Raw genomic sequence first — 144,179 nt, forward strand, 5'->3', positions numbered from 1 at the left:
TTGTGCAAACCTCATCTTGATTGTGCAAATTGTGCAAACCTCATCTTAAACCTTAATCTTTATCCACTTAATATTGTTAATTATTAGTAGTGCAATCAGGTCCAGAATCCCATTGTGCTGGCTTCTGTACAAACACAGAACAAAAGATGGCCACTGCCCCAAAGATCTTACACTCTAGTAAGCATTAGTTTTTCAAATCAGACTTTTAAACTCCCGCTTGCAAAGGCAGAGCAAGTTCTAGTTATTTTAACAATAAGGTAGGGTAGGTAAGTGAAGCTATGACTGCTAGTTCCCCAAGGTGTATGTACTCTAACATTCTTTACCTTCAGCCAAGAAGAACTAAAAAAATAGTTGTTTGCAGTGAGCTGAAGAAGAGCTCTGTGTAACTCGAAAGCTTTACCTTCCACCAGCAGAAGTTGGTCCAATAAAAGTTATGACCTTACCTACCTTCTCTCTCTAAAAAAAATAAAAGTGTGATTTCTCCCCCTCACCCCCCTCACCCCTTACTTTAGCAAAGCACAAGGAAAATCAATGCCATCTAATCTGTAGATGGACAGCCACCAAGTCAGTGAAGGTCACATATCTCACACAACATCTTTATATTTCCATGCCAGAGATTATATGTGGTTTGTAGAGAAAATGGTGCTTTGAATAGCTGTTTGCATCAAAGAAGCTGGCAGACAGAGTGATATGGTTGCTTGCTCAGAGAAGGCAGAATTGCTATCTCTATTGCTCACCAGTAATGATTTATTTCATATCTACTTAAGAAGTTATGCACCCCTCCTTGCCATAGTATCTGAGCATTTATCCTCACATGTACAAATCTTTGCTTCCCATCCCATTTGCTTCTGCACTGAGTGCAGCTTGGCAAGACCAGAAAATCTGTCCCAGAAGTATTCAAGGTAATATGTGATACCAAATATAAAGGCTCTCTGCTCTATAAGTTAAAATGGCACCTTTTAGTACTGTAAAATTTGTACTTAATGAAGTTCGTTGCTAGCTACCCAATTTTACTGTACATCTCTTAGTAACACCTCACTTGGGATGACATATTTTCTCTTTCCACTTGAACAACTTTTTGTAAAAAAGCAAGTCTGCAGTTGTTCAGGAAATGACTTTGCTTTGATTGCTTGGAAATATTCAGCTAGCACTTATAAAGCCTGATAACAGCTTATTCCGCTTGATCCTTAGATTAAATCTATAGATTTCTTCTGAAAAATTTTTCTTCATCTACTTGCTGAGGAAATATACCAGCCAGATGTTATCGAGTGTTTACAAGACACAGTTCAACAGAGCACAGCTTCCTCTCTTTCTTTTAATTTGGAGATGTTCTGAAAGGTTTTGTAATAATTCAGGCACAGTTCAGTAGTAACTCCTAGGGGCATGAAGAGAGGAGGTCACCAAAATATGTATTCCTCCTTCAGTAAAGGAACTTTAACACAGCATGGAAAACAAAGTGAGTCAGTTACAGACTAATAAGTAACTTTACTTTGCATATACTGCACTTAATTCACTCATGCATCACTCATTGATAGCAACAGGCCTGGTATTACATTTTTCAGGGGTCTATACAAATTTAGACTCCATTTGCTTTCTCATTTGTACCTAGGCCTGTGACACACTATTATTAGCGGGTTAGGTATGTGCATGTGGAATTCTGTGAGGTCATTAGGGAATAAAGGCCATAAGGCATAAATAGAAATTTTCTACCCAGACCAAGGCCTGTATGTCGTATATAGGATTTCAGAAGATCTATGTAGTAAAGATCCTCATTGAAACAGATGAGAGCTTATGAGGGCCATGCAGTTCTGCTGCTTAAGTGGAACAACTCCAGAACTAGCCCAGACGCAAGTGAACATAAGAACATAAGAACGGCCATACTGAGTCAGACCAAAGGTCCATCTAGTCCAGTATCCTGTCTTCTGAGAGTGGCCAATGCCAGGTGCCCCAGAGGGAATTAAGAGAACAGGTAATCATCAAGTGATCCTCCCCTGTTACCCATTCCCAGCTTCTGGCAAACAGAGACTAGGGACACTATCCCTACCCATCCTAGCTAATAGCCATTGATGGACCTATACTCCATGAATTTATCTAAAACTTTTTTGAACCATGTTATAAACTTGGCCTTCACAATATCCTCTGCCAAAGAGTTCCACGGGTTGACTATGCATTGTGTGAATAAATACTTCTGTTTGTTTTAAAACCCCTGCCTATTAATTTCATTTGGTAACCCCTAGTTCTTGTGTTATGAGAAGGAGTAAATAACACTTCCTTATTTACTTTCTCCACACCAGTCATGATTTTATAGACCTCTATCATATCCCCCCTTAGTCGACTTTTTCCAAGATGAAAAGTCCCAGTCTTATTAATCTCTCCTCATATGGAAGCTGTTCCAGACCCCTAATCATTTTTGTTACCCTTTTCTGAACCTTTCCAATTCCGGTACAGTGAAGTGAATATGATTTATACATAAAAATTACAGATAATAAGACTGTTAAAAGAATATTATTTAGATGCCAAAGTCAAGCACTTGAAAGTTAGGAAAAGCCAGTTTTATGGTAATTCTGTCCCCCTAGTACAGCAGGGGTGCTGTAAAAAAATCGTATGTGATTGTGTCATGAAAGATTATATCATAATGTGTATGTGCAAGTGGGATGAATTAAGGGCAGACACCTTGCTGAATTTCAAAGGCCTGCTTCAAACAGTGTGAGCTTTAGAGCTTCTCAAAAAGAGGTTGCAAGAATCTTTTATAACAGAAAGTAGTAATTAGGCTAAATATAGGGATCACTACCAGTTCCCCCTGTATTAATAGCATTATGTCTTTCTAGGGTTTATGTAACAAATTTCCAAATAGCCAGGTTTTTTTTAAACACACTTTATCACTGTATTTACAAACTTCTGAGTAACCATGATATTACTCGAACAAGGGGTTGATACTGACATCTTCTACAACAATTTAATTAAATTACAGTAGGCTCTTCAACATCAAGAATATAGCAATATTAAAAAGGCAAAACTCTGGCAGAAAGATGCCCAGAGGCTAAAAAAGTCTGAGAAATAGGAGTCAAGTTGAAATCTCCCACAGGCAATGGAACTTTATCAGGCTCAAATTAAGGAAAGCATCTAATTATACAACAATATTCAAGCCACCATCCTTTAGTGTATATCAGAACAAAAATCTACATTAAAAACATTTAAATTGCAAAGTCAAACACTCAAAAATTAGGAAATGCTAGTGTTAAGGTACTTGTACATCCTGAATTTGGCCCCCTTTTACATGTCTTATGATCATGATCACATTTTTTCCAAAGCTGCTACAAGCCCCACCTACAGTAACATCCCAGGTAAGCTACAGCAAGCTAAACTTAAGGATAATAACTTTAGTCTTGTAAACAAAACCAAGGAAATTTAAAGGATGTTGGGCCAAAGCCTACTCCCATTGAATTCAATGGCAAAAGTCCTTTAGATTTTAGAGGGGCAGGTTCAGACCATGGGTAAAATTTCCAAAAGAACCTAAGTAATTGAGGAGCCTGTTTGTCAACAGTATGCACTTGCTGGTGTGTATATTCCAGTGCACACCAGTGTGTTGCACACAAACTGTCCATGAGGACCCTACTGGTGCAGGATGAAATCAGCAAACACTAGGAATTTAGAGAGAGTGTGCGACATGCTGGTGTGAACAAGAATTTACATCTCAGCTGGTTCACACGAGTGCACTGTGTAGACAAGCCCTATTTTCAAAAGTGACTTAGGCAGTTGTGGCCAGATTTTTAAAGAATGTTAGGTGCCTAAAGACATAGACAGGAGCGTAATGGATTTTCTAAAGTGCCTATGTGCTGACAGTGGGATTCACAAGAGGGATTTACATGCTGGCCCAATTAACATTTAATTACTTAATACAAACATACGAGAGATACCCTGACCCTCAGAATATCCCTTAGTCCAGTGGCTAGGGGACTTACCTCAGAGGTGAAGATTTGAACAGGGCTTCCTACTCCCCCTCAGGCGGGGGCTGGGGGGGAATTGAACTGGGGTCTTCCATATCCTGCGTATGTACCATAACTACTGAGTTGAAGATTATAAGGGAGGTCGCCTCCTTTCGCTGCCCACCTGGCTGTTGTTTGGAGTTAGGGATGTGTAGGGCATGCCTACTGGATCAGACCCCACATACAAGATAAGCATTCCTCTGCCTATCTTCCTCCACTGTGAGGATTGTGCTAGGTCTTAGGCAAGAGAGGCAGCAGCGTGTATGCCCAGAAGCAGAAATTTAGCTAGGAAACTTTTACAGTGAAAATGTAGGTACTGAAAGAGTTTAGGCACCCACAGGGTTCGGTGACAGCAAAACAGGGGTTTTGTGGCTCACAATAGCATGTAAATCTGGGAGTTAGGCACCTAAATCCCTTTGTGTACAGCCCTACTCATCTCACGTTTGCCTACAGCTATGAAGTTGGGAGGAGGGTTCTGGTTAGCGGTTTTACTTCCCTTGATGCTGCTGTGAAGCCAGGCTATGATCTGGCTCCAAGTTAACAAAAAAATAAAATAAAAAAAAAACATGTGAAGGGGAAACAGACACTACAAAAAGGGAACATATGTTGGTGGCATGTGATATAAATATTTAGCAGCACAACTCTGGGAAGGGATCCCACCTTTGTGGAGCAGCTTGGAAGTTTGGGGCTAATAATTGTAATAGTTGATGACAAGTGACTTCACATTTCTGTGTAATATAGCATATTTAAGTATATGAGAAACATATTCCCTCCATATGCCAAAACACCCCATAATTTACTGAAAAAAATGTAAACAATAAGAGATTTGATTGTTTACAGCTGCATCAAGTCTTTATCCCCCCCCACCCTAATTTTATTTATTTAAATCCAAGATCTTTCATGTACTGTAACGACTCCCTGTGCACAACGATAGGAGAATCACACCTAATTGAAGGAGCTTCTTGTTTTAAATATTTTTTGAAAAAACAAATCTAATTTGCAACTCAATGAAGAGATATTTACTGTGACTCTTTAGAGACCTGCTGTGCAAAAAAAGCAATCCATAATAAAGCTCCTGTTCGTAACAGAAATTCTTCTCCACTCTGTTATAGGCAGTGCTCCTCTCTGCTCTTTGCAAATGATGAATAATTCTGCAAAAAACACTGGTTTGCCTTACCATGTAAAAATCAGCATATACTGAGCTGTCAGTCATCAGACAATATCATCTGTACTTCAGGTATAACAATGAAACTTCATTCTCCTGTCAACCAGCTGCACATTGACTCTTACAGTACATTTGTGTGATGTTGGACAAAGTTTTAACTTACAGTGGTGTATCTCAAGACTAGTTCTACTGAAGTCAATGCAGTTACATCAGTATAAAACTACACTAAGAGAGACTTTGTTTTTAACATCTTCAGAACTGTTCTACCTTGAATAGTGTGTACTTTATACACAGTGGGCAAGCATCCAATAGTAATCTGTATATTCCTTAACCTTTATAAGGATGAACTGATATAATGGGAAAGAGCAGATAATGATTGTTTACAGCCGCATCAAGTCTTTATTCCCCCACCCATCCCCCACAAATATATTCCCCCACCCCACATGTGGATTGATATCCCTGATAAGTTATTTATCACATGCCTATATAATTTATTTCACTCAATTTTGATCACATCACCTGTTTCCTATTTATTAATCTAGCTCTTTGGGATTATTCTGTAATGTCAAATCCCTGAGAATGTAAAACACTTGCCATTTCTTTATATCAGTCTGTCAGACAGATGCTCTTCCTCTTTCTTTCTCCCTCCCCTTCAAACATGGAATTCTTTATCAAACAAACAAAATAAAACAAAAAAATATGACCCTTTCTTAGGCCCAGACAGGTCAGGCAAGATTTAATCAGGAAGTGCAAGATTTAGCTAGGACTGGCAAGCTATAGCCTTCGGGCAGTGTCAGGTTTTCTAGATATAAAAATGTCACAACTTTAAAGACTGATATCTTTAAAGTATCTTTAAAGATAATCTGGGAAGGAGGGCCGTCTCTCCCCTGCAACCACAGCCCTGGAGCTGGAGAAAGTCACCTCTTTCTCTGGCTGCCGCAGCCCTGCACGTCCCAAAATCCTCCCACCCCCTCTTCTCACCCCACTGCCCCCTCCCACCTACTCCCTATTCCCCAAAGGCCACCACCTCACCTTACACGTGCATCTTCTCCAGGGTCCAGTCACCTAATTAGTGGAGCCACACCTGCGCAGCTCCACTAATTAGGTGGGTGGCCTTTCATTCTTTCGTGTGCGGCCGCCCAGGTGCGCATCTTAGCGGGAACTATCTGTGCACCACCTGAATGGAGCTCGTGGACCACTGATGGTCCGCGGATCACAGTTTGAGAACCTCTGATCTAGAAAATGACTTCTATGTGGAGGTTTACTTGTTAGTGCTCTGTACTGAGTGAAAATGGCAAAAGATGAAACTGTACAATTAACTGATGTTGACTTTGCTCTGAAGGGTTCAATTGCCATAGATTCTTAGAATGGTGATTCTTAGAACATAATTACCATTGTTCATTTAGCATGACTATGAAACTAAATTAAAATAAAAATACCTTAAAAGAATCTTCTGGCGGCAAAGGCTAGCCTTCAAAAGTTAAGGCTGGAAGGCAGATAGTGCATGGGGAAATGGAACAACATTTATTTTCATCCTCATTGTTCAACAAGTGAAACCCTGTCTCATAACTGAACATTAACCCACATCTGTGCAGAGGGCCTAAATTTCCTCTAAATCACACTGGTGTAAATTTGATGCAAGTCCATTGACATTAGGAGGTTCTACTGTAGATTTACACTGTGTCAGACAGATTCTAGCTCCTAATAAGGCATAAATCTGTCTCATTCACTAGTCACTATCCAACCTGTGCACTGCCAGCATGCTATTAAGATTCTAAAAATATACTGATGAAAGAAATCAAACTTCATTTCTTGTTGATAATAGAGCCACTAAATGGAATGTCAGGTTTGTTCTCAGAAAATAATTAATCTTTCCTGATATACAAGTATTATGAACTGTGTACATATATCTATTTTTGAATGAAGATAATCTGGGATTTGTCAGAAACTGACAGTAACTGTTATTTGTAACAGAGATGCAAAAGAAGCTCTCCAACTTCTTATCTGATGAGAACTTTGGCAAATTGCTGCTAACATTTCTGTTGCCAACCACTGCACTCAAGACTCCTACTGAGGAGAGATCAGCATTACTTTACACTGTTTTAGAAATGCTTAACTAGCAATGAATGTAGAAGTAAAAGGATAGTGTATATATGTTGGCTAGCTACCAATTTATGGCTATATTATTCCGTGTAGATGGTGCCTAGCCATGCATAGAGTGGAATTGAGCTACCACTTCCCCAAGCAAAGCTCTCGGCGCATATGGGCCTAAGGATGGCATAATACTTCATTGATTGAGCTCTTATGTGCACAGGGTGAGATTTCAGGTTGTATTGTTCTTTAGAATGATGCAGCCTGGTCTTTTAAATGACTGGGTCTGCTCTATGAGCTGACAGTGTGGTGGGGAGCTAAGGCTGTGGCCTTGACTTACCACTGATCACTTTGAACTGATGTGTGCCCAAGAGCAGCAGTCTCTCCACTCCCCCAAGCAAAGGGACTGCAATTGTCCTTGGCCATTCCTTAGGTGCAGTAGAAAATCTTCTTTTGCCCATGCCCACACAACGTCCCTTATCTAACAACAATAGGCCTACTTGTTACTAGTTATGAATTCCACTATGTAATGTATTATAATATCTTATTACTTAGCTGATAAAGTTCAGCAGTTTTTTATACTTGGTATTTAATTAACAGTATTTTTCATGTTGATTTAGTTGAAATAATTTAATATATTTTCCATAAGCAATTGTTAATCATTAAAAGCATTATCTTCTCAGCTTTAACTATGTAATAAAATGGTGGTGACCAAATTTTCAAATGTCAATGCATAAGGGCCCAGACCTGTTCTCACTGAAATAACTGGGTGTTGTCTCAAATTGAATGAATTACCCAAGGTTACACCAAAAAACCATTGCCAGAACCAGAAATAAACCTCTGATCTCCTCACTGCCACAGCAGCTATTACTTGACATGGTTCGGTTATATTTAGTGCTGCTTCTCTTTCACACACATCCACACGCTCTTTATAGTCTGAATTAAGAAATTCTAACCATTTACAGGAAGCACTGTTCCCACAACTAAAATATTTTGAATCCACAAATATATTCACATCATTTAAATCAGCTGTATAGGAGGGTATAGTTCAACCACTGGGGCAGATTAGAGTTGCTGATATTAAAAAGTCATCATTTACCTCATCACCACATGGTACCTGAGATACTGCACTAAGAACAAGAACTAACCGTGGTGACTCCAATACCCCAGTGTAGTGTATGCTGCCTGTGTGATGGTGACTGTTGATTGACTTTGGAAGGGAGAATTACACAGGAGTTGGGATGGGGGAATAGAATCCACTCTTAACTTCCAGGTAAGAGTTGTGGGATACTCAGACCTCAACTGCTGTTCCAGCTTCTTGAGCTGGAATAGTGACTGCAGCTCTTGTGAATCCCTTACAGAGAAGTTCATAGAAACTGGATCCACATGATCAGACCCAATGTGTCTCCTAAAACTCCTTGCTCACTGGCCTTCATATGGTTTCATCATGCAAGCTCAGCTTCAGATGCAGAAGTGATGTGACATCCCTGTGAAACTGCATGATAACCATCCACTTTCCAGCAGTGCAATCATGATGGTTCATTGGGTTGGAAGCATTCTGGCGCCTATGATGTATGAGTGACTTTAACCCTCACTTTTAGTTCACACCAACAAGGTCTACATGAGCTAGTTAGTGTATAACACATTGGCGCACATTAGAATTCACACTCCCTACTGCACATTGCTGTACCATTTACGCAGGCCCTAAGTAACATTGAAAGTCAATGAGATGTAGGCTCCTAAATTATAAAGGCATTTTTGAAAGTTTTACTCAAAATGCCTTGAAAATTTTACAAAGTAATTTAAGGTTAGATATGGTCGAATAAGGTGGAAAGTTGTTAATTTTATTTCTGAAAAAAAGCTAAATTGAAACTTCTTTTTTTTTAAAAAAAAAATTGGATCATTTTTAGTTAAAATAAGACAGAGGAAAAAACACCAGGGTACAGTGTGATATTACCCATGGTACAATCTGTTGAACAGCTGTGTCCCCTTAATTCTTTAGCCGGGCTGCCTTTTACACTGCTTTGCTGTCAAAACATCTGCTCCTGGCCTGCTCACACAGCCTTCAGCATACAAAGTCACTCCCAGCTAAGTTACATGAGCACTCTTCCCAGTCACTCATGAATTATATACAGGGCTACACCTGAAAATTCCTAGTCCCAGACTTGTCCCCCCAGAAGTGTGCATCTTGTACTGCTCAGTCACCTTCTGAACAGCACAAGCTCATAGAAAGTCTATCATTTTCCTTTCATGAAATGACGATACACCAGCCGAGTTATCATAAATGGAGTTTCCCAAAAAAAGACAGACATTAAGTGATTACAAGTAGTGATGCATAAAATGGTCAGGATTGGTTACAAAAAGAAAATAAAAGAGTAAAATGCAAGCTAATATTTAACTTAACAAGCTCAGTGCACTTTAAAGCAAAAGGTTTTGTCTCACCATAGGCTACAGCAGTCTGTACTAGCTAAAAAGCTTTCCAGCTAAGACCACTGCTCCCCCCAGTTCAAGATGCTTTCTTTGTCTTTCGAATATTGTAGCTGTCATGAGCAGAGATCAAGGGAGAGAGAGTTCAAGTGGAGGGCACTGTCTCTTACTCTTATACCATTCCCCCTTCTTTGAGGACTACTCCCAGTTGGGGTGCAGGTGACAAGCAGACTCTTGTGGATGTGAGGTTTGAACCATTCCTGTGATGAAATGTAAATTTCTTGTTTACATCTTTCCCTCTGATGGAGAATAGTTGTTTAAGCAGGCAATACACTTTTAACACCTGGCTGGGTTTTGGTCTGCCCTTTGTTCCTGAAAAAACTGGTTTGGGCCTGTTTTCTTAACTTGGAGCATGTTACAGCAATGTTATACAGTAGAAACTTATAATTTTAAATACGTTGATACACATATTTTACTATGACAATAATGGTCATCAGATTATGATGTTTTAAATGATATTATAGACTTGTAAAAGTGGTAACCATAATAGTATAGACAGTCACATACAGCAATAACTTCACATTGTTTTTGGTTTTTTTTGGTTAGCAGTGTGTATATCTTGAGGGTTTCATAGTTTGTTTGCTTGCTATTTAACTTTTTCACATTTGGATGACGCTTGGCACTGTTATCTCACCTGCTATTAATCCAGAAGTATTATGGATTGAGGGCAGAGTGATGGGGCACCTGCCCCACACTGGGCTCTCAGGGGTTAACAGAGACCTAGGGAGGCTGCACAAGAGGCAGCCAATCACAGAAGGGCCTAGAGGAGCAGCCAATCAGGCCCATTTAAGAAAGCTGTTGGGCAGAGCTGTAGCTGCCTGGAGCTTGAGGAGGGAAGATCAGGCTCCTAGCAGGAGGAAGGAGCACCAGCACCCTGGACAGAGCAGTGCTGCTAGTAGCAAGTGAGGGAAGCTAAAAATGGGCCTGGGTAGCCTGCAGGAATTCGCAGTCTCAGACCCTGAGCAAGGGCAGAGGATGCTTGTGGCCACGGGGAAGTGGCCCAAGGAAAGGTACTAAGAGGTTGGAGGGGACACAGCACATGGCTGCCATCTACAGGATCTCTGGGCCGGGACCTGGAGTAGTGGGCGAGTACAGGCTTCCCCCCCTTCCTGCTTTGCCACTGGGGAAATGGCCAGACAATTTGCTGCACTAGTTACTGAGGGAAGTGGCTGGACAGCGAACTGTGATACTGTCCCCCTGGAATGGGGGAGCACAGAGTGTGGCACAGCCAGAGGGCTGTGTCCTGAAGAAGATGCCGTGGTCCTTGGAGTGACGTGGGTCCTGGAGCAGAAGTGATGGTGGCAAGGGGGGAGGGATAGCTCAGTGGTTTGAGTATTGGCCTGCTAAACCCAGGGTTGTGAGTTCAATCCTTGAGGGGGCCATTTAGGGATCTGGGGCAACTATGGGGGACTGGTCCTGCTTTGAGCAGGGGGTTGGACTAGATGACCTCCTGAGGTCCCTTCCAACCCTGATATTCTATGATTCTATGATTCTATGATTGATAAGACATTGCCTGAAGAGGGCGCATTGGGAAACAGAGCTAATCCCCAGGACAGCCAGCAGGAGGCACCACAGTGGTGAGTGAACCCTATCACAGACAATAGAAGGAGTGGGAAGATCTGGCTGTATTACAGAAGCTGGGACTGGGATATAATGGTGTTGAAGATTAAAGGTAATAGTGGGATCAGGGATAATTGCAAGAACAAACTACAGTGCCTTATCAACAATAATAATGTTGCACCGTGGATCTTGGAGGAAAAGGGAGAAGGGATAGATATACAGTTTAGTCAAACTGGACACTTGATTGAATGGAAAATACAGTTAGTGCAGAATATAGAATCGTAGAATCATAGAATATCAGGGTTCGAAGGGACCTCAGGAGGTCATCTACTCCAACCCTCTGCTCAAAGCAGGACCGATCCCTGACTACATCATCCCAGCCAGGGCTTTGTCAAGCCTGACCTTAAAAATTTCTAGGGAAGGAGATTCCACCACCTCCCTAGGTAACACATTCCAGTGTTTCACCACCCTCATAGTGAAAAAGTTTTTCCTAATATCCAACCTAAATCTCCTCCTCTGCAACTTGAGACCATTACTCCTTGTTCTGTCATCTGCTACCACTGAGAACAGTCTAGAGCCATCCTCTTTGGAACCCCCTTTCAGGTAGTTGAAAGCAGCTATCAAATCCCCCCTCATTCTTCTCTTCTGAAGACTAAACATCCCCAGTTCCCTCGGCCTCTCCTCATAACTCATGTGTTCCAGTCCCCTAATTATTTTTGTTGCCCTCCGCTGGACTTTTTCCAATTTTTCCACATCCTTCTTTTAGTGTGGGGCCCAAAACTGGACACAGTACTCCAGATGAGGCCTCACCAATGTTGAATAGAGGGGAACAATCACGTACCTCGATCTGCTGGCAATGCCCCTACGTATACATCCCAAAATGCCATTGGCCTTCTTGGCAACAAGGGCACACTGTTGACTCATATCCAGCTTCTCGTCCACTGTAACCCCTAGGTCCTTTTCTGCAGAACTGCTGCTGAGCCATTTGGTCCCTAGTCTGTAGCGGTGCATTGGATTCTTCTGTCGTAAGTGCAGGACTCTGCACTTGTCCTTGTTGAACCTCATCAGATTTCTTTTGGTCCAATCCTCCAATTTTTCTAGGTCCCTCTGTATCCTATCCCTACCCTCCAGCGTATCTACCTCTCCTCCCAGTTTAGTGTCATCTGCAAACTTGCTGAGGGTGCAATCCACATCATCCTCCAGATCATTTATGAAGATATTGAACAAAACCGGCCCCAGGACCGACCCCTGGGGCACTCCACTTGATACCGGCTGCCAACTAGACATGGAGCCATTGATCACTACATGTTGAGCCCGACAATCTAGCCAGCTTTCTATCCACCTTATAGTCTATTCATCCAGCCCATACTTCTTTAACTTACTGGCAAGAATACTGTGGGAGACCATGCCAAAAGCTTTGCTAAAGTCAAGAAACAACACGTCCACTGCTTTCCCTTCATCCACAGAGCCAGTTATCTCGTCATAGAAGGCAATTAGATTAGTCAGGCGTGACTTGCCCTTGGTGAATCCATGCTGACAGTTCCTGATCACTTTCCTCTCCTCTAAGTGGTTCAGAATTGATTCCTTGAGGACCTGCTCCATGATTTTTCCAGGGACTGAGGTGAGGCTGACTGGCCTGTAGTTCCCAGCATCCTCCTTTTTCCCTTTTTTAAAGATGGGTACTACATTAGCCTTTTTCCAGTCATCTGGGACCTCTCCCCGATCGCCATGAGTTTTCAAAGATAATGGCCAATGGCTCTGCAATCACATCCACCAACTCCTTTAGCACTCTTGGATGCAACGCATCCGGCCCCATGGACTTGTGCTCGTCCAGCTTTTCTAAATAATCCCGAACCACTTCTTTCTCCACAGAGGGCTGGTCACCTTCTCCCCATGCTGTGCTGCCCAGTGCAGTAGTCTGGGAGCTGACCTTGTTCGTGAAGACAGAGGCAATCCATCAATCAATCAATCCATCGGTGATCTTCCTGATAACACCATCCTGGCCACTATGGATGTAGAAGCCCTCTACACCAACATTCCACACAAAGATGGATTACAAGCCGACAAGAACACTATCCCCGATAATGTCACGGCTAACCTGGTGGCTGAACTTTGTGACTTTGTCCTTACCCATAACTATTTCACATTTGGGGACAATGTATACCTTCAGATCAGCGGCACTGCTATGGGTACCCGCATGGCCCCACAGTATGCCAACATTTTTATGGCTGATTTAGAACAACGCTTCCTCAGCTCTCGTCCCCTAAAGCCCCTACTCTACTTGCGCTATATTGATGACATCTTCATCATCTGGACCCATGGAAAAGAAGCCCTTGAGGAATTCCACCATGATTTCAACAATTTCCATCCCACCACCAACCTCAGCCTGGTCCAGTCCACACAAGAGATCCACTTCCTGGACACTACAGTGCTAATAAACAATGGCCACATAAACACCACCCTATACCGGAAACCTACTGACCGCTATTCCTACCTGCATGCCTCCAGCTTTCACCCTGACCACACCACACGATCCATCGTCTACAGCCAAGCTCTGCGATACAACCGCATTTGCTCCAACCCCTCAGACAGAGACAAACACCTACAAGATCTCTGTCAAGCTTTCTTACAACTACAATACCCAGCTGCAGAAGTAAAGAAACAGATTGAGAGAGCCAGAAGAGTTCCCAGAAGTTACCTACTACAGGACAGGCCTAACAAAGAAAATAACAGAACGCCACTAGCGGTCACCTTCAGCCCCCAACTAAAACCCCTCCAACGCATTATTAAGGATCTACAACCTATCCTAAAGGATGACCCAACACTCTCACAAGTCTTGGGAGACAGGCCAGTCCTTGCCTACAGACAGCCCCGCAACCTGAAGCAAATACTCACCAACAACCACATACCACACAACAGAACCACTAACCCAGGAACTTATCCTTGCAACAAAGCCCGTTGCCAATTGTGCCCACATATCTATTCAGGGGACACCATCACAGGGCCTAATAACATCAGCCACACTATCAGAGGCTCATTCACCTGCACATCCACCAATGTGATATATGCCATCATGTGCCAGCAATGCCCCTCTGCCATGTACATTGGTCAAACTGGACAGTCTCTACGTAAAAGAATAAATGGACACAAATCAGATGTCAAGAATTATAACATTCATAAAACAGTCGGAGAACACTTCAATCTCTCTGGTCACGCAATCACAGACATGAAGGTCGCTATCTTAAAACAAAAAAACTTCAAATCCAGACTCCAGCGAGAAACTGCTGAATTGGAATTCATTTGCAAATTGGATACTATTAATTTAGGCTTAAATAGAGACTGGGAGTGGCTAAGTCATTATGCAAGGTAGCCTGTTTCCTCTTGTTTTTTCCTACCGCCCCCCCCCCCCCAGATGTTCTGGTTTAACTTGGATTTAAACTTGGAGAGTGGTCAGTTTAGATGAGCTATTACCAGCAGGAGAGTGAGTTTGTGTGTGTATGGGGGTGGGGGGGATGTGAGAAAACCTGGATCTATGCAGGAAATAGCCCGACTTGATTATGTAAAGAGTTGTCACTTTGGATGGGCTAGCACCAGCAGGAGAGTGAATTTGTGTGGGGGGGTGGAGGGTGAGAAAACCTGGATTTGTGCTGGAAATGGCCCACCTGTTGATCACTTTAGATAAGCTATTACCAGCAGGACAGTGGGGTGGGAGGAGGTATTGTTTCATATTCTCTGTGTGTATATAAAGTCTGCTGCAGTTTCCACGGTATACATCTGATGAAGTGAGCTGTAGCTCACGAAAGCTCATGCTCAAATAAATTGGTTAGTCTCTAAGGTGCCACAAGTACTCCTTTTCTTTTTGCGAAAAAAAGCATGGAGTACATTAGCTTTTCCCACATCCTCTGTCACTAAGTTGCCTCCCTCATTCAGTAAGGGGCCCACACTTTCCTTGACTTTCTTCTTGTTGCTAACATACCTGAAGAAACCCTTCTTGTTATTCTTAACATCTCTTGCTAGCTGCAACTCGAGGTGTGATTTGGCCTTCCTGATTTCACTCCTGCAAGCCCGAGCAATATTTTTATACTCATCCCTGGTCATTTGTCCAATCTTCCACTTCTTGTAAGCTTCTTTTTTGCATTTAAGAGCAGCAAGGATTTCACTGTTAAGCCAAGCTGGTCACCTGCCATATTTACTATTCTTTCTACATATTGGGATGGTTTGTCCCTGTAACCTCAATAAGGATTCTTTAAAATACAGCCAGCTCTCCTGGACTCCTTTCCCCCTCATGTTATTCTCCCAGGGGATCTTGCCCATCAGTTCCCTGAGGGAGTCAAAGTCTGCTTTTCTGAAATCCAGGGTCTGTATCTGCTGCTTTCCTTTCTTCCTTGTGTTAGGATCCTGAACTCGACCATTTCAGGGTCACTGCCTCCCAGGTTCCCATCCACTTTTGCTTCCCCTACTAATTCTTCCCAGTTTGTGAGCAGCAGGTCAAGAAGAGCTCTGCCCTCCAGCACTTGCACCAGGAAATTGTCCCCTACATTTTCCAAAAACTTCCTGGATTGCCTGTGCATCGCGGTATTGCTCTCCCAGCAGATATCAGGGTGATTAAAGTCTCCCATGAGAACCAGGGCCTGCGATCTAGTGACTTCTGCGAGTTGCTGGAAGAAAGCCTCGTCCACCTCATCCCCCTGGTCTGGTGGTCTATAGTAGACTCCCACCATGACATCACCCTTGTTGCTCACAATTCTAAACTTAATCCAGAGACTCTCAGGTATTTCTGCAGTTTCATACTTGAGCTCTGAGCAGTCATACTGCTCTCTTACATACAGTGCAACTCCCCCACCTTTTCTGCCCTTCCAGTCCTTCCTGAGCAGCTTATATCCATCCATGACAGTACTCCAGTCATATGAGTTATCCCAGCAAGTCTCTGTTATTCCAATCACATCATAATTCCTTGACTGTGCCAGGACAAGTATCCGAGTGTGTGTGTGTTTGCTTGCTGAGGAAGTATCCGAGCGTGTGTTTTCTGGGAGGGCAGTGTGAGAGCCTGAGTGAGTGTCTGATTGGCTGCTAGCCTGCAGGGGGCGGGCATTAGGGTGTCCGTTTGTTGTGTCAGGGAAGCCTGGCTGTTTAAAAATAGCCAGAGCTTCGCGAACCACCTGAGCAGCGGGGGACAGCAGAGCAGCTCACAGCAGGTGTTTGCCTGGGAGTTCGCCTGGAGTGAGCCCAGTGAGGCTTACGTCTTGCAAACTGCTCTGAGGAAGCTCATAGTAGGAAGGTGATATGGAAGGGGGGGGTTCAGCTGTTGTGACCTGCACTGGATGTGCCATGTTTGTCTTTCTTCCACAGGACAGAAGCGACTTTGTCTGTACAAAGTGCAAGCTGGTCTCCATATTGGAAGAGAAGATTGAAGGTCTGGAGCAACAGATAACAACCCTGTGTTGCATACGAGAAACTGAGGATTTTCTGGACAAAACTCAGGATATGCTTCTAGGGGCACAAAGCTCTAAAGATATAGAGCAGGTTGCACAGAGGAGCCAAGAGGCCAGTGAAGAAGCTTGGCAACATGTGACCTCCAGAAGAGGTAAGAGGAATGTCCGGGTTCCAGTAACACAGACACAGGTAATTAACCGCTTTCATGTTCTCTCCACAGGTACCGTTGCGGAGAGTGGACCAGATGATATGTCTGGGGCGAGAAAGCAGAAGGAGACTCCGCTGGTTGGAGGGCATGAGATGCGATGTCCTGAGGTTGGGGGTTCCACGACCACCACTCCCAAGAGGAGAAGGCGGGTGGTGGTGGTCGGGGACTCTCTCCTCCGGGGGACTGAGTCATCTATCTTCCGCCCTGACCGGGAAAACCGAGAAGTCTGCTGCTTGCCAGGGGCTAGGATTTGTGATGTGACGGAGAGATTGCCGAGACTCATCAAGCCCTCAGATCACTACCTGTCATAAATATAAAGGGAAGGGTAAAACCCTTTGAAATCCCTCCTGGCCAGGGGAAAGCTCCTCTCACCTGTAAAGGGTTAAGAAGCTAAAGGTAACCTCTCTGGCACCTGACCAAAATGACCAATGAGGAGACAAGATACTTTCAAAAGCTGGGAGGAGGGAGAGAAACAAAGGGTCTGTGTCTGTCTGTATGCTGCTCTTGCCAGGGACAGAACAGGAATGGAGTCTTAGAACTTTTAGTAAGTAATCTAGCTAGGTATGTGTTAGATTATGATTTCTTTAAATGGCTGAGAAAAGAATTGTGCTGAATAGAATAACTATTTCTGTCTGTGTATCTTTTTTGTAACTTAAGGTTTTGCCTAGAGGGGTTCTCTATGTTTTTGAATCTAATTACCCTGTAAGATATCTACCATCCTGATTTTACAGGGGGGATTTCTTTATTTCTATTTACTTCTATTTTTTATTAAAAGTCTTCTTGTAAAAAACTGAATGCTTTTTCATTGTTCTCAGATCCAAGGGTTTGGGTCTGTGGTCACCTATGCAAATTGGTGAGGCTTTTTATCCAACATTTCCCAGGAAAGGGGGGGTGCAAGTGTTGGGAGGATTGTTCATTGTTCTTAAGATCCAAGGGTCTGGGTCTGTAGTCACCTAGGCAAATTGGTGAGGCTTTTTACCAAACCTTGTCCAGGAAGTGGGGTGCAAGGTTTTGGGAAGTATTTTGGGGGGAAAGACGCGTCCAAACAGCTCTTCCCCAGTAACCAGTATTAGTTTGGTGGTGGTAGCGGCCAGTCCAAGGATAACGGGTGTAATATTTTGTACCTTGGGGAAGTTTTGACCTAAGCTGGTAAAGAGAAGCTTAGGAGGTTTTTCATGCAGGTCCCCACATCTGTACCCTAGAGTTCAGAGTGGGGGAGGATCCTTGACACTACCCCTTCCTGCTTCTCCACGTGGGTACCAACGATACTGCCACGAATGACCTTGAGCGGATCACTGCGGACTACGTGGCTCTGGGAAGAAGGATAAAGGAGTTGGAGGCGCAAGTGGTGTTCTCGTCCATCCTTTCTGTGGAAGGAAAAGGCCTGGGTAGGGACCGTCGAATCGTCGAAGTCAACGAATGGCTACGCAGGTGGTGTCGGAGAGAAGGCTTTGGATTCTTTGACCATGGGATGGTGTTCCATGAAGGAGGAGTGCTGGGCAGAGACGGGCTTCATCTTACGAAGAGAGGGAAGAGCATCTTTGCCAGCAGGCTGGCTAACCTAGTGAGGAGGGCTTTAAACTAGGTTCACCGGGGGAAGGAGACCAAAGCCCTGAGGTAAGTGGGAAAGCGGGATACCGGGAGAAAGCACAGGCAGGAATGTCTGTGAGGGGAGGGCTCCTGCCTCATACTGGGAATGAGGGGCGATCAACAGGTTATCTCAAGTGCTTATATACGAATGCACAAAGCCATGGAAATAAGCAGGGAGAACTGGAGGTCCTGGTGATGTCAAGGAACTATGACGTGATTGGAATAACAGAGACTTGGTGGGATAACTCACATGACTGGAGTACTGTCATGGATGGTTATAAACTGTTCAGGAAGGACAGGCAGGGCAGAAAAGGTTGGGGAGTAGCACTGTATGTAAGGGAGCAGTATGACTGCTCAGAGCTCCGGTACGAAACTGTAGAAAAACCTGAGTGTCTCTGGATTAAGTTTAGAAGTGTGTGCAACGAGAGTGATGTAGTGGTGGGAGTCTGCTATAGGCCACCGGACCAGGGGGATGAGGTAGATGAGGCTTTCTTCCGGCAGCTCATGGAAGCTACTAGATTGCATGCCCTGATTCTCATGGGTGACTTTAATTTTCCTGATATCTGCTGGGAGAGCAATACAGCAGTGCATAGACAATCCAGGAAGTTTTTGGAAAGCATAGGGAACAATTTCCTGGCGCAAGTGCTAGAGGAGCCAACTGGGGGGGGGCGCTTTTCTTGACCTGCTGCTCACAAACCGGGTAGAATTAGTTGGGGAAGCAAAAGTGGATGGGAATCTGGGAGGCAGTGACCACGAGTCGGTTGAGTTCAGGATCCTGACGCAGGGAAGAAAGGTAAGCAGCAGGATACGGACCCTGGACTTCAGGAAAGCAGACTTCGACTCCCTCAGGAAATGGATGGCCAGGATCTCCTGGGGAACTAACATGAAGGGGAAAGGAGTCCAGGAGAGCTGGCTGTATTTCAAGGAATCCCTGTTGAGGTTACAGGGACAAACCATCCCAATGAGTCGAAAATAGTAAATATGACAGGCGACCAGCTTGGCTTAATGGTGAAATCCTAGCAGATCTTAAACATAAAAAAGAAGCTTACAAGAAGTGGAAGGTTGGACATATGACCAGGGAAGAGTATAAAAATATTGCTTGGGCATGTAGGAATGATATCAGGAGGGCCTAATCGCACCTGGAGCTGCAGCTAGCAAGAGATGTCAAGAGTAACAAGAAGGGTTTCTTCAGGTATGTTGGCAACAAGAAGAAAGCCAAGGAAAGTGTGGGCCCCTTACGTAATGAGGGAGGCAACCTAGTGACAGAGGATGTGGAAAAAGCTAATGTACTCAATGCTTTTTTTGCCTCTGTCTTCACTAACAAGGTCAGCTCCCAGACTACTGCGCTGGGCATCACAAAATGGGGAAGAGATGGCCAGCCCTCTGTGGAGACAGAGGTGGTTAGGGACTATTTAGAAAAGCTGGACGTGCACAAGTCCATGGGGCCGGACAAGTTGCATCCGAGAGTGCTGAAGGAATTGGCGGCTGTGATTGCAGAGCCATTAGCTATTATCTTTGAAAACTCGTGGCAAACGGGGGAAGTCCCGGATGACTGGAAAAAGGCTAATGTAGTGCCAATCTTTAAAAAAGAGAAGAAGGAGGATCCTGGGAACTACAGGCCAGTCAGCCTCACCTCAGTCCCTGGAAAAATCATGGAGCAGGTCCTCAAAGAATCAATCCTGAAGCACTTGCATGAGAGGAAAGTGATCAGGAACAGCCAGCATGGATTCACCAAGGGAAGGTCATGCCTGACTAATCTAATCGCCTTTTATGATGAGATTACTGGTTCTGTGGATGAAGGGAAAGCAGTGGATGTATTGTTTCTTGACTTTAGCAAAGCTTTTGACACGGTCTCCCACAGTATTCTTGTCAGCAAGTTAAGGAAGTATGGGCTGGATGAATGCACTATAAGGTGGGTAGAAAGCTGGCTAGATTGTCGGGCTCAACGGGTAGTGATCAATGGCTCCATGTCTAGTTGGCAGCCGGTGTCAAGTGGAGTGCCCCAGGGGTCGGTCCTAGGGCCGGTTTTGTTTAATATCTTCATAAATGATCTGGAGGATGGTGTAGATTGCACTCTCAGCAAATTTGCAGATGATACTAAACTGGGAGGAGTGGTAGATACGCTGGAGGGGAGGGATAGGATACAGAAAGACCTAGACAAATTGGAGGATTGGGCCAAAAGAAATCTGATGAGGTTCAATAAGGATAAGTGCAGAGTCCTGCACTTAGGACGGAAGAATCCAATGCACCGCTACAGACTAGGGGCCGAATGGCTAGGCAGCAGTTCTGTGTAAAAGGACTTTTGGGTGACAGTGGATGAGAAGCTGGATATGAGTCAGCAGTGTGCCCTTGTTGCCAAGAAGGCCAATGGCATTTGGGATGTATAAGTAGGGGCATAGCGAGCAGATCGAGGGACGTGATCGTTCCCCTCTATTCGACATTGGTGAGGCCTCATCTGGAGTACTGTGTCCAGTTTTGGGCCCCACACTACAAGAAGGATGTGGATAAATTGGAGAGAGTCCAGCGAAGGGCAACAAAAATGATTAGGGGTCTAGAACACATGATTTATGAGGAGAGGCTGAGGGAGCTGGGATTGTTTAGTCTGCAGAAGAGAAGAATGAGGGGGGATTTGATAGCTGCTTTCAACTACCTGAAAGGGGGTTCCAAAGAGGATGGCTCTAGACTGTTCTCAATGGTAGCAGATGACAGAACGAGGAGTAATGGTCTCAAGTTGCAGTGGGGGAGGTTTAGATTGGATATTAGGAAAAACTTTTTCACTATGAGGGTGGTGAAACACTGGAATGCGTTACCTAGGGAGGTGGTAGAATCTCCTTCCTTAGAGGTTTTTAAGGTCAGGCTTGACAAAGCCCTGGCTGGGATGATTTAACTGGGAATTGGTCCTGCTTCGAGCAGGGGGTTGGACTAGATGACCTTCTGGGGTCCCTTCCAACCCTGATATTCTATGATTCTATGATTTTATGACTTCCAGTCTCCCAGCTTGTTTCCCAGGCTTCGTGCATTTGTATATAGGCACTTGAGGTAACCTGCTGCTCACCCCTCTTTCTCAGCATGAGGCAGGAGCCCTCCCCTCTCACGCACTCCTGCTCTTGCCTCCTCCTGGTATCCCACTTCCCCACTTACCTCAGGGCTTTGGTCTCCTTCCCCCGGTGAAACTAGTTTAAAGCCCTCCTTACTAGGTTAGCCAGCCTGCTTGCGATGCTCTTCCCTCTCTTCGTTAGGTGGAGCCCATCTCTGCCTAGCACTCCTCCTTCTTGGAACACCATCCAATGGTCAAAGAATCCAAAGCCTTCTCTCCGACACCACCTGCGTAGCCGTTTGTTGACTTCCTCGATTCGACGATCTCTACCCAGGCCTTTTCCTTCCACGGGGAGGATGGACGAGAACACCACTTGCACCTCAAACTCCTTTATCCTTCTTCTCAGAGCCACGTAGTCCACAGTGATCCGCTCAAGGTCATTCTTGGCAGTATCATTGGTGCCCATGTGGAGAAGCAGGAAGGGGTAGCGATCTGAGGGCTTGATGAGTCTCGGCAGTCTCTCCATCACATCGCGAATCTTAGCTCCTGGCCAGCAGCAGACTTCTCGGTTTTCCCGGTTGGGGCGGCAGATAGATGACTCAGTCCCCCTGAGGAGAGAGTCCCCGGTGTTATCCCACCCCTCAGGAAGACAGCACTTCTGAGGCTGTTTTGTCAGCCAATAAGTTTGAACCAAAGCTGTGATGTCATTCTTCACAGTCCATCTTTTAAGGCACTTCTAGAATGGACAATCAGGCTCACAGCACCAAACAGTTCAGTAGTATAAATCGTAACTATACCTGACTTAGCACTGGGACATCTCTGTTCAGAATATCCTATTTTTGGCTGTTTAACCCATCTGTGCTTCAAACTCTCAAACAAATTTCACAGAAATCCACTGATGAAAACATATTTAAATGCAGAAGTAGCATATGTCACATTTCAAGTATTCTAAAAGCTCATTAACTTTTGGTATTATTTCATCACGGCAGAGAAGTACTGCAAACTTTAAAGCAAGTTAAAAATAACAGTGCCATTACTTCCTCCAACTCAACCTACACAAAGCAGAGACTAGAGAGGGAGATTCAAATAGCAACTTGTTTTTGAGAGTCACGGTTCCAGGAAAGAGGCTTCAGACAATCTTGTCAAACACACTTTAGATTAAAAATGAGTCAGATATTCATGGACTATTGCCAGCTAATTATTAAATGAATTGAACTTCAAGAAACTTATCACAGGAAAAGGGTATTCTACAAGTTTATTAAGCCATTTATTTTCTCTGTATCAAATTTTGATATCTGCATGATAGCTGTCAAAAAACCCCACAAAGTATTTGGAAATAGGTTACCTGGAGTATCAAGGGATACACAGAACACATATTGCAGAAACTATATCAAGAGATGTGTGTAACATTCAAAAGTCATAGAACCTGTTTGGATTTATTGTCTGATACATGAGAAGCAAAACTTAATAATACTTTTAAAAGTGCCCTGTAATAGCTAAGTGCACAATAGATAATACTAAGGCTTGCCACTATTTAACTAGAATACTGACGGTATATCTTGTGACTTCTTTGGCATTTTGTCAAGCTTCCTGATGAACAGTAGCAAGATGCATACAATTCCAACTGTGAGCTGCCACTCTATTTGAGCAATGAATAAGCCACACGAGTAACAAAAGTTGTACAGAGGGAGTAATTACTTTCAATAAATTATTACATATCTGCATTACAGGCCACGTCTTACTGAATTAACAGAAAACTTAAATGATCTTTGTATGTCATCAAGTGTGCAATAGCCAAGACAGATGCTGTTTCTGACCTCTATTTATTGGAATCTGACAGCTAGTTTAGATGCCATCTGCCACCCTTTTGGGATGCTCACCTAGGAGAGCTAAGCTGTTGCGGCATCATTATGCCATGTGCTGCGATTTATCAGGTACAGCACTTTTGGTTCAGCAAATGGAAACTGAGCTTGATTGCAATGGAGAGTCTGCCATAGTAACAACTAGAGTTTCCTAACCTGACTACTTTATAGACTATAGAAATCTAAGTGAAATATTTCTCAAGTGAAAATACACAAGTTTCAAGGTCAAAAATGAAACCCTACTGCAGCACTGCAAAGATAAATCAAAGTAAGTAGTACAGGCTCTTAGACTATTGCTTGCAGACTTTTAAGATTGTCCTTTATTATACTCTGCTAAAAATCCTAAACATTCTGTTTTTCTTCAGTCTGCTTTAACTCTCAGCAATGATATTTTGTTTTGGGAGTGTGTCCTCTCTTCCATTCTAGGCAAAAATTCCCCTAAAATACGCCAAATCCTACAGCTCTTAGAAGTTCTCTTTTGGGGTCTCAAATACTACAATTTTACCACAAGCTCTGCCGTCTTTTTTGTTTTTAACTTAACAATAATTTGGGGAGAGAAAGCCAGCTTCACTCCATTCTCTCCATCTTTCTCCATGTATGAAGCTCCTTGGAGACCACAAGAATGCAGTGGGAGAATTAGTAAAGTTAAGAACCTACCCTGAAAGCAATATTTTACAGATAATGGGCTTCTCTTCACTAGAAAATGTTGGTTCTGTTAGAACACAACCTAGGGGAATTGTGTTAACTAACTAACTAACGTGACATTAAACAAGGACAAATCATGTTTCCCCTGGTCTCAGCTATTTGTGGATAAATCCTTGTTCCAGTAGGGGTTACTTGTGACCAGTTAGCACCATGTTAAGCACTGCTTGTTCCTGTTTATACTGATTGTAATGTTGTATTTAACAAGATCATGTGCTAGCATAACAAAAAAAGCCCCTCAGAACCCAGCTTAGATAATGTATGCTGAGTCATGTTATATAAAGCAATACTATCCTTGCCTAGATACTATGGTAATTGGACCCATAATTTAAAAGAGTAAATCAGTTATCTTTGAGTCAAGAAGACTGTCAATGGGATGACTCTAGGAGGGAACTGTTACACTACTCAGTATTACTACAGCTAGCCAAACACTGAGTTGGTTTTTTTTGTGAACTTTATGGTGACTCCTACATAGAATTTTGGTGAATCATGTTTGCAGGACCCTTTTTATTTGCTCTTCACAATGCCAATGTGTGTGAAGACATGTTTGTCCAAATGTTCACTGAACGTGAACTTTAGGACTATAGCCAATTTCTTTACTCACTAAAGGTGAGATTCTGCCACCCTTATTCAGCTGAGCTGCACTTTATAATTATTAACTAATTAGTCCTCCAAAAAATGAACTACTGGTTCCTCACAACACTCTTACCAAAGTAGGTATTCTTGTCCCTGTTTCGAAGATGGGGAAACTGACACCAACTGCTTTAGTAATTTGCCCAAGGACAAAAAGTGAGTACATATGAAAACCAGAATTAGAACTAGTCAGGAGTTGCTGGCTCTCAGGGCTTGTCTAAGTGGCAAGTTACCATGCAGTAAAGTGGTGTGCTATAACTTCACACCCTGGCTTGCTGTGCAGTAACTTGCCATGTAGGCAAACCCTTAGTCCCATGCTCAGACCCCTGTATCTTACCTTTCTCATAGTACAAACATAGAAATTATTGTTATTTATATTACAATAGCACCTAAAATATGCCAGGCTCCCTGCAGACATATAGGAAGACAGTCCCTTACCCCAAAGAGTTTATACTTAAATCATGGTCTGGAACAGTTTTTGGACCTAATGAGTAAAGCTCCAAAGTAATTTCATGATGGGAAAGAGTATTCATTCCCTGCTATGGAATCAGTATTCCATCATCACTGTGCGCTTTTAGGCAGAGAAGGAGCTCTAGAATTAATAAAATCAAGCAAGGAAAAGAGACAAATCCACACATACATGCTTTGAATAACAATTTTAAATCTGCAATGAAATATGTTCAGTCTTCTGTGGAAAAGTTTTGGTGCTCTAGAAAGCACCAAATGTCACTTTCATTGGAGTGTCCTATGTGTCTGTGGACCCTAAAAGGTTAGGGGCAGTTCATAAGTATACATTATCATAACTCCATTGAAGTCAATAGCAGAGCTATAACAATTTATACCCGCTGAAGATCTACCTCCAGAAATGTGAGGTTGTAATTCTGAATAGTTGTTGAAACACCCTCTATACTTTCTTGCATTAAGTCTTTGCAGGCACTTTTTGTGAGGGTTTTTTTTTTCCAAGTAATTTCTTTCACTTCATTGCCAGTTTCCAAGAACGCCATCTTTTCTCCCTTCGTGCTTAATATCCTGGTCCTATTCAAGAAGCTATTTAGCTATCTTGATGAACCACTTAGCCAGAATTGTTTTCTCACATATGATGTGACTTTTCTTTCTTCAATATTCTTTTCTGATTTCATCTACTTCTTTCATTGCTTTCATGAGCTTTACCCAAATATTTGTTCGTGTTTTTTCCCAATGTATCTCTCTAGTAGGTCATCGTTAGATTATGATTAGTGAGAAAAATGTACTTGTTACCACCCTTTCAATATGAAGGACACAAACTTCCAGTCTATAGCTGTCATGTGTGGGTTTTTTTCCCCACTGCACTTCGCTTATCTTGATTTTTGAAGTTTATTATTTGTTTCCTTGATTTCCTATATCTGGTGAATGACTCAAGATGGTCACAAACATCATTCCTCCCACCCCCACCCCCTATTCATTTCTTTCCTGTTTACAGCACTGTCACTGTGCCTCCTATTATTGTCTTGAATTTTAACTTAAACCTCCAAAATGCAAAGATATATCACCAGAAAAATGGAGACCAGCAAATGTGGATCATTGGTACTTCTTCAAATATCATATGTGCATTTGAATTCCATGGTATTTGCTGGCTAAAGATACAACCCAGACATTATGCAGACAGAGATAAATATCTATGTTCTAAATAATGGGTGTTCTAAATTACAGATAAATATGGCATCAGCTATTTGTCTTTGCTTGACTTAATGCTGTTGCATCTGTATTTCCAGCAACAATGTAAGTTGAAGAAATACTTATTGCTCTGGCATGCAATAAAGTGTGGAGGGCAGCAATTTTCAGGAGCTTTTGAAATGGCTTTTGCAAGATTCCTCAGGCCCTCAGGACTGCTTGAAAAGTCACAGGACTTTTGGTGTGGCTACAGCCATCAATGCCCCTCCTGCCAAGAATGTGGCATCCAGTAGAGTAGAAGAGTACTATGGAGTTGGGTCCTGCAAACACAGGTGGCAAGGAAGATAGCTCATGAATCTTTGCACCCCATTGTTATCAGAATGAATATAAAGTAGGGAGTAAACTGTTTTCCTGATTTAAAACAAGAAAAATAAAATCAGACTTTTTTTTTTCTGAATGGCAGAGATACAAGTGGAAGGTGCAAGGGCAGTCAAGAAGAAAGTTCCAGGTATTCTAATTTCCCATATAAGTGTATATGTGCATCAAAGAATAGATCAGATGCCATGGACCAGAATAGATGAAGCTGGTCTTCAAATTCCACTTTTTAACAGAGTGCCAAGGCAGTAGAGGACAGCAGACGAAACAGACACCATTATTTCATCCTAACTTAAATATATTTATCCAAAATATTCTAAGGAAAAAAACAGGCTTTCTAATCAGAGGATGTGTTGAGGAATGTGCTGGGTGAGAGGAGAACCACCAGAATTGGACCCCAAAAGCATGATACTATGTGTGGCCACCAGTTTAGCAAATTACTAGAGCCAATTTGGAAAGCAGAACTGTGCCTAACTCAGGGGTCGGTAAGGTAACAATGGGTGAGAAACTTGGTTGCCATCCATATTCAGAACGGCAGCACAGAACGAGTTCTGACAGCTGAATTCATCAGTTATATATTATAGAACATAAACAATAACTCCTGACTTCAGAAATTATATTTCATATGGTTATTCAACTCTGGAGGATATAATGTATACTGAATACACACACAGTGTAAAGGTTTGTATCTGTGATTATACATTATACATAATGTGTGTATGTACACAAAATACATCATTTATTCTCGTTGTTGGCACAGAGAATAGAAATGATTTTGCAGCTAGTATTACTTTTATCTATTTTGCATTACAGTAGCAGCTAGAGACCCCCACCAAGATTGAGATCCATTGGGCTATACACGGTACAAATCCATAGTCTGAGACAGTCCCTGGCCTGTAAAGTTTATAAACTAAATAGATAAGACCGGGGAAAGGAAGCACCATCCTCCCCATTTTACAGAAGATGAACTGAAGCACAAAAATATTAAGTGGCTTGACCAAATTACATATCTACAATTCATTTGAATATTTTTGGCCTTCACAATAGAACTTACCCATATACCTTCCCCAGACCTTTATCTATATTTCTGTAGTACAGTTGGGATAGGAAACAAACTGGATAAAAACAATGGCAGTTTCAAAAACTTATTTTGACCTAGTTATATGCTTATGGTAGAGGAAAGCAATTTGAGAAACAGTGTGATTATCACAAATGAAGAAAAGCTGAATTATTCATATATGCTATAGGCATAAGTGAATAATAGAAGTCTTTCCTCAGGAGTGAAGTAATTTAATTGCAATATGTTGTGTTCTGTAAAATCCACAGGCCATATTAACTGTATGATTTTCATACTGGGATCATTTTCTAGTGATAACCCAGGCCGTAGGTAAAATAAAATTGCAGAAGACCAAAATAATAAGAGGATGCAGGAATTCAACTCATTCACCACAGCAACCCAGCAGTTCATCAACTCCGAGAGGAAAGAACCATCATCCTACATAAAGTACAAAATGGAGAGGAGTGGGGTGTTCATGGGAGAACCCTCTACTATTTTGATCCTTTCCCACCTCCTCAATTTCCTCCAAAACTCCTGCTTAATCTTTCATAGGTCAGCTCTTTTCCCTTTTAAGTATTTTTCAAGAGAATTTCAACGATGTCCCAACTGCTTCGTGAGAAATCACAACTGAAAACATCAGAGGCGTCTGTGGCAAGGCCTCAGCTCCCAAAGCACAAAGACAGGGACTGATGCTGTCGGTGAATGGCTATTAATGTGATATATGTTTGCGCTCATCAAGGGGAGAATAGAGAGACACCCTGTGACACAGAAACTCAGAACTCAATCTTTATTTTTGCTTTCCAGGTTACCCCTCTGGAGTTCAGAGTAGCTGGCAACAAAGGCTCATGATCTTTAACCAAACCAGGACATCATTCTTTACTGTGAAACATCACTTCTACCCTGTTATAAGTCCAATGATTTCATCTCTGAGGAGCACAAGTATAAAATCAGTGTGACAATATGCAGAATCAGGTCCCTGGTGTCTAACAATGTAGAAACACTGGCAAACATATTAAAAATGAAATAGTTTTCTGGCAATTTGTTTTCTATTGTTCTATCTTTCTCATCCAGCACCTCATTCTGATAATGAGGACGGATACCAAGTATATATACCTCAGCAGACATTTGGAAGCACACCAAAGAAGTAGTCTCTCTTTGGGCACAAATAATGTTCAAAATGCTTTTTTTCAAAATACTGCTTTTTCCAATTGTGGACTCGGGCGGGGGGACGACTGGTTGTTTTTAACTTTTCTTGATGTGATTTGGTATGTGACTGAATATGAAGTTTGGCTCTAAATTTAGTGTAAACCGAGCAGAAAGAGAAAATATGGGGCTGGATCCTCAGACAAAATCAGCATTAAAGATTTACATGAGCTAAGCAGCTGGCCCCTAAACTTTACAAATGGCTTACAAATTATTAGACAATTCACCATTCCCAACACTGTGGCAATTTCTAGAAAAAAGCAGATTAACAAAATGGAATTGAAAAGGTAAAAAAAAATAAAAAAAAATCTCCACACACCCCTCCCCCATCTATAAAGCAAACAGTGCCAAACCCAGGTACATTTAAAAAAGTATCTCACAAATAATTATGCTGATATGTATCAGGGGGTAGCCGTGTTAGTCTGTATCCACAAAAACAACAAGGGGTCCGGTGGCATCTTAAAGACTAACAGACTTATTTGGGCATAAGCTTTCGTGGGTAAAAAACCCACTTCTTCAGATGTTAGTCTTTAAGGGGCCACCAGAATCCTTATTGTTTATGCTGATATGAAGTCACTAGAAGAATTCTAACAGCTCTGATGTCTTCTTCTGTGTGTGCAGAAAGTGCGGATTAAATATAAAGGCAAGAGATTATGTTGGCCAACAAAAATGTTTCCAAGGGAGCTTCATGTCATTCAAATGGAACTTCTTTTTATAAAATGCAATGTTTATTTATCCACTTCTATTTTTATTGTAAAATTAAAGGCAAGGAAAATGTACTTAGAAATGTACATGAAGAAAAATAAAGTAAAACTTAACCGCAACATCTACTTTCTGAGCAAATGCAAGAAACAAACCATTAAACCATTAAAAAAGGTTTCTCAGACCTGAAGAAGAGCTCTGTGTAAGCTCAAAAGCTTGTCTCTCTAACCAACAGAAGTTAGTCCAATAAAAGATATTCCCTCATCCACCTTGTCTCTCTAATTCATTGTTTATAACCCTTACCATTTTTACTAGTTTAGTTAAACGATGTTGTGTATAAGACATTGCAAATAATTTGTTGATTCACTTAAAAACTGCTTATGTGCAGTTTACTTGATTTAACACTTGTCTAAGAACCTGAATTACTTCTCCTGCTGGCCCATCTGTTTCCTAAACTGCTGCTGGCTTCTCTACAGTGACAAGAAATAGGTATTTAGTCACAAATGTTCATGGTGAACTGACTAAATACCGATTTCCTGTCACTGTAGATTCCTGAAAGACCAATACTAGTTCTCAAATCCCTGTTTGTATAGGTGAATTTAATGCTGACAAAAGTGGATTGACACAACTGGAAACTATATCCCTTGGTTTATCCACAGGACAAGTACGGGTTGGCAGAGGCAATATAAGCTTCTTTGTGTCACCCTCCCAATAAGCCTAAATCCTAACTTATTTTTTCTCCTCCATTCATGAATCACTTCTTCAATTTATGAACCAGTCACAAGGGCATTAGCAATAAATAAATAAATTAATTAATTAAAATGGCCATGAACTTCTTTTCTGAGATATCTGGCCAGCATCTGAAGTTTTACACTGGCTGAAATATGTAGCTCTGAGGGCACTCATTAAAGTCACTTAAAATGTGAAATTAGATTTTTTTTTATACGAAAGTCTGTAGCAGCTCAAAGCTCTCAAAAGCCAGGCAGTATTTTCTTTTTTTTTAATTAACAATGAATATTTTCTTCCCCAGCTTGAGAGTGGTGAAAGGAGAAAAATTCTTTGACTTACAGAAAGCCTCAGGCAAATCAAGAACTATGTTGTTGTTTTTTCAACTCCTGGAAATGCATATGGGAATCTCCAACTAACTGAAAAATCAATTCTGAGAACCCAGTTCTCTGTTTTTACTGGGCAAATCAAAATTCAGAAGCAAAACAATTATCACTGTAACTATTAAGAGTCCAACATTCATGAACAATCATGAGTCTACGTTCATGAACTTTGCCTCAGTATCCCCTAAAGCTTTAGATACACAGGGACAGAATAAATGAGTGTTTGTTTGCTTTAATCTCCTGAATCTAGCCAGCATGCTCTTCTCTTCCCTTTCAAACTCTCCCTAAAAACTGCTTTGAATTAGTCTTCCACTTTTAATTGTCTGCTGCTGTGGATGCAGGGCAATTTCAGGTTATCAATGCTCATGGTCTGATTTTCAAAGGAGTGGAACACCTGCAGTCCCCATTGACTTTAATGGGATTTATGGGTGCTCAATGTCTTTGAAAATCAGGCCAAGACAGATCTTCTCCAATTGACTATAAACCAGTGACATTCACAGAGGTCCTAGAAATATTGGCAATACTTCAGGCCACAATCTGCACCTTGGACCTACATCATCTTGGGCTGGTGAAAGAACATGGTCCATTGTTGGTGCAGAGTGTTAATACCTCTCTTTATGGAGGTCAGGTTCCTTGTTTCCATAAAAGATGCAATTGTATGGACATGTCTCAACAATTAACATTTAGGTACAGCCCAGAGGCATCACCTGTTGTATACATCCCATTTTTGGTAATGGTTGAAGAAATGTTTTTATGCTCCTTTTGTTACATCTATTAGCTATTTTGGATAGCATTGATCACAGTGTATTACTGATTTGGCCACAAACCCTGGTGAGAGTAAAAAGGTGTGAAAGCACTCAAGAGCAGCCCTATTTTTTAAAGGTCCCAAAAGATAGTTTTAAGCAATTGCTTTCTGTCTCAAGGATTGCCTTGTGTAAGGTTCTGTAGGATTTCTCCTTTTCCATCTTCTTGTTTAAAGTATATATAGACTTACTAAGGGGGTTAGCTGCTTCATTTTTCCCTCAGTGCAAGGGGCCAATTGCCTTCCCATGTTCTCCACCACATATAGGGCTATTTGCCAGTTTCCCCAAACCAGGAAGGATTAAACACCACACACAGAATCTGTTCATGCCTTTATTCAGGGCACCAAATAATGGTTTCACTGACAGTCTTTAGCAAACCCCAAAATAAAACAGTTTGACATTAGCACTGGGTGAAATATTTTCAGTGAATAATAAATCCACTATAAAAAGCATTTTTCAGGGCATCAAAACTATTTGCAAATTTGGTGAGTAGATTTTTGGCTGAAAAATTGCTGTTGAGATGAAATGTTTCAACATTTTGGTTTGAAATGGTATTTTTGCTTAGAAATTCAGTTAATCAGGGGGAAAATAGACCCTCCTCCCCAAATTACAAACAGTTTAGTAATGACTTGTTTGTTTCAGTGAAAGAAAAAAAAACAACAATTCCGGTTCGGTTAAAGCAATTTAATTTTATTTTTCAGTTCAGTTCAAACCCTTTCTGAAAGAGACTGCACGTCAGAACTACGCTGGCTGGCCCAAGGTTCCCTCCCCTTGATGTGGCAGACCGCCCTGTCACAATTTGTCTAATTCTATTTCATAGTTAAAGTTCTCTTTATGCAATGCTGTTTTAATGGGTCCTACAATATGCCAGATATTATTTCTTTTGTAATTGATCGTATTTAAGCTTGTCATTATTCCAGATCCTTCTTCATGCCTATATGGCCAGAAGGTTCACTCGGCTCCTGAGTTAGCAAATACTTAAGCATGTGTTGAATTCAATTGACTTCAATGGGACTTAAAGTCTTTTTTGAAGTGCTTGGCTGAATAGCAATGGACTTATGCACATGGTTAAAGTTATGCATGAACTTAAGTGCTTTGCTGAACTGAGGCATTGAGACTGTGGCAGAATTTGATCAACAGTGAAAAACAGCCCTTTCATCATTGTTTCTGAATTTCACCTAGGGCTCATTTTTCTCTGTCAGTTCTAAGGAGACAGTTTATACATTTTTGAACTGTTTTTCTTATTAAAATATGATTTTCCTAACATATAAATGTCCGAATATTTTCGTAGCTATATTTGTATGCACCTTTTCTGTTCCCAGTGTGGTCTCTCAGCTATCTTAAGTCAATTCCCAACTTACAGCCTGGCCCACTACATTTCTCCACAAAGATTCCTAAGGGGAATTTACCTTTGGTAGGAAAGCTTAAAATTATTTTAAGTGTCTATTGATTTAAACAGGTAAAATTCACATTGAACCCAAACTGGCTATTTTACAACAAATTAGGGAGTCAGACAAACTGCAGTATAACTCTGTCACTTTCTGTTAAAATTTTTCAGAAAGGTCCAGTTTTCTTTGCCGTAATACTGAATTCTTGCTTATGTGCCTGTGTGAATCCCCAAGCCAGATGCATTAAACTATTAACTCTTTGACTTTAATCAGTGTTCTCTGTTTCTTATTCAAATTTGCCTCTCCAAGGACTTTTATCATGGCTGTTCAAAATGTTATAGATCAAAATGGAGTGTTATCTGGGGATCTAAGAGCTAGAAAGCAAGCTCACAAAAGTTTTTCACTTTTTTTTCTCTCTGAACAGTTGGCAACAGTTTCATCGTTAAGATATTCTAATACTTAAAAAAATAAATCTGTTTTCTCTGTGAAACTGTGGCCTAACTATAATAATGAACCACTTTTTTTATCTTTTTCTCCTCTCTCGCTCTCTCTCCCTGTATCACTAATGGAAGGCTGAGATTCTCTCTTGCTCCCTTGTCTCCAACCTCAGTACTATTACTTAGTTCAAGTGAAAACAACGAGGGGTCCTTGTGGAACCTTAGAGACTAACAAATTTATTTGGGCATAAGCTGACCTCCCACTTGGTAAGGCAACTCCCATCTTTTCATGTGCTGTATATTTATACCTGCTTACTGTGTTTTTCACTCCGTGCATCTGATGAAGTGGGTTATAGGCCACGAAAACTTATGCCCAAATAAATTTGTTAGTCTCTAATGTGCCACACGGACCCCTCGTTGTTTTTGCTGATACAGACTAACACAGCTACCCCTCTGAAACTTTAGTTCAAGTGGGTAAGGGCTACTTCAAGTATGTCTAGACTAGAGCATTTGCCCCTGTTTTAACTTAACTGTTGCCAGTTAATTCAAGTTAGCCAACTGGCTCTTAAATGCTAATCTAGGGGCTCCACAAACATGTTCTGGACATACCCCTGAACTAAAGGAGAAACTGCATTAGCTGAGACCAGTGCTCATGATGGGTCGTTTCCTAAACACCGAAGGACAAATGAAGTCCCTTTGAAGCATTTCAACACCACTTTTTAATTGTTTAGTTGGACTAATATTGAACAGAACAAAGCACTTCTGTCATCAGAGGTCGACGATGTTGATTCTACAACAATCTCTCTGTCCATTGGCCCAGTCAGACTGAGACCAGTAGTTAAACTAAGTTATCCTGCACTGCATTGCAGGGGTAGTCCTACTTAGTGGTGGCTTTTAGTGCTGCTCTCAATTTATTTTCTTTTTGGATAAGGAGCCTCCAGAGACTCACGTGTATTGTCCACGAAAATCTGCTCCCTCTCCTTAAGGATTCTGCCTTCATCTAGTACATAGTTATTGGATTGGGTAGGGGTGGGCAAACGGGGATGGCTACTGCAGTACCCATGTGAATCAGGAATAAAACTTTTCATATCCCTTTTGAATGATCAAACAAAGAAAAATTTTGAGGGGAAAGACCCCAGCCCTAATGGAATATGATTCAGAGCTGTACTGTGAACAGATAATCTGTTGCATTCATGAGAAAATACAGTAACACCATCAGCGGAAGGAAAATGGTTAGCATGAGTAAACCACAAAACCACGCTCCTGGAAACATAGTTAAAAACATGTTTAAGAGATCTTTTCTTTACTACTTCACAAATTGCTGACAACTGCAGCACCAAGTGTTTCAAATGAGGTTTTAAGTCATCCACATTAGGAATCTGAAGAAAATGAAGCCACTTGTCATATTGATTATAATTTCTTATTTTATTCAACTCACAGGTAAGAATTTTTTTCTGGGGTCTTCATGCTGCAAATTGATTACTGCAGGAAGTGTTAACTTTTAAAGCAGGTAATAAAAAGAACACAAAACTGTCAATTCTTGACTTTTAAATAAATATTTTTATTTAGTGTTATAGCTATCAAATAATTGCTTTTTATGGAGGAAAACAGAATAAATTAAACAAAAGCTTAAAAAGGCACAGATTAAAAAACTCAGAATTAATTTGAGAAAACACATTAAAATGAGTTGTTATTTGTGTACTGTACCTAATTTTATATTTTAGCTAATATTCTACTACATCAATGTTTATTTTGATTTATATTACTATAACCAATTTGATAGAGCATCCATAATAACTAATAGGTGACTGATCCAAATTTAATAAAGCCTTCAAAAAGCTGTTATATTTATCTTGTTAGTTTGTTAGTGTATGTTCAAAATGTTGTATAAGATTTCCAAACAGGAACTATCTATTTCACTTCACTAAGTGAACTAACCTGAAATGGGTTAGTGATGGTTTTGGAATATCATTATCAATTGTATGTATTCACTTCTGAAGATAATTTATGCATTCTTTCAACAAAGGGGATAAATGGGGAGAGGTCACACATATCTATTCTTCTAGATTCTTATTTTCCATTTTAAATGTTTAACGCACGTTTTACTACATTAGACTTCACTAAAGAGAACCAAGTCTCTCTCAAGTACAGTGCAGCAGATGTTATCACTTTCACAGATATACGTTTCTTAATATAAATGGGTGTATTTAGGTAACAAATTCTGCAAATAAAACTGCCATATGCAAACATGTTATGCTTATAAGAAGCACATGGGATCTTTTTCAGGGGAAAAGGCAATACACCGCGTTTATTAAAGATACAACAATTAGCATATGCATTTAATCAATCACACACACACACACACACACACACTGTCCCACCAGTCGATGTTATAGTTACCAGTTCAAAGTCTGGATCAATCCAGTGGCCAGCTAGGTTGATCATGGGTAGGTAGGAGCCGGGTTCTGTCAGTTGCGACACAGTGTTACGGGGAAGTTTTGGCATGACGAACCCAAAGTTTTATGCCAAGGCACCCTGTTTATATAGTGATTTTTTTTATTGGGACCAATGAGTTTTGTACCGTCATGCTGTAATTAATTGTTGTTTCACAACTGCTTGTTTTTTTAATTGTTTTTTTTATTTTTTTTTATTTATTTTTTTAGGGAGTTATTTTATGCCAGTTTTGATTACAGCTATTTTGTTTTTATTGACAGGTGCCTGTTTTATTTTTAGAGTTGTTAATTTGCCCTTCTTTGGCATTTTAATAGGGGCATGTTGCAACCTTTGGGCGCCCTTCCGTCTGTCTTTGGTTCCTTTCTAGAACATTTGGTTCAGTGATGGCTTTTATATTTATTTTTTATTTATACACAAAACAGAATTGATTTACACAGAGCATTTGAACAGGAACATCAAATTGCAATGCAAGAGAAAACAATTGTTGCATTCTTTTACTTTTTCTAAAATATTAAACCTACAACAAAGTGATGACCCTAAAAGGTCTGTTAGTGCCTTGAGATTAGCTCAGATTCAGAATTATACAAAATACAAACATAAAATCCTATTAGAACATATCCCCCTTTTGACCCTTAAAGAATAAAGAACAATTCTTGAGTGGGTCATATTTTATACAACTATTTTATAGCAATATACTGAGAGGCCATTTGAGCTTGTGGTTGTAATTTAACAAACATTTTTTTTGTTCAATAGCACGTGCAATACATTTCTAGCAAGCAAACACAGAACAAGATTAACACAACTAGTAATGGGTGAAACATAATAGACAATACACCCTCAGAAGTCGGGGACCAGCCTGTAAAAACGTTGTACCAGTGATAGGCTGTCAGGTGCTTTTTAGACCTCGCAAGTTTTAGCATCTCTCCATTTGCATGTAATATTTGAATGACATGCTTCCCTATTATCTTTTGTGTGTGTTGTAAAAACTGAGTCACCTTTGTTTCTGACAATAAGTGATTAGTTAGATCGTGCAAATCGAGGCCAAGGGTAACAGAAAAAGTAACCGGGGTGGCGGTTATAGTGCTCTGTGTTTCTTCTATTTTTTGGTAAATAGTATGTATGATTGCTAGTATATAATACACTGGCATTACTGTTACATGAATTCACTGCGGGTTGGCTGATACTTGCATTTTTTCCAAAATACCGTTTCACAGAATGTAACACATACACATTGGCCGTTGTACAAAACACGTCACATTTTTTAGTTTGTTCTACACACATGTGCCCAATGAGGTATTTTTGCTACATGGTTTTGTGGGGACAGGTAGGGACAAGCATACCCATTTCTGAGGGCTCCATTTCTGAGGGCTCCCTCGGGTGTCCAGTAACTTTTCTTTTTTTTTTCAGCCTATTGATCCATAACCCAGGATAGCCAAAAGGATCCCATGGTCAATTTTGGGAGCAGGCTCATTTTTCATATTTTTGTTTTTACAGACTGTTGGTGAGCAATTTTAACAATAATTTTATCTAATAACAAAGCAGGCTTAACCATGCTGGAAACATATTGCATTCATTTATATTTGTAGGTATTGAACAAGTGCCATTTTTGTTGTTTTAAAAGCTGTGTTAATACCCTAACGTTCCCAGATATTACCCAAAACATTTTGTGTTTAAGTGATGCTAAACTAAGAATTTGCATTTCAGTACATTTTATGGCCAAGGCAGTTTTATTTTTTAATTTTATTTGTTGTTTATACAGAAACCAGGAGGTGGTGTTTAGCCACCACTACATATTTTATGTTGCTTTTAGGTTTCCCAGACCTATTTGTACCAAGTCCACACTAGTATTTGCCTGCTTGTGAATGAGACTATTTTGCAGTTGTGACAAGGAACTTAATTTATTTTTAATTACCGTCAGGTCTATAGTATTTATAATTCTTGCTCCAAAACCAATTTTTTGTAATATGGTGTTTGCTATATGAGGATGTTTTCCTGTTAACAGACTGACATTTTTTGACCTTCAGCCTTTTGTAGCATTGTTTTTTGTAAATATAGTTAAAATGCGTATTAATTTTTTTTGCCTAATGCGTAGGTTGTTTTTTTTTGTGACACAATACACAACAATGCTAGCAACAAGACAAACAACACAAGATAAAACATAAAACACAAAAGACAATTTTTGTTGTAACAGTAGATTCATGGTATTCTGGGTTTCTTTTTAGCTGGTACCAGCTTTTCCTGAAGTTTTGAAAGACCAGAAAAACATTTTTCTACCCCTTTTGTAGTGGCAGGTTATTGTTTAAAATATTCCCCTCTTTTACAAATATTCTTGCTGATTGCAGGCAAAACAGAGGAATTACCCCCATACTTTCCTGCGTTTTTGTTCTATAGGCAGGCCAGGTTTTAATGGCTTTTACCTTTTAAGGGTTATGGGGAAATTATTCCACTGTTTAGTTATTAAATTTTTATTTTTAGGGTTAACCTGTTTTGTTTTTTTATTTTTATAATTTGAGCCTTTTCGTTTTAGGTTGTTTGTTTACTGACCAGATGTGTTCTTTATTTGTAGCTTCTTTGTGCTGCCATTTATGACCAGGGTGTATTTTTTTTTATTATTAGTTAGGTAATTTACATTAACACAGACGCTTTCTGGCTTGCTTTTGGATCCAAAGCCATTACCAGCTTAGAGATTCTGTCTTAAAAGGGACACAATCAACTTTCACCAAAGTTCTGATTACTTTTTGCCTTGAACTCCTGCTTCCAAAACACACAGCCATCTGAAAAAAGAAAACCAAACCTATTGTGGCTCCTTTTAGAGCCCTAATAGGATTGTAATTAAGTAGCATGTTTTGTTTGTATATTTTTTTTATCCCTTTTACAATTTTCACTGCACATGTCCTGGGAAAAATGCACATTATTTTAAAAGTTTAACTTTTATAACATTATATTAGCCATAATAATTTTTACATAAAGTCAGGTTTTAGAGTAGCAGCCGTGTTAGTCTGTATTCGCAAAAAGAAAAGGAGTACTTGTGGCACCTTAGAGACTAACAAATTTATTTGAGCATCAAATTTGTTAGTCTCTAAGGTGCCACAAGTACTTCTTTTCTTTTTACATAAAGTGCAACTGGTTGGGGTTTTTTGTTTTTGTTTTGTTTTTGTTTTTTTTTTGTGCTCACAGAGTTTTCATGTACCCTTATTAAAGTGACAGTCTGATTACACAGAGCCACCTTAAGGCTCAGTGTTTCTAATGTTGCTTCTTTGTGCACCTTACACCTGCTGTTGCTCCAGAGGGGCACTGCCTTTTTTTAAAAAAAAATTATTACAGCTTTTATTTGCTATTTCGTTACCAAAAAACAAATCCAGAATTTTTTCCCATTCTCCTGGTTTTGACTGCCCTGCTGCAGCCACGACTTGGAAGACGTTGAATGTTATAAAGCATTAAGGTACCTTAAAGGTTAAATGCTAAATAACAAATCCAAACAACACTAGTTACCTGTGTTTGGCAAACAGTGTCTGTCAGTTTTGCAACTTTGAATGAAAGATTCAAATGGATTTTAGTGGTATTATTTAAAAACAAAACAAAACAAAAACAATTTATTTTAAACCTACAAAACACAGTTTTACAAACCAGGAGTGTTCATTTAGGTCCTTAAAACCTTACATATTTACACACATTTTTTAAAAATATTTTTACATTGCTTTAATTTTACACAGCTGTACATAGATTACATTTGAATATATTTGGGGGCAGTTAAGTTCCAATAGAAACCCCTTATGTTCTTTTAGCAAATTTGACTAAATTGTCCATAGTCAAATTGTTTAAATCAGATTGTTTCTTTGCCTGGCTTATTTACAGACATTCCTTTAGAAAAGGGCCCATTTTTCCTTCAGAATGGCTGCAAAGAAACCAAGAATTCTTTTATAACACTTTTTATTTGAATGTTGTATGTGAAATACTGGCCCCATTAAAGCCAAAGGCAAAACTCCCATTGATTTCAATAGGGTTAGGATTTCACCCAGTATGCTCATGGCTGGACCTTTTCTGTAACTGTAGAAGTCTATCATACACATCTGTTGAGCTGGCCAAGATTCTACCCTCACTCACAGTTTTTAAAATGGTCTCAAAATGGTTTCTGTGTGTGCCCCTGTCAAGGTTCCTCCCCCACTCTGAACTCTAGGGTACAGATGTGGGGACCTGCATGAAAAACCTCCTAAGCTTATCTTTACCAGCTTAGGTCAAAACTTCCCCAAGGTACAAAATATTACACCCGTTATCCTTGGAATGGCCGCTACCACCACCAAACTAATACTGGTTACTGGGGAAGAGCTGTTTGGACGCGTCTTTCCCCCCAAAATACTTCCCAAAACCTTGCACCCCACTTCCTGGACAAGGTTTGGTAAAAAGCCTCACCAATTTGCCTAGGTGACTACAGACCCAGACCCTTGGATCTTAAGAACAATGAACAATCCTCCCAACACTTGCACCCCCCCCTCTCCTGGGAAATGTTGAATAAAAAGCCTCACCAATTTGCATAGGTGACCACAGACCCAAACCCTTGGATCTGAGAACAATGAAAAAGCATTCAGTTTTTTACAAGAAGACTTTTAATAAAAAATAGCAGTAAATAGAAATAAAGAAATCCCCCCTGTAAAATCAGGATGGTAGATATCTTACAGGGTAATTAGATTCAAAAACATAGAGAACCCCTCTAGGCAAAACCTTAAGTTACAAAAAAGATACACAGACAGAAATAGTTATTCTATTCAGCACAATTCTTTTCTCAGCCATTTAAAGAAATCATAATCTAACACATACCTAGCTAGATTACTTACTAAAAGTTCTAAGCCTCCATTCCTGTTCTGTCCCTGGCCAAGACGACTACAGACAGACACAGACCCTTTGTTTCTCTCCCTCCTCCCAGCTTTTGAAAGTATCTTGTCTCCTCATTGGTCATTTTGGTCAGGTGCCAGCGAGGTTACCTTTAGCTTCTTAACCCTTTACAGGTGAGAGGAGCTTTCCCCTGGCCAGGAGGGATTTCAAAGGGGTTTACCCTTCCCTTTATATTTTATGACAGCCCCTATAAATAGTATAACAACTCATATGCACCCATTTTATTTCCATCTTACAGTTACCAGTGGAGCAGAACTTTCAATTGTACAATATCCCCAGGACATCAACATATCTCGTGATTCAACTGTTTTGATACTGTGTAAATTTGACTACCCAGATGCAAACACAATGACAACAGAGGTGTACTGGAGGAAAGGCCCTACCTGTAATCAGCGTGGGCTCCAGCCAAGCACCTCTCATGTGTCACAGCTACAAATTAAAACAGAAGAGTCCAAAAGATATTCAATCTTACGACTGGACAACATTCAGCTGAACGACAGTGGCATGTATTTCTGTGATGTAAAGCTAATTTATCCACCACCAAAAAGGCAAAAATGCGGAAGTGGCAGCAGGCTGACAGTACATGGTAAGGAACTTTTGTGAGTTACAGTCAGAAACAGACTTGGGTGTATATAGAGATGAGCTAAATTACCCTCTAGTTATATTGCCTTCTCTCCCACAGTCCCAGAAAACTGCTGTTTTAATTCCATCTGATTCAAAATCAGGGTAGGGGTGGAAGAAGAGTGGCTAGAGTTGTATGAACAAGTGTGGCTTGGACAATGACAACAATACATTCCAAGATTTTACAACAGACTATTTGTATATATATATATATATATTGCCACTCTCCTGCCCTCACCAGTAGACTCATAGATTTTAAGGCCAAATCATGATAGTCATGTCTGACCTGCAAGTTGCAGGCCACAGAACCTCACCCACCCACTCCTGTAGTCGACCCCTAACCTCTGGCTGAGTTACTGAAGCCCACAAATCATGATTTAAAGCATCCCCCGCAGCTCCCAGTGGCCACAATTCGCCATTCCCCGCCAATGGGAGCTGCAGGAAGCGGTGAGCCACAGGGACATGCTGGCCGCCACTTCCCGCAGCTCCCATTGGCCAGGAATGAGGACCGCGGCCACTGGGAGCTGCGGGTGGTGATACCTGAGATGGTCAATGTCAGCAAAATATCTTGCGGCCTGCAATCAGCTTACCCTGATGGGCCGTATGTGGCTCACGGGCTGCAGGTTGCCCACCACTGATTTAAAGATTTCAAGTTACAGAAACTCCACCATTTACTCTAGTTTAAACCTGCAAGTGACTCTTGTCTCATACACATTACATTTCTTACTCTGACTTTTATAGTAAATATATATCAGTGATAACCCTGTAAAATTTGTGTGTGTGTTGCAAGAGGTTGACCCTGAAGGGTCAAGGGGGGTGAAAGTGTCTTTGCTTTAGATTGTAATAAAATTTTCAGTACTTTGTGATACTTGCCCAATTGACTTTCATGACCCTTCTAGGATCCATGATCCACCAACTGATAAACTAACACGGCTGTTCCTCTGACAACTGAGAAACAGTCTCTTAAACAACACGGATCCTTCACCCATCTGCATTCTCTAAGCAAATGTGACTGGCCAGTCGGTTAGCTGATGCAGGACAACTGCCAAATACTTGAGTCCTCACTATATTCAGCAGACTGTCCAATTGCATTTTGCTGAGGCTCCATCAGTTTTCAGTGGCTACTGAGAAAATTCTCTTGGCTAGTAGAGCACCAGTACCTTATGATTTCTGTTTTAGAAAAGACATTGCCTGAAATGAAATTAAGTAGCTGTTGCCATGGAAGTGTTTTATTTTCTTTGATTGCAATGTGACAACAAACTGCTAAGAGGTTTTCAGAGATCTTACCGTTAATTGGATGGATTCTCCATCACTGACCATTTTTAAACTGAGATTGGAAATGTTATAAAAGCTATGACTTAGGAATTATTTTGGGGAATTTCATGGTCTGGGGGTGGCCAAACCATAGCTCGCAAGATGCACGTGCCTCTTTTACAGTTAAAGAACGGCTCACAGAGCCTCCCACTCCCCCTCCTCATACTCTGTCTACCAGACTGAGGTGGGAGGGTGGAGCTGGGGGCTTCTGCCTTGCTGTGGGGTGGTGGGACTATGGGTTTCTGCTCTGTAGGGAGGGGGAATCTCAAGACTTCAGCCCTGTGGGGTGCACCTACTGGAGTTTGGGGCTTCAGCAGGAGTGGGATTGAAACCCTGAACCCAGACAGGCACCTCTTGTGACGCTGAAGCCCTGAGACCCCCTCCTCCCTGCAGGGCTGAAGCCCCGGACCCCGCCAAGTGCCTCCCATGGGGCTGAAGCTTCTAGGCGCACCGCCCTCTGCAGGGTTGAAGCCCAGAGCCTTAGCAGGCACTCCCTAGCTATTGAACATCTGAAGATTGACATAGGGAAGGAGGAGGACCCTGGGAACTACAGGCCAGTCAGCCTCACCTCACTCCCTGGAAAAGTCATGGAGCAGGTCCTCAAGGAATCAATTCTGAACCACTTAGAGGAGAGGAAAGTGATCAGGAACAGTCAGCATGGATTCACCAAGGGCAAGTCACGCCTGACTAATCTAATTGCCTTCTATGACGAGATAACTGGCTCTGTGGATGAGGGGAAAGCAGTGGACATGTTGTTCCTTGACTTTAGCAAAGCTTTTGACACGGTCTTCCACAGTATTCTTGCCAGCAAATTAAAGAAGTATGGGCTGGATGAATGGACTATAAGGTGGATAGAAAGTTGGCTAGATTGTTGGGCTCAACGGGTAGTGATCAATGGCTCCATGTCTAGTTGGCAGCCGGTATCAAGTGGAGTGCCCCAAGGGTCGGTCCTCAGGCTGGTTTTGTTCAATATCTTCATCAATGATCTGGAGGATGGTGTAGATTGCACCCTCAGCAAGTTTGCAGATGACACTAAACTGGGAGGAGCGGTAGATACGCTGGAGGGTAGGGATATGATACAGAGGGATCTAGAAAAATTAGAGGATTGGGCCAAAAGAAATCTCGTGAGTTTCAACAAGGACAAGTGCAGAGTCCTGCACTTACGACGGAAGAATCCCATGCACTGCTACAGACTAGGGACCGAATGGCTCAGCAGCAGTTCTGCAGAAAAGGACCTAGGGGTTACAGTGGACGAGAAGCTGGATATGAGTCAACAGTGTGCCCTTGTTGCCAAGAAGGCCAATAGCATTTTGGGATGTATACGTAGGGGCATTGCCAGCAGATCGAGGGACGTGATCGTTCCCCTCTATTCGACATTGGTGAGGCCTCATCTGGAGTACTGTGTCCAGTTTTGGGCCCCACACTACAAGAAGGATGTGGAAAAATTGGAAAGAGTCCAGCGGAGGGCAACAAAAATGATTAGGGGACTGGAACACATGACTTATGAGGAGAGGCTGAGGAAAATGGGATTGTTTAGTCTTCAGAAGAGAAGAATGAGGGGGGATTTGATAGCTGCTTTCAACTACCTGAAAGGTGGTTCCAAAGAGGATGGATCTAGACTGTTCTCAGTGTCAACAGATGACAGAACAAGGAGTAATGGTCTCAAGTTGCAGTGGGGGAGGTTTAGGTTGGATATTAGGAAAAACTTTTTCACTAGGAGGGTGGTGAAACACTGGAATGTGTTCCCTAGGGAGGTGGTGGAATCTCCTTCCTTAGAAGTTTTTAAGGTCAGGCTTGACAAAGTCCTGGCTGGGATGATTTAGTTGGCAATTGGTCCTGCTTTGAGCAGGCGGTTGGACTAGATGACCTCCTGAGGTCCCTTCCAACCCTGATATTCTATGATTCTATGATTTGAAGCTCGGAGGGTCAGTAAGTTTGGCCACCCCAACCTGTGTTATACAGGCAGTCAGACTAGATGATCACAGTGTTCCCTTCTGGCCTTGGAATCTATGAATTCAATGGAAATTATAGATTCCATCATTTTATAATCAGGTTATCATGATGTTAAGAAATCTTACACCTTTCAAGTTGAACTGTTCATAACTCTCTCCATAAGAGGCTCAAACCCTTAGCCTGAAAAATTAGTGAAAAAAATGTGATAAATATGAATAGGAAGCCAACCATGACCAAGCCCTATCTAATCCATCACATAAAAAGCTCATCTGAAAAGTGAACAAACACCTTTTTGGTTTTTAGATACTTAAATGTGCCTTTCTTTATTTCAGAGTCCAAATGCAATGGCAATATCAGGCATGATAAAATGTGGTGGGTGTGGTTCTTTCTTCTTGGATATAGCATCTGTTCCTCCATTATCATCATAGCTTTCTCTGTAAGTAACCATTCAAAAATAAGTATTACAAAACTAAGTATGATCCTGGGGTATTTCTGATGAAAAAGGGATGGGTGAGTATGTGGCAACTCTGTATAAAGGCACTCCTCAATATCCAGCAGGTGAAGGGCTACAAGTAGAACCCAGATGCCTTGCCCATTTCATGTGTGATTTGTAGGAGAGACCAAGGCATGTCTTTAAAAGAAATGGGGTGCTGTCACCCACCACCTGCCCTGTTACCTTCGATGCCTTTAGGCTGTGCAGCTTTGGCTCAGAGTCCTGACACCACTAGTATCACCACAGCATAAAAGTCTCACCCTGAGCTACCACCAACCCACTTACTCCTTGTAAGGTGACCCCAACAGCCATTCTGGTCCTGAGTCTCCCCAAAACCTTCTCCTCTGCAGTGTCCATTCTCTCTTACTGAGGTAACACCAAGTTCACTGCTCCCAAAGAGCCAGGACACACAACAGCTTGTTAGCTTGGCTAGGGTGATACGCTTCAACTTAATACACCATACTAAGACGGCAAAAGTAAGAATAAGTTTATTAACAAAGAACATAGATTTAAGTGATTTCAAGCAAGACTGAAAAAGATATGACAGGGTTACAAACAAAACTAACACATTCTAAAGTGTCTAAAAGTTAATTCTAACAAAATGTAGCTTTGCCTAACATAATCTCTTACTCACACCAAGAGTTCAGCATTCTCCAGCTTGCTTATCCATCTTTCCTAGCTACAAAATTCTGGCTTGCCCTGCTCCCTATCAGCAAGGAAGCAGCTACTGCTGGGTGGTCTTGGTCCTGCCTTTTGGTCCTTGGAGAGCTCTACACAGCGAGACATGAAACTATTCATTTTAATCTTGCTTTTCTCTTCCCAGCTCACTCGGTCTACAGTCACAGGACCTCTCTAAACAAAATACATTTAACAGAATGCTGGTCCTTAAAGGTGCAGAATGTGGAGCCGGGATGTATTGGACATATGCCCGCCCTGAAAGGGCCCAGACAACCAGTGACATTTCTTGACTGTACAGCATTTTTCTTTTCAAGGCCAGTTAAGAATATACGAGTAGATGTTCAAAGACTAAACTTTACAGCAAAAGCTTGAAAGAGTACCTCTTACTTCCCAAACAACTCCCTTGTCCCAAACACCGTTGTGAAAAGAAGACTTGTGCAGTGTAGCAATTTTGAAGGTCAACAAATTCAAGCAAGGACAGGATTGTATTCCTAACAGCACCTTATTTCAATGTGACTAGTTTGGAATGTGAGGATGTGTCCGGTCGCTTCCCAGCTTATGGCTGCCTCTGCTGCTTTAGACTAAGAACAGGGCCTCAGACTATCACAGTAAGAGAAGGCCCTTACACCGGCAGACAGGGATTTTGATTCTTTTTTTTATACCTCTAGAACTAGCCAAGTGATAAGAATACACCTATATTCTTAGAGTATAGGCCTTTACAGACAGGCCTGAATATCTATATCCTAACACCAACTTCCAGGGTGCATCATATCACTGTGCCATTTGGCTTTTATTGTTGTTGCGCCTTTCTGATTTCATGGCTTTTTTCCTGTGCTGATTGGCCAGCTATAGATGGTGTGTGGTTGGGTTTTTTGTTCTTTGTTTTGAGTTTTTGGCTCAGGGGACAGGGCAAGGAAGGGGCCCCATAAAAGTTTTCTGCCCTGGCCAATGGAACCGCTAGGCCCACTCATGTGGCTGGTGATCTGAGTCAACCTTTTTCCACAGCATAAAATTCACTGTCACAATTAGCAACCTTTACTAGCAGTCCCAGCAGAGGCCTAGAAATGAATTTTCATGGAGACATGAATCACTCCGGATCAAGGCTGAGGCATATTGGTGGGATGGTGTGGGAAAACCTACAGGATGCCTTTGCATTTTCTGTGCATAAAAGCCTGTGGTTACAATCCAGCATCTTTCATAAGCCCTAAATCAGCCCCCTCCCAAATACAGTTTTTTAAAGTTCCTAAGAAAACCCCCAAACCCCTACCTTTTTTAAAATGATAGTACAGAAATACGTTTTCAAATAGTAACTGGGGGGAGAAAAGTATTTAATAAGATCACAAACACAATCCAGAATATTAATTCAGTCACTTCTTAGTTGTACAATATAAGCGAACACTTTTCCTGTTGCCTGGAAATGCTTTGCATTTAGGATTGGTACTATATGGTTGTGTTAATGTAATGTATTTCATTGCAAAATTTTAATGCAGGAGCAGTTTTTAGTAATACGTCCTGTTTTTCTTTCTGCACACGTTTTTAGATAGAAAGTACCCCCAAAAGTCCCCAAATTCCATCCACTCACCCCCCTTGTGGTGTCAGAAAATTATATAAAAATTAGCCACTGTATGGTAGCCAGTGTATCACTCTAAAGTCATCATGATAATCTTGATATTCTGCCAGTTTTTAAAGGTTAAAAGGATAAAGGATTGCATAAAGGAACTGAGTATCTTTTATTACACTTGCAATGTTCTCAGGCACATCGCAAGTAGCACGGAATCCAAACACAAATCTTGGGGAGCCATTCTTGTTAAGTTGGGCTGATGGTCTCTAAGGCAATGGCATATCTGATGACAATGTGTTATTTATTGCTTAATGATGTGGGTTTTTTTAACAGATTCTTCAGTGTTGTAAAAAGCATAAGAACAACTCAGGAAATACAGAGGGCATCTGTACTTTGCCAAGCGAATGGATTTATGATAAACCGTCCAGGGCTGTTAATGAATTTAATCAAGAATATGAAGATATGAGACTAATGAGGACTTTTACTCACAGTGGAAGTAAGATATGAAAAAGGTGGATGCATTCATAATTGAATTACATTAGTACATGTAGCAAGTACTTTTCTACCCCCACAAAAAACTGAGTTAATTTAGAGTTAGTGTTGCTGAAGTGAATTTCATATCAAAACAATCACTAAAAATCAAAGAAACCACCAGTTAAGACAACATGAACATCAAAGCCCATCTCACTGTATATGTCTTACCACCCAAAGGAACTCAGAATCCTCTGACAGATCTAATTCTTCTTAATCACAAGAACAAAGGTACAGCATGAACTTTCACCTTCGGTTAGATTAAGATGCATTCCCCATGAGCACAAGTGTAGTGGCAAAATCTGCAATGTGTTATTTCTCCATTAAAAAGTAGGATGTCAGATTTAGAATTGTGAGTTGGAGTGTGCTTGGGAGGAAATCCCATACCTAACACCAGCCTACTATTTTGCCCCTACTATATTTCCCTCTTTGGTGCCCCCTTTCACCTCTTAACTCCTTTCAACCTCTCCCACTCTCAGATATCCAGCCATTTCCCTCACTCTGATCACCTTGGATATATACACCTCCCAGCAAAATGAAACAACAAAATGTAGCTTGTGAGGGAAGGAAAAAAAACAACACCTACTTTAAAATTACTGGAAACATACTGATGTGCACATAACATACCTGAGTGAATGCATGAGCTAAGTCCTGTAACCCTTGTCCTGTCTTCCCTGATCCTCCTTACTCACTCATGTGTCAGGTCCAAAATTATCTTGTAAGCTCTTCTGGGCAGGCACAATGTCATTTATATTTTCTAAGGTACCGAGCACACTTGTAGAGCCTGTATAAATAATTTAGTGAGGCTGCTTAGAAATAGTTTACTTTAATTTGCATTAAATTTGCATTAACTACTACTTGAGGTAGTCCTATAACAGAATGGATAATGGCTGTATATAAATGACGTGGGAAAAATTAATACTTCTGGACAAAATCTACTCAAATTGCCCTGAAAGAAAGGGCATTTTTTTTTGCATAAGTTGATATTGTTTTGACTCCGTATTGATGAGCAGATATCACACCAAGGAAAGTAACCATTTTGGGTCAAAGGAGGAGATTACTATAACTGAATGGCAGAAGCTACCACAGACATTCTCTCTAGAGCAGCAGTTCTCAAACTGTGGGTTGGGACCCAAAGTGGGTCACGACCCCATTTTAATGGAGTCGCCAGGGCCAGCCTTAGACTTGCTGAGACCCAGGGCTGAAGCTGAAGCCCAAGCTCCACCCTCACCCAGGGCAGAAGGGGGTCGTGGAGCAATGAAGTTTGAGAACCCATGCTCTAAGAGTGTCTTCTGCTTAGCAGGTTTCAGAATGGTAGCCGTGTTAGTCTGTATCAGCAAAAAAAACCGAGTAGTACTTGTGGTATCTTAGAGACTAACAAATTTATTTGGGTATAAGCTTTCATGGGCTAAAACCCACTTCAGCAGGTGCATGCAGTGGAAAATACAGTCAGAAGATATATATACACAGAGAACATGAAAAAATAGGTGTTGCCATACCAACTGTAATGAGACCAGTTAATTAAGGTGGGCTATTATCAGCAGAAGAAAAAAAAACTTTTGTAGTGATAATCAGGCGGATGGTCCATTGCAAACAGTTGACAAGAAGGTGTGAGTAACAGTAGGGGAAAAATAACATGGGGAAATAGTTTTTACTTTGTGTAATGACCCATCCACTCCCAGTCTTTATTTAAGCCTAATTTAATGGTGTCCAGTTTGAGAATTAATTCCAATTCTGCAGTTTCTCGTTGGAGTCTGTTTTTGAAGTTTTTTGTTGGAGAATTTTAACTTTTAGGTCTAAAATTGAGTGACCAGGGAGGTTGAAGTGTTCTCTGACTGGTTTTTGCATGTTATAATTCTTGATGTCTGATTTGTGTCCATTTATTCTTTTGCCGTACGGATTGTCCGGTTACTCATACCTTCTTGTCAACTGTTTGAAATGGGCTATCCTGATTATCACTACAAAAGGTTTTTTTTCTCCTGCTGATAATAGCCCACCTTAATTAATTGGTCTCGTTACAGTTGGTATGGCAACACTCATTTTTTCATGTTCTCTGTGTATATATATCTTCTGACTGTATTTTCCACTGCATACATCCAAGGAAGTGGGTTTTAGCCCACAAAAGCTTATGCCCAAATAAATTTGTTCATCTCTAAGGTGCCACAAGTACTCCTCGTTTTTTTTCTGCTTAGCAGACTCTCAAAGTGCTGTGTTCTCTGACTGGGGTAAAAGACTAAACAAATCCCCACCATGCAATAAATCATGGTGATTTTGCAATATTTTGTAACACTAAATTTAATGCCAGTCTAGTGAGGCTTTCTGCAGTATTTGTCTAGGCATTTAGGTGTTTATCTTTTATTTAATTGTGCTCTCTCTCTCTATTTGTAAGCTTGCCAATAAAAACCACTTTGGTTTAAGCCAAACTAAATTGAGAACCTGACTATTATTTGGGAAAGCTGCTGTCTGATATACTCAGAAGAAAATGAACATTGACTTTGGGGAAAAGGAGAGAAAAATGAAAGAAACTGCCTAAGCATTGGGTCATGGGGATGGAGAAGACTTATCTTCTCCAAAGTGGTGGTAGGCAAGTCACATACAATCATATTTTCAAATTTGTGTGCCTATCGTTAGTCAGTTTGTCCTAAAATCATTCCTAAACATTTTCTTTTAATAGATATGTACTGAAATACATGTGTCAGCGCATCTGCAAATAAGGTTCTTAGATTTCCAACAGACAGTAATTGCACCCATAATTGTGTTTGCAAAAAAGGGAGCCTAGTTATAGAAAATGGGTTTTCCCAGAGAGACTAGATTCTTTAGCTGTGTACTCCTGTACCACATAAAGTTCCCAGTTTTCTTCCAGAACTATTCCTAATCCTTTGAATACATTTTATTCTCTAGTATTTATGAGCTCTGGGCCCTTTATCCCCAAATCCAGCTGACTGACTACAGCTTGAGGGCATTAGTCATAGTGGAAAGTCATTTCCCAGGTTTCCCTTATCTTCACTAATTCACAGAGGCTGATTTTCTACTTCTCAGAACCTTTTCCACGAACCTAGACACATTTGATAGGTCATTAAGGCTGCTAAATGAAGTTGGCCCTTAAAAAAAAGCTTTGAGGAGCCCTGCAGTGACTTCACACACTATGGCAGACAGAAATGATTTATTATGCCACAAGTTAGAAAGGCTTACCTTGTCAGGAATGAAGACCAAGGCTCTTCAGTGATTTAGTGCCTGACAATAGGCCAAGAGACATTAGATCTGTCTGATCCGCCTACACAGTTAGCTCCTGTCTCCCCACAGGTAGTGCAGAGTTCAGCATGTCATTTGCATCTTCCACACTCCTAATCAGATACTGCTTGCTGAAATCTTCTGAGTGAAATTCACCCTTGTGCAGACAGCACACAGATCTCAAAATAGTCCTCTGCACAGAGGTGAATTTCACCCTTGGAGAGAGGCAGAAAAACTGTCAACAGGATATTTCATGGAAGAAGAGACCAGCAGAGGGTGCCAAATATCCCTGTTGTGGATTGATAGTTGCTGCTCTCCAATGGATGATATACAAAAATTGAACTACTTGTTCCGGAGGGGTGTATATTCTCTCCTTAGTTATGGATGAATCTCAACAAATAACTTACATTTTGTGAGAACCATTCATGTAGTGTAGTATAACAGAGGGCCATCATACACCGCTCTGTGCAATTCACCCTTTCTTTCTTGTGCATCTTATTCTGAGACAATGAATGTATTTACTAATTCTCAATGACAATTTTAGTTTAATGTAACTAGTTCAAGTGTGCAGCGATGTTTAAGATGTAGCTCTTAAATTTTAAAATGTGAGTTTTGAAACTTGAAATGTAAGAGATCTCAAAGTATTTTCATTTTGTTCACTTGGGTGATACCATAGTGATATTATTTAATACTAGAACGTGTAAGGTACAGTAAAATATAGTCATTCAGGGCCAGATGGTTGTCCCCATTACTCCCATTGGTGAGTAGTTATTTACATGAGTATTCCCACTGAAGTCAACAGGACTACGTAACTCACGAATGTAAGTAAGGGGGTCAAAATCCGGCCCTTAACCAGAACACTGTTAAACAAGAACAAACAAGGTCAAGCAGGTCAGAATTTCGAATATAACTTTATAGGTACAAACTGATTTATACCACAGAGAAATCAAATTCAGTCTCATCTGTTCCTAAAGCTGACAGATTTTATTTACTCATTTTCTACCTGTGTAATTGATGGGCACTGTGATAAATAAACACAAAATAAAGCCAGTCCATAAAAGTAGTTCTTCTGCTAAAGTTCTGATAGTTACAGGTCTGCCCCATTATTTACAACATATAAGTAGGTTTCAGAGTAGCAACCGTGTTAGTCTGTATTCGCAAAAAGAAAAGGAGTACTTGTGGCACCTTAGAGACTAACCAATTTATTTGAGCATGAGCTTTCGTGAGCTACAGCTCACTTCATCGGATGCATTCAGTGGAAGGTGCCACTAGTAGTCCTTTTCTTTTAACATATAAGTAGGAAGCTGTGAAATCTCTGTGTTTGAGGGACACTGCGTATTCATCAGTCAAAAAAAGTAGTTTTGAGTGGGGGAAGGAGGTGGAATTCTTTGGTGTGGCTCAGATGTGAACACACTAATATTCTAAGTCAATAAAAAGGAGCTAGAAACCCCATCTGATCTTATTTGAGTATCTGATTTGCTGACATAACTGAGCCTGCTCTCTGACCTCTCCTCTTGGAGGTTTTGCCTCAGACTCCTGTGACAGACCCAAACCAGTTGGGTGCAGGAGTCTGGTCCTGTTGGGATCTGCTAAAGGACCTTCCCCAGCTTACGGGGAAGATCCACAAAGTCTGGGATCTCAATTAATTGCGGGGGACAATTAAAGATATAACAGGGACAGGAGTGAGGTCACAGGGCTAAACAAAGGGAACCCGACGGGGACACCAGAGAACCCCAGACAGCGCCCACTGCTCCTCAAAGGTATCAAGGGAGCCAGCGGACGCTAGCCAGAGGATCTCCGCCTGGAAGCGTGAGTGGATGGAGTATCGGAAATAAGCCCAACAGTCACAGGAAACCCCATCAGCCAACCTCCTCTCTCTGGTCTTATAGCTGGCCATTTTGGCCAGTGCTAGAAGGACGTTGACAAGAAGGTCCCGTGCGCTGTTTCCTCTAAGCTGTGCGCATGCGCCCAGAGATCCTAAACCCCATGCACATGGCGAAACACCGCACACATAAAATTTTGCACAGAAGCACAACAATTTGCACAGAAGAAATTTTTTGCGCACATGGCCTGTCAAAAATTTGCACAGAAGAAACTTTTTGCGCACACGGCATGTCAAAAATTAGAGGGAACACTGGTCCCATGGATAGGTAGATAACAAGGTGAGGGGAAAAGTGAAGCCAAAAACGTAACAGGATACCTAAGAGGAGCTGGAATAGGAGCTGCAACCTGGCGCATTCCAGATACATGTGAGCCAGGGTCTTCGTCAAGCTGCAAAAGGGGCAGGTGTCCGGGATAGGGGTGAACTGCACCAAGAACACAGCCATGCTCACGGCTCCGTGAAGGAACCGCCAACTAATATCTCCGGCTGGCTTCGGGACCAAGGTGGAATATAGGCTGTCCCAGCAGGGTTTCTCGCCCTCCAGAGGAGGTAGGAGGTCCTGCCACTTTGTGTCAGGGCAGGACACGAGGATGAGGACATGAAGGGTGTGGAGTGCACGCGTGTACAGATGTCTCCTTGGCGCGGTCTGGAAACGAATTGGCTGCAGTTCGTGCAGCTGGCTCACGGTGAAGGGGTGGGATGGCTGGGTGGGGCCACAGGGCAGGGAGCCGTGAGAAGGTCCGGAGGGCCTGGGGTATAGGGTGGGCGCCCTCCCACAGGATCCAGTCGAGGTAGACCCAAGCAGTGGGCAGCAAAGCAGCCCTCACCTCTTGAAGTATGCACCGGGAAGAACAAGGGCTGGAGAGCCCCATGCGCTGAGTGAGCATCAGGGGATCCAGCCAGTTTCCCCGCCCCCTTGGTGGCCACCACGGACCTGGTCACCAAGACCAGTTTCCAGGTCCGGAGGAGATCCTGGTAGAAGACCAGCAGCCCGCAAAGGTCTCGTGGAAGACCTCTCAGATGGAGATAAAGGAGCTGCCGGTTGTATCGGAGCTCTTGGAAGCAGCGCCAAAAGGTGTGCACCAGCATGCTCCATGCTGGACTACCTGCACCATAAAGGAATCTCTGCAGGGCCTGGAGGCGAAGATGTGGACCTGAGTGCGCAGGCACTTCAGGCTCTGTCCTCCCTCCTCCAGGGGCAGGTGGAGGATCCCTGCAGAGACCCAGTGCAGTCCCAGCCAAAAGAACTCCAGAACTAGCATCCGGAGATTGGCCAGGAAACTCGGGGCTGGGACCAGGGTGTTGAGCTGGTGCCAGGACTAACTGATTAAGCACCAGTGCCCTCCCTCAGAGGGAGAAGCACTGGAGTAGTCCTGTCCACCTCTGCAGCCGCTCTGACACCCTGCCCTCTAAACCTTGCCAGTTTTCCAGTGGAGATGGATGCGTGGCAGAAAGGTAAATGCCGAGATAGAGCAGTCGACCCACGCTCCACCAGATGGCCTGAAGTGTGGGTAGGAGGAAGCTCACCTGCCACCTGTCTCTGACCACCAGGCCAGAGCTCTTGACCCAGTTCGCCTGGGCGGAGGAGGCTGCCAAGTAGATGGCCTGGCAAGCCTCCACCAGCACCAGGTCGCCTGGACCACAAGGAGCACATTGTCGGCATATGCCGACAGGACCAGCCACAACTCCAGCTCATGGAGCACCAACACCATCAGCCGCCGACAGAGGAGAGAGAGGAAGGGCTCGATCGCCAGAGCATACAGCTGGCCTGATAGCAGACACCCCAATGCACCCTGCACCTGAAATTGACTGGCTCGGTTAGGGTCCAGTTGAGCCTGACCAGACACTCCATGGAGGCGTAGTGCACCTGGAGAAAACCCACGAACTGGGGTTCAAAGCCGAACACCCGCAGAGTGCCCAGGAGATACCTGTGGTCCACCCTGTCGAACGCCTTCTCCTGATCCAGGGACAGAAGTGCAAACGACAGACCATCCCTACACCTGAGCTCCAAGAGATCCTGGACCAAGTACAGATTATCAAAGACGGTATGATCTGGAACAGTGTAGGTCCGGTTGGGGTGGACCACGTGTGCCAGCACGGACCCTAGCTGCAGTGAGATGGCCTTCGCTACGACTTTGTAGTCTGTGCTGAGGCGCGAGATGGCACACCAATTCTGAAGGTCACAGGGGTCCCCCTTCTTTGGAAGCAAGGTGAGCATGGCTCACCTGCATGACAAGGACTTGGCCCAAACGATGACAAGGTCTGGGCCGAAGACTTCCCAGAACACGTGGTAGAACTCCATGATCAGCCCATCTATGCCCAGGGATTTATTCATGGGCATGCGGTGGAGGGCTTCCGAGAGCTCGGCCAGAGTGAAAGGCAGCTCTAGCCATACCCGGTTGCCCTCGCTGACCATTGGGAGTCCATCCCAGTGCACTCTGCAAGCATCAGGATCGCTCAGATCCATGGAGAAAAGGCTTGCGTAGTAAGGCCTGGCCTGGCCCTCCAGCACATCTCCTCCGGATTCATGAGGGGGGTGCCATCCTTTGCCAGAGGGCAGGTGACATGTTTCTTAGCCCCCCTCTTTTTGTCCAGGGCATAGAAGAAGCGGGAGTCATGGTCCATCTCCCGAAGGAGGTGGATGCAGGATTGAACAAAGGCACCCCGGGCCCGAGGGCCCTCGAGGGCCCGGAGCTCCTCCCATTTCTCCCGGCATGCTCCACAGAGGGATGGATCTTCGGGGCTGGTGTCCAGACGCCTCTCCAGCTCTAAGACCTCCCATTCCAACTGCTCTATTGCTGCATCTCTCCGCTGGCTGGCGCCCCGGGTGTAGTCACGGCAAAAGAGCTGGGAGCACACCTTCCCCACATCCCACCACTGCCACACTGAAGCAAAGGCGCGCCTCTGCCCTTGCCAGGCCAGCCAGAACTCCTAGAAGGACATCACAAAGCCCACATCCTCCAGCAAGCTGTTATTAAAATGCCAATAGGTCGGCTGCGGCCTCTCCACACTGAGAGAGGCCATCACGGTCGCCTTGTGGTTATCCAAGAACAGGGAATCCCCACAGACACAGTCAACACCCCCACCACAAAAGCACAGTTTGAAAGTTACTCAGTCTTAGAAGGCCCCCTCCATGGTGGTCTGCAGAGTCTCTGCATGCTTCCCCAGCAGCAACCAATCCTCTTCCTCCTCAAGGCTCCAGCAGCTCCCAGGCAGCAAACACAGCAGCTGCTCCAGCAGACAGTCCAGTGGCCAGGTAGGAGGGACCCTTCGCAGGTGGTAGTGGTGCTGGTAGGACCCACAGCAGCAGCAACAGCTGGAGCTGGGACAGGGGTCCCTCACTCCTCTCCTCTGGGGAGCAGCCCCCCCAAGGGGCTGCAGCAGGATCAGCAGCAGTTGGGGGGTCCACCAGCCAGCCAGCAGGTAGCAGAGAAGGAGAGGAGGGGAGTAGCTGGAGCAGCAGCAGCAGCGAAAGCCCAGGGCCTAGCAGCAGCAGCTCCCTACCTCCCTTCTGGCTAGAGGATGGCAGGAGTCTGGTCAAAGGAAATCACACTGGCCACTGGAGGAAGAGGTTTCTGTTTCCTGAATGACCAGGACAGGGACTGCCCTAGAGCAGTCAGGAAGGTGCTAGAACCAATTAAGACAGACAAGTTAATTAAGACACCTGGAGTTAATTAAGAACTTACTAGAATCAATTATTGCAGGCAGGCTAATCAGGACTCCTGGTTTATAAAGGACCTCCCATCAGTTAGTGTGGGATGTGCAAGGAGTGAGAAGGTGTGCTGCTGGAGGACTGAGGAGTACAAGCATTATCAGGCTCCAGGAAGAAGATCCTGCGGTGAGGATAAAGAAGGTGTTGGGAGGAGGCCATGGGGAAGTAGCCCAGGGAGTTGTAGCTGTCACACAGCTGATACTGAAGATGTTGTAGATAGCTGCTATCCACAGGGCTGTGGGCTGGAACCTGGTGTAGCGGGCGGGCCTGGGTTCTCCCCAACTCCCTATCTGACACAGAAGGAGTTGACCTGGTCTGTGAGACACACCAGAGGGAAAGTCTAATTTGTCAAGGGATCTGGCCTCTCCCCTACCCAGAAGGTGGGACAACAGAGACTGCGGAGATTGTTCTCCATTTCCCCCATGCTGGCCAGTGATGAGGTTAGCTGAGTGAATGGCAGGTTTGAGCCTCTAGCAAAAGCAGCCAAACTGAGGGCTGCCATGAACCTCTGAGGAGAGCAAACCTGCCAGAAAGGACAGGACCCACCAAGGTGGAGGAAGAACCTGGTCACATTCCATATGGCTAAACTGAACTTCTCTACTTCTATCCAAAATCCTCTCTTCTTCATTACCCTCAGCAACTCACATGTCCTTCCTGACCCGAAGGTTAGTAAAGAAAATACAACTGTTCACTCCCTTCTCTGCCTCCTCACCAACAGGATCAGTATAGGATTTCCTCTGCTATACCTAAAATATCAAGCCATTCCCACACTAAAATATTTGACAAGTACTTGATCATGTCACATCTAGATTGTCCTCATCTTCAAAGCCCTTCACAAATCAGCTCTCCCTTTCCTCTCTATTCCCATCACTTTTCATTGCCCTCCAATCAAATCTAAGCACCACAACTAACCAACCATTAATCATTTCCCCCTTTCATTCTGTTATGGCTTCTTCCCCGCAGCCGTCTATGCCTGAGAAACTCCTGAAACCATCTGAGTCTGTAGATTAGATACCACAATAAGACTTGTACCTATTCCCCTGAGTGACAGCTTTTCTACTTTTGTATTTCTTACTTCCATTGGTTAAACATTTATTTTCTAGTCCCATAGGCTGGAAGCCATTAAACCAACTTGTATTTGTTTAATACTTTACAGTCAGTTCACTTTGGTTTTGTATGATCTCTTGTCTTAACACAAAGAAAACAAAATGAGTGTCAATGCTTTTGTGCTTGTGGAACTATATTTGAAACATATTCTAGACAGACATGTAATGAGAAATCTGGATTTAAAAGTGACACAAACTACCGCTCAGTAAGACCAGATCCTGTCTTGAAACTATATTTAAATTTAAAAGCTAAAGAAAATTGCTCACCATTCTCTTAATGAAATCCAGAAAACTTCAGCAGAGTTACCTGAAGAAAAAGAAACCATAGCCCTTCCCCAAAAAACAACTCATTCGAAGAAACTTCAGTTACATATAAAAACCTACCTCTAAATAATCTATTTCAAATTTAATTCTTGATATATTCAAATAAATAAATACATATTTTTGAATTAAATATTAATGGTGAGATATAAGAACAGTTTTATATTTTAAAAATATTTAAAAAAATATTATGAAGATATCACTGTTCAGCACTTTAAACACATTGGGTGAAGTCCTGGGCCTATTGAAGTCAATAGGAGTTTTGTCAGTGATTTACTGGCAGAAGAACTAAATAAATGCACAGATATACTGCAATTATTATTTTAAACAATGCCATATTGGTTGAAACAAGGGTCTATAAACTCAGAGATCTGTGTCCCATTTTGAGTTCTATCATAAATTTTTTGTGTAACTTTGGCCACATAACATAACATCTCTTATAAATTTATTGTAAACTGTTAGACCAAATACAGGCCAGTATATCAATTAAAGCTCCGAGCAATTTCTGTCTTTCTCCAGAGTTTTCTTTATTTAACAAAACAATTCAACTCCATGTCAAATGTTTCATAGACTCTATAATTCCTTGCTGAAACCCTGGATCTGCTCCTTGGCCTTTTCCAAAGCCTCTCCCCATTTAGGCTTCTACCTCTTCTTTCTGCATGTATCTCCTAGTAGACCTTCCACCTGCCTGGTCACAGAGGACAAAAGCTCCAAATTCCAGCCTGTCTCCTTCTCTGACTGAACAGGCCCTTCCTCTTATAGTGCTGCCTCCATGCAGTCACATGAACCTGGTCACCTGACCCAGTCAGTCAAAGCCTTCAGACAGGGCACTTTATTTTATATGTACATGCTCCAGGACCAGCGACCTGTTATATTTATCTATTAAAAATGGAGGGAAGGGAATATTAGCAGCCTATATCCTAGGGAGCAGTGTGAAGCTTCAGTAAATAGAGGTTGTGAAATACAGTGAATTATTAGGGCCAGTCACTAGAACTCAATCTCCTGGCTCCTATATTTGATCACAAATTTACATTCCTGCTAGGTTAAGAAGTGGAATGTTGTCAAAAAGTAACAGACGAAGGTTGTCAGAAGTGCTAACAACTCATACCCAATTAACTAGATATACACAAAGGGTGAATCAAAAGCAATTGTAACTGGAATGTTCAATGATTCAGTAACGGCTGGTTTCCTGCCAAATTCTAATGTTCTGCTTCACCCACTTCAGTCCTATCGCTCTGCACATAAAGGTCACAAAAAATATTTTTGAATGGGAAAAGTGCACTTTGAAAGGTGGAAGGCACCTTAGATGACAGTAATCATGAAATGTTGTCTGTAACTCGACTTTAGTATGGCTTTTGATACTGTCTTAAATGACCTTCTCATAAACTAGGGAAATGTAGCTAAGAAGCTACTTTAAAGTGGGTGCACCACTGCCTGGAAAACCATACTCAGAGTAGTTATCAATACTTCACAGTCAAACTGGAAGGGCATATCAAGTGGAATCCCACAGGGAACTGTCCTGGATCAGGTTCTATTCAAGATCTTCATATATGATTTGGATAATGGCATAGAGAGTACATTTATTACGTTTGAGGATGATACCAAGCTGGGAGGATTGCAAGCACTTTGAAGGACAGGATTAGATTTCAAAATGACTTTGGCAAACTGGAGAAGTGGTCTGAAATAAATATGTTTACATTACATAAGGACAAATGCAAAGTACTACACTTAAGAAGGAATAATCAACTGCACAAACACAAAATGGGAAATGACTGTCTAGGAAGGAGTATTGAAGAAAAAGATATGGGGGTTATAGTGGATCACAAACTAAATCAGTCAATGATGTAATACTGTTGAAATACTATCCATGGGACCTTCCCAGATCTGGGAAGGGCAAAATTTGCTGCTTTAAAGAACATATAAGCAACATTTATATTTATTTTTAAGCTGGTGTTCAAAGAAATGGTGTTTTATCTCTAGTTACAGTAATTTCTTTGTGCTATAAATGAGGCAACACAAAAAACACTTGAATCACAACATTTTGTTTACACCTTCCAGTTATTAATTTATTATTTGCAGACTCCAGTCTCAATTAGTCTAAGTTTCAACATAAATATTCTGTGATTGTGCAGCATTTTCTTTGCTAGGGCTTGGTTTATAAACAACTGTAGTAGATGCTTTCAAATTCTCATCTATATATTTTCCATTACAGAGACAGCAGGATATTTGCCATTGTTCATTTGAACATTATATAATTTACATACAGTTTAATTTTTATAGTGCAAATAGACTAATCACTGCATGATATCCAAGCCAGATTTATTTTTAAAGAACAAGGAATGTTACTGAAAATGCATACATAAATATAAAAAAAAGACTTGTGACCATTTCATAATATATTAGGGTCTAAAGGCTTGATCCTTCACCCAATGAAGTCAACAAAAAAGCCTTCAGAAACTGAACCTGTTAGTTATTGAGCTACCTGAATTCCAATTAACTCTAATGGGAATTGAGACCCTCAGGAACTGGCATTCTGTCTCTGCCAACCCTATCAGAGTAGGTCTTACTGAAAAATCACAACTGTCAGAGCTTGTCAAAGAAACCTTGCTGAAATCAGTTTAGATTTCTTTAATTAGCATCATGTGAAATAGTATTTTAGAGATATGGTAGAGATATTGGACTAGATTATAGTTGGAAATGTATGGTTTGAATATCTAAATACTAACATTTGAAATATATGCTGATCTCAGCAGAACATTTCAGATTAGGTCTCCAAAATGTTGCCTCTTAATTTCCATAAATTATTCACTAAAAAGTTATTAGGGACCCTCTTATGCCCTGGGCACTTAATCCTGCTCACATTTAAGTAAATGGAAAACCTTCCATTAGCTTCAATGGTGCAGGATCACGCCCTTAGTGAAAGGGAAAAACATGCATTTATGCAAACTTTTCAAAAATATCGATCATTTGTCCAAAATGGATCAATGAAGTATAACACCATAGTACTGAGAGATTTACAACAAAATAAATACCTGACAAATTTCCAAACATAAATTATTTTATTAAAATTTAGTAGACAAAGAACCACTGCATAAATAAAATTAATAATATCTGGTGCAATCTTTTTTCCAACATATTTTGCAGAAAAAATGTTTTTAAATTTTGGAACAGATGGGTATTTCAGGATTTTAAAAGTTCTGGAACTGATTTAAAGGACAAAAAGTTCTAATGGTGAAAAAATACATGTATTATAACTAAAGAAATGCAATTAAATTGTTTTGTTTCTCAGAGTCTCTTTGTAATTGGAGTTCATGCTTGAAATATTACAACCAGTCAATTACTGTGCACAAAAATAAGATTAACAGAGAAAGTACACAACTATTCAAAGCTTAAGAGAACTAGATACAGTGCACATTTTCAGGACACAACCTGAATAAGTATCTCATATATGATTGTCAGCAATCACATTTTCGGTATTTTATGAAGTAATACACTAGTCTGTTCTGTACATCCTAAATGATGACCTTCTTTTAATTTTAATAGATTTTACTATTATACCTATTTGAAACAGCAGATCCTTTTACCATGTAAGTACAGTTTTCCATTCTGACATGCTGACCAATTTTAGCAAAGCACCTGGATATTTTCTTAACAGATGCGATACCTCTGGAATTTGTATTTTAATAAACAAAAATCATGGCAGCAATATCTTGGGTTCTGAGTGACACATGTACTTTGTTTTGACAGCTATCAGACATTGTTAATTTTCCATGCACATAATCTATTCAAACCAGTTTTCCTTTAGTAGAAAATGTACAGCATCATCAAATCCATTTTGGTACAGTGATTCCATCTTTTTCTGGCTTGGTGGGAATAAAGCTTGATTAAGTCTTACCAGGTTGGCCACAGACAACTGCAACAGAGAAGTATTCTAAGTTAGGCAACTGTAAGGACAAACTATTGTATTTAATTTTTTTGTTCTCTTCATCTTTCCTACCCCCTTTTAGGATAGATAAATGATGTTTCCAAAATCTAAAGACTATTGAAGACCTCGGTTGATCATTCTGATGGTGTAATGATTGTCTGGTTATAGGCTTGCTCTCCCTCCTTATATTTTAGATTCTTTCACTAAGATCATTTTATTTGTAGCTAATTTAATCCAATAATAAATAAAATTACAATGAGTAAGATATTAGACATTTATTAGTTTAAATGATTAACTCATTTAATATATATTTTATTTCTTACACACTTCACAAATGGTGCAATATAATTATAGAATAATAATTACCTTTTATTTGAAATAAAAAATTAATCAAATTTTGCAACCATGGAATCACTAAGCCTCTGGAGCCTTGTTTGAGTTGACTAGGGCAGTTCAAAACTCTCAAAACTATTGTTTCAGGTTGACTGCAGATTCAGACACACATCACTGCATCTGTTTACTTGGTTAACATTTTCAAGGTTGTCTCTAACTCTGAGGGCTAGAAACTGTTTTAAGTGACACCGGAGATTCTGGAACACAACTGTGGTGCAGGAAGTGACTTCTGTGGCAAATTCCAGAGATGCAGAATCACAGAAAACAGAGGGCCTCCAAATAAACTCTTTAGCATGTACGGATGAGGCACCAAACTTTGTTTATTCAACCAAGACTCAACTAGATGACTCAGTTGGTCAATATCAACTTATTTTCTATATGGATTCATGGTGCAAATAGTAGCCAAGTAACGTGTGAAAGATAGCATATACATGTTAATTTCACCTACAAAGTCATCTTTCCAAACCATTCCTACTGCTGAAATCCTTGTCCATATTCTAATCATCTTACCTTGAATAATGCAACCTTTTCCTATCTGCCCTCAGTACTCCCTACCTCCATTAGTTCAAAATGCCATTGCCAAAGTAATCTCTCTCTCATCATTTCATCCACGTCCCTGAATCTTTCCATTGGTTTATTGTATCTCAGGATGATTTCACTCTTGTATAGAAGACTAGCACATCACTAAACTTCCAGTTAAGACCTATTTTAAGTGCTTAATTAGGACTTTGGTGGTACAAAGGCCTTGTGCTGGTCATCTGCATAGGAAAGAATTTGTCATACTGCATATGATTCAAGTTCCTCATTCTCATCACAAGTAAAAAAGGCAGAAAACACTGCAAGTGAACTGTTGGCTGAATGCCTGGCTTGGATTTGTAGAACACTGAACCACATAGCTCTGGGAGAGAGGACTATACGAACAAGACAGCCTGCATCTCACAAGCAGGGAGCTAATCTTCCCAGTTGGAAACTAACTGGGCCAGCTAGGAGGGCAAAATAGGAGGAGGAGGCAAAAGTGGTAGAAACTCAAATCCAGTGCATCATAAATAAACTGAACTGATGTGACATAGAATATGAAGACACAACATTTTTCAACTGTTCTATGGTAGGAGTCTGGACAACAAGCAAGAGAAATTGGAAGTTTACATTGGTGAGAATAAATTTGATATAATTGGCACTACTGAAACAGAGTGGGATGATTTGCATGACTGGAATGTTAAAATCACTGGTTATAACTGGTTTAGGAAGGACAAAATGGGTGAAAGAATTGGGGTGTGATATTAAAGATACCATTACTTGTTTTAGAGTTATTGGTAACTCAGAAGAGAATAGGATCTTGAATGCATATGGATCAATGGGCTAACAAATAAAGCCCAGGAGAGTTTATTCGTGGGGATCTGTTATAGACCATTGAATCAAACCAGAGAGCAGGATCAGTTACTTCATTAAGCACCTGTCTTTAATATGAGGAAGGAAAAATTGTGCTGTGATGGGGGACTTTAATATCAGCAATGTATACTGGAAGTATCAACCAACCAACAGAAAAAAATTATCAGAGTGTCTAAAAATTATAATTTCCTAACACAAAAAGTATTGCACCCAAAAGGAGTTAACTCTATTTTGGACCTCATTATGATGGAAAAACAATCATTGGACTATTAGTTGGTATTTGCCTAGGGATCAACTATCATGACATGATTACATTCAATAAAGGGCAAACAGAGGACAATCCCAGGCATATTTGGTGCTTCAAAAGGGTTAATTTCCCAAGATGAGGAATATTATGTGCAAAATGGATTGGGAGAAAAAATTTAGACAGAAAAATCTGAATGAAAGTTGTGAGTTCTCAAAGAAGATCTTATTAGATGTCGAAAAAGCCATAATTTCATAATCAAGAAAGAATACAAATTTGGCTGAAAGCCAAACCTGGCTCATTAGCAAAGTGAAGGAAACAATTAGAAATAAAAAACCCAAATATATGACAAAGGGAAATAAACAGTAATAGATAATTGATAAGGGAAGCTAAAGACCTCAAGGAAAAAAACAATGGTTGGAAAGGCTAAGGACAATAAGGAGTGTAAGTACATGTGCCCTTACCAGCATCCCAGTGCAAGAAAGCAAGGGGGTCACTGGTATCTGGTAGTGAGTTTCAGGTGGCCTGGTCCACTCAAGGTGCCCCAATTCGTTAATGCTAAATTAATGATAGGAGTGTCATGTCATTGGAAAACTAATAACACACTGAACATTAATATTCTTAAGTGGTGTATGTATGGTAAATGTCCAAAGGATCATACAAATAGGAAGAAAATGTACAAAGGGTGTTTACCAGACAAGTAAAGAGGTTTTTCCCAGACAAAGGGCAGCCTGATGTCTCCAGAGGCCATCAGAGTCAATAAGCAATCACATGTCATTTGCATTTTAGCAAACACCAGTGGAGGAAGAAACCATGGAAAGTTCTTCATTAACAGACTCCATGTCTCCTTCCTCACAGCTTGAATGAGCTTTACTTTGGGCAGGGCGGGGAAGGGGTAACCTTCAGAAGAGTCCATTTCTAAAGTTAACTAGACTATAAAAGAGAGAAGCAAAGACCCCTACGATGACAAAGGAACCAAGCACTATAAACTTTGTGGGGCATTTTGACCAGAGGGGTGGTCCGCTATCTTCGCTATCTTGCTGGAAGGTTGTTTGATAAGGAAACTACCTTGAACAAAGGCTGTAGCTTGTTGTGTACTGTAGGTTACCCACTAGAAAGCATTTTTCACTTTTATTTGGTTGGAACCATTTCTAACACTATCTTTTGTACTTGAACTCACTTAAAATTCTATATCCTTTTGTTAATAAACTTGTTTTACTTTCAATCCATACTAACCCAGTGCTGTGTTTGAAACAAAATGATTGCTAGCTCCTGTTAAAGTGATAACGCTGTGCATTTTGTCTCTTTAGAGCAGAGGTGGGCAAATGATGGTCCACGGGACTGTCCTGCCCGGCCCTTGAGCTCCCGGCCGGGGAGGCTAGCCACCAGCCCCTCCCCTGCAGCCATGCACCGTGCTGGCAGGGCCTTGGGCAATGGGGCTGCGCGCTCCTGCAGGGCAGCGTGTCTGGCTCCGGCCGGGCGGTGCAGTGGCCAGACATGCTGCTCTGAGCGGCATGGTAAGGGGGTTGGGGCCAGGGGGTTGGATGGGGCAGAGGTTTTTTTGGGGGGGGGGGGCTGGTCAGGGGATGGGGAGGTTGGATAGGCGTGGGAGTGCCAGGGGGCCTGTTGGGGGCGGAGGTGTGGATAGGGGTCAGGACAGTCAGGGGACAGGGAGTGGAGGGGTTGGATATGGGGTGGAGTCCCAGGAGGGGGCGGTTAGGGGACAAGGAACAGGGCAGTTGGATGGGTCGGGAGTTCTGAGGGAGGCAGTCAGGGGGCAGGAAGTGGGAGGGGTCGGACGGGGTGGGGGGCCAGGCTGTTTGGGGAGGCACAGCCTTCCCTACCAGACCCTCCATACAGTTTTGCAACCCCAGTGTGACCCTCGGGTCAAAATGTTTGCCCACCCCTGCTTTAGAGGAACAAACAAACCTTATTATTCCATTGAATGGTCCAAGGAAGAACTAGACATTGCAGAGAACATGCTTTTGGGAAAAACTGAGACTGGGGAGGAGTACTTGGGTCATCTTGCAAGATATAACCAGAGCTGGTGTATACTGAACTGTGGCTAGGGTTTACCAAGCTAGAGTTGCTGGTTCAGAACTACTTATTACAGACACAGCGCATGACTTGTCTGCAGGCTGTAGGTATCCAGGCTGAGCCACAGCAGCAGAGCATTTAAGGCACAAACGTTACGGGTAATCGATGACAAATCCCTTACTGGTTTGGCTTGCAGTATATTAGGAACAAAAGCAATCCCTCAAATGGTATACTATCCCATATTCCCTTGTTAACAGATGGAGATGGTAAAATTGTTAATAATGTTGCAGAAAAGTTCCATAACTATTTCTTCCCTATATTTGGAAAGAAAGGGGATGAAGTATTCATTGATGATGTATTTTCCAGTCCATTAGTACCAAAAGAAGTTAGTCAAACATCATCTACTAGGAATAAATATTTTTTAATCAGCAGACCCAGATAACTTGCACACATGAGTCCTGAAGAGTTGACTCAGGAGATTTCTGGCCCGCTGATGTCAATTTTTAATAAGTCTTGGAATAGTGGGAAAATTCCACAAAATTGAAAGAGTGCTAATGTTGTGCCAATACTCAAAAAGAGCAAGTGGACAGGTAACTATAGCTAGTTAACCTGACATAAATCCCAAAATAATGGAAAATCGGATATGATATTCAATTGATAAAGCATTAAAGGACAGGAATATAAATAATGCCAGTCTACATGGTTTTATAGAAAGTATGTCTTATTAAACAAAGCTGACTTCATTCTTCGAGGAGCTTACAAGTTTGGTTGATAAAGTTAACTGCATAGACCTAATACATTTCGACTTGTAATGTGTTTGACTTAATACCGCCCCACATTCTGATTAAAAATTAGCACCACAAACTATCAATAAAGCACACATTAAATACATTAAGAACTGGCTAACTGACATATATCTCATAAAATAGTTGCCAATGGGGAATTCATGTTGAATGGGATGTTTCTAGTGAAGTTCTGCAGGGATAAGCACTAGTCCAGACGCTATTCAACTTTTCATCAATGAGCTGGAGGTAAATATAAAATCACTGCTGATAAAATTTGCATATAACACTAAAACTGCCCGGGTGGTAAATAATGAGGAAAATGGCAATTATATAGAACAATCTGGATCTCTTGGTAAGTGGGTCCATTCAAACCAAATGTGTTTTAATACAGCCAAATGCAAGGAACCTAGGAACAAAGAACCAGGAACAAGGCTATACCTACAGAATTGGGGACTGTGTCCTGGAAATCAGTGAGTATGAAAAGAATATAGGTGTCAGAGAGAACAAACAACTCAACATGAGCTCCCAGTGGCATGCTGTGGCAAAAAGGGTTTATGTGATCCTTGGATGTATAAACAGGTTTTACCTCTGTATACAGCACTGATGCAAGAGATAGTGGAATACTGCATACAATTCTTGTGTCCACATTTTGAAAAGGATGTGTGCACAGAAGAGCCACAAAATTTATGACGGCTTGAGAAAATGCTTTACAGTGAGAGACTAAACAAGCTTAAGCTGGTTAATTCATCAAAAATAAGATTGAGAGGTGACATCATTACAGCGCATAAACGTAGAGAGAAAATACTGGGTACTAAAGGGCCCTGCAGTCTAGTGGAGTAAGGCACAACAAGAACCAGTGGTTGGAAGCTGAAGTCAGACAAATTCAAATTAGAAATTAGGCATACGTTGTTAACAGTGAGGGTGATTAACCACTGGAACTAAATACCAAGGGAAGTGGTGGATTTTCTATCTCTGGAGGTCTTCAGATAAAGCCTGGATGCCTTTTTGGAAGATATGCTTTAGTCAAAGACAATTTATGCTTTAGTCATACCAAATTACTGGGTTCTATACAAGGGTAACTGGGTGACATGTAATGACCTGTGATACACAGGAGGTCAGACCAAATGATGAGCCAGTGATTACTTCTGGCCTTAAACTCTATGAATCTATGAAGAAGGCCCTTACGCCTTGTGTACACAAGGAAATCGATTAATCAGAGTATAAGGTTGCCACCTGTTCAGGTTTTCCCATGATCATCCTTTTTTGAGGTGGCTGTCCTGGAAAATCTGTAAGTGTGCTCAGTACACATTGCCAGTTGTCCAGTTTTGTGGGCTCAGGATCATCCTGGACGTCTTGGATTTTTGTACCTCATAGGTGACAACCCTATTGGCATAGCTACTGCAGAAAAGCTCCTTGTGTGGACACTATTCTGGAATAATTACTCTACTTTAGAAGTTGTAGGTCATGCTGTCTAATCTTTCCCCAGGCCTTTACTGGAGGAATTGTATTAGGATAGAATAACTTCTTTATCTTCTTCTATGTCTCCTTTTTTTCCTTAACATTGCTCTATTGTATGGAGTTTGTAGCCCTTTTTAACAAACTGTGCATGTGCCAATTGAGCACATTTTATAAACTGAAAATCCAACACTTCATTTTTTTTAAAAACACCTAAAAAAGATTAGGTTCTCAATCCCCATAAGAAGTCAATGGGAGTTGGGTACCAAACTATCCTAGCTGCTCTTGAAAATCACATAAAACAGCTAGCAAAAATAAAAATAATAAGGCTATCACCAAAATTAGTTAAAAACAAGTCACTCACCATTAAGTCTTGCTTTGCAACTTTAATATAGAGATCTACATGTCCTTTGTCTTGTGGACAGATATCTAATCGACCACTGAAAGGAGAAACAGTGACTGTTCGTCCCACAGGCAGAATAGGGAGGCCATTGGTAAGGCCACCATCAATCCATTTCTATCGGGAAAAAAAGTCAGAGTTTGTTATGTGCTGACTAGAGCTGGGTCAAATTTTTCATAGTGAATATTTTATTTGTTGAAAATGCAGTTTTGGTCAACCTGAAACTATTCATGAATTTGACATGAATTCACTGAATAGTTTTCTCCCTAAATATATTTTTCTGGATAGAAGAGGAGGCGGCCTTTCCCTTATAATTGCCAGCCCACTAGTTTGATCATTCACCTAGGATATGGAAGACCCAAGATTAAATTTCCCCTTGACCTGATGTAGAGAAGAGATTTGAACTTGTTCTCCCTCATTATGGGAATGTTCCCTAACAAATGGACTGTGGGATACACTGAGACAGATATCTCATAATCTTTCCCACTACGTATAAATAATGAAGTAGGCACTGGAGTGGGGACTTGAATTTGGGCATCCCGCATCGTAGATGAGTGTCCTAACCACCAAGCTACAGAAATATTCTTACTTACTCTCTCTGGCCCAACGACTATTCTCTGTTCCAATGAATAGTGACTGGGCCAAAAGGAGAGAGAGAGAGAGAATATCTCTGTAGTCTGATAGCTAGGGAATTCATCTACAATGTGGGAGACTCAAAACAGATTATTTTTTATTTGCCAATTTTTTTTTTGGCAAGTTTTGAATTCAGTTCGACCTGAATCAATTTTTTCAATTTTTCAAAACTGCTAACAAACAGAAAAATCAAGTATTTGCCCAGCTCTAGTGCTGAACCTTCTTCATTGGCCCCCTTAGATCACATAAACAAAAAAAAATGTTAAACATGTTGAATATATACTGTCCTTCTTAGAACACTATAAAAGCAGCAGTATGTTTTCCTTACTACCAAATAAACCAAAATTCTAAAGCCTGGACAACACAAAGAATCCATTGTTCAGTGGGTGACATTATACACACGTATAACTTTATTAGTGAATGTTTCATATATACTTGGTAGTCTGGACTTGTCTTAAATCTTGACTTAGTGCTAATTTTGGTTTGCTTGTTTTTTAGTTAACAGATTAATATGAACATACTCATATCAGTAAAATAAAAACCTCAAAAGCATGATACAACAGAATTCCTCAGAGATTATATAGAATTTAGAATACTAATAATTTACACTTTTGCACGTTGATATAATGTACGTGTGTGTGTATATATACATCTATAAACAACAGAAATGTTTTATTTATATGTGCATGCATATATCTATATAATAACTAAGATCTAAAAGGGTATTATAGATCAATTACTCTAAACAAAACAAAAAAAAATCACCACACTTACCCAAATGTGTAGCACAGTGAAAATATGGATGCAAATGAACTTTTTGCAGAAAGTTAAAAGATATAACTGGAATTCCAATTTCCATTGTTCAAGATGGAATTTCTATCTAATCATACATATGAGTGCTTTTATATAACAATTCTTTTATTTAAACTATTTATTATTTTTAAAAGACCAGTTTGTTCAACTAGTTAACAATACAAGTAATAACTACAACAGAAGGTACTGCTGGTTTTATTTATGAGGGCTATGAGCAGCATAGTGCACAAAAACTACGTAAGTGGTCAGTCAAACTATAGTTACAGATAAGAAGCCAACATAAGAGAACTTGTCTATCCCATCCATGAGACTTCTCATTACTTCCAGAGGAGCAGTTCATTGGTATCTATCATAGAAAGGATGTAGATAAAACACCACTAAAGTGTGTAATGAAGTTATTACTGTCATAGTGTTCGAATAAACACATTACAACTCACAATCAAATACTTCTGGGGAAATTCTGTGCCATTGTGCAATGCAGAATGTTGCAGAAATTAACAGTGTGTATGCAGAATTTCTTTTCCCCCATACAAATGGGCTGCAGTGCTGCTAGCCACCAGTAGGGGATGCTGGACCTGGCAGAGCCCAGCTCGCACATAGAAGGCACTGCTGAGAGGAGGAGGAGGAGGGAGCTAGAGGGTTCCTGGTAGCTGCAGTTCCCAGCATGCCTTGAGGGAAGGAGAGGGCAATGCACAGGAAACTCCATGCAAGTCTGGGACTGAGCATCAGGCTGTACGGAAGGGGCTGTGGGTATCTGGTCAGGAGGGACCCGCAGCTAGGGTCTGGGGGAGGTAGGGGTTTTGGGTGTATTGGCTAAGGGGGCCCCCGCAGCTGGGCCTGGGGGGGCAGGGTTGTGGGTGCCTGGCCCTCTAGCTTGGCTCTGGGGGGGGGGGGGGGGGGGCGGGGGAGGAGAGCAGAGAAACAGGAACTGGGTTGTCATAGGGGTTTTTTTTAACTCTCTATTCCTGGGGGAATTTTGTGTGTGTCTGTATTGTTACAGACACACTTGCTGACAGGTATTTTGAAATAAATTACCAAAATAACTGAAACTAGCATGATTACATAGCATTATTTTGACAAACAAATTGAAGAATTTTGCAGAATTTCAAAATATTGTGCACAGAATTTTTAATTTTTTGGCGCAGAATGACCCCAGGAGTAAAGCTAACCAGTATCAAGTTTTGTACACACCGATACAAATTCAGACGTAGTTTCAGAATTCTCAAACAAATAATTGAACACTAATGAGATTGTATACATCAAAAGTCCTGTCTGAACTATTAAATTAGTAACTGAAATAATCAATTTAAAGATAAACCACTAGATCAAAAAACACTACATTAGCCAATTGGTATATTATAGCAATCTTTAAAAAAAACAGGTGTGGTACTCCATTTATTCTTTGCTTGCCCAATGCTAAGACAATTTGGATAACACAACTCAAGGGACAAAAGCGCACACATTCTCACTATGAAAATCAACGACAGATGCTGACAGGAGATGAGTATCAGGTTAAAAAAAGCTATGCCACATGTTGGTGACAGTAATAGTAACATATTATGTTTCCCGATTTAATTATAGCAATTTGTTTCATTATATTAAGAGTGTTCTGAGTGACCATGAAGTTAATAGTTGCTATTCCACGCACCTGCTGTGGAAACACGGACATTTTATAATTTTCTCAGATTAACTAGCATTATCCGGACTGGTTAAGTTTTTTGGGGAAACACCACCTATCAATCAATTTCAATAAATTATTCATGTCTAAACTATTATTATATTTATATATTAACTTGGGTCAGAAGATTATCTTCCCTAATTTGGCAGCTAGAGTATGCCTCACCAAATCTACAACAAAATTAATGGGCTTGCTAAAAGAGACTGAATTTGTTATTTGCTTAAAGGGACAGCTGAGTAAGGCTTTTGACCTCCCAAAAGAACAAATTTCGTACTTGCCTGAAACAATTTAAAAAACTTTATAACTTTGTTATTTTACTAATAGTAAATTGTATTTCTACAAACAACACAAGAGATATTAAGTCCTCATTGGAGGAATGAGCTGATGGCATGTGCGCTATTTATAAGTGCCCACTGTCCAAGTGCAAAATAGTGCAAATTTCTGTAAACTTAATGGCAGATGATGAAGAAACCTCTGGGGTTCAGTCACAGGAAATGCGGTTGTGACAGGTTTCCAAAAGAGCCCATTACCTCTACTCTGTCTGGAAATGGTTTATGGCCTTTGTCACATGAAGTGAAACCAGTCCTTAAATTAGGAGGACACTGCAAGACCCTTGCAATAATCAATGATGTGACCAATGTATAGCAAGCATTACCTCTGGCTATAATATCTGTTGGTTCAGCATCTCTTCTGGGGCTCTCCATATTCCACCATTTGGCTGCAAAGCTACCTCCATAGTGGACTGGTCTCTGCTGTAGGCCAGCCTATTTTTCAGCTCTACAAGGGCAGTTGTCCTTGGTCCAGCTCCCTATCTGCGACCAGCCCTGTGATTCTGTAATCTGGCCTTCCCTCCATAGCCAACTCCAAATCTGACAATTCCAGAAGACTGCTCCCTCTCTCACATGCCCACATATTGTGACTCTATGATGGTTTTCTTTTTGCCTGGTCCCCCAGAACAATTGGGTTGTCACCAATAATGTATTACTTACTCTACTGCATTTCTAATAAAAATCTCTCATCCTAATTTATTTAAATTCCCATTTTTCTAACAGTTTAACATCTCCAGCTTTGTAATTTCACAACTCAAACTTTCACCTTTTTTTCTCTAATTCTGTTTATACTGCAAAATGCCCCTCCTCAAAACGTCAACATTTGTGATACCATACACATAACTTCTAAAAGGGGCTGAATTACAAATCCTTTGTTCCATAGTCTTAAGCACTGCAGTCCCTGTTCCAGGTAAGTTCTATGCCATTACACAAAAAGAAAAGGAGTACTTGTGGTACCTTAGAGACTAAGTAATTTATTAGAGCATAAGCTTTCGTGAGCTACAGCTCACTTCATCGGATGCATACAGTAGAAAATATAGTGGGGAGATTTTATATACACAGAGAATATGAAACAATGGGTGTACCATGCAGACTGTAACAAGAGTGATCAGGAAAGGTGAGCTATTACCAGCAGGAGAGCGGGGGGGAGGAGGAGGAATCTTTTGTAGTGATAATCAAGGTGGGCCATTTCCAGCAGTTGACAAGGACAATAGGAGGGGAAATAAACAAGGGGAAATAATTTTACTTTGTGTAATGACACATCCACTCCCAGTCTTTGTTCAAGCCTAAGTTAATTGTATGCAGTTGGCAAATTAATTCCAATTCAGCAGTCTCTCATTGGAGTCTGTTTTTGAAGTTTTTTTGTTGAAGAATTGCAACTTTTAGGTCTGTAATCGAGTGACCAAAGAGATTGAAGTGTTCTCCGACTGGTTTTTGAACGTTATAATTCTTGACGTCTGATTTGTGTCCATTTATTCTTTTACGTAGAGACTGTCCAGTCTGGCCAATGTACATGGCAGAGGGGCATTGCTGGCACATACCACATTGGTAGATGCGCAGGTGAACGAGCCTCTGATATTGTGGCTGATGTGACTAGGCCCTATGATGGTGTCCCCTGAATAGATATGTGGATGCAGTTGGCAACGGGCTTTGTTGCAAGGATAGGTTCCTGGATTAGTGTTTTTGTTGTGTGGTTGCTGGTGAGTATTTGCTTCAGGTTGGGGGGCTGTCTGTAAGCAAGGACTGGCCTGTCTCCCAAGATCTATGAGAGTGATGGGTCATCCTTCAGGATAGGTTGTAGATCCTTGATGATGCACTGGAGAAGTTTTAGTTGGGGGCTGAAGGTGATGGCTAGTGGCGTTCTGTTATTTTCTTTGTTGGGCCTGTCCGGTAGTAGGTGACTTCTGGGTACTCTTCTGGCTCTGTCAATCTGTTTCTTCACTTTAGCAGGTGGGTACTGTAGTTGAAAGAACGCCTGATAGAGATCTTGTAGGTGTTTGTCTCTGTCCAAGGGGTTGGAGCAAATGCGGTTGTATCGTAGAGCTTGGCTGTAGACAATGGATCGTGTGGTGTGGTCTGGATGAAAGCTGGAGGCACGTAGGTAAGTATAGCGGTCAGTAGGTTTCCGGTATAGGGTTGTATTTATGTGACCGTCGCTTATTAGCACCGTAGTGTCCAGGAAGTGGATCTCTTGTGTGGATTGGTCCAGGCTGAGGTTGATGGTGGGATGCAAATTGCTGAAATTATGGTGGAATTCCTCAAGGGCTTCTTTTCCATGGGTCCAGATGATGAAGATGTCATCAATGTAGCGCAAGTAGAATAGGGGCATTAGGGGACGAGAGCGGACGAAGCGTTGTTCTAAGTCAGCCATAAAAATGTTGGCATACTGTGGGGCCATGTCGGTACCCATAGCAGTGCCGCTGATTTGAAGGTGTACACTGTCCCCAAATGTGAATGGGGTTATGGGTGAGGACAAAGTCACAAAGTTCAGCCACCAGGTTTGCCGTGACATTATTGGGGATACTGTTCCTGACGGCTCACCTTTCCTGATCACTCTTGTTACAGTGTGTATGGTAACACCCATAGTTTCATGTTCTCTGTGTATATAAAATCTCCCCACTGTATTTTCCACTGTATGCATCTGATAAAGTGAGCTGTAGCTCACGAAAGCTTATGCTCTAATAAATTTGTTAGTCTCTAATAAATTTGTAAGTCCTCCTTTTCTTTTTACGGATACAGACTAACACAGCTGCTACTCTGTAACCTGCTATTACACAGTATCTTTAGAGCTATGAACATTGATTGAAAATGCAAAAACTTCTGAATAAGTGGTTCAAAGTGCAAAGATAGGGGAAATTCTGAAATAGTGAGCAATGAAAACCAACCCAGAAACTCAAATTGAGGATGCAAAGCATGAGGACTGGGCTTAATGGAAGCTACATATACCAGTAAATGTAATTTTCAAAATATATTGCATCTGCAGAGCCATTCTTTAAGAGTTACATGCTTTGCTTCATAAGCCACAGAACCATCACCAAGCAGTAAAATTTTTGCACGTCTCATCCACTCTTTAAGCATTCTGGAACAGACGGTGAAAGACCCCACACTCTCTAATTGCCTATAAATTCCCCTCCACATCAAAGGCAATAATCTTCTGTTGCTCTCTACTTGTTGATCAGCAACAAGTTTCAGGAGGAAGACTGAGTACTCCTAAACAAATGAAGTATTACTTCCCCCGAACTGTCCACATATTTAGCTTCTGAATTGAGAGAACAGAGCTACATAAAAGTCTGAATTGACCACGAAGCAATAGCTGTGCATATTTCAGTGACTGGTATAATATATAGGCAAGCAGCAGTGGCTGCCCTTCCTTTAGTGGAATGGAATCTAAGTCCTCTTGGACAATGCTAACTGAGCTACACCAGGTAACTTCTGAACTGAAATGGCCTAGCCTTTCAACTTCTTGCCAAACACCAAAAAAACTAGGTAGATCCACACTGCAAACTTCTTAGTGTAGAGAATATATAAAGCTAGCCCCCTAACAGGGGTAAAATAGCATTGTAGACCATGAGGGACTGATTAGACACACCTGACGCCTGTGCGTATGTACCCAGATATATAACCTACATGGCTCTATAGTTGCCCAAGCAGTGCCTCCCCATCTACACTGCTCTTTTTAGCAGTGTAGCAACCTGCTGTCTCCCCCCTACTGGAGCCTTCTCTGGCAGCAGAGAAAGACTCCAGCAGTGGGGAAAGGCTCTGCCAGCTCTCTGCTGCCCGAGTCTTTCCCCACTGCCTTCCCCTTGGCAGAGCCTTTCACTGATATGTGTAGCTACACACTACAATGTGGACACACTGTGGTACTGTGGTTTTGCACTGTGGCATGTAGCTACACATACCCTATGTGCTGCCACAATTGATGCAGTATAGATATAGCCTTAGATTTACAAAGAGATTTTGTCCCTTTCAAGTAATAGAGAGTGCTTCTGACATCCAGTGTATTTACCCTAAATTGTGAAAACAAGATCAACATCCAAATGACTCCATCTGGCAAAAAGTGAGGCTGCTACTGAATTTCTGGGGGACCTTTCATCATGGTCTGACCCCCCTGACTCAGGTTATTGCCTAGGGTGGTGCTCTTATGTGCCAGATATGATGTCAGTGGAGTTGAATTGTACAAGACACTATTACATACATCATTCCCACAACCAGGAAATGAACTCAAGCTTTCTTTTGGCAGCCAGAAACTAAATTGCCAAAGATGAATCCATTTCAATGAAGGGCAAAATGATTTATTTGAACTTATTCTGGAAAAGATCTGATGGGAGGAAAAACACTAAACGTAACATTAACATTTTGGTACATCTCAACTGAATCCAACTACAATGTTTAGAAGGAAGGAATTACCTAGAGATTTTTGTGCGTCAAACAATACTGTAATCATTAGCAGCCCAGCAAACTACATAAACAACTGGATATTATATTAACATTTTAAGAATGCTGCTTTCAGGTCACTACCATTTCCAAATGCATAGTGTCTCTGGCATTCGCTGTTTGTATAAGAATGGATTGCAATGACTTCCTCGAATTCTCTTTTCATCTACAGTGTTAAATAAATAACCCTCAGTGTGTAACAAAACAACAGGCTTGTGATTCTCCCTTCCCTCCACCCCACAAATTCATCTGAGATTTTGATGTCACACATGAAGAGCGCTTTTGCAATTAAATACACAAGTCTTCAAACATCACAATATTACCTCTCCTTTATATTCCACTGCTTTAATTCCTGCATACACTGGCACAAAACTGCTGGCTAGGAGGACCTAGAGAGGAGAAAAGAAAAAAAGAAGGTGACAGTAAAATAAATCTGAAAATATTAATATTTTCTTTTGTGTGTCATGTAATCTTCACCAGTCAATACAATAATCATTATTCAACATGTTAGCTCCATCTACTTCACAATAACCATTTAAAAACATATTCATCTCAATATCTGCTATGTACTATATGTCAAAATGCTATTAAGAGTTCAGGACTGTTATTTTAGTTAAATTATAAATAGGAATCTCAGAGAGTGCACATGGTACAAATCAATTATTCTGTCATTGATTTAATAAAGTTTGGTTCAGAAGAATCCGAACTAATTTTAGATTTACTTTATTCTTTCATGTTGCTACAAAATCACAATTTCTTAATATAGATTAAAATCTAAATATATGTAGATTGTAAACAAACTGTGTGTTATTCATAGTTCAATACTGAAAAGTGAAGCTAGAACTGGCGAAAGACAGGCATTTAGCAGATACTTTGACATAGTGTTTTTCTTTCTAATTCATCAGTTTTTCTGAATAATAATGCAGTATGATAGGAATTGCACTTTTATAAATGATAGCCTTAAAATTCACATATGTATACCATCCACCTAAATTAATACTTTTTCTTTTATTTTTGTGTGCTGAGCTATCGCAGAATGACAGCAACAAGTTACTAGTTGAACTTACATTAGGTTAGACTAAATAACCGACTGGATTTTGGCTCTCGTAAAAGTGATACACAAAGATTACACTCACATGTGCAAAAACAACTCAATTTAAAAAAGCAGCCAAAAAATAATATCTTTGTATTCTATTACAATTCTTTGTAATTATTGATGTTTTACTATTACAACCCTTTTCACTGCTAACAGTAGTTACAATCATCAGGGCCAAGTGTTATGGACACATCAAGCATATAACTAGTCAAAAATTACAAGAGCAGAGTTGTTCCCAAGGCAACAGTTTGTAGTTTTCTAGCTTAGAGAAATACACTGCAATGCAGCACACGCCTAGAGAACTAACTCTACACTTTTCAGCACTGGCTACTGTAATAGAGAACACGCATTCACTGCAGATTGCTGTTCACCTATCTTCTCTCCAGAACAAAGGACATAACTATTCTACTCTAGTCTACATAGGTTTTTATACTGCACTCATCACCATAGTATCTGAGTTCCTTCCGGCAGTGCACTAAGCAACGTGACTACACATTTGTCATGTTTAGGTCTCTCATCCACTCTCCAGGGGGAGAAACAAGTGCGCAGTGGAGTGTCTTGTTTTGGTAAGGTTTTTTTTTTCTTTAATATACCTGTTGCTAGATGTTTATATTAGAGAAGGCAAAATAAAAGAAATATGCCTTGCACTTGGAGCAGAAGTGGAGAAGTCTGTGATGTTCCTTAGTCTTCATTTCACAGTCCTGGACTACCACCCAAGAAAGTTCTACTTCCTGCACAGACAAGCTACACTCTTACTGTCAAGAGTTACATTGTGTCATAGGAATGGAGTTGTTGACATGATCTTTTTGATATCCCAGGCCCATACCATGGAGTGCTTTGAGGAGAAGGACTGAAACCCTGAACTTGACACAAAGTTCTATGAGAAACCAGTGGAGGATAGGTCTGATATGCTCACTGTAGGCTGTGCTGCTGAGAAGATGTCCTGTACCGTTTTGTACTAGTTGGGGTTTCCTAAGCGCTGAAGACTTCACACCCAACTATACTGCATTGTTGTAGTCCAGCTGAGAGATGAGGAAGACATCAATAACTGAGGCAAGCTGTTTGCCCACCAGGATAATGCAGTCTCCTAGCCAACCAGAAATGGCAGAAAGCATTACTTGTGGCTTTTGTTATGTGAGAGCTCAGAGTCACTGAGGAATCCAAGAGTACTCCTGGACTACAGACTGAATTGACCAACTGTAGATATGAACCTTCAACCAAAGGAGACTGTAGACTGGAAGCAAACTCATCAAAATACTTTCCTTTGCCCATCTGCACCACCTCTTTCATGCTCAGATTCAGTTTCAGACAGCTGAAGTTCTCTGCTTTCTTCTTCAACAAAAATAGCCCACCAATTTTGAATATTGACAGATTTAGCAAGATATTAAAAACTGGCACTTAAATGATGGCCTTTTAAATTCATACTTTGAGATCTAAACAAGTAGCTGGATTTTAAGTGCTGATTTTAAGTGCTGATCTAAACAAGTAGCTGGATTTTAAGCAGCGCCAATCGAATCCAACAGATGCTCAGAAACACAGGGAAAGAAGGAACCCTACCACACATGCCACTGGTTGGCCCATCCACCCCCTATGGATTTTAAATAAAATATTTTCAAATATTAATTGCCTAAAATACAGAAGATTGTATGCAATATTTTAAGAGGTTTTGGGGAAGAACCCCTTCCCCAGCTACCCCAAGAATCCTCATTCCTATTTGTTTTCAGATCAGCACACATTCACAATCATGACCAAGTCTACATGGTGGCATTTAGAAGAAAATGTTGGAAAGCACCAGAGATGTGCCCCCTCCCAGCTCGACATACTGTACACATGCACATTTTTTTTTGGCAGTGTATAGGCCTGTTTGAACACAAGAACTTCCTTTAGATGTGTCCTTCTCTTCCTCTTATTCTGCCCTGTGACCATGAGATGATACAATGCTACACTGACATCTGACATCAAGACCCATGAAGGCAGTAACCAAATATAGTGAACTCCCTCTACTATCCTGATCTACCTTCAACACTGGTCACCACATGATCTCTTTTTTTTTTAAGTGGGTTTCAGTGAATAAGAGAAAATCGTGAAACAAATATTTAAGAAGACAGCAAAGGGACATACATACGTTTAAGGAATTCTTTTTAGAAAAATTTACAGAAACACAGGGGGCCAAATTCAATAGCACCTTCTTCATCAGGATGGGTTAAGTAAATGTTTTGGGTCAATTTTCTGAGGACCTGTTTAGAGATGAACCCAAGGACCCGCCTGGAAAGAAAGCAGAGCAGGGCCAGGGAATCAATACTCAGCCCAGTAAGAGTCAACCCTGTTGTTTTTATTATTATTGCCATATGGTTAAACCTTTGGTTTGTGAGGGCAGGATTTCCAGGTTAGGACCAGTAACATTATTGCTATGGAGGAAGGATGTTACATGCTATGGTGTTTATACCCTAGGTTGAGGGCATTACGTAAGAGATTTGCATAGCACCCACTCCCGCCTGTCTGCCATGGGCTTTCAAAAAGGGATGACGAGAAGAATTTTTTTTTCTAACTTTGCTTTCAATTAAAGCTTCCAAAACCCTTAAAGACTAACAGGCATGACTGCTATATATTTTTGGAATTACAGCTTTTTGTTGTATCTGCAATGCCTATGTAATGCTGCATATGTATGCTTTGAGTAGCAAATTATTGTCCCATATAGCAATAACAATATCTACTTTAAGTACTTTTTCATCCTATTTTCTCGTTGGAAGGCCATGATTCTTCATGCAGCAGGCATTCTTTTGCCGTGCCTCACCCTGGATTTTCTGTTTCCAGGCTGGGGAGGGGGAGCCAGTAGGAATCAACTCTGCCCCCAATAATAGTCTGCATTCTAATCCTAAAGTTTGTTAATTGTGGTCCTTATTTTGTTCCACTCCTGGAAGGCGCTGCATGAAAATTAGGGCTGTCAAATATTTAAAAATTAATTGCAATTAATCACGTGATTAAAAAAATTAATTCCGATTAATCATGGGATTAATCATGCTGTTAAACAGTAACAGAATACCATTTATTTAAATAGTTTTGATGTTTTCTGCATTTTCAAATACATTGATTTCAATTACAACACAGAATACAAAGTGTACAGTGCTCACTTTACATTTATTTTTTATTACAAATATTCACACTGTAAAAAACAATAGAAATAGTATTTTTCAATTCACCTAATACAATAGTGCAATTTCTTTATCATGGAAGTTGAACTTACAAATGTAGAATTATGTACAAAAAAATAACTGCATTATTATAAAAACTTTAAAGCCTACAAATTTACGTAGTCCTACTTCAGCCAATAGCTTAGACAAAAAGTTTAGCTATAATTTGCAGGAAATAATGTTGCTTGCTTCTTGTTTACAATGTCACCTGAAAGTGAGAACAGGCGTTCACATGGCACTGTTGTAGCTGGTGTTGCAAGATATTTACGTGCCAGATATGCTAAACATTCTTATGTTCCTTCATGCTTCAACCACCACTCCAGAGGACATGCGTCTATGCTGATGACGCGTTCTGCTTGATAATGATCCAAAACAGTGCAGACAGACGCATGTTCATTTTCATCATTTGAGTCAGATACCACCAGCAGAAGGTTGATTTTCTTTTTGGGTGGTTCAGTACTGTAGTTTCCCCATCTGAGTGTTGCTCTTTTAAGACTTCTGAAAACATACTCCACACCTCATCCCTCTCAGATTTTGGTCGACACTGCGGATTATTAAACCTTAGGTCGAGTGCTGTAGCTATTTTTAGAAATCTCACATTGGTACCTTCCTTTGCATTTTGTCAAATCTGCTGTGAAAGTGTTCTTAAAACGAATGTGTTCTGGGTCATCATCTGAGACAGCTATAACATGAAATATAGGGCAGAATGCAGGTAAAACAGAGCAGGGATGTACAATTCTCCCCCAAGGAGTTCAGTTACAAATTTAATTAACACATTATTTTTTTGAAGAGCATCATCAGCATGGACATATGTCCTTTGGAATGGTGGCCGAAGCATACAAGGGCATATGAATATTTAGCATATCTGGCATGTAAATACCATGCAACGCCAGCTACAAAAGTACCATGCGAATGCCTGTTCTCAGTTTCAGGTGACATTGTAAACAAAAAGAAGGCAGCATTATCTCCCATAAATGTAAACTGGTTTGTCTTAGTGACTGGTTGAACAAGAAGTAGGACTGAGTGGACTTCTAGATTTTTTTTGTTCCATAACTGCACTCAAAACCAAAACAATGTAAAACTTTAGAGCCTACATCTGTAAGTTACACTTTCTCGATAAAGAGACTGCACTACAATCCTTGTATAAGGTAACTTGAAAAATGCTATTTCTTTTGTTTATCATTTTTACAGTGCAAATATTTGTAATACAAATAATATAACGTGGGCTTTGTACACTTGGTATTGTGTTGTAATATATATTTGAAAACATAGAAAAACATCCAAAATATTTAATGCATTTCAATTGGTATTCTATTAACAGTGCGATTAATCACAATTAATTTTTTTTTAGTTAATGGCATGAGTTAACTGCAATTAATTGACAGCCCTAAGGAAAATGTTTTATGGAACAGGAATTCAAGACAATGTTTTAGATTTCTGGGTAGAGAGAACTTTCTGAGACCCCCCTGGTAGCTTACTAAACCACTACACTCACCAATGGGCTGCTAAGTCACTGTGATGTGGGTGTACCCCACACAGGCCCTGAAGGGGTTACTGTCGGCCTGAGGCTAACTAACATACCCGGCAGCACCTTGTGAGAGAGACAGCCAGGCTTAATTGATGATGAAACCCAGCTGCGGAGGGGCTGGGTGGTGATTAAAAAGCCAGGAAATTTGAAACTGAAGAGGGCTGCAGGAAGAGAGTCTGCAATCACTCTCTGGAGAATAGAAGAGTGCAGGGAAGCATCAAAGACTCTAAGGCCTGGTCTACACTGGGGGGGAGGGAAATCAATCTAAGATACGCAACTTCAGCTACGAGAAAGCATAGCTGAAGTCGACGTATCTTAGATCGACTTAGAATCATTTACTTTGCATCCTCGCGGCGCAGGATCGACAGCCGCCGCTCCCCCGTCGACTCCGCTTCCGCCTCTTGCCATGGTGGAGTTCTGGAGTCGACGGCAGAGAGATCCCCAATAGATCGATCACTACCCACTGATCCATGGCCTAAGGGAGCAGACTTTGGCTGTGAGCTGGAACCTAGAGAAGAGGGAGGGCCGGGGCTCCCCTACCAGCCATTAAGGAAGTTGGGGTGAAAGCCCTTGAGGTAAGGGGCATAAAGAACCCAGAGACAGATGGCAAACTGGTTGTAAAGTCACTGGATTACAGTTAGGTTGGATTCTCTGTTAACCCAGATAGGGTGGAGTAAAGTTTGACCTCGCTGGAAGGCCAAATTTTGGGAACAGAGACCACTACACTGACAGAGCGACTGTCAGCAAGGGGTACTATATGGGGAAAGAGCTGCTGTATCATGCCTGGCCACAAGAAAGCAATTGTGTAGCAAGTGAACCCCTTCACAATCACCAGGTCCACTGCATACACTGATGGGACCCTACCACTTGCAAGGAAAATTACTTTTTTTCCCCATTCTCGTATTTCTGAAATATTAGAGAGCTTCCCTTGCATGAAAAAGTCTAAGCCAGTACTGGTAAATATCCCTGAAATATGACTTTAACCCACCATCTCTCAGCTAGATCCAACTTTTTTTCTTTTAATTAAAGTAAAATCAATGTTACTTACCACAGTGTGTGTGCGCACAAGGCTCCCAATGGTAGACAAGAAAATGACTATACGTGAGAATTCATGAAGGAATGATATATAAGCATTCCAAAATATTGCAAATTGTGTGGTTGTGTACAGAAAGAAAGCAAAATGAGGAGATCCTCTTCCTTCCCCCAATGGCAATATAATTAATTTACTGTTTCATTCCATTGGCAGGCACTTTCTCACCTGCTGGGCCAAGCCTCTCACCTAGAACTCTGAGTGTCACAATTAGCCAGCAGCGGGATCAGGAGGAGGACCAAGGAGGAGCAAACAGCACCTTGCTTTTAAGAAAACTAAGTAGGAGAGAGGCACACTCCATGAGGAGAGACAGCTCCAGAAGCTCCTGGATAAAGAGGGTGAACAGGGAGCAGGACCAAGGGCTCATGGCCAGAATGATGAATATGTGCACCAGCAGCATGGTTCAGCAAGCTCTTGTGCTGCTCCACAGCCACTTCATGGCACAGTTCAAGCACCATTCCATGTGCCAGCTACAATGTCTGTAGCTGCATAGATACATGTAGACATTACAGGTCATGACTCAGAATGGTTGGGCAGTGGAGTTTGGAAGGGATGGTGAGAGAAATCACAGACAGGATTTCTCTTCTAAAATAATGACAGTTTTATGTTTGAGAGAGAGAGAGCAAGACCCCTGCCCAACAGATGTACCCCATCTCTGAGAAACAGGGAGGTGGCAGAGCTTGCAGTTTTTCTTTGCCATACAGTAAGTATTTTCAGTCAGCCATAAACCCTCCAATTTCCTGATTTAATGTTCTACCAACACTTATTAATATTAATCATATTGTCACTGTAGCAGTTATTCAAACACTCAGCAAACTCAGAGAAACCAATCACTGCTGCTGGACACAAATCTATGATGCAGTCTTAATCCGCTCTTAATATAACATATGAAATGCACATCAGGAATAAGACGCAGATCATTGTCTCCCAAGTGAATCACCACAACCCCAAGGTCAGGGGTGGGCAAACTACGGCCTGTGGGCTGGATCCGGCCCACCGGCCACTTTAATCCGGTGCTCGAGCTCCCGCTGGGGAGCGGGGTCTGGGGCTTGCCCCACTCTGGAGCTCCAGCTGGGAAGCAGGGTCGGGGGCCACTCCCGGAAGCAACGGCATGTCCCCCCTCTGGCTCTGCATGCTGCTCCCATCCCAAGCACTGTCCCTGCAGCTCCCATTGGCCGGGAATCACAGCCAATGGGAGCTGCAGGGGTGGTACCTGCAGATGGGTCAGCACGCAGCGGAGCTGCCTGCCCGCGCCTCCGCCTAGGAGACAGAGGGGGGACATGCTGCTGCTTCCTGAAGTCACTTGAAGTAAGTCACCTGAGCCTGCACCCTGAGCCACGTCCCCATGCCCCAACCCCCTACCCCAGCCCTGATACCCCTCACGCCCTCCAAACCCCTCGGTCCCAGCCCAGAGCACCCTTCTGCACCCCAAACTCCTCATCCTCAGCCCCACCCCAGAGCTCACACCCCCAGCCGGAGCCCTCCCCCCCATTCCCCATGCCCCAGCCAAGAGCCCCCTCCCACACCTTGAACTCCTCATTTCTGGCCCCACCCCAGAGCCTGCACCCCCAGACACAGTCCTCGCCCCAACTCCAATTTCATAAGCATTCATGGCCTGCCATACAATTTCCATAGCCAGATGTGGCCCTTGGGCCAAAATGTTTGCCCACCCCTGCTCTAGGTAGGTCACAACCTGTTAAGCCATCAGTTAGATGCGTCAGAGTGGGCAAAACATGATGCCAACACAGGCCACCTCTTTCCACTCCCATCCTGTGTGTCTTTGGAAACACCGCATAAATCTGCGCTGAGATCAAGAAGTAGCCATTTACAAGCCCCATTCTCCTCCCTATTCTCAGAAACTGGTAAAACAGCTTTTCTCAGACAATCCAAGGCTTTCCAACACATCCTCATTTCCCCGCTCCCTCAAGAGCAGCAATCCCTCTCCTGTCCTCCTACCACAAAGTCCTCTGTACCTGGTTCCTCCCCACTTGATATAACCAAAATTTTGGTTAGACCAGCCTGCAAATAACATGAGTTATTAAATCTTTACTGCACAGAAACATCAGTGGGTGTTCACGAACGGCAATGGCATTGGCACATTCCCTCCAACCCATTAGGCATGCATGAAGCGGCTTCACAGAAACCGTAATGTTTTTTCTTCTTTATTGGTGCTTACGCACTGTAATCCTACTAGACTGCACAAGCAAATAAGTGAACCTGTTCTTAAACATCATTCACTGGAGTCCCTCAGAAACTTATTGGGTGCCGTACAGTACCTTGGGTAAAACTAGACTCACTGCAGCCCCAAAACCCTCTGACGCCTTATTTACCCATTCCTCTGCTCCCTAATACTCCTCTCCTCCCATCCTAGGAAGCAGTCACATGTCTATTCCCCCCCCCCGCCCCAAACACTTGGATTACTCGCAATAAAATTGCCACCCATGACTCAAATTAACACATTTAAGGATAAGATAATCACAAGGTTTCTATGAAGCCGCTTCATGCATGGCTGGGTAGTTCGAGGGCGTGTGCCAATGCCACTGCCGTGAGTGAACACCCACTGATGTTTCTGTGCAGTAAAGATTTAATAACTCATGTTGTTTGTGACCAGTTGTTTCTGTTAAAATATAACATGCTTCTATTTTATGGGGAGGTTTATTATGAACACAGCAGAATAATAAAGAGGCTGGTCAACCTCCAGCCACTCAGTCCAAAACTCCTTTTATCTTAGTGGAGGCTTGTGGTTAGCTCACCCTTAAATGTGTTAATTAAAGAGGGAGCTCACAGCCATCTATCTCCACAGGGCCTGTGATTCCTCCAGTCATTGGTATTTCTCAGTTTAACAGTACAAGGCAGAAGAAAGAAATAACTATTTTTTATTTTGGGGAAAGTGAGGTATGGGATGGTGCAGGAGTGCAACAGAGCCCATCTGGCCAAGTGTAGCACAGCCCTAGGGCTTACCGAGCCCGGGCTGAGAGTCCAATCCTGGTGCACAGGAGTTTGACAAACTTTTCTTGAGTTCCAAGTCTGCCAAGGGGTTGGTATGGGAACCCATGCCCGCCCACTCCACTGGGTTCCAGCTCAGGGCCTTCAAGTCAGGTAAGCAAAATCAGGATTCTTCGACTCTGACAATGCCCTGATCTTTTTCCTACCTTTCCCTGGATCTTTGCAGGCTCCCCACCCTGTCGATCAGTTAATCCGCTCCTGGACTGTTGTTTCTGGGAAGCTCTTTAGTAGTTTGCTGTCAGGAGCTTTTATCTTCAGCCTGCTCACTTCTCTGGTAACTGTCCCGCCACTCTGCCACCCAGCCCTTTTATCCTCCCAGCTGCTTCAAGGCTTCCAATCGGTAGCAGCCTGCAGTGCCTGTATTAATTCTTTGGTTGCTGGGCCAGTATGGGATACATTCACCCCATGACAGGGGGTTTCTTTCACTCAGGAACCACTCAGTCAAATGACCCCAAATTTTGATCACAATGTTATCCTGCATCCCCATGACACAAACCTAATTTCAAAGCAATCTGAGTAACCAATCAGATTTGAAAGCACTTACAGTGTTGATTAGTGAAAAGTAATGCACATTGGAAAAAATAATCCCAACTATACATACAAAATGACTGGCTCTAAATTAGCTGTTACTACTCAAGAAAGATCTTGGCAGTCACTGTGAATAGTTCTCTGAAAACACCCGCTCAATGTGCAGAACTAGTCAAAAAAGCTAAACGTCTTAGGAACCATTAGAAAGTGATAAATGATAAAACAGAAAATATCACAATGCCACTATAAAAATCCATGGTATCCCCACACCTAAATAATTAATGCAATTCTGGCTGTCCCATCTCAAAAAAAGATATATTAAAATTTGAAAAGTACAGAGAAGGGCAACCAAAATTATTAGTGATATGGAGCAGCTCCATATAAGGAGAGATTAAAAAAACTGTGATTGTTCAAGCTTAGAAAAAAGAAGACTGAGGAGTGATACAATTGATGTGTATAAAATCATGAATGGTATAAAGGCAGTGAATAGGGAAGTATTATTTATGCCTTCACATAACACATAAACTAGGGGTCACCTGATGAAATTAACAGGCAGCAGCTTTAAAAGAAACAAAAGTACTTGTTCCCATAATGCACACTCAACCCAGGTAAGTTATTGCCATGGGTTGTTGTGAAGGCCAAAACTATAACTGGGTTCAAAAAATAATTAGGTGAGTTCATGGAGGATATGTCCCTCAATGGCTATTAGCCAAGATGTGCAGGGATGCAACCTCATGCTCTGGGTGTCCCTAAACCAGAAGGTGGCACTGGATGACAGAAATGGTTCACCTGATAAATTGCTCTGTTCTGTGCATTCCCTCTGAAGCATCTGGCACTGGCCACTGTCAGAGACAGGACACTGTGTTAGATGGACCATTGGTCTCATCCAGTATGGCCATTCTTATGTACAAGAGTTGAGCTTTAAAGCCCATAAAATGGCAGGAATGTAAATCTTGTAGGCATTTTTCTGTATTGTTGTATGCAGTCTGTAAATAATGTACACTTTCTTAAATACTGTTCTCAGTTTGGGTCTCACAAAGATTTAGTGGGTGCTACGCACAACTTCGGGTAAAACTCAACAGACTGAGACCATTTGATCTGCATCACATCAATAGTTTGAGCTCCTGCTCTGTACAAAAACATACTATCTAGAAACTTTTTGAAAAATGGCTAGTTTTTTTCAGGGTTTGTATCTCTGGAACTCCTAGCCCAAATTTGGGTCACTACCCTTATCCTGCACCATCATGAGGCACACCAAATTTGAAAGGAATCTGATTAAGCATGTTGATTTTAGAAGACTTAAAAACATTGACCTTTAAACAGAAGTTGTGACACAACCTTAACTATAGTGGTGCTGCTGTGCTACTATATTTTTGCTTGCCTTGGTTATGTGGGCAGTCCCACTGAAGTCAGTGAGATTACTCAAATGAGTAAAAGGAATAGGATTTAATCAAATTACAAAAATAAAATAAAAAAAAAAGATGTCTCATACTTTGGGAGACAGGCATGCATTTTCATTTACAGAAGTGATATGCAACTTTGTTACCTTAATGAGGTCCTCCCTGGAGGAAAAATTTGAAACCAAATAATTTTTTCCATTTTTAGTGTTGGTGATTGATACATAGAGACGATTCTCTGCTATCTCATGAGCATTAGAAGGAAGAAAAGACTCTATACCTGCCCTATAATAAAGAAAATGATTAACATTATTCACCATTAATTATTGAACAGCTTATAAATATTTCAGAAGTGGAAGAAAGCTGAGCTTTCCATAGTACAAATAGCCTTCTACACTTTCTCACTATTTTCACTAATTTTGAGTTTTATATAGAATTGAACTTAGAAAAGTACATTAAGATACATACCTAAGTCGTGTCATGAAATCATAACCTGGTGTCACTGCACCAAAGTACAGTTTTCTAATTTCCTCTGCAAAGTTATAGGTAAACACTTCGCATTCCTGAAAATTAAAATGCTTGGTATGAAAGGTTATTTAGTTATTAAAAACCATGTCCACCTGAATTACACCAAATGTTAATTATAAATAATTGTAGTGTAATGGTTTATCCATAGCATATTAATTGATGAGCATTTACTTTACCAAAAAGGAGTTACAAGATAACTGATGAAGTCTATGTTTGCTCACGTCCCATTACAGACAAACCAGATGTGAATAAGACAAATGAATTACTTCTCCACACCACACCATCTCACTTGTGTATACCACATGGGAAAAAATGTGAAAGAAAGTTTTATATATTTATATATTCATAGAAAATAAACAGCAAACCTTACGGATTTTTTCTTTCACCTGATATATATATGTGTGTGTGTATATATATATAAAAATCCAAAAGGTATGCTGTTTATTTTCTATGAATATCACCCATTAGATGAGGAATCCGCTGACATGTAACATTGCAGAAGTTAGCTTTTATATCAGGGAATTTCAATGGAAAGCGACATCTTAAAATTCACTTAACCAATAAAGATACAGTTGAGGTATTTCACTACAGCTGTATAAAAAGAAAGACTGAAAAGGTATTTAAAGGCTCCTCCCTCACTGATGCAAAAGCAAAATTTCTGCAGTTGTTGGGAAAAATTAACAAGCACTGGTGACAACTGAAGTGGGTAGGCAAAACTGACACATAAAAGACATTCTGAGAGTAAATCTTCAGTAAATACAAGCAATTTACAATGGAATAAAGGTAATATTGCATCTGACCCACAAGGGCCAGTTCTCTGAAGCTGCTGAACACAATTACTTTATGTACAGTAAATATATTTTTGTGACAACATATTAAATTCATATTTACTTGCAAGTATGGAATATACTGCTATCTCTCACCATTTTATTGACAAGTCTTGCAACATCTAGTGTTTTTCTTAAAGTTTCAGGTCCTGATGTCATGTTATAAAGGTAAGAATATCAATTTTTTTAAAAAAAACCCTAAGTTTCCAAACCTCATTGTTGCAGATCAAAGCTTAGAAATATGAACCCTAAACTGTCAGAAGCTCAACTGTCAGAAGGCAAATAAAAAGAACCCAATATTTATTTGCTTTTAAGACGATTTTCAGAGGGTCTAACTTTGGACTTTGAATGCTTGAGATTAGCAAAACTGTATTTGTATGAATTCCTATACCATTTTGTGAAAAGAGTTATTCCAATTCTAGTGTCTCGAAGAACCTGCTATCCAGTTTTCAAAACTGGTTTTCAAGAAACATGTTGTACCTAAATGCACTTTAAGTGTTCAGTTGTACATTAGAGTGGTCTATAAATAGCTTAGAGTTTTTTGGTTAATAGCTTTCTGCATGATGAAATACTAAATTTGTTGCAATAAATAAATAAATTAAAAATAGAGTCTTGGATCAACATTTGGAGACATCTGGTTACAGGGATTTTTGTTCGTTTTTTTGGGTAACATGTTATAAAATCAGTGCTCAGAAAAGGTAAAGATTGACAGCCCTGAAAACAGAAGGCATGCTATCCACAGAAGAGATATATACCATTGGCAGCAGTAAAACTTTCCCATACCTTGCATGTGTCTTAAATCTGGCCCACCTAAGTGCCAGAAGAAAATTTAGTCTCCCTACTCAGGCTCTCTGTATAGACTGGCAACATATGTGTGAATTAAATGCCAACTGTGATAGATTTGTACTAGAAACAAATCTTCACTATAACATGTCTGAGACCAACTTATTTCTCACAGGTCAAACAGCTATCAGATAGGAACTACTGACAAATTGTGCTCTATAGGGCATTACCAATTCCAAATCACCTGTTCATTTCAAGTGAATAAGTGTGGACACACTATGTATTACAGGCTATTGTTTTGTATGACAGGATCTAGTCATAATAAGAATTATTCACTTTTGCCATCAAAAAGAACATCTCCTGTTGACAACTACTCAAAGTTATGGTCATAAGATATTAAACTATTCAAAAGCATCAGTGTGACTTAGGAGCCTAAGTTCCATTTGCAAAAGTGACTTAGTATTGATATGCCTAAAGATGCAGAAACTAGTGAAAGTTAAGTGCTTAACCTGCTTAGGAACTTTTGAAAATCACATTCGGCACGTGTCACATCCCAAGTGAGTGCCCTAACCACTGGGCTAAAGCTTACAAGGGAGCTAAGCCACCACCACTTCTTCACTACCAAAGTTGTGAATCTAGTCCTCCTTTCCTTTGTTTTAATCAAAAAGCCTGAAAGTAAAATGAAATTTTTTGGGTCGAAATGTTTTGTTTTGACATTCCTGGAATATTTTGATTTGTAGGAAGTTTTCAAAAAACATTTTCCCTTCAATGCAAAACAAAACTTTTTTTATTTTTTTTTTTAATTTTACAGCAAACTGAAAAAATCCATTATTCACCAAGCACTAATTACAGCTCACCTCACTTTTAGACTCTCTCCTCAGATTCAGAAACCCACACAAGATCTCTGTAATCAGGGGTGGGAGAAAGTCCTAATTATGATTTGTCTAACTTAGCCATATTTGAAAAAAAACCTAACTTGTCTAACAAAGTTGCTTTTATGGATATCAAATATGTCTATGTTGGAATGTTCTTTGTAACATTCTTTGTTCACAGTTTGGCTCAGTTGGAATTTATTTTTTGCTAATGGTAAGAATATAGAATTACAGTGACAGAAAAGTTGAACAGAAATTTCAATAGAAATACAACATTTGAATGAAACACATTCTATCCACAAGACTGAACTGTCTTTGGGTAACATCCATGTAAATTAAGAGATACAGTAGAACCTCAGAGTTATGAACATCTCAGGAATGGAGGTTGCTCATAACTCTGAAACATTTGTAATTCTGAACAAAATGTTATAGTTGTTCTTTGAAAAGTTTATAACTTAATACAGCTTTGAAACTTTACTATGCAGAAGAAAAATGCTGCTTTCCCTTTATTTTTTCATAGTTTATGTTTAACACAGTACTGTACTGCGTTTGCCTTATTTTTTCGTCTCTGCTGCTGCTTGATTGCGTACTTCCGGTTCCAAATGAGGTTTGTGGTTGACTGGTCAGTTCGTAATTTTGGTGTTCGTAACTCTGAGGTTCTACTGTATTATTTTGTCCACTGGAGGGCTCACATAATTTTCCATTTGTGCAACAGAAACAGAATGATGAAAAAGTTAATTTTTAAAAATGTAAAGAAAGGCTAGAGACCTCAAATAGTGTTCTCTAATTCATATAATGATATCTGTACATGCAAAATTTCATTAATATCAGACAATGTAATATGTACTTTATTCCAATAAAAGAGCAAAACCAAAACTTTTGGGCTCGTGCTGGTAGTCAGTGAATGATCATTTAGTTTCATTTTTACATTTTGGGTTGGATTCTCCAGTCTACTAAGGCCACTTTGGGCTGCATAAGAAGTGCAAAGTGGCCTTCAAGCAGCCGAGGTAGTGGAGAATTGCTGCTGCAGAGAACTCTCCATCAGAAAGCTCTGCTGCTCCACTCTCTCTCCCTCACCACTTCCAGCCTAAGGAGGAGGGGGTATTTTGGAGGGGTAAAGCCTGGGTGGGACAGGTAGGGGGAATGGCAGAGCCATGCATCATCCTCCATTGGTGTAAGTTCACAGCGACAGCCCGAAATTGAGCAGGGCTACTTGGCCCTGAATCAGAAAGCCATAACTGGCTTCCTGCAAACATGCCCTCAATCATCCACTCTTTACTCCACCCAATCAGACCTTGGACAAAATAGAGAATCAAAGCCTATAACTGTATGCGCTAATATCAATCAATTAAGAAAGCACCTATAAGTTCCTTATATCTCCTTCCTTACAAGGACAGCAGTGAATGCTTACTGAACAGTGTCTGCAGTTGGCTGTGACTGTCAGCCTAGGACAGAAACTGATTACCACTCTACAGCAAACTTTAATAAATTAAAAGCATATCACCAGCAAAAATCTCACTCATCACTTCCCTCATATTGTCCCCTAAACCCAGGTTTCTCAACCTTTTTCTTTCTCAGCCCCTTCTGCCCCCAACATGCTACAAAAACTCCAGAGTCTGGGTGGTGGTGGTAAGGATTGGGGGCTCTGGGCTTCAGGTTCTTCCATCTGGGCTTCTGCCCTGCAGGACATCGGGGCTCCGGCCCCTGGGCAAGGACCTCGGGCATAGGTGTAGTTTGACTTCTATTTGGGGTGGGAGTGGGGCAGAGCCGGCAGGGCTCGGGAAGGGAGAACCAACTCCATCCCCAACTCACTTCGGCAGACCACCCAGCTTGTCTGGGTTGGGGGAGGCGCAACCAAAAATTATAACTCAAAGGGTAAGGGGTTCAGCTCAAAAAGTTTGAAAACTGCTCAGGGTGCAGGGAGAGGGGTTCTAGGGGCTGTGCCAAGAGACACACACACACCACTACTGTCGCTGCTCCCCGAAGGCTCTGCAGAACGAGATCCCCATGCCCAGGCAGCTCTTACTGGTTGTACAAAAGGAGCTGGGAGCTGAGGAGCAGCCACAGCCCTGGGCACCAAGAGAAGACAAGGGAGTGCTGCACTTCCCCCTCCACGAAACCTGTCAGAGCAGCAGACACCCCACACTGCCCAGTTCCAACTTCCCACCACCAACCAGGCCAGGAGGCGGGGCTTCAGGGGTTGGGGAAGAGCGGTGTGTGGAGCTGCCACTGGGACTGCTCTGCTACGGTTAAGGCACTGCAGTTTGGGGGTCAACGCACCTCTGATCTCCCCACCAACTCTGCCCATGGGCTCGGGGCTTCTGCTCCACAGGGCACCAGGGCTTGGGGCTCAAAGACCCCCTGAAACCGGCTCATGGATCCCCAGGGGGCCACAGATCCCCGGTTGAGAACTGCTGTCCTAAACTACAAGGATACAAATAGTGTATGTGCGTGCACACGTGTATGTATGACTTTACATATATCAACAAATCTTTATCCATATGTGACTTTAAAATTATACAGCTAAAATATAATCTTATTATTTAAATTGAGCACATACTTCGTTAGTTGGTAAGTATTTTTAAAAACTGTATGAGGAATATACACAGACTTTCTTTGTTAGGGAAAACAAAGAGTTGTGAGCTCTGCTCCTAGACAAGAACTAAAATAACAAACACACACACACAAAATAAAACAGTCAACCAAAAAAAAAATAGTGCCAGCCTAAAAACCTTACTTTAGGAATTTAAGGGTTTTTTTTTGTTTTTGTTTTTTAAATTGCTACATTCTAAATGGATTAGTTACTTTTCAATTACCTCTATGTTTTCTGGCATTGTTAACAGAACTGTGGCAACCAGTGATCCTGCAGAAGCTCCTGCAAAAGCCTTCACAACCTTCAGTAACTTCTTACCATGCCTGCAAAGAGCAGATGCTGCCCCCAAGTGGTATATACCCAGAAACCCACAAGCTGCAAATGACAGGTTGAGATGTTTCATTTTTGCTGTGGAAACAAAATTTTGCTATCAGGAGATGGATCAGTTAAATGCTTTAACACATTTATTTTTTGCTATATAGCACACACAAGCACAATATCTAAAAACAGCTGGCTTATTTTCAAAAGAGCTGAGCACCTTCAACCCCCAATTAATTCAACAGGAGCGTGTAGGTGCACAGCATCTTTGAATTTCAGGGAAATTGTGTTCAAAATGCTGCTTAGTCAAATACTGCTCCATTTCTATTGTTCCAACTGGAAAATTATTTTTATCCACAATAAGATATTAATAAAGTGTTTTTATAAATGTTGTATTCCTTTGTTAAATTAAAAAGTTTAACACAATATATTCAGTAGATATGTTTTCCCATATTTGGCTACTTAGTAAAGACAACATTAAAAAAAATAAAATAAATGATTCTAGTCATTTTCCAGAACTGTTTGATGGATTGGTACAGTTTAAACCCATTTTGCTGCTGGCTGAGATGGTTAAAATTGCTCCGAATTGTAGGTAATTACATCTGGTCATCATATTCACTTTAAATGCGCAGTACTGACTCTAAAATAGTCCTCTTGGAAAAACACATTTTTCCCTTTCATTATTGGAATTAATTTACTTTAGAAATGCTACCATCAGCATCCAATAATGCAGAGACAAATTTCTGTAAAAGGCATTTCTTATTCAGAGAAAAGAAACACATGTTATAGTTGCATTTGTGAGAAGACAAAAGAGACATAAACTATAGTTTTAAAAAAGTAAAACAAAAACCACCACACGTTGATTTCAATGGGACTACTCAAAGAAGTAAAGTTAAGCAAGTACGTAAGTGTTTACAGGATCAGGGCATCTGCCTACGTTAATGCTTAGCATGGCATCTAGAGCACTTAATATTAAACACGGCGTTAACTAGAGTTCAATTGCCCAATGTGTAACAAAGGAATCTGAGTATCAGAGAGGTAGGTGTGTTAGTCTGTATCCACAAAACAAGGAGGAGTCTGGTGGCATCTTAAAGACTAACAGATTTATTTGGGCATAAGCTTTTGTGGGTAAAAAAACCATTTCTTCAGATGCATCGTGGGTTTTTCCTCACGAAGGCTTATGACCCAATAAATCTGTTAGTCTTTAAGGTGCCACCAGACTCCTTGTTGTTTTTAAAGGAATCTGAAATCTTTTACAGGATTGAGTCTACTCTCAGGTTTAGGGAGGACAAGAGTCCAAAGCAATATTATTAGAACCCTTAAATTCAAAGCTGTGTTTATACAAGGGAATTTTAAAAACAAAATTCCCACCAGTTTTACCATGGGCTCAACTGAACCTGCAGCAATATTAGAGAAAAAAAAATTTCCCCAAATTTATCTTGAGTAGACAAAACCCTAAAGATCTAACTTCTTACATACCTCCAGAAACTTGCAAGATTCTGCTATTGCTGATCATAAAAGCCATATACTGTATGGAAGATAGTTAAAATAAGCAATAAAAAAATAAGCAAAGTATGCCACAGAAGGCCTCACCCTTATGATCTCAGACCTTCAGCAAAGGATTAGGAAATGAGTGTTAAAAGGGGATGGAGAACAAAGCTAGATCATATTGTTCGAGTTACTCTCCCAGCCTCAAGATACCTTTAGCTCCTAAAACACAAAGGTCTAGATGAATGCCTAATGAGAACAGATTTGTTACTCTAATTAACTATATCTTTAAATTTCCTTTGTAAATTATCTTCCTCTTTGCACTACCAAAACCCAGTTGTCATAAATATAAAGGGAAGGGTAAACCCCTTTGAAATCCCTCCTGGCCAGGGGAAAGCTCCTCTCACCTGTAAAGGGTTAAGAAGCTAAAGGTAACCTCGCTGGCACCTGACCAAAATGACCAATGAGGAGACAAGATACTTTCAAAAGCTGGGAGGAGGGAGAGAAACAAAGGGTCTGTGTCTGTCTGTATGTTGCTCTTGCCAGGGACAGAACAGGAATGGAGTCTTAGAACTTTTAGTAAGTAATCTAGCTAGGTATGTGTTAGATTATGATTTCTTTAAATGGCTGAGAAAAGAATTGTGCTGAATAGAATAACTATTTCTGTCTGTGTATCTTTTTTGTAACTTAAGGTTTTGCCTAGAGGGGTTCTCTATGTTTTTGAATCTAATTACCCTGTAAGATATCTACCATCCTGATTTTACAGGGGGGATTTCTTTATTTCTATTTACTTCTATTTTTTATTAAAAGTCTTCTTGTAAGAAAACTGAATGCTTTTTCATTGTTCTCAGATCCAAGGGTTTGGGTCTGTGGTCACCTATGCAAATTGGTGAGGCTTTTTATCCAACATTTCCCAGGAAAGGGGGGGTGCAAGTGTTGGGAGGATTGTTCATTGTTCTTAAGATCCAAGGGTCTGGGTCTGTAGTCACCTAGGCAAATTGGTGAGGCTTTTTACCAAACCTTGTCCAGGAAGTGGGGTGCAAGGTTTTGGGAAGTATTTTGGGGGGAAGGACGCGTCCAAACAGCTCTTCCCCAGTAACCAGTATTAGTTTGGTGGTGCTAGCGGCCAGGCCAAGGACAACGGGGGGAATATTTTGTACCTTGGGGAAGTTTTGACCTAAGCTGGTAAAGATAAGCTTAGGAGGTTTTTCATGCAGGTCCCCACATCTGTACCCTAGAGTTCAGAGTGGGGGAGGAACCTTGACACCAGTAATCAGCTTATGTATTTTTTCTCTATATAATCCACTTATTTCATGCAACTTCTTCAGTATGTTTGGACTGGACTTGTAAATCATGCAAAAATAAAAGCTATAAAACTAATTCTCTTTGAATATATTGCATTTTAAAGGTAAATTTATCTGAGGGTGCCAAGGCATGCCCATGTTACTACAATAATAAGGTTGTTAAACCTCAGTGTGCTTCTCAAACATATGTTCACATAAAGTTACAGTGATGGATTCCCCCCTGGGGTGCCACCTGGAACTGGGGTACCACTGAGCCTCCCTGGCCCTGGGTGGTACCCCAGTTCCAGGTGGCACCCCAGGAGGGAATACTGTGCTGCTGTGATCAACCTGCACTTTCACCAGCACACATACTGGTAGGTACACACTCAGCTGCAGTTACATTCAGACACTGTGTCCAGCCCCTACATGGGAAGGTGCCAGCTAGGGAACTTCCCAGCTACTCAGGCACGCACCCCCTTTGGATTGTAAACCCAAAATAATACCATCTCGCGCTGCACAGGGAACTTTACAGCATAAGATCATGAAATTCGTCCCCTCCCTCAGTGTGGAGAGGAATACACAACAGTTTTCTGCCCCAGTTATGACTCCCACACACTGGTTTTAGATAAAGCAAAAACAAGTTTATTAACAACAAAAGACAGATTTTAAGTGATTATAAGGGATCGCAAACAGATCAAAGCAGATAACCTAACAAATAAACAAAAACCGCAAACTAAGCTTAAATATACTACATAGATCAGATATGAATAGCAAATTCTCACCCCAAGTGAGGGTACATGCAGGCTGCTGTTTCTTAAGGGGCAAGCTGCATTAGTTTACAGCTTGGAATCCCCAGGTGTTCCGTTCACAGGCTAAAAACCCTTTAGCCTGGGTCCAGCACTTCCCCCAGTTCAGTCTCGGTTCCTCAGGTGTTTCCAGGAGTCACTTTGGTTGGGAGTCAGAGAAGAACCACAGTGATGTCACTCCCCTGCCTTATATAGCTTTTTTATATGGCGGGGAACTCTTTGTTTCAAAGCTTGGTTCCCCCATGCCAATCAGTAGAAAAACACTGATATCCCAAGATTCAGACCAGCACCAGGTGACCTGATCACATGTCCCTATAGTGTCACAGCAGCCATCACTCGGAGGCTGTTTGTAGTGTCCTCAGGAAGGCCCCCAGGTGGGAGATAAGCTTCTTCTAAGACCTATTGTTTTCTCCTAATGGCTCATTAACCCGAATGGGCCATCTAGACTGAGAGCCTCTTGCTTAGTGGATTTAAGATTAAACTCGATAAGTTTATGGAGGAGATGTTATGATGGGATAAGATGGTTTTGGTAGCTAAATATTCATGCAGGAGTGGTGGGTGAAATTCTGTGGCCTGCGCGGTGCAGGAGGTCAGACTAGATGATCATAATGGTCCCTTCTGACCTAAATATCTATGAAATAGTGAGCGTTCCCCAGGTATAAACACTTTTGTAATACAGATACATAATCAATATTCTTAACTTCAGATACAAAAATGATACATGCATACAAATAGGATAATCATATTCAGCAGATCATAACCTTTCCAATGACATCTAACATGACTTATCTTGCATAAAACACATCAGAACTATGTCATAATTATATCATAATATCACTGAAGAATTTGGGGTGAAGCGTGACAGTTACACAGTCACTATGGACAGATTTGTTTGATCCTCATTAACTCATTACCTAAAGGAATATTTGAATTCTCTAGGCATTAAGACTCTTTGTTTTCCCAAATTTAGTTTGCATGCCTCTAACACATCCTTTGTGTACAGTACAGGTTTCAGGGCTTCTGATCATTCATCACATGACCATATGAAGAATAAAGCATTCTGAAAGAGAAGCCCCTAACAGAAGGTTAAATCCTTTATGCTTCCTTCATTTAGTACGGATTAAAAGCAGGAAGAGGAGAAAGATTTCCTCTTTGTATACAGGTTTAAAAATACCTAAAAAGCTCTTCTTGAAAGTCTATGAAAAAGCAGCAGAATACTTCCAAGAAACAGATAGTTTGATATATTTTATACATTGAAGTCTGTACTTTGTTTAAACTTGTATGTTGAATGTCTTCCATACAGACTGGATCAGGTAACACAGAAATGAATCATTAATGTATGGGAGATTTTTTGTCTAAAGTGTAAGACCTTCTTTTAAAAAAAAAAAAAGTTTATCGTTTAGATGGTGTTAATTAGAATTCACTGAAAAAACACTTCCTACCTTATCTCTATTTTTTTTGTGGGGGAATATATAGAATCTGTAATTTACAAAATAATAGATGGCTATTTCAAGAAAGATGAGATACACTGTAAACCAACTAGCTGTATAATAAGCAAATTAAGTGATATGTGAGAAAAGTAACTGGAGAATATATATGAATATTTTATGTAGAATTGTTGAGACAATACAAAGAAAAAATAAATGCCATAGAAAGTGTATTTTAAGAAGAAAGTGTAGCAGGGAGAGAGCAAAATAAGATTTGTTCTGAAATCAGAGCAGCTTTTTTTGGTAACACCTACATATGTAAAAGATAATCTAAGCCTAGTGTGTACTGAAATGGTGACACCGATGCTTTTTGAAGTGCAAGGATGTAGAAAAAGAGAGAGAAAAAATGATACAGACTAACTAAAACCAAAAGCTGTGGTCTGTCATGGAGCTCATTGGGAGGGTCTATTTTCCTCTACATTTCTCCATAACCTTAGTGGCAACTTTCAGAATCTTATTTTAGTTTCCAAGATAAAGTATTTACACTTTATGTAACTTTTTTGTTTCCTCTTTAGTCTGTAAATTAATAAATACCTCCCCTATTTAATCTACATTGAATTTGGCGTTGACTGTTGTATCTGGGAACATCAGATATTTGTTGCTTGCCAATGTTTTCAAAGAGAACATAATTGTGCATTTAAGGGACGCAGAAACAGGTAAACGTGACTTAAGTGCAGCTCCATCTTAGGGTATGTCTTCACTAGGACATTAAAGTGCTGCCACGGCAGCGCTTTAAAGTGGCTGTGTAGTCGCAGCACCAGCGCTGTAAAAAATACCACCCCCATGAGGGGAGTAGCTCCCAACACTGGTGCACTGTTTACACTGCCACTTTACAGAGCTGAAACTTGCAGCTCTCAGGGGGTGTTTTTTTCACACCCCTGAATGAGAAAGTTTCAGCACCGTAAAGTGGCAGTGTAGACAAGGCATTAGTGTTGTTGTAGGAACAGAGGGAAGACAGCTTCACCTCCCCTGTTCAGAGACTTCTAGGGGCTGGTTTGCCACATGGCACAAACTAGGGCAATCCCAAGGGCTGCCCTAACTGGTGCCCCTGTTATACAGAATGCCTATGGGCCATTGTAAAGACAAGGAGACAAGCTTACCTAGGCCACAGACCCTACCACTCTCAAATCAGTCCTTCCCACCTCTGGATCACCCATGTCTCATACATCCTTCCTGCATCTTCTGTGAAGCAAGAACAGAGCAGACAGAGCAAACTCTATGCCTTGAAGAAGGAGTCTTCTTTACAAGGGATATTTTTTTGGAACAGGCTTACACCAGTATACCAGCACCTTTGCACCAACTTAGGTAATGAGAAAGGGTCCCAAAGAAATGACAAATCTGACATTCTGAACAGGTGGGCAAGGGCACAGAGAATTCTACAGTGTGCCATAACAGGGTCCCTAGGGTACAGATCTGGTTAGAGGAAAGCCAAAGAACATAAGGGTATTTATAAATTTGTAGTACTGGAGTAGGTAAAATGAAAAACACTCATGACTAAGCCTTTGTTTTTTAAAGTTCTGTCCCCTTTCCTCTGTCCCAAAATATCTATGTATCAAACCTATTCAAATTTAAAACTAATCCTTCCCCCACAACTCCCCTCCCCCACAACCATTTAAAGCTTCCTTTATAAGAACAGCAACAATTTTACCTGGCCTGTTTGCTGATTCCACTGGACCACTGACCAATACAGGTGGTCACTAGTTCAAAATTCCAGTGCTGCAAATAAAAGGCTGTCAAGCAGACAGAGAGTCCAATGTCAGTGGCATAAAGGAACTGCTTGAATTCCTACTACCACGAGCCTTCTTAAGTGTTCCATAGAACTGTTATTTAAAGATGTGCAGAGACCTTGAATGAAGTGTAAAAAGAACTGAAGATGCAGCTACTTCTGTGTGCAAACTCATTTGAACTGGAAATGTATTTTAAGTATTTTAAGAGCCAAAAAAAATCAATTTCTATGTAGTTGGTATTTCTTCTCTTAATCTGTCTTGTCTATTTAGGCCCTAATCCTGCAATGCAATACATGTGAGTGGATGAAGAATGTTTGCTCACTCATTGAGTCTGCAGGTACTGCAGGACATGTAACTTTACACACTAAACATTTGAGGGCAGGGCTGTCTCTTACATGTGTATGTACAGCAGCTAGCACAATGGTGCCTCTATCTCTGTTGGGCTTCTGGGAAATACCGTTACACAAATAATAGTAAAAAATATTTTAAAAATAACAACCCACAGCCTAACATTTGCTATAGACTTATTTCACCAAAATTTTTAACGAGAATTAACAAAAAGGAATTGCCAAAAAATGGGCCATTTTTCTGAACAAAAATATACTGAATGAGAGCTATCAAGCAGTTTAGATGAGACACGATAAATATTTGCACTAAATGAAAAGACTTAAAATATTACATTAGCATGCTGGATGGTTAGCTACCATGCATTGCTAGTTCAATAAACAAGCTTACAATTTAACTTGGACTTTATCTTGAGAAAATAAGCAAAGGCATGAAAGGAAGAGATGCAAGGTATTCACAAATTTATATTCACACTGGGGCAGCTTTCCAGGGATTGTAAAATAACTATCAACTTAATAAGCATCAAAAAATCAGATAGGAGTAAATACTTATGAGAGTCTTCCCTTGGTGTGTCTTCAAAACCACAAAAGCCCCAAGTGGTGAGCTGTATCAAACGCAAAGGCTCTAATTCAAAAACTACTGAGGTCAAAGAGAGTCCTTCCATTGATTTCAATGGGCTTCTGATTGAGCCCAAAGCTCACACAAAGACTCCATTACTAAGTCACCTCATGCTACCAACATACAAGCTAAGTTATGGAGTAAAGAACTACAAAATAATACCAGATTGCATCCTTGTCATTTGGTAGACCGTTTCAGCTTCTTCTAAATCATCAGCCAATTCCCAATAAAGTATACAGAAAGAGTTCTGCTGACTTCAACTGGATTGGACCAATAGTGTATTGGGTGAATAAAATTTATTTTTTAAATTGCAGAATGTACCCCAGTTAACCATAATAATTATTATTTAGTGCACTGTGGAAAAAATATAAAACTCTTTTTTATTAGCAATAAAAAATTCTTGTATGTTGTGGGGGTTTTTTGTTTTTTTTTACAAAATACTTAACTCTATATTATACAGTAATTTGATGAAAAAAACAAGATATTTGGGGTTTAACTGAGAACAAAAGTATTAAATACCTTCCATCATGAGTTGTCTTTCATCATATGTTGCTTTGGGCCCTTTCCCATAGGCTGTTTTAACTTTCTTAGCACCAACAGCGGTTGCCATGTCCATTATCAGCCATTCATTCTGTACCTGGGACACCCATATTAAGGCAATCAAAGGTTAATCTTTTGAAGGAAAGAATAAAAGAAATGGTTGCAGGAAAATGTCAGCTTATTTTTTTCTGAAGTATTTAAAATAATGCTGTGAAAAATTACGATGTGCTTTTTAAAACTAGCTGGGCATGTTTTCCTTAGAAAGATGAATAAAAGCTCCATGTCATTTACATATTTGTACAGTGTAACACTCTTCCATAATATATTATATGCTATTATTTATAATAAACAACAGCATGCAGTAATTTACACTTTCAAAGCTGAAACTAATCTAAGTAAATGTCTAAAACTAAGTACAGTAGACCAGTGGTTCTCAAACTAGGGGCGCTGCTTGTTCAGGGAAAGCTCCTGGCGGGCCGGGCCAGTTTGTTCAGATGCCGTGTCCGCAGGTTCGGCCGCTCGCAGCTCCCAGTGGCCGCAGTTTGCTGCTCCAGGCCAATGGGGGCTGTGGGAAGCGGCACAGGCCGAGGGATGTGCTGGCCGCCCTTCCCGCAGCCCCCATTGGCCTGAAGCGGCAAACCGTGGCCAGAGGGAGCTGCGATCGGCCAAACCTGCAGATGCAGCAGGTAAACAAAAGAGCCCGGCCCCCCGGGGCTTTCCCTGAACAAGTGGAGGCCCTAGTTTGAGACCACTGTAGTAGACTACGCCACTTACAAGCAGTATGTGTAGAACATGATGTGCAAACACCAAGATTAAGTTTATATTTCATAAATGATCTTGTCCACTGCTTCAATCATGTTTCCACAGCCTTAGGCTTTTCTCCTTGCATACCTTCCATAGTCATACTCAAATTCTATGCTCTAATCCTACCTTACCAAATCCTTTAACCTCTTTTTCTAGTCTTCATGCCTCATCCCCCCCACACATGAGGACTAATTCCCGTATTCAGTAAATCAAATCACCTCAGTTCATGCCCTCCTGCAAGTCTCTCCTAAACACTTATTTCTTTCAGCTAGTCTTCCACCTGTAATCATCTCATTTTTATTAAAACTACACAGAGGTTTTATTTTCCTCTTAACAAAGCTAGAAGAACAACAAGAAACCTATATGGCAAGTTACATATCTTCTGTTACTTCCCTACCTCTACCCCTTAGTCCGGTCATTTTTCTGAGTTAGTGTCCAAACCTGCAAACCCTTATGCGAGTAGTCCTCAATTCACCAAACCCTAAGACAGTAAACTCTAGAGGAAGGAATCTGGTCTTGTTGTTGAAAGAGTACCATGAATACCTATACCATAGAAAAAGTAAATTAAGTAGATACTTACTTTATAGGTGGATTTAACATGTGTGGCTCTTACATGGCAGCAACCCAGAACACCCGTCCACAACTGGTGAATTTTTAAAAATATGCTACCATGCAGTCCATGCTCTTTCAATGAAGGCCATTGCCTTTGGATGCTACACATGTGTTTAGTGGCCCACATTCCTCTACAAAGTAGCCCTTGAATCCAGATGGTGTAACAATGAATGGATGTGCTCAGAGCAGGATCATTTTACAGCCGCAGACTTGTAATGAATGAGGTAGTTACGCCACCACCAGATGAGTGTATTGTTGGACATTACAAGGTTATGCAAGAGAAATGTCCCATCATCCACTAATAATATTTAAAATATCTGGTGGAAAACACAGAAAGCCAAAATCAAGTTGAATGACAATAAAAAAAAAGCTGTATGTCAAGGCCCTTACCATACAATGGGAGCCATGTAGAAGGTAATCAGTAACACATCATCAAACTGATCTATAAGGACTCTGCTTGCACAGATTAGATTGCAGGATTGGGCCATATTTTGCAAGTGACAATACAAGCACTAGAGAAAGAAGGTGGGTGAGGTAATACCTTTTATTGGGCCAACTTCTGTTCGTGAAAGAGACAAACTTTCGAGCTCAAGAACTGTGTAACCGTGTCTCTTTTATTAACAGAAGTTGGTACAAAAGATATTACCTCACCTGCCTTGTCTTTCAAATATCCTGGAACTTTTTGAAAGTGGATGGGCCTAGCCCATCCCCTTTTTGCCATGGACCTGCCCCCACCCCATCTCTCTGCCCCCTGTTGGCAGCCAGTGGGGAGCCTGGGCAGCTGTTGGATGCCATGCCACGGACCTTCCACCTGTCCAGGGTAGGGGATGGAGAGCAGCCCCAGGCCTGTGTCTCTGCTCTGCGGCCCCCCGCCCAGAGTAGGTGGAGGGTTCCCAGCTCCCGGCCCACTCTGGCTTCCAGCTCGGCCGGAAGAGGCAGGGGCCCCTGGCCCCAAGACTTTTGGGAGGGCTCCACTGGCCCTGCCAGAAACCAACACAGCTACATCATTATAAATACACGCTTGAGACAATTACATAGAAGAACTGAAAATGCATTCCTTGTCTGGAAGTTAATTAATGCTAAGTGTCAAAAAAAAAAAAAAGATAATGTAGGAGGGAAGATTGCCTTGACTTCCACTTCAAATAAAACACTGTCAGATCCTGATAATCCACGATCATAAAGGGAAAGCATCATCTTGAAATGCAGTCAATTTCAAATGGGAGTGAAAGGCAGCTCAAACGGGAGGGAAAAGTCACTACACCTGCCCATGAGTGCCCCTTCCAATGTAGTCTGTTGTCCAATCACATTCATTTTATTTTCAGAATTTTGGAGTGATTTGTTATTGCCTCAAACACCTGCACTGACTATGCAAGAGAAACTGTGTAACTGCCTATGCAGCGTCACCCAATACCAGGCCCAGCCTTGGGGCGGAGGAGGAAGAGGGGAACCTGGGTGACTACCCAGAGTGCAAGTGGTCAAGGGGGTGCCGTGCAGCAGAGCAGAGGTGCGCGCTGCTGGTGTAGTGTCAGAAACTCCTCTAGGGTGGCAGGAGAGCACCATGTGTGAGGGGCGCCCAGATTTCTCCCCGGTTCCTCCCAGCAGAGGAACATGGGGGAGGGGAGGCGAGCAATGACACACAGATATGGCTCCCGCACCATGTTCCTCCAATGCTCCCCTTGCATAATGACAGGTTTCAGAGTAGCAGCCGTGTTAGTCTGTATCTGCAAAAAGAAAAGCTACAGCTCACTTCATCGGATGCATCCGATGAAGTGAGCTGTATCTCACGAAAGCTTATGCTCAAATAAATTTGTTAGTCTCTGAGGTGCCACAAGTCCTCCTTTTCTTCATGCTCCCCTCGGGGACTGTGAAGGGGAGAATGAGGAGCAACAGCAAGGGCCCCCTGCATCTAGGTCACTTTCCCCATCTGGGCTGTGAGGCGAGCACCAGGAGCCGCTGCTCTCTGCCCTTCCCTTAGGCAGCCAGGTGGGGAAGTGACCTGGGATGCAGGGAGGGAGCCCTGATGTTCTCGCTCTCCCCCCGCCCCCGCGGGGAGGGCGGAAGCAGCCGTTAGAGGGGAGCCAGCAGCAACGCCAGCTGCTCCGTGCATCCACCCCAGTTTCCCCGCGTGGGCGCAAGAGGCGGTGCAGGGGCTAGGGGCGACGGAGGGCGGGGAGCCCGCGGGGGGCCAAGGGCACCATTTCCCCTAAAGCCGGCTCCGCGCAATACACGCACGGGGGGGAAGGAAAAAATAAGCCGAGTCTGAGCGGGGCTGTAACAGTCTCAAAGTCCGCTCGGAGACGCCCTGTGACCAGCGTACAGCGGGGAGATTCCCCCCAGGCCACAGCGCAGCCCCCCACCCCGAGGGGGGTCATAGTTGGGGGGGGGACCCTCCGCCCCCGCACGCGGAGGCAGGACAGGACGCGCCGCCTCCGCTGGCTCCTAACGTCAGAGCCCCGCGCGGGTCTGGGCCAGGGAAGGGCGCTGGGGAGGCCCACGCACCTCTTCTCCCTGCACGCGCTGGCCGCCGCGGACGCGCCTATTGTTCTACCAACTCAGCGCCAACGAGCCGAGAGAGGCTCCCCGGCCCCGCGCCGCCCTCGCCAGGTCGAAACCTCGCGAGATCTCGCCTCCTGCCCGCTGGGAGGACGCGGACATCGGGAGCTCGAGTCGCGCACGCGTGTGACGCGTCAAGAGGCGAGACGGAATTAACACGATTCGCCGCTCTGTGCCGTTCCACCCGGCTCGGGCTCGCGCGCCTCACAACGGGGTCGGTGCGCGAGGACAGACAACGCTCCCGCGTCTCGTGCCCCCTCCCAGCCCCACCCGGCGCACGTGCAGTGTGCTCGCGTTGGGACGAGGCACACGATTTGCGACAGAGGAGGTCCTGGCAAAGTCCTCCGCGGCCCCGCCCCTCCCTCCCTCCCTCGCGCGCGCAGGGCGTGGGCGACTGGCCGGGATCCTGCGCGAGCTGTGGCACGTGCGGGGCCCGGCAGGCGCTGGAGCCCCCGGGCCTGAGCAAGGGGAGGGTCCGTGAGCTGGGCTGCGGGGCGGCAATGAGCCGCTGCATCCGGGCGTTGCCCCCCTAAGCTTCTTGCTTAAGGCCCGGGGGGGCCAGTCTGTCGGGTGCCAGGCGGCCCGCCCAGGATCCCCGCGCGGAGCGGCGGTGGTGCATGTGCCCCGCTTCCTGGCGGTTTGCCTGGGCTTTGTGGAGTCGGCGACTAGCAACGTTCCGCTGCTTCGGCCCTTTGAGGCCAGCCAGTCTGGGTCAGAGGAAGCAGCCTCCCAACAGGCGCCTGGAATCGATGTACTCGCTACAGTTTTATTTTGAAATTGCTTCTGCTGCCTAACGTAATGTGAAGGAACGTTTCCTTGGCTCCAGCCCCACCCACTGGAGGCAACCCAGCCCCTCAGATACTGTTCTGGACTAAATAAATTCTGTTATCAGTTAATGACAAACACAAGGCTTCTGAGGGGCCACTTTAAGTGCGAGTGATATTTTACACAAGCTCCCTCCCCACCTAAATTTGATTTACAATATGCGGATGATAGATGTGGTGATTTCCCATTATGTTTTTAGTACGTGTAATAACGAAAAATGATTTTTATTTACAGCTTCTGTTGGTTGAGTTTATTGCTCACCCCCGGGGACTCCTGCCATTCCTCTATTCCTGCTTCCTCAAGTTCCATGAATACCATTTTCCCATTCCCCTCTATTTGAGGGACTTCCTGAAACCCCCTCTAGTCTCCCCCCAGCATGTGCCCCTCATTCACTCCTCCCTCAGACTTTTCAGTGAAGCTGCACCCAATCCTGACACAGCACAATGGCCAGAGCTGTCCCAGAGGTCTGTGGTGAGCAGGGGAGTGAATGGCTGCAGGGTGATCTTCCACCTTTGTGCAACCAGTGGCTTGTGCTCCCCACTGCCATGTTAGTGCTGAGCCTCCACATTTATTTATTGACAAAATTGGCAGAATTTTATGCCTGGCAGGATCCAACTGTTTAGAGACTCAGGGGGAATCCAGGAGTGGGTTGAAAAGGTTCTGTGTGGGGCAATCTGGGTGCGGGTGGTTCAGTGGTGGGAGGGTCTGGGTGCACGAGGGATCTGCATGGTCAGGGGCTCGTGTTTCTGGGTGCAGGGCCAATGGGACTCTGCAGGGCAGTTCAGGTGAAGGTGGTTGGGGATCAGCAGGGGGGTCTGGGTGCTGGGGGACTCCAGATGCAGGGGATGGGATGGGGGGCAGTCTGGGTGCAGGGGGGTCTGGATGCATGGAAGTTGGGTGGACATCTGACCTGAACCTGGCTAAGGCATCCCCAGGCCCCCAGCCCCCAGTGATTTACCTATCCACTGGCTGCTCTGGGCACCCTAAATGACTTGCCCGTGCTGCTGGGGAGGGGCACGTGACTGCTTTTGTGGGTTCCCTTTGCGTGCCTGTCAGAAAGTCATTTTTCTGTGGGGAAGCAAAGAAATCTCTGGGGGTCATTAATTCTACGTGCATGCAGTGGTGCAGAATTCACTGAGGAGTAATTATTTTAAACATGATGTAAATGCTTAAGGAATGATTGAAAATTACATTTACCCTACATTTGTTAAGTATGAACTTAAACTGCCTAGAAAAATGTAAATTCTGATTTGAGAGAAATGCTAAGAGCGTCTTGAAAAATGTTATATGTGGTTTAATTTGACACATTTTTCAACAACTCAGGTTGTTTCTGAAAGGTGTATTTCCCATTTAAAGTATATGCTTCATTCCTAAAACATAAGAATGGCCACATTGGGTCAGTCCAGTGGTCCATCTAGCCCAGTATCCTGTCTTCTGACAGCAGCTAGTGCCAGGTGCTTTAGAGGGAATGAATGGAACAGGGCGTTTATCAAGTGATCTGTTCCCTTTTGTCCCGTCTCAGCTTAGTCCAGTGAGAGGCTTAGGGACATCCAGACCATGGGGTTGAGTCCCTGATCATCTTGGCTAACAGTCATTGATGGACCTATCCTCCATGAACTTCTCTAATTGTTTTTTAACCAAGTTATACCTTTGGCCTTCACAGCGTCCCCTGGCAGAGAGTTCCACAGGTTGACTTTGAGTTGTGTGAAGAAGTACTTCCTTTTGTTTGGTTTAAACCTGCTGCCTAATAATTTCATTGAATCTTGTGTTATTTGCAGGGGTAAATAACACTTGTTCACTTTCTCATCACCGCTGATTATTTTATAGACCTCTATCACATCCCTCCCAAGTCATCTCTTTTTCTAAGATAAACAGTCCCAGTCTTTGTAATGTCTCCTCATTTGGAAGCTGTTCCATACCCCTAAACATTTTTGTTGCCCGTCTCTGTACTTTTTCCAGTTCTTATATATCATTTTTTTTAAATGGGGCAAACAGAATTGCATGCAGTATTCAAGGTGTGGGCATTCCATAGATTTATATAGTGGCATTATGATATTTTTGTCTTATTATCTATCCCTTTCGTAATAGTTCCTAACATTCTTTCTGCTTTTTGACTGCCACTGCACATTGAGCAGATGTTTTCAGAAAATTATCCACAATGACTTCAAGATCTCTTTCTTGAGTGGTAGCAGCTAATATGGACTCCATCATTTTGGGTGTATAGTTGGGAGTATGTTTTCCAATGTGCATTAATTTGCATTTATCAACATTAAATTTCATCTGCCATTTTATTTCCCAGTCACCCAGTTTTGAGAGTCACTTTGTAACTCTTCACAGTCAGTTTTGGAGTGGATGCGGATGATAGATGTGATGATTTATCTTATCTTACTATCTTTTGGACTTACTATCTTTTTTCCAGGACGTTTATGATTAGATTGACCAACACTTGTCCCAGTACAGATCCTTGGGGAACCCTGCTATTTACCTCTGTCCATTGTGAGAACTGACCATTTTTTCCTACCTTTTGTTTCCTATCTTTTAACCAGTTACTGATCCATGAGACGAACTTCCTTCTTATCCCATGACTTCGCTTTAGAGGCTTTGGTGAGGGACCTTGTCACAGGCTTTCTGAAAGTCTAAGTAAACGATATCCACTGGATCACTCTTATCCAGATCTTTGTTGACCCCCTTCCCCCCAACCACAAATAATTGTAATAGATTGATGAGGTATGATTTCTCTTAACAAAAACCGTGTTGACTCTTCCCCAACAAATGATGTCCATCTGTGTGTCTGATTCTTTTCTGTACTATAGTTTCAGCCATTTTACCTGGTACTGAAGTTAGGCCTACCAGCCTGTAATTTCCAGGATTGCCTCTGGAGCCTTAAAAAAAAAAAAGGTGTTACATTAGCTATCCTCCAGTCAGAGGTGATGCAAGGGAGGGGGGTGCATGCAGGGTCATGTTCCTCCCCCCCCAGGTGAAATAAAGTTCAGCAAGGCGGGGCTGAGCTAACTCCAAAATGTCTGAACGGAGGGGTGAGGAGAAACTTCTCAACTAGCAGCAAAAATGACAAGTAAAGCTGATTGGCTAAGCAGGTATCACTCCATGGGGAAGATCCATGCTAATAGCTGGAATTGAGAAAGCAACCAATCAAAGAAGGCCAAAAATTGTATATAAGGCAGAGAGCTGACAGGCTTGGGTGTGTGTATAAGTGGAAGAGAGCAAGCAGGAGCAAAGCAAGAAGGTAGCAAGAGAAGAGCAAGAGTTAGCAGTGAAGAAGCAGCAGTAGCTGACAGAACAGAAGGACTCTTGAGATAGTACAGAGGGATTATAAAGAAGGAAAGTAAGTATATAATTCCTTTTTAATTATAAGGAATGCATGAGTATGATTGTAAATAAAGGTGGATGCCTGCGTTTGAATGGATTTGTACTTCACCCATTTTATGAATGAATAAGCATCACTTATAGAATGTTATTGTTTAGCTTTCTTTAAGGTATAACATTGTAATGTTGCTTTATACATATGTATGGAAATCTCTGTTACACTGTAATAGATTTAATAACATTGTATTAAGGTTTTATACACATGTATGAGGGGATCAATGTGTGCCATATTATGCAATGTATCTGCTATATGATCTGATAAATTGGTTAGTCTCTAAGGTGCCACAAGTACTCCTTTTCTTTTTGTGTAGCCTATGTGTATGATTCCTAAATGCTGTGTGTCCTGTATTTTAGTGTATTCTTTCTTGATTGTTAAGACTAACTGATTATTTTCTTTGAATAAATGTTATTTTGTTTTTGAAGAATTATTTTTAAGTGTTTAATCCTTTGAGCAGAAGGCTGTTATCTGTGTCTTCTCATGGGTTAACAAAACTAGTCTGCTCTGTGGAGTCAGTCCTCTGAGGGTTAGAGACAAACTCCTGGTAAAACCCTGGCAATTACTCTAGGGCAGGCCACCTGCTGTTACTCCTTGAAGCAGGCCAAATTGATAATTGGTTTACAGTTACAAACAGGCCACTATTCGGGTGCTTGGGGGGCCACATTTTGGGGTAACACCTGTGAGACAGCTGAGCCGGCATACTGCGAGCTGCCCCATGCTGGGAGAAGCAAAGGTAAGAGGAACAGCTGGGAGCTGCAGGGAGAGGCCAGTGCTTTCCATGAAGAGGGGAGCACACTCCCAGCACACTCTGTCCCAGATTTTCCCAAAAACATGTTCTGCAATGTTCAGCCCTCTACTGGACAGTTCAGATAGTAAGGTTTGTTACCCCTGTGAGGAGTCACTATTCAACAGTTTGATTACTCCACTTAAAGTAACAAACAGTTCAGTTTAAACACAGCACTGGACTAATTTAGATTAAAAATAAAACAAGTTAATTAACAAAAGAAGACAGGATTTCAAGGGAATTCAAGAATAAGAGAGAAAGTTATAAATGCTTACCACAAATAAAAGTGAAAACATGCACCTAAAAGTCTCAAACTCAATCTATCTAGTTTTGGTTCAAGGCTTTGTTTACGATGCCATTTCTCACCCATAGACTTCGAGCAAGATGATGACTGACCCTCTCCTCGGTCAGGATCTCTCCAAGAGGCCCAAAGGTGCTAGTGCTTTTGTCATCTTAAGTGATAGATAACGTAATAGGTAGGGCTGTCTGATTTTGAACATGTGCTAATAACTTCATGTAGGGGAATTCATAACTTTACATATAATTTTGCTACATATATTTCACTATGATATTGATAAGTGAGTTGTTTCCAAATGATATCTCAGAAAGCATATTTTGTACAAAGATTATTACAAGAGCATGTGGGGCCTAAATAAAGGGGTAGTTTTGGTCACAATACCTATACCATTTCTCAAGAAAGGAAATTTATACAAAGAGCTGGCATGAACTATACAGAAGTTTCAAGATGGCAAGTGGAAAATGAAGAGGGATATAAAGAGAAAATCAGTGGGGAAAGACTTTTAATTTGAAATTCTTTTTTTACTGACAACCATTAGACATATTCAGAAGTGAATACATTTACATTCTGTCATCCACTGAACACCTACTTATTATGAACTCTGCATAGTAAATCTATATACAGTGGATGTAATATACATGGTTTGGGATTTTAGTGAAAGATTAAATACAGTGTCTTGCAACATTAATTCACATTGGCTTGGATTATACTGATACATAAATTGAAGGACCATAAAAATGTTTATGGATTTATGGTAATGTATTAAAATGTGAAGAGATGACTAGTGGGGTATCAGAAGGATCAGTGCTGATCCTATTTTATTTAACACCTTAGTAAATGTTCAACAAGAGGAGATATAACACCAATGAAACTCACAGATGACACACTTGGGAGTTGCCAGTAAGAGTGCGGCCAGGACTGCTGAAATATTAGATAAAAGGAAAAAATAAAATGAGGTTCAACTTAGAATCATAGAATATCAGAGTTGGAAGGGACCTCTGGAGGTCATCTAGTCCAACCCCCTGCCCAGAGCAGGCCCAATCCCCAACTAAATCATCCCAGCCAGGGCTTTGTCGAGCCTGACCTTAAAGACTTCTAAGGAAGGGGATTCCACCGCCTCCCTAGGTAATACATTCCAGTGTTTCACCACCCTCCTAGTGAAAAAGTTTTTCCTAATATCCAACCTAAATCTCCCCCACTGCAACTTGAGACCATTACTCCTTGTCCTGTCATCTGCTATCACTGAGAATAGTCTAGATCCATCCTCTTTGGATCCACCTTTCAGGTAGTTAAAAGTAGCTATCAAATCCCCCCCTCATTCTTCTCTTCCGTAGACTAAACAATCCCAGTTCCCTCAGTCTCTCCTCATAAGTCATGTGTTCCAGACCCCTAATCATTTTTGTTGCCCTTCGCTGGACTCTCTCCAATTTCTCCACATCCTTCTTGTGGAGGATTTCTTGTTAAAATGCAAGCTCCAAAATGATTATTCATCCTTTTTTCCTCTGAATTAGGACTGATGATCTGGCCTATTTACTGTTCTGGTGGGAAATAATTTGGAGACCTGAATCATAGAAAGCAGTAAATCAAAGAGACCTAGTGCCATAATAGACATGAAATTAGATACAAGTTTACAATGCAATACAGCATCAAAAGAACTCAATGACATTTTGGGTGTCGTATGCAAAGACATTTTTTCTCAGAGCCGGATGATCCTAGTCATTGTCTCTTTCTAGCTGTGGGCCAATTGAACCTCAAGTATTACATTCAGATCTAGGCTCTGCATTGCCAGAAAGAGAGAGACAAAATTGGAAATCAGATAGGAGCAGGGAAAAAAAAGGAGGTAGGGGCCTAGCTGGATAGACTCGAAGCCTAGGGCTGTCAATTAATCACGGTTAACTCATGTGATGAACTAAACAAAAAAAATCACGATTAAAAAAATTTAATCACACTTAATTGCACTGTTAAACAATAGAAGACCCATTTAAATATTTTTGGATTTTTTTTTACATTTTCAAATATATAGATTTCAATTGCAACACAGAATACAAAGTGTACAGTGCTCACTTTACATTATTTTTTATTACAAATATTTGCACTGTGAAAATGATAAAAGAAATAGTATTTTTTCAATTCACCTCATACAAGTACTTTCATGCAATCTCTTTATCATGAAAGTGCAACTTACAAATGTAGGGTTTTTTATTGCATAACTGCACTCAAAACCAAAACAATGTAAAACTTTAGAGCCTACAAGTCCACTCAATCCTACTTCTTGTTCAGCCAATCGCTAAGAGAAACAAGTTTGTTTACATTTATGGGAGATAATGCTGCCCACGTTTTAATTATGTCATCTGAAAGTGAGAACAGGCGTTCACATGGCACTGTTTTAGCTGGCGTCACAAGATATTTACATGCCAGATGCACTAAAGATTCATATGCCTCTTCATGCTTTGGTCATCATTCCAGAGGACATGATTCCATGCTGATGACGCTCGTTAAAAAAAATGCGTTAATTATATTTGTGACTGAACTCCTTGGGGAAGAATTGTATGACTCCTGCTCTGTTTTACCCACATTCTGCCATATATTTCATGTTATAGCAGTCTCGAATGATGTCCCAGCACATGTTGTTCATTTTAAGAACACTTTCATGACAAATTTGACAAAATGCAAAGAAGATACCTATGTGAAATTTCTAAAGATAGCTACAGCACTTGACCCAAGATTTAAGAATCTGAAGTGCCTTCCAAAATCTGAGAGGGATGAGGTGTGGAGCATGCTTTCAGAAATCTTAAAAGAGCAACACTCTGATGTGGAAATTACAGAACCCAAACCACCAAAAAAGAAAATCAATCTTCTGCTGGTAGCATATGACTAAGATGATGAAAATGAATATGCATCGATCTGCACTGCTTTGGATCATTATCGAGCAGAACCCGTCATCAGCATGGACGCATGTTCTCTGGAACAGTGGTTGAAGCATCAAGGAACATATGAATCTTTGGCGCATCTGGCATGTCAATATCTTGCGATGCCGGCTACAACAGTGCCATGCAAACGCCTAGCTTTCAGCTGACATAAACAAGCAGGCAGCATTATCTTCTGCAAATGTAAACAAACTTATTTGTCTGAGCGATTGGCTGAACAAGAAGTAGGACTGATTGGACTTCTAGGCTCTAAAGTTTTACATTGTTTTATTTTTTAATGCAGGTTTTTTTGTACATAATTCTACATTTGTAAGTTCAACTTTCATGATAAAGAGACTGCACTACAGTACTTGTGTGAGGTGAATTGAAAAATGATGTTTCTTTTGTTTTTTACAGTGCATATATTTGTAATCCAAAATAAATATAAAGTGAGCACTGTACACTTTGTATTCTGTGTTGTAATTGAAATCAATATATTTGAAAAAGTAGAAAACATCCAAAATATTTAAATGGTATTCTGTTATTATTTAACAGCACGATGAGGGGGAAAGGAGTCCAAGAGGGCTGGCTGTATTTTAAAGAATCCTTACTGAGGGACAAACCATCCTGATGTGTAGAAAGAATAGTAAATATGGCAGGCAACCAGTTTGGCTTAACGGTGAAATCCTTGCTGATCTTAAACACAAAAAAGAAGCTTACAAGAAGTGGAAGATTGGACAAATGACCAGGGAAGAGTATAAAAATATTGCTCGGGCATGCAGGAGTGAAATCAGGAAGGCCAAATCACACCTGGAGTTGCAGCTAGCAAGAGATGTTAAGAGTAACAAGAAGGGTATCTTCAGGTATGTTAGCAACAAGAAGAAAGTCAAGGAAAGTGTGGGTCCCTTACTGAATGAGGGAGGCAACCTAGTGACAGAGGATGTGGAAAAAGCTAATGTACTCAATGCTTTTTTTGCCTCTGTCTTCACGAACAAGGTCAGCTCTCAGACTACTGCACTGGGCAGCACAGCATGGGGAGAAGTGGTTCAGGACTATTTAGAAAAGCTGGATGAGCACAAGTCCATGGGGCCGGATGTGCTGCATCCGAAGTGCTAAAGGAGTTGGTGGATGTGATTGCAGAGCCATTGGCCTTTATCTTTGAAAACTCATGGCGATCAGGGGAAGTCCCGGACGACTGGAAAAAGGCTAATGTAGTGCCCATCTTTAAAAACGGGAAGAAGGAGGATCCTGGGAACTACAGGCCAGTCAGCCTCACCTCAGTTCCTGGAAAAATCATGGAGCAAGTCCTCAAGGAATCAATTCTGAACCACTTAGAGGATAGTAAAGTGATCAGGAACAGTCAGCATGGATTCACCAAGAGCAAGTCATGCCTGACTAATCTAATTGCCTTCTATGATGAGATAACTGGCTCTGTGGATGAGGGGGAAGCAGTGGATGTGTTGTTCCTTGACTTTAGCAAAGCTTTTGACATAGTCTCCCACAATATTCTTGCCAGCAAGTTAAAGAAGTATGGGCTGGATGAATGGACTATAAGGTGGATAGAAAGTTGGCTAGATTGTCGGGCTCAGTGGGTAGTGATCAATGGCTCCATGTCTAATTGGCAGCCTGTATCAAGTGGAGTGCCCCAAGGGTCGGTCCTGGGGCTGGTTTTGTTCAATATCTTCATAAATGATCTGGAGGATGGTGTGGATTGCACCCTCAGCAAGTTTGCAGATGACACTAAACTGGGAGGAGAGGTAGATACTCTGGAGGGTAGGGATAGGATACAGAGGGCCCTAAACAAATTAGAGGATTGGGCCAAAAGAAATCTGATGAGGTTCAACAAGGACAAGTGCAGAGTCCTGCACTTACGACGGAAGACTCCCATGCACCGCTACAGACTAGGGACCGAATGGCTTGGCAGGAGTTCTGCAGAAAAGGACCTAGGGGTTACAGTGGACGAGAAGCTGGATATGAGTCAACAGTGTGCCCTTGTTGCCAAGAAGGCCAATGGCATTTTCGGATGTATATGTAGGGGCATTGCCAGCACATCGAGGGACGTGATCGTTCCCCTCTATTCGACATTGGCGAGGCCTCATCTGGAGTACTGTGTCCAGTTTTGGGCCCCACACTACAAGAAGGATGTGGAAAAATTGGAAAGAGTCCAGCAGAGGGCAACAAAAATGATTAGGGGACTGGAACACATGAGTTATGAGGAGAGGCTGAGGGAACTGGGGTTGTTTAGTCTGCGGAAGAGAAGAATGAGGGGGGATTTGACAGCTGCTTTCAACTACCTGAAAGGGGGTTCCAAAGAGGATGGATGTAGACTGTTCTCAGTGGTAGCTGATGACAGAACAAGGAATAATGGTCTCAAGTTGCAGTGGGGGAGGTTTAGGTTGGATATTAGGAAAAACTTTTTCACTTGGAGGGTGGTGAAACACTGGAATGTGTTACCTAGGGAGGTGGTGGAACCTCCTTCCTCAGATATTTTTAAGGTTAGGCTTGACAAAGCCCTGGGATGATTTAGTTGGAGACTGGTCCTGCTTTGAGCAGGGGGTTGGACTAGATGATCTCCTGAGGTCCCTTCCAACCCTGATATTCTATGATTCTATGATTAATCACGATTAATTTATTACATTGTGCGATTAATTGTAGTTAATGTTTTTAATCGCTTGACAGACCTAATATTTACCTAAGGTGGGGAGGTAGAGAAATGATGACAATCTACAAATATTTTAAGGAGGAAGTGGAAAGTGGGTATAACTGGTACTTTGCAGAAATAAAATGGCCTGTCACCAAAAGTGCGGGGATGTTGTACATTATTGATTCATAACTTCATTTTTCTATTATGCATTTCCGTTTAGTCTGGTTGATTGTAGGTGTCCTGTAAAGTATCTGAAGCCCTTAACTGATAGCCATCATTATCAATTGGAGTGAAGTGTCTTGCATAATCAATGAGTCAAATTTTCCCTTATGCAGAGAGCTAGTATAAGGCCTCTGCATCATTTAAGTCCTAAAGTAGGGCTTAAATGGTGTGCAGTCCTTGTGGTGCCCTCTGCACAGTGGTGAATTTCATCCTATATAATTACCTATTGTTGCACAGAGACCTTAATGGGCTAACTGACAGAGTGAGTCAATATTTCCATTGAATAATATCTTGGAATTAAGTAAACATTCATTATAAGCTACTAAGTACAGGGGAAAAAATTCAAAATGTCAATCAATTTTGACTTTTCCATTAGAAATGTCCAAAAGGTTATCAATTTTTGTTATAGTTCCCTAGTTCAGGAGCTCTCTGAAATACTCTGTGGAAAGTTAGTAAACTGATAACAGAGGCATGGGGGGGTGGGGAGACACAATTTGAAAATTAACATTTTTGGTATAGGTTACCAGAAGGTCATTTAAGCGATTTTTCAGATATTATATTAAGTTATTCCATGAGACAGTTATATATGTGGCACAGTGTGTCTGAATCTTAAACTCAAATACATGGCTGAGAATAAATGGTGCACAGGATGGAGTGGTAAGAAGATGGTGTGAAGAGCCTTTTGCAGATTGGAAACACCTCTTTTTTTTTTTTTTTTTTTTTTGAAGAAAGGGTCTGATTTGTGGAGTTTATTCATGACCTGCACAGAGTCTGTGTATGTTCTTCAGGCCCGCAAAGACTACATTTTATATCGGTAACTCCACTGGACTAGTCCAACTGCTGAGTAATGGGTTGTTTTGTTTTCTCATATTAATTCAATAATAAATGATGCTACCAACCACTGAAGCTATAGGTAGTAACTTCCCTTGGGAGCCTTTAAATGGCCAAACCGATATTTAGATGTTAAATGTACAAAATATTCATAAGAACAGCCACAGTGGGTCAGACCAGTGGTCCATCTAGCCCAGTATCCTGTTTCAGACATTAGCTAGTGTTTGATGCTTCAAAGGGAATGAACATGGCAGGGAAATTTTGAGTGATCCGTCCCCTGACATCCAGTCCCAGCTTCTCGCAATTGGAGGTTTAGTGACACCCAGAGCACAGAGTTGCCTCTCTGATAAATCTTGGCCAATAGCCAGTGATGAACCTATCGTCCATGAATTTATCTAATTCTCTTTTGAACCCATTTATACTTTTGGCCTTCACAACATTCCCTGGAAACAAGACTGTGTGGTGTGGCTTTTTAAAAAACTTGATGCCTATTCATTTCACCAGTTAACTGCAAGTTCTTGTGTTACATGAAGGCAAAAATAACACTTCCCTATTCACTTTCTCAGTGTCATTCATAATTTTTTAGACCTCTCTCGTATCCTCCCTTAGTCATCTCTTTTCTAAACTGGACATTCCCAATCTTTTTAAATCTTTCCTTGTGTTGAAGCTATTTGATACCTCTAATCATGTGGGTAGCCCTTCTCTGCATCTTTTGCAATTTGGATATATCTATTTTGAGATGGGGCTACCAGAACTGTACTTTGTATTCAAGGTGTGGACATATCATAGATTTACATAGTAGCATTATGATATTTTCTGTTTTATAATCTATCCCTTTCCTAGTGATTCCTAACATTCTGTTCGCTTTTTTGACTGCCACTGCACAGTGACCGGATGTTTTCAGAGAACTATCCATAATAACTTCAACATCTTTCTTGAGTGGTAACAGCTAACTTAGAGCCAATCATTTTGTATGTATGGTTGGGGTTATTTTTTCCAGTGTGTATTACTTTCTTCATCCAGACATATTCTCTCAGTAATTTTGAGATGCAAATGTACTTTTTGGGTTATCTTCTCCATAACAAAGTGTTGCACTATGGACCAATAATGCAAAGCTCACTTCAAACCCACTAGCAGCCTAGTAGATAGGGGGAAAGTAGTAGACTCGATATATCTGGAGTGCACTAAGGCTTTTGACACTGTCCAGTATGACATTCTCATAAGCAAACTAGAGAAATATAGTGTAGAGGAATTAACATAAAACTGGTTGAAAGACCATACTCAAAGAGTAGTTATGAATGGTTCACTGTCAAACTGGGAGGATAAGAACATAAGAATGGCCATACTGGGTCAGACCAAAGGTCCATCCAGCTCACTATCTTGTCTACCGACAGTGGCCAATGCCAGGTGCTCCAGAGGGAGTGAACCTAACAGGTAAGGACCTAGTTATCTCTCTCCTGCCATCCATCTCCACCTTCTGACAAACAGAGACTAAGGACACCATTCCTTACCCATCCTGGCTAATAGCTATTAATGGACTTAACCTCCATGATTTTATCCCGTTCTCTTTTAAACCCTGTTATAGTCCTAGCTGTCACAACCTCCTCAGGCAAGGAGTTCCACAGGTTGACTCTGCACTGAGTGAAGAAGAACTTCCTTTTATTTATTTTAAACCTGCTACCCATTAATTTCATTTGGTGGCCCCTAGTTCTTATATTATGGGAACAAGTGAATAACTTTTCCTTATTCACTTTCTCCACACACTCATGATTTTATAGACTTCTAACATATCCCCCCTTAGTCTCCTCTTTTCCAAGCTGAAAAGTCCTAGACTCTTTAATCTCTCCTCATATGGGACCCGTTCCAAGCCCCTAATCATTTTAGTTGCCCTTTTCTGAACCTTTTCTAATGCCAGTATATCTTTTTTGAGATGAGGGGACCACATCTGTACGCAGTATTCAAGATATGGGCATACCATGGTTTTATATAAGGGCAATAAGATATTCTCCGTCTTATTCTCTATTCCTTTTTTAATGATTCCTAACATCCTGTTCGGTTTTTTGAGACTTACTGGTCTGTAATTGCCAGGATCACCTCTAGAGTCCTTCTTAAATATTGGCATTACATTAGTTATCTTCCAGTCACTGAGTATAGTAGCTGATTTAAAGGACAGGTTACAAACCATATTTAATATTTCTGCAATTTCACATTTGAGTTCCTCCAAAACTCTTGGGTGAATGCCATCTGCTCCCGGTGACTTGTTACTGCTAAGTTTCTCAATTAATTCCAAAACCTCCTCTAATGACACTTCAATCTGTGACAATTCCTCAGATTTGTCACATACAAAAGACAGCTCAGGTTTGGAAATCTCCGTAACATCCTCAGCAGTGAAGACTGAAGCAAAGAATTAATTTAGTTTCTCTGCGGTGACTTTATTGTCTTTAAGTGTTCTTTTTGTATCTCCATTGTCCAGGGGCTCCACTGGTTGTTTAGCAGGCTTCCTGCTTCTGATGTACTTAAAAAAACATTTTGTTATTACCTTTTGAGTTTTTGGCTAGCTGTTCTTCAAACTCCTTTTTGGCTTTTCTTATTACATGTTTACATTTAATTTGGCAGTGTTTATGCTCCTTTCTATTTACCTCACTAGGATTTGACTTCCACTTTTTAAAAGATGGCTTTTTATCTCTCAGTGCTTCTTTTACATGATTGTTAAGCCACGCTGGCTCTTTTTTAGTTCTTTACTGTGTTTTTTAATTTGGGGTATACATTTAAGTTGAGCCTCTATTATGGTGTCTTTGAAAAGTGTCCATGCAGTTTGCAGGGATTTCACTCTAGTCACTGTACCTTTTAATTTCTGTTTAACTAACCTCCTCATTTTTGCATAGTTCCCCTTTCTGAAATTAAATGCCACAGTGTTGGGCTGTTGAGGTGTTCTTCCCACCACAGGAATGTTAAATGTTATTATATTATGATCACTATTTCCAAGCGGTCCTGTTATAGTTACCTCTTGGACCAGATCCTGCGCTCCACTCAGGGCTAGATTGAGAGTTGCCTCTCCCCTTTTGGGTTCCTGTACCAGCTGCTCCAAGAAGTAGTCATTTAAAGTATCGAGAAATTTTGTCTCTGCATTTTGTCCTTAGGTAACATGTACTCAGTCAATATGGGGATAATTGAAATCCCCCACTATTACTGAGTTTTTTATTTTGGTAGCCTCTCTAATCTCCCTTAGCATTTCATTGTCACTATCACTGTGCTTGTCAGGTGGTCGATAATAGATCCCTACTGTTATATTCTTATTAGAGCATGGAATTACTATCTATACAGATTCTATGGAACATCTGGATTCATTTAAGATTTTTATTTCATTTGATTCTACATTTTCTTTCACATATAGTGCCACTGCCCCCCACCCCCTGCTCTGCCTGCCTACCTGGCCCTGCATGTGGAACTGGTAGCATTTCTGAAAATGCCACCATAGAGATCCTGGATTTCAGGCTCTTTCCTAGCAGCCTAAATTTGGCCTCCAGGACATCTCTCCTACCCTTCCTTATGTCATTGGTACCAACATGTACCACGACCACCAGCTCCTCCCCAGCACTACACATAAGTCTATCTAGATGCCTGCAACCTTCACACCAGGCAGGCAAGTCACCATATAGTTCTCCCGGTCATCACAAACTCAGCTATCTTTGTTTCTAATGATCAAATCTCCCATTACTAACACCTGCCTTTTCCTAATGACTGGAGTTCCCTCCCCCAGAGAGGTAACCTCAGTGCGAGAGGATACCCCAACATCATCTGGAAGGAGGGTCCCAACTATGGGAAGGTTTCCCTCTGTTCCCTGTTAACTGCTCTCCTTTTCTGGGCCTTTCATCCTCCTTAACAGCGCAGGGGTTGTCTGACTGGAGGTGGGACAAATCTACAGTGTCCTGGAAAGCCTCATCAACATACCTCTCTGCCTCCCTTAGCTCCTCCAGTTCCGCCTGGCCTCCAAAGCCCGTACATGGTCCCTGAGGGCCAGGAGCTCCTTGCATTTTCTCCTACAGTTACGTAAGTTAATGATAGGGTTTTTGTTTAAATCAAGAAGTTTTGATTATAGTGTAGTATAAAGGTTTTAAAGAATGGCAAGCGTACCTTGTCCCCTTCCTACTCCCCTTCCGAACTCCCTCTCAAAACTCCCTGTTAGTGGCCCCTGTTTGCAAAGCTCCCTGGTCGCTTGCTCACTGCTTTATAAAGCCCTTGCCTGCCTGGTAGCCCCGCCCCCTGTCTAAGGCTCAGCCAATGAACAGAGGCTTCTAGATTTCAAACCTTGTTCCAACTGCCGGCCACAGCACACGGTCCTTCAAACAAACAAACAAACAAACACAAGCTCAGCACACAGCATGTAACCCCCAAACACAAACGAACACTACAGACAGCCACTTGCCCCAAGGGTACTGTATTTGCTCCTCTTTCACGTGGAGAACTCCCTCTCGAAACTCCCTGTTAGTGGCCCCGTATGAATGCTCTTTAACTTGCAATAAAGGATTTGTGTCTCAGGGATATTGTGCTTTGTTTAAGATTTCTAGATCATATTGTAGTAGGGATTATTAGTCACTTAAATAAAAAGATACTTGGTTTTGGAGAGAATACCGCCTGTGTCAATTACTTTATCGGAAAGTTATATATGAGTCCTTTAGTGTTTCTTTAACAACCCCAGGAAATTTTACCTTGGAAAGAACAGAGTAAGGGAACAATAGGCAGGTTATTATATCAATACTACAAAATCTATTTTCAGGGTAACAGGCCCAGTGTAGAAGTAGCCCTGGGGACAAGTGAAGTAAGCTTGAAGAGTGAAATAGGTGGCTCCTTCATTTATTAAGGAACTTCAGGCTGTTATTTAGGGTGGAGGTAGAATCAGGGCAACACTACATCCTTACAGTGCCACCCAGAGAGGTGGTGCAGTAACTCCTGATCAAGTCTGGAAAGGAACTGTCAAGAGCTCATAGAGGGGCCTGAGAAGACTGCTGAGCCCAGGGATAAAGCTGGTACTCAGCAAAGGGCTGAGTGGAAACTTTTTTCTCCATTGATCACTTTGTGGATCCTTGGATGGGAAAGGACTTGGAGGTTTAGCCATAGGGCAATACTCCAGATCATCCATTCACCAGGAAGAGACCATTAGTTGAACCATTGGAAAATCACCACTTCAGGATGGAATTTGAAGCAATAGGTTTGCTTCCAGGTAGTGGCGTGCTGTGGTTATATCAACCCTTCTATATATGGTACACCTCTACCCTGATATAACGCTTTCCTCGGGAGCCAAAAAATCTTACCGCGTTATAGTGAAACGGCGTTATATCAAACTTGCTTTGATCCACCGGAGCGCGCAGACCCGCCCCCCCCCACAGCACTGCTTTACCGCGTTATATCCAAATTCGTGTTATATCGGGTCACGTTATATCGGGGTAGAGGTGTATTATTTTCTTCCCCCACTCCCTTTCTTTCTCCCCATTTTATAATTCAAAACATTGTTAAAATAATACCTATCACTCCATCCCTTTTCTTTCCCCAAAACCTCTCACCTTTCCCACTGTTGCTCTGTCTTCCCTCACAAAACTATCCTATCCCTATTCTATTTTCCTTTTCCCACTTTTTCCCCTTATTTCCTCTTAAAACTCTTTTCTTTCTTTCTTTTTCTTCCATAAAATATAAATAACTGAGACTTTTTATGTGGCTTATGAGGAGCATGTTGGCAAATAGCAACAGGTAATTCATCTCCTTTGGTGGAGAGGCATCCAATATTTCTTTACACATAACCAATCTTAATTTCCAGTTAATTACGCTAGTCTCCTTTCCCACCCACATTATCCCTCATATTTAGATTTTACCACTTTCCATGGGTCCCTAAGATTCTACATGGTTTGCATGCCCATTTCCTTCTTTGAGTCTTCCTCCTGCTTTCTCCCCCCAGCCAGTCATCACCACTTTCACCAAACTGACTTTCCTTGTATTGCTATGCTGCTAAAAAATATTTTAAGTCTTGTACTTACTGTTGACAACTTTCTAGTCTGGTGTAACCTGCAAATCACTACTTGCATGTGCAATCACCATAATTTTCTTTTCTTTTCTTTTCTTTTCTTTTCTTTTCTTTTCTTTTCTCACCTGGTCATCCTCATCCTTTTAAATCTTCTTCCTCTTATCTTCCAAAGCACTAAACTAATAGAAAATACATACATCAGTTCCATTTCAAATGGACAAGGGAACTTTTATTTACTGTCAGGAGGGCCTGCCAGGCCTGTTAGTGAGAGACATGTTGGTGCATACTAGAATTTACACCCCAAATCGTGCACTTCAGTGCACTGTATAGACCAGCCCTTTGTAGTAACTATGTGTTGGAGATACAATAATAGGTGTGCATGTATAAGAATAGTGTATTTGTTATTACACTTTGTCATAAATATAAAGGGAAGGGTAAACCCCTTTGAAATCCCTCCTGGCCAGGGGAAAACTCCTCTCACCTGTAAAGGGTTAAGAAGCTAAAGGTAACCTCGCTGGCACCTGACCAAAATGACCAATGAGGAGACAAGATACTTTCAAAAGCTGGGAGGAGGGAGAGAAACAAAGGGTCTCTGTCTGTCTATATGCTGGTTTCTGCCGGGGATAGACCAGGAATGGAGTCTTAGAACTTTTAGTAAGTAATCTAGCTAGGTATGTGTTAGATTATGATTTCTTTAAATGGCTGAGAAAAGAATTGTGCTGAATAGAATAACTATTTCTGTCTGTGTATCTTTTTTGTAACTTAAGGTTTTGCCTAGAGGGGTTCTCTATGTTTTGAATCTAATTACCCTGTAAGATATCTACCATCCTGATTTTACAGTGGGGATTTCTTTACTTCTATTTACTCCTATTTCTATTAAAAGTCTTCTTGTAAGAAAACTGAATGCTTTTTCATTGTTCTCAGATCCAAGGGTTTGGGTCTGTGGTCACCTATGCAAATTGGTGAGGCTTTTTATCCAACATTTCCCAGGAAAGGGGGGGGGGGTGCAAGTGTTGGGAGGATTGTTCATTGTTCTTAAGATCCAAGGGTCTGGGTCTGTAGTCACCTAGGCAAATTGGTGAGGCTTTTTACCAAACCTTGTCCAGAAAGTGGGGTGCCAAGGTTTTGGGAAGTATTTTGGGGGGAAAAACGTGTCCAAACAGCTCTTCCCCTGTAACCAGTATGTGTTTGGTGGTGGTATCGGCCAATCCAAGGACAAAGGGTGGAATATTTTGTACCTTGGGGAAGTTTTGACCTAAGCTGGTAAAGAGAAGCTTAGGAGGGTTTTCATGCAGGTCCCCACAGCGTTCAGAGTGGGGAAGGAACCTTGACACACTTGATAATGCCAAAACTAAAAAGTTTAAGAGAGAAAGTTTCAGGGGCTTTACGGAGGCCTCCCAGCCACCCATGTGCTCAGAATCTTGTGACTACCCTCCCTCTTCCAGCTGGAATCTTGGTACTGAGAAATACTGGTAATGATTAGCTAAGAATTGTAACATTCAAGGGAATTCATCCTCATTAAGAGAAAGGTAGGAGGGATCTTTGTCAAGTTAAGAGGACTGAGAAAAAATGAAGCAGTAGATGGCAGAAAAGAGGGTCTCTGAAATATCAGCAGTTTCTAAAAGCTCGTTTAAAAACAAATCTGAGGATTTGAAAAACTGGGGAAAATATCTAATCTGCAGCACTCTGGAAAATCCTGAAGAAGCATGACTGCTCTATCAGCTTTTGCAGTATGCCTTATACGAGCCCTGAATCCCCATGAGGTAGAGGTGAAGAGAGTGGGACTGTTCTGATAACATTATCTGCCAAGAGAAGGAGATTTTGTATTGACAAAGCAAGTCTTTGATGAAGGAGGAATAATCACTACAATACTATTTTCCACTTAACTTGATATCCTACAACTATAAAATCTACATTTGCTGGTATTTGAAGCTGTCAGACAGATTTTTAGAAAAAGTGACTACTGCAAATCTTGCTGACATGGAGAATAAGGAAATTGAGGCATATATTAATCTAAAGAAGACCTGAAGTGGTAGGCTCACTGTGCATTCAATTAACTTATGATTTTAAGGATAGTATTTGAAATATAATTCCAGAATGCATGTGCTCATGTTCAGGCACACCACTCTCGTCTTCCCTTTTGTTCTGTCCTTTCCAAATGAAATATTAGTGAAAGTTTAATTTCTACATCAGTTATGCCGCAGATGCACAGAGAAGGATAATTATGTGGCAGTTCATGTGGCCATATATACACAGGACTGTGCCTATATATTGCCCTCTTTTTCCCTTTGAAAGCCTTTTAACACACACCTGCAAAGATAAATATTTTTCTTTGTCTTGATAAAGCTCTACAGTTTAAAAGTTGCCAAAAAGTGAATTTCATAATGTCAGGATAAGCCCGCAAATCTTTATTCCGGCTATAGGATGGAGTATACATTGTCATCACCTGTAGGGGCAAGGTTGCGGAAGATTGGCGAGGAGCTAAGTGGTGGACTGAGTATGTGACTGGATGTAAGCGGAGGATGCAGGCAGTTTCAATGAACTTTGTCCGACAGACCTTGCCAAAAGATATTGTAGCACAGCTCAGCATATTTTTGCCTGTAAATGAGTCAGTTTATGTAATAAGCATAAATTATATATATAAGAATGTAACCAGCTGTTGATCCCATGTAACCCCGAGATAAGCGCGGAAAATATAGCGCTGCAGAGGACTCCCCCCCGGCGGAGTCCTGCCTGGTCAGTTATCCTGAACGGCCAGAGTCCCCTGCAGCCCCTCCGTGCGTCCTAGAGGCTCCCCGCGCAGATTGGAGCGTAAGTTCTCCCTTCCTTCAATAAAGCATAGTTAGGCCTGAGTGTCCTCCTTTCACTGGTATCTCCCTCGCAGCCCTTGCGGGCACATCACCCCACTCAAATCAATAGAGCTAAGACACTTTACACCAGGTGAAGATCTGACCCTTTCTATTTATTTCTGTTTTCTTACCTGCTAAATTCTTCCCTTTTCCTCCTACCTCGCTGCCCTACTCAGCTCACTGATAGTCTTCTCTATGGAAAATATCCACAGCCCAAGTCCTTCTCTCCCACATCCTCCCAACTTAACTTTTGGATCTTCTCTTCTACTTTTAAAGCGGTTATTTGTAAACTCATCTTATTGTACCTTGCTCCTGCCTGTCCCCTGGAACCTGCACTCAGGCATTCTTGATACTCGTGTTTTTTTCCTTGTAGACACTCATGCTTTATAGAATCTTGTACTGGGGAAGAAACAAGGGGTCAAAGACATATCAGTGCAAGCTAAATGTAGTAGCAAATAAGGAGAGCAGCAGCTGGGTCAAAGACTCAATTCATGATTCTGATGATAAGCCTTGAAAGTCCTAACCTGAAAGTTTGTGCCCTCACTTTTCACTACAACCTACTCTCAAACTGTGACAGCACTTGTCAGTACTGGAGAACCTTGGGGAGACCACAGAATTATTGGAAGAGCAACAAATTTCACAGTTCAGGAGCCTGTACAGCCTCACAGGGGAAATTCAAACTAGAAATATTTCTCTCCTTGCAAACATACTTGAAAATGTTGCAATATTTCCAGTATTATTTACCATTTATAGACATTTTTAAGTGCTGGAAATGATGCATGACTAGTTTTGGCAGGATTTTGCTGTAAGTGCATGGTGTCTGAATAAGGCTTAATGCTGTGATATTTGGCTGCCTCTAAATTACTGGAAAGTACTCATTTTTTCATATTTGATACTAACCTAATTCCCAAGCCATTACTTATGCCAAAAAATGCTAACTGTAGAAACCACAAGTGAAACACACCAGTATAATGATACTGTAAAAGTGACCATATTTGCAGGAACTATATTTCATGGTACTAGACACTCATTTTAATCATGCAAAAAAAAAAATCCTCCTAAACATGGCCTTGTGTTCTTTCTAGCAGCTACTTGGGGTGTAAGGAAAGATTATCTGGTTTTTAAACTGGACATTATAAAGGCACATGCTTAAGAAAGCTATGGTCATTATCCAGACCTTAGACTCATTTGTATTTTATATAAAATGGAGGGTTACCTTGACAGAATATATTTTTGTTGCTGCTGCTGCTACTGAGTAGACTTGAGCTTTAAGATCTGCAATCAATACAGGTTAATCCAAGTGGAAATCATTCTCACCTGTTAGTTATAAGCTGTGCAAGATCAAGAAAGCAGGCTCCTGGCTCAATTTGTGATGTACAAAATGGGCCATAAATTATTAATGATGTTGTAGCCAAGTCCTTAGTCTAAGTTCTGAGTACAGAACAGTTTTGTCTCACTTGGCTCATTGGACAGGATTGTGGTATATTAACACCCTGGGGATAAATGGCTTTGTCTGTGCATTTTTGTATTTCTATTTCAGGCTATATTTAACTGTTCTGTCCAACTGATCTTTGCCTTCCTAAACTTCTGCGAATTAGAGTGGAAAATATTTCACCACATCAGCTCTGAAGAGCAAAAACGAACTAGAAAGCAAAACAGAATGGATTTAAATTCTGTATCCACCATTTACCATTATATCCGTATAGAAACTACTTTACGAAAAGGTTAACAAACTGACATAAGTCAGGAAATTCAGAGTTAACTCTTAGTCTGCAACTGGTTTTGGTGTGACACTCCAGCTGAAGTGACTTGTATCTTCCACCATTTGTAGTTTTAGCTTACAGGGCTCACAGAGCAGGGAGAAAAGCCATTTGACTTGGAAACCAAGAACTGTGTTTAGCTGAAACTCTGAAAGCGGAGCTATCTGTGTTATGAGCTTTGCTGTGGCTTTCAGCCTTCTCTGTTTTAAGTTGAAAAGCAAGTATGAATACATTATTAATGCAGACTAAGAAAGAATCTCCTGCAATTGGATATCCATTCATTTATCTTCTTCTAAGGAATGAACCTGAAGTTCAAACTCTAGAACCAGGATACTATTTATGTCAATTGTCCTCTTTGAGCAGCCTAACCTTCATCTTCTCTATATTTAATCAAGTCAGGTATGAAACAGCTTTGAGGTATTGGATTTATTTTCAGAGACATCAGTCACAGAAAAGACAAATGCCTTTGGATTTGGATTGGATTTTGAAAATTGGATTTTCCAGGGGTCTGAAGTGAGAAGCCAGAAGACTCTTCCCAGAACATGAAGTACTATGCATTTTTTGCAGGAGACATTATGAAATCAGTACCTTAGATAATAGAATAGAATACATTGTTTCTCTTTCAGTTTAAGGGACAGAAGAGCCCTTTGCGCTGTTCCTAAATTACAAATTAATGCAGATAGCTAAATATTAATATGCTTTAGCTGAAACCGAGTGCTGATTACACATTGGGTAGGTATAGTACTGTAATTTATTGTAATGTACTTTAATTTTCTGTAATGTAATTTTGTTACATATTCTTAACTAGCGTTACTTTGACCTAGATGCCTGTTCAGCTTGTTATATGGCTCTGGAACATCCGTTGGATGACTAGCTTGGATTGAGCCATAGATAGCCAGATAAAGCAAGCTTTTACATAAAATGAAAATGTAGGGCTAGTTGGTTGCTGGCCTTGCACAGGTGGGCAAAGAACGAGATTGTATATTTCTTGTATGCATCTGCAAATAGGCAGTCCCAGTCCCAGACCTTGCACGTCTGAGTCAGACCACTGAGGCATAAGTTAAAAAGTCAAGTCAAGACTATACCTTTGTTTGCTGCAGTTCCCCTACCTTAAAAACCATCAATTCCTATCAAGCACTGTAAAAAGTAAAGATTTATGGATGAAAAAATTGATGAAGTGCTAATTATTATTACTTACTAAGCTACATTTTCATCCCTCATCAACTTTGCTGTGCCTCCACTGTCTAAAATGATCTATCAATGAACTCAACAACATGAAAATTACACCTTCCAAACACTTCAAGACCAGATCCTGCAAACACTTGAGTGTGAGTAGTCCCATTGACCTCAAGTTTGAACAAATAGATTGTGTGTAGGAATACACACAAATTACGTCCTTTCCCCAGATGTTCTGAACAGAGTTTCCCAACATAGTTAACAATAGCTGTAGACTGAAACATGGAACTTAGTATTTCACAAATCTCAATAAAATCTAAGCAATACTTCATTTTTGGAAAACGTCTGGTTAAGTAGGGCTGAGTATTCACATGGAACATTTTTGTGGCATGCATTGTAGAATTATTCTGTCTTTCTTTTTGAGTGATCTAAAAATTTAGAGACTTAGATCACTGGGGACACTGAACTACTTTTGCTGAGAGGTGCCCGTAAGCTACAAGCTGTCTCCATCTGGTAAACAGTCCTTACTTTCATCACACAAGTCATTTGTTTCTATTAGTAATTTTCATATCACAGTTTCTTTATTTTTTCAAACAACTGAACATAATGAAACAAGAGTATCTATTGAACAAGTTCAACACAGTCTAAAGGTTGTATAAATGAAGAGCTGCTAGTAAAATAAAGGAATTCTGCAGTACAAATGTACAAATTTATTGTATTATATTCCAAGTGCATAATGTTTTATTTCAAATTAGGTGAAGATGAACAGCACAAACATTAACAAAATAAAGAGTAACTTTAAAAAAAATAATTAAGATCAGATGAGAAAGTCAGTAGTGATAAAACATGGCACACTACCATACATTAAACTGTGTACTGTGCATATGACTGACATGATACAAAGTGCATTTGGAGGCTGAGAGCATATCACTTCTGAATTTCATTTTTAGAGTTTAATTTCTCATCCTTATCATTGTATTAGTTATTTTCTTTCTTTCTTTCTTTCTTTCTTTCTTTCTTTCTTTCTTTCTTTCTTTCTTTCTTTCTTTCATGGAATACGGTAGTGATTTGAATATATAGTTCAGTTTTATCTCCTTTGACTGAGAGGTTGACTCTAACCCCAATAGAAAAACTTGATAATACAGTAGGGTATATGGCAAGAAACCTCACCAGGCTTGTGAAAGTAAGGCAAGATTTTTAAAACCATTAAAATAAAACTGATCATTAGAGAGCAATTTTGTTCTTTTCAAAACTAGAATAAGTCAGAGTAGGACAGCTGTATGTCACGTGCCTGTGGAGATATTTGGTGAACATTTTATAATTTAGCCCCAGCTTTTATGCTCTGCTCTGTCAAGAAGTGCCATTTGAAGGCCAAAGGGAGAGACTAACTAGGCATTTGCCTAAGGCACCATCCTACAGACAGTACATGTAGAGATGACAGCCAAATGAGTTGATATGTAGATGTGCATATGGATAGATAATCCCCGTATCCTTTGGCCAGAACTGTTGCTGCAACTGCTTCCTCACTGGTATCCACTGGCATTTTAAAATGGAGGCTTCCTTTGATGTGATAAGCACACAAGACCAACGTCACTGGACAGTGATCCCTCCAATATTCCTTCTGCTTTATGCCCTATATTTATGCCCTTTATTTATATTTATGCCCTATATACTAGAAGTGTTTACATTAAGATACTCCCTGCCTCTCCACGAACTGTTGGCTTCTACTGCCTTATGAGGGGAGCAGACTTGTACTCCCTGTAATGTTGTGAATTAGGGGGACTGCACCTGGGAGAGACCAGTTACTGACTGACAGGCTACAGTGGGAAGAGAAAAGCTATAACATTGCAAAGGCTCACAGAGATTTATGAACTGAGAATGTTAACTCTAACACATAAAACAAAATGACTACTATACTGATTTTTAACTTTTATACTTTCCTACCTGTATGCTGCCGACCAGATCTATATCAGAATAAATTTCAAATCTGTTCTGTTGATTTTTGTTTTTCTTCTCTCAAGAAATTTGAATTTGACTATGATTTGGGGGACACAACTGCATGTCATGCATCCACAGCATCTGCGCTGCGCTCCAGCTTTTAAACAGTCTCTTGGATGAACCCCTTTAAGTGTGGCAGACCCCATAGGATCCCACTCTTCCTTCAGGATAGAAACAGCCTCACTGCCTCTGAGACAGCCCCGTGCTCCAGCACTCCTGCCTCACATGGTGAGCTCTTCCAGACGATCCAACTCAGATAGACTCAGTCAGAGACTTTTCCCCTCTTCAGGGACCAGTGCACCTCAGCAAGTATTTGCAGTTACACCAGGCAGTGTTTTCAGAAGAGAATAGGGATTATTAGTCCGCTGAAACACAGCATTGGAAGACCTTATGGTAGCATGAGGGGTGAAAGTAACTTAAAGGACTTACCGGTACACCGGAGTCCTGAGCAGGGCCTCAACTGGAAGGGGCATGACCTCAACCGGAAGAGGTGGGCCTTTAAATCCCAGGCTCGATTTAAAGGGCTTAAGGCTCTGGCTGCGGTAGCAGCGGCTGGGAGCCCTGGACCCTTTAAATCACTGCCGGAGCTACCAGCTGCAGAGGTGTCTGGGAACCCCGGGGCTTGGGTGGAATTTAAAGGGCCAGGGGCTCCTGGCTGCCGCTACCACAACTGAGCCCCAGGCCCGTTAAATTGCCGACAGAGCCCCATGGGCTCCCAGCTGCCGCCGCTACCTTGGGGCTCTGGCAGAGATTTAAAGGGCCTGGGGCCCACTGCGGTACCGGTGGCCAGGAGACCCTGGCTCTTTAAATCACTACTGGAGCCCCGCCGCTGTTACCCCAGGGCTCTGGCAGCGGGGCTCTGGCTGCGATTTAAAGGGCCTGGGGCTCCCACCCACCACTACCGCAGTGGAGCTCCGGGTCCTTTAAATAGCCATCAGAGCCCTGGGGCTCCTGGCCACCTCGCTACTCAGGGGATCTGGCAATGGGGCTCTGGTGGCAATTTAAAGGGCCCAGGGCTCCGGCCACTGCTGGGAGCCCCAGGCTCTTTAAATCGCCGGACTGGCGAAGCCGGTCTGGTATGGGGCACCAGCTCTTGCCGGTACGCCGTACCAGCTTACTTTCACCTCTGGGTAGCATAGAGAAATAAATGTGAAGCGATTACCTCACTCACACATGCTCAGTATCAACCATTACTTCAGAGTTCTGATTGACAGCTCTGATCTTTAAAACAAGTTGTCACCGGGATGAGTGGGCTATGGCCACCTAGCTGCTCAGTTATCTGACCTCTTTGTCACTCCTTACTGGTCTTTATTGTTAGGTGCAAATGTTCTGGTCATTGGGGATTTCCCATGGTGTTCTGAGAATTCTGTAGGGCTGTGGGTTGGTTTCAGCAGGTTCCAATCAGTTCCTTAACAACCCATTCATTGCACCCCAGACAATGAGCGCACCAAATATCTCCTGTTTTACTCCAAGAGCAGACTTAACACTTTTGCCTCCACTGAGCACCAATGGACAGTACAGGCAAAAATTGAGGCACACATAGCAGCTGTCAAAAGTTCCAAAAAGCTCCTATTTCAGAGATTCACATGCCTCAGAGTATCCAGGACTATAAAAAGAGGCTCAGACAGCTTTGCAATATTTTCCTAAAGTAGTGTCATAGATGACAGATGGAGCTCCATACTGGCAGAAAGTATGCCCTCCAACCATAGAGTTGTCTAGGTAAGGTGGCCCAGTGTTACAACAGATATCAAAGATACGCAGCCTGACTGGGTCAGTTCTTTATTCCCATCATGAGGAAGTTGCAAGTTTGTAGGGACTCTCCTATATGTCTAATGGAGAGACAAATTAATAAAATGTGTATGTTCTTCATATAAGAAGGAAGCTAAAGTCCAGGACTTCCTCAACACCAAGTGTACATTACCCAGTCTCATCTTTAACAAGTCATCTCTTTTCATGTGAATGTTACAATATATGTTTAATAAGAGGGATGTTTGTAAGGACGACTGTATTTAACAGAAGTATGGAAGAGCATGTTGATGTTGGCCCAGTCTTACATAGCAGTTCTCTCTCTGGCTGAATGTATCCCTGGAAGGAAGAAGCAAGAAGAAATCAAGTTAGGTTTTTTTTTAATTTATAATGCTGAAAAGCTTGAAGAAGGCCCCAAAAATGGATTTTAATCCAAGTCAGCATTGTTTACATGGGTGTGGCTATGAGACACTACTTCTCTTGGACTATTACTTAATGCCCACAACACTCCATTTCAAAGACTGCTGCCTGGATCAAAGTGAAATGCTCATAGTATGTTATGAGTGGATATGTGGATATAGCTGTTATATTCAGAGAGCCACTGTTCTATGTTTATTCTCCATTAGTCCATAGGTATTTATTCAAGACTGTTTCTTCTTTTGGCTTTCTAGATATTTCTTGACTTCTGAATGCTTTCAGTAGATTTTCTTTATACATTGAGACACTGGTGCCGACTTTGTGATTTGCCAGGGGTGCTTGACCACGCCCAGGCCCCGCCCCCTCTCCACGCCTTCCTTCAAGCCCCCACCTCTGCCCTGCCTCTCCCTGTCCCATTCTGCCCCCTCCCCCGAGCGCACCCTGCCCACATCCCCCGCAGCGCCTACTGCTCCCTACTGAACAGCTGATCCACAGCGGGTGGGAGGTGCTGGGTGGGGGAGGGGGAGGAGCTGATCAGCGGGGCTGCCGGTGGGTGCTGAGCACCCACTATGGTTTTTTTGAGTTGGCGCCTATGCATTGAGACTTCATTGTAATGTCATCTCTACTGTTCTCTTCTGGATATTTCTTTAGGGAGCCATGTGTGCTTTCATTTCTTGCTCATGGACTGTGTCTGAATTTTGTTGTCACACATTCCTGCATTAGTTATAAGCATTGTTTTTAATTTGGTGAAACTTGCAGTTTTTTTAGATGACTTATTTTCTCAGATATAATCCAGACCCAATTTCCTTGATTTCTTCCATCTGTTCACTGGAGATTGTTCAATGATCTTCCCATCTATGGTAAAGTATGGTAAAGATCTTTTCACTTAAGCTCCAATATGCCTCATTGTGCTCATTTCATATTCCCATTATTGTCTGCATTCATCTACTTTATGTTCTCCAGTTTTTATCTATGGTGGGAATTGTGCATGGCTTATTTTTACTACAAAGTGTTACCTATTACCACCTTTACAGATGTATTCTCTGTCATCACACATCACCACATATTGTTTGCTCATACGTTTTATATGCCAAAGTTTAGACACTTGTCTTTAAAAAAATCAAACTCTGTCTCTTACAAGGCATTGCCAAATGAATGTTTACTATTTTTAAACACTTTCCCACATTATTTCTCAGTCATATAATTCTTCATATTGCATTGGATGAGCTCTTTCGTAGGTAGTCTTCAATTCTTTGGTAAGAATGAAGTCAGCTTTATCGTTAGATTTATCATCTAAAAAGAACTTTTGAGGAACTGTCACAGATTTTGGTGTCAGTAGAGAAGGTTTTGGAACAAATTGATAAATTATATAGTAATCACCAGGACCAGATAGTATTCACCCAAGAGTTCTTAAGAAACTCAAGTATGAAATTGCAGAACTGTGATATGTAACCTACCCCCCAAATTAGCTGCTCTACCAGATGACTGGAGGATAGATTTTTAAATAGGCTCCAGAGGTGATCCTGGCAATTACAGGCTGGTAAACCTAACACTAGTACCAGGCAAATTTGTTGAAATTATAGTAAAGAATAGAATTATGAAGCACATAGATGAACAACGTATGTTGGGGAAGAGTCAACATAGCTTTTGTAAAGGGAACTCATGCCTCATGATGCTATAGGAATTCTTTGGGGGGTTCATCAAGCATGTGGCAAGGGTGATCTGGTTGATATAGTGCACTTGGATTTTCAGAAAGCCTTTAACCAGGTCCTACACCAAAGGCTCATAAGCAAAATAAGCTGTCATGGAATAAGGAGGAAAGTCTTCTCATGGATCAGAAACTAGTCAAAAGACAGGAAACAAATGGCAGGAATAAACAATCAGTTTTCACCATGGAAAGAGGTAAGTAGAGGGGTCCCCCAGTGATCAATACTAGAACCAGTGCTGTTCAATCTATTCATAAATGATTTGGAAAAAAAAGGGGATAAACAGGGAGATGGCAAAGTTTGCAGACAATACAACATTACTTATGATAGTTAAGTTCAAAGCTAACTGCAAAGAGTTACAAAGGGATCTCACAAAACCAGGTGACTGGGAAACAAAATGACAGATAAAATTCAATGTTGATAAGTGCAAAGTAATGCACATTGGAAAAATCCCAGATATAAATAGAAAATAATTGGTCTCAATTAGCTGTTACCACTCTTGAAAAAGATCCTGGAGTCATTGTGGATAGTTCTCTGAAAACATCTCATCATTTGAGTGCAGTCAAATGAGCTAACAGAATGTTGGCAACCATTAGGAAAGTGATATATGGGACAAAAAATCATAATGCCACTATATAAATCCCTGGTATGCCCACACGTTGAATACTGTGTGCAGTTCTGTTTGCCCCATCTAAGAAAAAACAGTATTAAAATTGGAAAAGGTACATAGAAGGGTAACAAAAATTATTAGGGTTATGGAACAGCTTCCACACAGGGGGATTTAAAAAAAAACTGGGGCTGTTCAATTTAGAAAAGAGATAACTAAGGGGGAATATGATAGAGGTCTAAACAATCATGAATGGTGTGGTTAAAAACGTGTTATTTAACCCTTCACGTAACAAAAGAACCAAGGCTCACCCAATGTAGTTAATAGGCAGCAAGGAAGTACTTCTTCACACAGTGTACAGTCAATCCATAGAACTCATTGCCTGGGAATGTTGTGAAGGCCAAGACTATAATAAGGTTCAAAAAAGAACTAGATAATCTCATGGATGATATGTCAATCAGTTGCTATTAGCCAGGATGGTCAGGGATGCAACCCCATTTTCTGGATGTCCCTAGACCTCTGACAGCCAGAAGCTGGACCTGAACAACAGAGGATGGATCACTTGATAACTGCCGTGCTCTGTTCATTCCCTCTGAAGCATGTGGTGCTGACCACTGTTGGCAGAGAGGAGACTGGGCAAGCTCGACCATTGGTCTGGCCCACTATGGCTATTCTTTTATACATTTTGTGGACTTAAGCACTTTTATATATTACTGAGCACTAAAGGTCACCTTAATTGCCCTATAACTGAGCACATTCTTTATTAATTAAGTTGTATTAACACTATTAGGTCATCTTCTAATGTAATCATATCTAAAAATCTTCCACTGCTTTCCATCTTTACCTAGCTCTTTCTCAGTGTGGAGCTGGTCTTTCATACATACAAGGCAGAGTCAAAATATTTGTCAAGGCAATACCAAAGAGCATGTCAAGTTAGTGCTCATTCCCATTCAAAGCTTTATGGGTAAATACAGGGAAAAGTCACAATATCTTTAAAAATCTTTGTGCCTTTCTATTAATATGGTCATCATTAGACTGACTTTAATCAGCCCTGAGGCTCAAAGTTGTTCTCCTAGATTACACCTTTTGCTCATGTCAGTATAGCAGTTGTGCTCAGTTATTTGAACAGCACAACTGAAAGATGTTACTTAGAAGTGCAAAGATAAGGATGAATCCCTGTGCCTTGCTTTATCTCCCATGCTGTCTCATAATCCTCATTAAAATACATTTGTTTACCCTACCATCACTTATCTCCTCTCCTTCCCTTTGCACAGATCTTGATTAATGCCTTCGTGGTCTGATGAAAGGTAAGTGTCTGTAGATGTCTAGGCTGGACAGAGGAACTGGACTTTGAGTGGTGGCAGGAGTGCATTTTGTGCGGTGGTGAGTTGGAGTAATTATGAAGTAAAGCCACGCATTTGGGGGTTGTGGTATCACAACTGAAGCATAAGGCAGACTCTTCATGAATGGATGCCATGCCAGAAACCGCATATGCATCTAGCAGAGGCGGATTAAGATTTATTGGGGTCCTGGGCATGAAGAACATTTAGTCTCTCCCACCCCATTAAAAACATAAATATATCAAAATGCAGAGTGGCAGTGACAGAGGCTGTGTTTCACAGAGGGGGATCTGATAAGGTAATCATCTCCCTTGCCGCAAAGTGCAGCCCTCTTCTTGGTGGGGGCTGAGGTGGGCCTTAGCCTCCTTTCGCCACAGGACCCTGTCCCCTGCTCCTCTTCTTCCTGCTGAGGCCCTGCTTCCTGGCCAGACTGGAAGCCAGAGCTGGGTCAGAATAAGAGTTACGCAGGCAGCCTCCACTTGCCATGGGCAATGCACCCAAGGAGGCGGAGACATGGGCCGGGGCGGCTCTTGGGCATCCCAGTCCCTGCCCAGGGGAGTTGGAGGGTCTGGGAGTGGATAAGGAAGGGGATTGGCTAGTGTAGGAGTGGGGGATGTGGGAGTGAGGGGAGAGGGATGGGATAGGGAACAGTGGGGAGGGGAAAGGAGATGGGATGGGGAGAAGGAAGTGGAGAAGGAAAAGAGAAGGGGAATGTGGGGAGGAACAGGAGCCCAGGACACCCAGACACGCCCCTGCTGAGTCCCATCCCCCTCTCTCAGAGCCCCCTGCTGAGCCCCAACCACTTTCACCTGGACCCCCCTGGAGAGTCCCATTGCCCCTGCATCCAGAACCCCCAACAAGCTCCTGTGCATCCAGATTACCCCCCAAGCCCGGAACCCCACTGAGCTGGCTGCACTCAGATAGCCCCACACAGAACCCCACACCTGGATCCCCCACAGTAAGCCCCTCCACACTTGGTTCCTGCCATGCTGAGCCTGCCTGCCCACACCTGGTATGCCTGGCACGGAGGGGCAGGGTCCCAGGATATTTCTGGGGCAGGCCTGGCCCTTGCGCTGGGTCAAGGTAGAGTGCAGGCTCATCACTGGGTCACTGTCCCCAGTGGGGACTGCAGGGTGATCTCCCACCTCTATGCAGCCAGTGGCCTGTGTGCCCCACTGCCATGCTGGAGCCTCCACGTTTATTTATTGACAAATAAAAATGCAGAATTTTAAAATGTGTGAAGAATTTATTTATTTATTTTTGGCAGAGAATTCTCTCATGAGTACTGTCTTCTGGCTGTTTCCCAGACTCACACTCTCATCCTTCTGGAGGTCCATCTACCTGGGGCAGCTTCCTATCAGTATATTGCTGAAAGAGCCTGCTCCCTATGACTCCTCAGCTACTGTAGCAGCTACCCCTACTGCCTGCCCTGCAACCTTCTTAGCCCCAACAGTGGTTTCAGGGCTAACAATCAGCCCCATCTGAGGAGGCAGCTAGTGTCTTAGAATATCAGGGTTGGAAGGGACCTCAGGAGGTCATCTAGTCCAACCTCCTGCTCAAACCAGGACCAATCCCCAATTTTTGCCCCAGATCCCAAATGGCCCCATCAAGGATTGAACTCACAACCCTGGGTTTAGCAGGCCAATGTGCAAACCACTGAGCTATCCCTCCCCCTCAACCCTTTCTTGTTAACCCTTTATTGGCTAGGACGTAGAGTCTGTACACACCCTATAACAATAGCATATACACTTTGAGCACTATTTTAATTTTTCATGGTGGTTTGATGAAAAATGAATGGATACAGAGTTCAAAAATCACCCTTTTTAGTGATTTTTTCCACTGGATTGTCTCATTTTTCTTTGTATCCCCTTTTCAAGAAATCTGTGTGTGGCCACATTGTTGCTGAGCAAGTGCTGATTCCTGGAATACCAGTTATACATCAGTAGCATTTGTCTGTATATGAGAACGTAAGAATGGCCATACTGGGTCAGAACAAAGGTCCATCTAGCCCAGTATCCTGTCTTCTGACAGTGGCCAATGGTAGGTGTCCCCTGTAGAATATTTTATAACTTTACAGCCATAACAGAAAGTGTGTTTACCAAGGTGAACCCGCCAACTTGTTATTTGATGACAAAGCTGGCATAGTGTCAATGCCATCACTCATTTTGAGGGGGAGAGAGTGAGGGATGGATGAATCAACTGCTTGCTAAAGATCTTGGAATCTTAGAAGAAAATTTCCTGAGCTGGGACTGAAAGCAGAAGTTCAAATATCACATCTTCTAAGAGCTGTTTAAATTCCCATGCAACTCCCTATCCTTATTATTGACAACAGCTACAAACCCAGACCAAGACATTTGGGAAAGGTTAGCAGCTCTTTCCTAACTGTCTTGGTCTGGACTAAACCAGTACTACAGCCTACTAAAATCTCTGGCCAGCAAAAATACCTCATGATTTAGCTTTCTATATTTACTTACCAAATGATGGAAAGTTTTAAAATACGGTACCTACTTTTACTAAAACATGCCACTTAAGTATTGAATAGGGAAATTTCACTAGCAAACTCCAGAATATTTAATATATATGAAATACAATGAATTAGATGAACTGGTCTCATATTGACAACTGAACTGTGACCAACTTCAACATTTGCTTGGATATGATTTATAAGGACTAGACCAGTCATATGAAAGAATAATTAATCATCAACATACAATTTGATCCTGAGATACCTAAGAATGTCAGTCATGTTTGGAAGGAACATGGACACATCTCTGTTTGGTACCTCTTTTAGAGGTCAGATCAGTAACCAAATTCTTTGGTAAGATTGCTGAATATTCCTAGGCTATTTCTAATATTAAAAATATTTTCCAGGAAAAAAAAGTGAATCTGATGTTACCATCTGTCCATACATTTGAAGTCAAGGCAAGTTGGCCTTCTGATGAAAAAAAACCCAACAATTGGAATGCTTTTATACTCCAGTATGCCAAGGGATACATGGCTTTAAAACAGTCACTGCTTCCCGGCCTGTTATTATCTATTAGATGAATAAAACCCTGGGAAAACAAAACTTCCTCTCAGTCACTGATAAGATGCACCGGCCTCTGCAATGCTGATTTAGCATGCCAGATATAGCAGCAGAGACTACAGGCTTTGCACTGTGGAGAGAATCAGGACAGCAGTGACAGCTACAGTGGGATATTGTAAAAGCCTAAAACAAATCATGAAAAATATTCAAGGGACTGAGACATGAGAAAAGAAGGAAGGAGGAAAAGGAACTAAAGGTAGGAGGGAACTTTAAGGTATGTGCTTAAGTAACTTTTCCCTCCCTCAAATCAGGGGTCGGCAACGTGTCGGTACACGGACACAAGTGTCCATAGTAAAAATTTTGAGGTCCATGGGGGGGCACTCACCTCAGGCGGCTCCCTGCAAGCGGCTCCTGGTCCCTGCTGTTGCTGGTGGAGGCATGGCCAGGCGGCTCTGTATGCTGCCTCCGTCACCCCCTCCCCAAGCACTGACTCCCCAGCTCCCAGCCCATTGGCCTGGAACCACCTGCAGACGGAGGCAGCAGGCCTGCAGAGCTGCCTGGCCACACCTCAGCCAGCAACATCAGGAATAGGGAGCCACTTGCGGGGAGCCACCCGAGCTGAGTTTAGCCTGAGGATTGTGCAGGTTTAGTCACACATTTCTCCATGAAGTTCAGTTGGATAGTGGGGTTTGGATGGGATTAATGCTAAATATGCATTTTAAAAAATGCTTTAATTGATTTTAAACCAAATTCCCTTGCATTGTTAACATAAAGAAATGGAATCACATCACCTGTAAAGAGTCTGGTGTGTCTAAGTCTGCTGCTGGCAGATGCTATAGCACTAAGAATTGTCTTCAGCACTTAGAACCTGACCCAAAGCACTTTGAAGTTTATGGAAGGTTATCCATTGTTTTTAGTGGACTTTTGGATCAGGTCCTAAGTAAATTAAATGGAAACCAGTTTCTGCTCAGTTGTAAATAATGACTCAATAACCAAAAGGCAAATTTAGATTACACACATTAAACTTTATTTTGGTTAACATTCAACAGTGAAATTCTTCTCCTTGTCCAGTCTTAAAAACCAAGTGGAAATTGTTTTGCAGTTTCTGACGCAGGGCTCCAAAGTTTCACCAGTCGTGTTAACTTTCACTGGTTTTATGGTTCCCATCCAAAAACTCAGGAATGCAGATTTTCATTAGAAAAACTTTGGGCCCAATCCTGCCAACATTTACACATGAGTAATTTTACTCATTTGTGTAGTTCCATTTAATTCAACATGAGTAAAATTATTTGCATGCTTGTTTCCAGGATTATTATTATTTATTATTTGTATAATTGCATGGCTAGGGTGCCACACACCAGTGGGCCAGATCCTCAGTGGTGTAAATCGGTGTAGCCCCAATGGATAGGCGTATTTCAATTTATAACAGCGGAAGGTCTGGCCCAACATAGTTAACTATTTCACAACTGGTCAATTGAGAAGAAGCACCCAGCTAATTTGGGACTGTGGCCAGAAGTTTGAGACTGTAGGTGAATTTTGATTACAGTACTACCACATTTTCCTCCACAATCTGAGCCTCTTGAGACCTATTGCATTATGGGGGGGACACAAATTGTCATTAATTCATGCCCATTGTGCCTTTTTCTCTGCACTGTGTTGTGAAATCCATGCAGAATACATCAGCTGTTTTTTTTTCTCCTTTCAGTTTTCTGGTTTACGTGGGTTTGTGTCATGAATTTGATGTGATTCAAATATAGTAATTTACAATTAACAGAAATCTTGGAAACATTGCTTGTCCTCATTCGATTAAATGCCTCATTCCAGGCTGCATTGTGAGAGCCCTGATATGTTTGGAAACACAAAGAATCAGTTTGTTCCTGCAGGGGGCATTGCACTACAATAAAAAAGAGCTGTCAAAGCAGACAAGGACTTTCATTTTTACCAATTTGTGTCATAAAAGTTTATGGCAATAGTCCATCAAGCCTGGCCTCTTATTCCTTTTATTTTCAGAACGTGGCATTGGATTTATAGAAAAAGCCTCTAATAAACTTTTTCTCCACTGTTCTTGATGCTGTAGGTAAACAGAAATAAGATTTAAACTTCTTACTACTGAAGAACAGTTTTCAGTACTCCTGCTTTTACTGATATTGATCATGAGGACTGTGACTCTGTTTAAAACACAAGAAAGAGGAGGGGAAGGGGACATAAAATAATTAATGACAAGATCGCATTAGTATAACTTAGCAATAGCACCACTATTTGACAAATTATTTGACAATTTTTGCTTTTCTTTGGTGAATCACTCTACTCTTTCTGTGTGTGTGTGTGTTTGTTTATTCAGTGGGTGTTAATCAGCTCTACTAAACAATAAGGTTAGTTAAGGTGCTGTTCCTGATCTAATTTTATTTTAATAAGCACTTGGAAAAGTGCTGATAGAAAATATATTATTACATATACAATTGGACAAAGACTTTTAACTTACCCTTCCTTTTCACTAAGGTCTTGTCTATATTAGGATTTTACAGATTCATAATGCCGAGTGAGTGCAGCTCACTTGATGAAAGTTATAGTGTCGATAAGGGTCAGACTCAGACAGCTTACCACTGGTGGAGGTACACTCACAGGTTCAAAAGTCCTAACGTAGACAAGGCCTGATTATGTATATAAAATAGATACAGCTATCAGTTGGTTTGTTAGGGCAGTGGTTCTCAACCAGGGGTACACGTATGCCTCGGGGTATGCAGCGGTCTTCCAGAGGGACATCAGCTCATCTAGATATTTGCCTAGTTTTACAACAAGCTACATAAAAAGCACTAGTGAAGTCAGTACAAACTAAAATTTCAAACAGACAATGACTCGTTTATACTGCTCTATATACTATACACTG

The 144,179-nt window shown here is 41.6% G+C and overlaps 1 protein-coding gene across 2 annotated transcripts; it reads right to left on the reverse strand.

The window, feature by feature from the left end:
• Positions 1 to 60,264: 60,264 nt before the first annotated feature.
• PNPLA4 (patatin like domain 4, phospholipase and triacylglycerol lipase) lies at positions 60,265 to 107,003 on the reverse strand. Of its 2 annotated transcripts, XM_048860306.2 has the most exons (9): positions 106,707 to 107,003; positions 104,176 to 104,524; positions 102,771 to 102,888; positions 94,403 to 94,587; positions 89,045 to 89,139; positions 88,726 to 88,861; positions 77,064 to 77,129; positions 68,818 to 68,970; positions 60,265 to 62,138 (listed from the first exon to the last, which is right to left on the reverse strand). In XM_048860306.2, the coding sequence occupies exons 2-9, from the start codon at positions 104,332 to 104,334 to the stop codon at positions 62,007 to 62,009; spliced, it is 1,044 nt and encodes a 347-aa protein (XP_048716263.2). In that variant the 5' UTR covers positions 104,335 to 104,524; positions 106,707 to 107,003; the 3' UTR covers positions 60,265 to 62,006. The 2 variants fall into 2 exon arrangements, with proteins under 2 accessions (XP_048716263.2, XP_048716281.1); XM_048860324.2 differs by lacking the exon at positions 104,176 to 104,524 and having other exon boundaries at positions 106,707 to 107,000.
• Positions 107,004 to 144,179: the final 37,176 nt, after the last annotated feature.

Source organism: Caretta caretta, chromosome 1 (genome assembly GCF_965140235.1).
Source record: "Caretta caretta isolate rCarCar2 chromosome 1, rCarCar1.hap1, whole genome shotgun sequence".
Classification (NCBI taxonomy): domain Eukaryota; kingdom Metazoa; phylum Chordata; order Testudines; family Cheloniidae; genus Caretta; species Caretta caretta.

Coding starts and splice junctions, on each gene's coding strand:
- PNPLA4 (XM_048860306.2), bottom strand. CDS start 104,334: ATGTGGGCCACTAAACACATGTGTAGCATCCAAAGGCAATGGCCTTCA. Junction 94,588..102,770: donor AAGACAACTCATGATGGAAG/GTATTTAATACT, acceptor TTGTTTCCACAG/CAAAAATGAAACATCTCAAC. Junction 62,139..68,817: donor TTGCAAAGCAAGACTTAATG/GTGAGTGACTTG, acceptor TCTCTGTTGCAG/TTGTCTGTGGCCAACCTGGT.